The following is a 144179-nucleotide window of genomic DNA, read 5'->3' as shown; positions in this document are numbered from 1 at the left end:
TAAACTGTAAGTTGAAGGATAAAGATGATGAATATACATGACTGCGATTGAACCATGAGTCAAAAACTAAGTGGAAAGTTAAAAAATGATTTAGGTGCTCCATAAATTGATAATTAAGGTTTTGAAGATCGCGCTAAGGGTAACCTTTCATCTTTAGGGTTAATTCTCTTAATTGAACCATCATCCATGTTTTGAAATACATATTGATTCCTCTTAACATCTCATAAAAAGACCCTTGATACCATTTATCATAAAAATGTATGCGATACACGTGATAATTATGATAAATTACAAAGATAAAGATGTTATTAATGATTTATGATGTGTTTTTATTCATGTTAATTTGATTTTTGAGATTGGTTCAATTTTTTCAAACTCTAGAAGTCGTTTCTAGTATTCTCGTCCATTTGATTTTCATTTTTCGTCAAATTATTTTTCTTACCTTTATTTTGGAATCTTAAATTTTTGATGGACCTATTTGACTCTTTTTTTCCTGAAATCTCCTCCAAATTCTTTTTTTTATCTTTCTTCACTTTTTTTCTTTTAGCTTTTAGAAATCAATCAATTTTTCATTTCATTTTTTATGTTTTCTAACCCTGTATTGTTATTCTTTATCATCTTTACACCCCATTTTTTGAGCGACATGTTGGTTTATTATGAACATTATCAATCATTATATTAATTTCAAGTGACAAATGCAATGATTCCATGTTCAAGGTTGAAGATGAGATTTAAATAACTATGGGGTATTTATTTTGGTTTTAGAATAAGAAAGATGAGTTTTTTGAAACATAAAGAACAGGTAATTCAATAATATTTTGAAAATAAAATATCAATTCTTTAAATGATAAACATTTGAATAACCTTAACCTATTCAGACTAGATCTTTTCCTAAAAACTCATTACATTTGCAATTTTGCTATGTTTGATCTCATATAACTAATCTTTGCCCCACACTTGTAACCAATGGAAATTTTCCCTAAAAGTCATTTCCATTGACTTTGAGGTTGATTTGTCCAGTAGTGTGCCATCTTTTCATTTCTTGAACGGTTTCCTCTAGCTTCACCTTTATTTAAGTCTCTTTTTCAAGTTTTTAGCTTAAACAATCCCTCTTTGGTTCAAACCACCCTTTTTGGGTTTTCAGTCTGAATCGTCTTCTTTTTAGTTTTATCTTTAATTTTTTTTGTTTTGATTTTTTATGTTTTTTTCTCTTTTTTTCTTTTATTTTGTTAACAAATTATTATTTAACAGTGTCAGAATTCATAGGATTTGGCAATTTATCACCATCCATTTCTACAAGAATCAAGCTTCGCCAGATAATACCATATTTACCACGTATGGACCTTTGCAATTGGGTGTCCATTTTCCTCTGCTATCAGGTTGAATTGACAAAATCATTTTCAAAACCAACTAATCTTTGTGAAAACACTAAGGTTGTATCTTCTTATCATGTGCTTGCATGATTCTTTTTTGGTATATCTACCCATGATTGGGTGTCGAAAGCTTTTTTTCGTCAACGAGATTTAGTTGTTCGAAATGGTCTTGACCCAATTTACTTCGTTCAATTTTAGCTCTATCAAAACCCTCAAGGAAGGAATTTTCAGTTGGATTGGTAAAATAGCTTCCATCATATACACTAGCAAAAACAAGATGACCCCTGTGGCAGTTCTAATTAATGCTTTATAGGTAAGTAGGGCAAAGGGTAATTTTTCATGCCAGTCTCTATATGTATCAATAATTTTTTCCAATATTCTTTTGATGTTCTTGTTCGCAACCTTTACCACATCATTCACTTTTGAGCAATACGATGCTGAATAATGATGTGTTATCTTAAATTATGCACATAACTTTTTTATCATTTTACTATTCAAATTGCTAGCGCTATCAGAGATGATCTTTTTTTAAAGCCCATACCGACATATTATCTCTCTCTTTATGAATATGTACACCACTGATCGCGTAAGGCTAAATGCTCAATTTGAGATTAAACGTTTAGGTGATTGCTCAATTTAGGATTAAATATTTTAATTTATATAAAAAAGGATTAAATGTTATCAATTTCTAACAATATAAGAGATTTTTTAACAGAAATCCTATTGTGAAAGATACATACCATTATCATGCATGAAAGAATAAAGTCGAGCTGAGTTGGCTTTTTCATGGTGATTAAGTTAGAGAACGGCACATGAGATAGACATGTTCTTCATTTCTCTCTTTTCTCTCTTTAAAAATCATTTTTAGCCCGTTCTCAAAACTCAAATTCTTGCTACTATCCTACTACTATAGTAAGCTTTGATGCTGATGAAGTTGGTTACCAGAGCCTCAAAAAACATAACTTTAAAAGCTAGGATCTATACCTTAATTAGTGCTAATGGCGGTGAGGTCAGCATTTAGCAAAAAGAGCTTACAAGAATCTCTCAATGAACTATTTTTTTAAGCTATGAAAGATTAGGACATAAAAACAATTCATCTTTTACCTTAATCGTCTAATAAGCCAAACAAGCTAAAGGATCCTTACACCAACTACTATTATTCTTATTCATGAAATCTTTGCTTGGGTGAGTATTACTTGTTGTATCAGTGTTGGTATTATGACAGAAGTACAACGCCTCACCACTGCATAAGATTCAAATCATTAGCCATTTTCAACAACCTAAAATCAATCTAGAAACTTTCAAACACCTAACTTTTAATTCCATGTTTTCTTAAACAAATTGGGTAGAAAGGAAACATGGGTAGAGCAGAAGAAGGGATTTAATTGACTTTTCTTTTAGTGTGAAAAAAAAAACAGTTAAGAGAAAAGAAAAAAAGCATAAAATTTAGATAGAATAAGAAGAGAGAAAATTATGGTGCAAATTTTGTAGACTTGCATACTTTAGTTCTTAAAGAAAAAAAATGAAATGAAATAGGCTTAGAAAAAAAGACAAAAATCCTTTCCATCTATCATTCAAGGATTTGAAGCTTAATTTCGCATCATTTTTATTTGTAATAGTTTTTAAAATTAATAGTACGTATCTTTCACAATATATTTTCTATTGAAAAAAATCTTTCATTTTTATAAGTCGATAACGTTTAATCCCTATTTGTATCAATTAAAATATTTAATCTTGAATTGAGCAATCACCCAAACATTTAATCCCAATTTAAGCATTTAGCTATCCCATAATACTAGCATATGAAGCTACTTCCATACACTTGGTGAAGTAATCAATTATTACAAAGATAAAATGATGCTCGTTTGAAGCTTTTAGGGTTATAGGTCTGATCATATCCAATTCTCATACAGAGAAAGGCCATGGTGGTGCCAAGACATGTAGTGAGACTAGCGGGAAAAGAATCTTATCTACGTAAATTTGGCATTTATGGCACTTTCGAGTATAATTGATACAATCATTTTTTAATGTAAACCAGCAATAACCTATTCTCGTAATCTATCTGGCCATCATATGCCCATTGACATGTATTCCATAAATTCTCTCGTGCACTTCTTTAAGTATCTTTCTTGTTTCAATAACGTTTATACACCTTAGCAATATCTGATCTCGACTCTTTTTATACAAGATTTTTCCATCAAGTACAAATCTCGCTGTTAATGTTTGAATAATCCTCTTGTCATTCTTTTAGACACAAAGTTATAATACTATGGTTGTCGATCTACCTCTTTTTCCACATTCAAATAGTGGGTTGGTGAATATCTCATTTTTACCTTAATGGGTTGGATTCCTGTATTATCATTTAACTTAAACATTGCTACCAAGGTAGCCAAGGCATCAACAATATGATTTTCCTTTCAAAGAACATGCTGAAATTGGATCTCTTTGAACTGTTTTGTCAAGTTATTTATGTGCCTTTGGTATAACATCAATTTTAGGTCCCTAGTCTCTTATTTGCCTTTCAGTTGATAAATTACTATGGCTGAATCCCTATATACTTCTAGCACCTTAATCTTTTTTTTATAGCCATCTGCAAACCCATGGCACATACTTTATATTCAACAACATTGTTGGTACAATTAAAATCCAACCTAGTAGTGCAAGGGTAAAACTTCCCTTCCAGAGATATTAGCACTATCCCAATGCCATGCTCTATTATATTGGAAGCCCTATCGAAAAACATCTTCCATAATTTTTTTACAGGTTTCTTCATATTCATCTTGCAAAATCATCGTTAAGTCTTTATCTAAAAACTCAAACTTCATAGATTCATAATTTTTTATAGTTTGGTCAATAAGAAAATCAGTTGTCACACTCTTTTTTATAGATTTTTGTACCACATACACAATATCATATTCCAAAAGCATGACTTGCCACTCACTATCATACCTGACAAAGATGATTTCTCAAAAATGTACTTGAAGGGATCCAACTTTGATATCATTCAAGTCATATGATAGAGCATATACTGTCTAAGTCTAGGGTAGTCCAAGCTAGGGCATAACATATTTTTTCTATTGAAAGTACTTAGTCTCATACTCTGTAAACTTTTTGCTTAAATAGTAGATAACATGCTCTTTTTTACCAGCTTCATCCTTTATCCTAATACATATCCCATCAATTTTACAAGATCAATGGCTTTCTTACAACTAGTCGTACCAATATCGACGGGCTTGTCAAATACTTCTTAATCCTTTTAAAGGTATTTTGGCATTCTTCGTCCTATTTACCCAAGTTATTTTTATGAAGCCTTTTAAAGATCAGATCACATTTTGAGATAAGTTAAGATATAAAGTGAGAAATGTAATTCAATCACCCCAAAAAACCTTTCACTTCTTTTTGCATACGTGGCACTGGCAACTATTGAATAGCTCAAATCTTATCAGGTTCTACTTCTATACTTCTTTCACTAACTATAAACCTTAGCAATTTTTTAGATTTAACACCAAATGTGCATTTGGTCATATTCAACTTAAGCTGGTATCTTCGTAACCTTTCAAAGAGTTTTTTAAGATTAGCTACATGATCTTCCCCTTCTTAAGACTTGACTATCATGTCATCTACACCTCTATCTTCTTGTGCATCATATCATGAACAAAAGTAACTATTACTTTTTGATATGTGGCGTCAGCATTTTTTAAGCCTAAAAGGCATGACTTTATAGCAAAATGTACCCCACATTATCACAAACATGGTTTTTTTTTATATCTTTTTGAGCTATTTTGATATGATTATAGCCAAAAAAACCTATCCATGAACGATAAGGTAAAGTGCCTAGCAATATTATCCGTAAGGGTATTGATATGAGGTAATGAGAAATTATCTCGATAGTCTACACCCATCTTAACTTTTCCATCTTTCTTAAGAATTAGGACTATATTGGCTACCCATTCAAGGTACTTGGCTACTTCTAAAAAACTTACATCAATTTTTTTTTTTACTTTTTCCTTTATATTTAGCAATATTTTGGGCTTTATGCATCTCAATTTTTGTTGTACTGGTTGACACTCTGGTTTTAAAGGCACTCTATGCTCAACAACATCTGTGCTAAGCTAGGAATATCTTGATAGGATTATGCAAATACATCCACATATTCTTACAACAAATTCATCAGTTTCTTTTTCTCAATGACAATAGTGAAGTACCGATCTTAACTTTTTTCCTATTCTTATCATCTTTCAAATTTAACAAATCGATAGATTCCTAATGGGGTTCTATAATTTTCTTTTCTTGCTCAATCTATTTTAATGGATCATGAGATAAATCATAGTCTTTTGAATCAATATCATTATCAAGCTCGCTAATGTGAATTGAACTTTCGAAATCAAATCCAGCATTATTGTCTCGATCATCCATAATGCTCATTATTTAAAGACCTAAAATTAGGTACGATCATAAAAAAAATATAGACTAATTTTAACAAAGGTAAGAAAAATATGGGTAACAACGAAAAAGAAAAAATAGAGAAGATGGTATATATGAAATGCATCGCATTCATCATTTTATTAGGATAATGAAAATAAATCATACATTTAACATCCGCATGCTCTTGGGCAGAAGTAATTGAAATTTTTAAGTTTGAACAGTTCAAGGATAATAAAAATAGTACATCATTCTTGGATCTCCTAACTTAGGAAAAAAAAAAAGAACATCTCTTTATCTTGCATATCTTTCTCATTTGCCCTAATCTGAACTTGAAAAAAAGCTTCCTCTAATCTTATTGTTAGCTCACCCTTTTCAACCTCTAATGATTCAGGATAGATATATTCGTCGAAATGAAATGTCTCATACAAATAGGGAAACACCATTCTTCCATCAACTGACGTGTCCTTTTAGGCATGCCATTCTCTCCTCTTTTTTCTCTAGCATCATGTTCATTCTATCGATGATAGTAGGTTTATAACCTAAACTGTATCTTTCTTTGTCATCAATTATGCTCAGTGCCTACTTGATTCCTTGTAAGGCCCTTCCTAAACCTTATTTGGCTTGCCAAGATAGTTTACTTAATCACTATATCTATAGCCTTTGACAATTGAAAGATCAATATCTTTGACCATTCTCTGACTTAAGTAGCATTTGCTACTTTAAAAGCTTTGAATAAGCATTTGGATGCCTTTTCTGTGGCCTCGACATAAGGAAGGGCAAGATTTTCATCACTAATAAATCTTTCTCACCATCTAGATAAACTTGCTTTCTTTCAACAATGAAATTTTCCTTTCGGTGCAAAGATAAAGGTATAGCTCTAGTCATATGAATCCAAAGTCTTCCAAATAAACATTTATATGTAAGTGTTATATCCATCATCTGAAATAAGACATTGAAGGTACACGGGCCAATCTATAATGAAATCTCTATATCATTGATCATTTCTCTTTGTACACTGTTAAAAGCTCTTACTATCGTATGGTTGTTTCTCATGTGAAAGGAATCCACTGAAAGTTTTGACAATATAGTCATAGGCATGACGTTAATAGATGACCCATTATTAATCAATCTTTGGCCATGGTATGGGTTTTGCACTTAACAATGATATGCAGGGCTTTTACACTACCTTGTCCCTTTAGGGGGATTTCATCATCATTAAAAGTAACAAAGTTAGAGGTTATAATATTTCCCACCGTGTGATCTACCTTTTTAATAAAAATACTATGATCGCATAAGCTTAATTAAGCACTTTCAATAAAGCATTCTTATGTTGTTTTGAACTCAACAATAGTGATAATAAAGAAATACGAGCTGACAGCTTATTCAACTAGCCAACCACACTGTACTCATTGTGCTTGATGATATTTAAGAACTCAAGCTTTTTCTCTAATATTGGCTCTTTAATCTGCACTGTTAGACTTACTACCAATTGAGTACTTTGACTCTCCACTATATCCTCTTCTCTTACCTTACCTTTTCTTTTTCTGGCCTTTTTTGACATTTTAAGAGTGTAACATCGACCACTTCAGGTTGTTCTTCCTATACCTATTATGTTTGTAGTATTTCTCATACTTGGATTGTTTGAAGTCATATCGGGTCCTCGAACTATGACATCGTAGTTGTATTTTCACGGGACTACTTGATCAATTTGGTTAGGGAATGGACTAGAAATATAAATAGCCATTACCGTCCTAAAAAAATAGATCATTTTCTCAATTACAGGTCTCAATTTCTCATTATAGAATATCATTAGGGTTTAGGGATAAAGGACTTGTCGGAGGGCTTACACCCATCATATTCATACTACTTTCATCATACTCATCATAAAATTCTATTATAATCGTGTCCATCAGACTTTGTAATATTCGTAAAAAGATTTCACATCTTTGAATCAAATATCTGACCATTCCTCCATGGTACTTACAAACCTAGTCATGGTCTTTATGGCTTCCATTATCATCCAAAAATATTGGCTAAATCATGCTTGTCTCAATCAAACAATCATACACCCATTCAAAAGGGTCCTTACTTTATCCATGCATTTTTTTATCCTTGCATATTTTTCATTACCCATAACATTAATCTTCCTTTTGGTGTTGTTTGGCAAAAGATTTTCACTAACATATGGTTTGAATTTAGTATCCAAAGTTAAGAGCCCTCATTTAGTAGTCCTTGCACCTTATGTTTAAGTGCTATGTAGTTTTCAATGGAGTGTCTTACCACACAATAATGGTAATTGCACTTGGCATTGGGGTTATACCAGTTTGGGTAGGGTGACTTTCATGGTACCACACGAATAGAGGCAATAAAGTGGTCTCTCAACAACTAGGATATAAATCGATGTAAGACATGAAAATTGGGTCAAATTAAGGCTTCTCTCGATTGTTGATGTTTTGTGGGTTTCTTTGGCTATTGGTTCAATAGGCTAGTTAGGCAAATGGTTAAGTTGAAGATACAAGAGTATAACTGAGTGGTTGAAGACTAAAGCTTGGCCTATATGGTGGTTGTTAGGGTACTTGGTAATAATAGGGCTGCTGGGAGATTTTGTTGGTTGTAGGGTAATAAGGAAGGTATGGTAGGTTTGGGTTGTATGGAACAAAAGAATGGTGAGAGGAATTTTTGTAAACGACTATTTGTGTCTCATGCTTTTTTTTTTTTGGATTTGTCATTTTCTTCTTGGGCCTTTCAATTTTGTAACTCTTGATGGATTTTTCTAACATTTCTCTCAAAATCACTATATTAGAGAAATTCTTTGTAGCATTTCTAACCAATTTGTCATAATATGATGCTTTTAGTGTGTTGATGAAGAGCACAGTAATTTTCTTTTTAGTTAGTGGTGGCTAGAAGTGTAATCGATTGAGCTCGAGCCAATACAGTGTTATGCACGAGCTTAAGCTCAATTTAAAATTCGAAGCTCAATTTAAAATTCAAGGCTCAAAACTCGGATTGAAGTCGATTGAGTTTTATTTTTTTAGTTCAAGCTCGACTTGAGATAAAAATCAAGTTACTTAGCTCGCTCAATTAGGCTCGATTAATATGTAAAAATAAGCTCGATTCTTATATTTGACAAAAGCTCGATTATTTGTACTTGAGCTTGAGCACAAGTTTGAGATATTTTATTAATTAAAATAATTAAAATATATTAAAATATAAAGGCTCAATTAGGATCACGAGCTAAGCGAGCTAAATATAAAAATGTTCAAACTTAGCTCGATCGATGAGTCGACCTACTCGAGCTCAACTTAATAATAATTGAATCGAATTCAAGTTTTATTCAAATCAAAGCCAAGTAGCTTACAAGTACTAATATATTATTTACACCTTTATTGGTGACTGGACCTGGGCTACGGTATTTATCTATCGATGTGCATATTCCTTAAAGGTTTCCATTGACCTTTTCTCTATATTTTGTAACGACAACCCGTTAAGGGCTATATTAAGGACATATTTATATTTTACGATGAAGGTTTTGGCCAAGTCCTTCCAAGAATGGATTCGACTCTGATTTAGTTGTACATACCATCTTACTGCTGATTCGATTAAACTATCTTGAAAACAGTGTATCAGAGGCTTAACATTTTGGGTAGAACACATCATCTTTGGACAAAACATGATAATATGAGTAGAAGGACATTTTGTTTTATCATATTTCTCAAAATCTAAGGTTTTGAATTTTGTTGGGATAACTAAGTCAAGCATCAAACTGAGCTCATTAGCATTACTAACCTCATAGATATAGCTACCCGCTACTACTTTAAGACTTTCTTTAAGTTGGTCATACTTGTTCCATATTTCTAAGTTTACAATTGGCTTTAACATTTCACGTGACTTCTATTGTTCGACTAGGTCATCTAGATTCAGTACCGAGATGGGGTCAACATGGATAAATCCTAAGTTAGAATTTAAGTGAATCTATGGTTGACTAGCAGAAAGATAGATATAAGGGTAAGATTGTACATTTGATGGGTGCACATGTATGCCATGGGAAGCTTAAGCTTGAGGGTAAACCCTGAAAGGTATAATGTTTCTTTTGTATTAATTTTTTCCCTTAGTCTTGATGTACTAGCAACTCCTTTACTCTTTAATGAACTGGATAATAACTGCCTTAGTTTAGCCATCTATGCCTCAATATTTTGTTGAATCTCCTTTACTCTTTCCTTAATTTCTTTTTACTCTTTTTTTACTCTCTCAAACCTAGCTACGTTCTTTCCTTCCATGATTTGAGCTTGAAAACAAGTGTTATATCTATGCAAGATTAATTGACTTGGGTTCTTTAGCTTCATTATCCTTGAACCTTTGTTTATTAACCATGAATTAGAGTGCATAATACAATATCATTATTATCATTTTCAATTTTTGCTTTTATTAAATTCCATGCATAGAATGAATGTAATACAAATTGGGGCATGTTTTAGATCAATCTAAACAAAAAAACTTCTATTAACCATAAGAATTCTTATATATCATCCGATCATCTTTACATTAAAACCATAAAAATATTTAACTTGAACATATTGCTCTCTAGTCTCACATAGAAAGTCTAACAATCACTGACTATAGTATTAGGTAGGTATATTTTGTTCAAGTGCTTTCACTTTTTCGACCATTTTGCCCATCTTCTAGATAATCTTATAAATTTGAGAGATCAAGTACTCTATGTATTACTACCTTTCTAAGCTTTCTACTCTTCACATCTCTTGGGCTTCTACTTCTATGTTGCAATTATAGGCTATTTATCTTTCTGTTCTTGCCATTTTGTCATAATCTTGTCCATGTGGCTTTGTTTCTTGACCAATTTGTGTTCCAACCTTGTCAACTTTTGCTCCAATGTCTTTTGCACAATGAAATTCTTGCTTTCTTCTTACCTTAATCTGACCTTTAATTGCTTGATTTCTTTGGCAACTCTAGAAAACTTGTCATTTCATGTTTATCAGTCCTAAATGAGAGCTAGAATAGCTTCTTTGTTCTCTCTAGCTATACCTTTTCAGTATTTCATTTTCCTTAAATCCTTGGTTTCCCTCTTGGATCCTCTTGAAGGTTTAACATCCATTCTTTTTTTTTCTTGATAAAGATATTTCAAATCTTCTTTCAACACCTTTTGTTCCTTAGCCAACTTATGCAATGTATCATCTTTTATCATTAAATCATATCTCAATTGATTAACTTATTCTAACATCGCTATCTTTTTTTTCTCCAATTTCTTTCTTTCTACTTTAATTTTTTGTTCTGTAATGTTAAGAGTTGTCAACACTAGCTTCGATATGGGGGTAGGCAACTATTTTGAAATATCTTTCGATAATGCCTAACTTCATTGATTCTTTTCGCTCTCTGCGAAAGATATCTTTCTACCACATTATCCATATATCTAGCCAAATTCATGCGATTAATTTGTTTTCAAGCTTTGATGACTTTTGAGACTTCTTTCATGTAATTAGGTGCACCATAATCGAAGTCAAGTAGGTTGAGTCCATGAGTCGTAGGAATAAATTATCATAAATCATAATGTCTCTAAACCATAAAAGGTGCATAGCTAGCTACCCCCTATATCCCTAGCAATGAAACCCTTGGTTTATGTCCATAACTATATAATATGGTAGAAGGAAGCATTCATGATGTTTTTCATGTTATGGCCTCACTCATGAGACTAAAAAAAAATGACATCCAATGCTTTTTTGTTCAATCTTTCTGTCATTCTTTAGTAACAAACTCCTTGATTGAGACAAATCGAGTACAAAAAGGTCAAAATGACACTTTTTCTTTTCTCTAAAAGTGACTTTGAATCCAAATGTAGAATAGCTGAACATATCTTATAAATCAGCCTTCACTTTTCCTTTGATAGTAACTTAATGATTTGATAGTTTTGGCTAGGATGGTTGGAGACGAATTTATTTCTTTGCCCAATTTTTCAAAGAAACCAACCACCGACACTTCTACATACCCTAGTACCTTAGGAAATATTACCAACCCTTAGGCCACTAAAGCAAACATGTCTTGCCCATAATCATCATTTAGATGTTTCTTTATGTGCTCTAACAAAAAAGTTGAAGGAATTGACTCGATTCCATTTTTTTCTTTCTTATGTTTATCAATTTCCTTGATCCCAATTTCCATGATCCTAGCCAACTTCTTCCTGAACCTAATCGTGTTTTATTCTTTCCAGTAGATCATATCTTGACGGGCATATTCTATCTGAAGGAAGGATGAGTACTCTTCGATTGTAGGGATCAAATTTCTTGGTTGAACATAAAATATCGATAGGATGGATCCCAAAATTGCACCGCAGCTCTAATTAACTATTCATCAATTTTTATTGACATAAGCAATGCCATATCCCTGTATTTCTTAAAAAATGATTCCTTTCTCTCTATTCCTCATTTTTTTCTAGATAACCTCTAATTCTAACATGTCATTTTAACTGAAATCCATATACATTGACTATGAAAGTGTCAAGATATAACCATCTCCTAAATAGTCTCTTTCTTTTTCTTGGGTACTCTTTGATTGGTTTTTAACCTCTAAATAGTTCTTACACATGAATAATACCTCTATAGGCTTCATAAGAGCATCTCTTGCTAAGATTGGCACAAAACAATACCCTCCTAAGAAATATGATGCATATATGATGTATGTAGCAAAATTAAACGCAATAAAAGAATTAAATAAGTCAGTAATGTAAATAATCAAGTGTATCATATAACAGAGTATAATAGACATAATGTACTAGCTTTAGGTAATTTTCTCAAGAATGATAGCATAGCTCTATTCTAGGCTGGATCCTGAGGGCTCACAATATGTTGGGTTATGATTTATAGGTCTAAAGGTTCCCAGACTATTCCTCACATAATCGTCCATTATAAACTAGTATGACTACCCGATCCTCACCCATTATAGGCTACTAACAGAAAGGGTTCAATCTAAGTGGAAGTATTTCACTAGCAAAAGTAGAGGTTATCACCTCACAATAGCATAGCTACTTTACTTCCTCTTAACAAAGATAGAGCCCGGGTCTAGAGCTCATACATTAAGTGCATATGCAAAAGTGTGCAAAGTGGCATATTAATCAAAATAACATAAATAAATCATAAGCACAAAATCAAAACAAAGTAATAACTAACATGCAATTTATTTTATTAGCTTATATATATTTTAAAAATAAAGAGAATTAAATTAAATATCAAATAAAGACAATTAAATCCAACAATTCTTAATAGTGCACAATTAAATTTTTTGGCATGACTCTAAAAAATGTCCTAGTAGACTTGCTAAGCTGTCATAATGCTTTTGGGACTGCTAGACAAAAAGATTTCAAAATTAAGAAAAATGGGAGAGTCATTATCAATCTTTTTTAGGGTGTGATTGGCAATCCAAAAAGTTTATCTTTTTAATAAAGTAATAAAACCGGTTTAACGTTTATCAAAAAAATTATTTTTAGTCTATGAAAATAGATTTGGGTTCAAGAGTTGATTACACGTAAGAAAAAACTAGCACCCCCACAACGCTCACAAAGTTGGTACTAATTAATTATGCACTATTTGTAATCCCAGATAAAAATATTTTTTATATAAAATTTAATTATAATTCCTTTTGTTTTTACGAAATGAAATTAGTTTTAGAAAAATCTTTATTTAAGAATACTATGAAAAATCTTCAAATTTAAGAAATACCTCCAAAATCCTTAATATAAAGGCAAAATTCGAATATAGTCTTTCTATTTAAGATTTATCATAACATTTCCTTAAAAATAATAAAATAATACTCTTTGTAAAAGATAATCGTTAATAACTCTCCAACATCTAGGTAGAGTACTAATAATTCTATTTCACATAATACTATTTTAATTTTATTTGTTTAAAACTAAAAATTTGTAAGAAAACTTTTTATGCAACAAAAAACAAAAAATAATATAATTAATAATAAATATCAACAGACATATATATTAATTATGATTGGACACATTATTCTAAAAATAAGTTATATGTAGATGATGTTAAAATACAAATTTAAGAATTGAGTTTTCAAATATAAAAAGATCACCTGGACTCTTTAACATCTAGGTAGAGTTCAGATGCAACTTTTTAAATTTAAAATCTTATACTATTATTTTTATTATTTTTTTATATTTATTATTTTAACAAAATGAATTTATTTTTGAGTTATGAAAATGTATAAAAATTCTAAATGAAATAAAATTTTCTAAACAACCCAACATCTAGGCAACATTCAAGAACAGATTATTTCATAAAGGGTTTTTATGTAAACCCTCATAAATTTAAAACGAGTTTAGGGTTTTGGTAAGTTTGGGTTTAAAATTTTAAGAATTCACGAACATCTCTAAAAATCTCCAATATTTAGGTAAACTTTTGGAGCAAGTTCATTTTTAAAATTCTCCTAAAAAATAATTTTTTATATTCTTATATATTTCGTATATATTTCGTATATATTTTTTCTTTCTTTAAAATCATTATTATTATTATTGATATTATTATTATTATGCATAAATTCAAAGTGCATGAAAAATAAAATATACCAAATATAGATTAAAGTATTAAAGATTAAATTAAAATGAGCATGGGAATCAAAACAATAAGAAACAATGCATAAAAATTAAACTTGCAATTAAATTTAAACAATATAAAAAATTGCATAGGTATAATTAAAATTAAACACACATGGAAATAAACTTTATTGGAAACCAACTTTAAGCCTTATATTTCTAAATTTTTACTTAATATAAAATTGTAACTAGAATGAACTTTCTAGACTTACTCCCTTTTAGACTAAACAAAAATAACGCAAGGGAAAAACATTCAATGCAACATCCATTCAATAATGGTCCCCTCAAGCCATGACTTTGGACACTTGCATGATGTTATGAAACAACCTTACAATAATGGCCCCATACTATGACTTTTGATACTTACATGAAAGGCAACAAGGAAAGTCTAAATTTATAGCCAAATAAGGAACAAAGCCAACATTTAGGCATGTCCAAGGACTACCTCTATTTTTCTTTTTAAATTTTTAAAATTTTTAATTTTTAGTTTTTACATGAAACAAAAGTGTAAACAAAATAAATTGCATTAATAACAACAATAATGACGACGACGACAATAATAATAATAATAATTTATGACATAAAAAATTAAATTGCATAAAATTAATTTTAGCATAAAAATTTAAACATTAAACATATTATAATGCATGAGATTTCAAATTTAATTCAGTAAAAAATAAATAAGTAAAGACATATATATTATAAAAAGCATGCATGACACCTATCAGGAACAAAGTCAATTTCTACCCCATGCCTTGAAGTTTCCTTATGTCAATGAATGAAAAAGACAACACAAATTAATCTTTTTAGACATTTACTCTATCCATGCTACTTTTTCACCCTATTTTAGATTAGACAATTCAAAGGATGAGATAGTTTGACAATGTAAAAGTTCTCTAATAACCTAGACCTTATTATTATCTTGCAAGGTTTCAAAAATTTCTAAGGCTTTGGACACCAACACTCATGGATTTCTTGTCTTTGAAAAAGGCACTCTTCCATCCAAGTAAAACACGAAAGCATGGATGATAAACCAAAACAACATGAGGCTTTTACAGGAGAGATGGCATACATGGGCAAAGGACAAAAACCTTAAACCATCATAAAATAACACAACCTGTATACAAAAGTGATTAATAGACAAGGGATTAATAGAAAATTAAAATTTCCATGACAGACCCATGTAGAGAAAGGGAAAAAAGAAAAACAAAATGCACCATTTGGTATCCCACACAGCTTATTTACAGAAAGAAAAAAACAACAAACATGAAACGAGTGAAGCTTTAAGCTTCTAAATGTACAACCAATAACCATGTAACAATTACGGCATTTAACTTTTCATATACAAACTACATGTCAAGAGGAAGAGATTAAAGCACCACGTCCATGAACCATTGATTTTTTTTTTTAAGTCAAATACATGTAGAAGAAACAAACAAGGAAAAAAAATAGAGGAATGGAAAAAAAAAAAAGCTTAGACCTTAACACTTTTTTTTTTTTTTACTTTCATTTACTGTAATTACAGGGCATTCAAAACTGTGCTTATTTCTTTCATGTGAAAAAATAAATAAATTTGCAAGGAGAAAAATATAGTTTTTTTTTCGATAGAAATTGAAATTGAAGTCATTTAAAACCCAGCTCCTCTTTTTTTTTTCTTTAAATAAAAGCTCAAAAACATGTGGCTTTCAAGGTTTCATAGGAAGAGAAAAAGACCAGACCTTAAACCTTTTTTTGTTATTCAAGACCAACATACACAAACTGGTGAAATAACACATAACCTGAACTAAAACTTGACTCATTTTTCAACCTTATTTTGAAGCCCATTTCATTTTTTTTTTTTGGCAATGAAGCTTTTGGTAACCACCTAAGAATGCCTTATACTCATGAGAAAAATGGAGCTACAAAGCCCACAAATCCCTTTTTCTCATTCACATGTGATATTTGGACATTTGATGCAAAACATACACATCAAGACATATAAGAAAGGAAGCAGTAATCAATAGTATATAAAAATCACAACAACCAATATTATATCAAAAATAGAAGAAAGTTATAAAGTTCTTTCATGCAATGACCCATGTGAAATGAAATGGCACCGTAATCCAGAGGAAAAGGACAAAGGAAATAAGCAAGATCTAAATATTCATATGGAAGGAAATACGGATAGCATACCTTTTTTACTGAAGATTGTGGCTTCCTTTCAAAAAAAAAAATTTTTTTTTCCTTTTTTTGTTTTTTTGTGTTTCCTAAAATTTCCCCCTCTCCTGTATTTCCTCCTCCCTTCAGGTTTTTTTTTTTTCAAAATTGAAAACCCCTATTTAGTTGCCCTTTTTGTTTGTTTCTTCTCCTCTCCACTACTCTAAAATTAACACCATCAGCCATTAACTTAGTTTGTTCTTTTTTTTTATGTTGCAGGTGTTGTTCCCCTTCCTCCTTTGTGGCAAGTTAGCTAATTCTTAGTTGATTGTCTCCTGATCCATGCAAACATCAATCATCATGTGAATGAAGATGGGCTCTCTAATGCCCAACCATTATAGGTTTTTTTTCCATTTAGGTTCTTTTCTTTTTCTATTTATTGGATTGAATAATGGGTCACACTATAGATTCTGCTTGCACTTCATTTTAGGCTTCGTAAAAGACTTGTAAAAAGGCGCATTGTAGGTTGCTTATTGGGTTTTAAAATTGGCATTTGTGGCCTATATAATGACCTCCCTAAACTAAACTGAATATAATAGGCCTAAAATACGGGTCATAGCCGAAAAAAAAGGTCAAGATTAATAGCATTAAATTGTTTCAGACAAAATCATGTGCCTACAATAAAAATCTAGGTAATTACATGCAAACCTAGCAGTATCCTTGCCTGACTTATGCACCTCATTTTTTATCTCCTCGTTCCTATTAGTCCAGATGGCCCAAGCTAGGATTAGAATTCTTTCCCATATTTCTAAGGTTGCTCTCCTTACCATATGAGACATCCATCCTTTTGCACTTTGCCACCGCTATCCCCCCATGTATACTATAGGTTTTGATTCTCTCCATGCTTCAACTGTAACCAAACACTTCGTGATTGCATGTAATTTTAATGCATCAGCCTACTTGCATCTTTGGTAAAGAGCTAATTCTAGCAACCTCCTCTCTTTTAGATGAGCAAAAACTGACAAAAACCCATGGCTTTGTCTTTACGCAAAAATTTTAATTTTATTCAAAATGTTTGTCCTTCAGATTTTATCCCATAACTCAGGTTCATTTTCCTTATTAACTTTTTACTCTTCTGCCTTTTGCAACCAATATCCACTCTTTACACTATACTTTTCATCCTTGTTGTAATGCCAGATTAGAACATCATGGGACTCGACATTGCTAAGAGGAATAGTCATGATATCTTCAACTATATTACTTATGAACATAACAGTAAGTTTTTGACCATCCCATTCTTTTGTGCCGAAAACTAATAACTAACTTACCCTTATCTCCTATGGAAATTTAGCTTTCTTTTGTTGAGGCACAAAACTACCATTTTTAGATATCCAAGGATCACCCTGATGTTGGTTTCATCCCCTACATGCCACCTTAACCCTTGTTGCAACAAATTTTTGCCCATGCATATGCTCTACCAAATGTAGGATGGTAAACACCCCATGCCAACTTCAAGCAAAGTCATGTTGGGGAAATATTTCTTCTTTATAACCTTGTAGACCAAGGATGTGTTATCACACAAAAGTTGCCAACCCTGTTTAGCCAACAATGCTATACTAAAAGCTTCTATGTCCCTAAAACCCAAGCCTCTAGTTCTCTTTCCCTTATACAGCTTCCCCTATGCCATTATGTGAATTCTTTTCTTTTCATCTCCCCTACTCCATCAGTAATTACTCATAGCTATATTAATCTTGTAACATAGCTCTTTTAGAAACATAAAGCATGACATGGCATAAGAAGACACCAATTGTAAAACTACTTTAATGGAAACTTTTTTTGCCACCATTCGAAATCCACTTATGATTCCATCCATGAACACTTTATTGCATTATATTCACTATTTCTCTAAAGGCATTTTTCTTTGCTCTCTTAATTATCATCAACAGTCTTAAGTATTTCTTTGGGTTGTTTGTAATCTGAATTCCATACTTATTTTTTACCATCTCCTACTTATCCGTGCTAGTATTCCAATTAAAAAACAATCATGATTTCTCATAATTCATTTTTTATCCTGAACTTTTTCATATATCTTGAGCAAGTGCTTCACCATTTCACACTATTATCTGTTTTGCTTTGATGAACAATAAACTATCATCTATGAAGAATAAGTGAGTGATTCTAGGCCTATTTCCACTAACTTGAATGCCATGCAGTAGGCCTTTATTTTTGGATTTGACCAACAATGCCAAAAGACCTTTAATACATAATAAAAATAGGTATGGTGATAAGGCTCCCCTTGTTGAAAGCCCCTTTGTGGATGAAAAGTGTTAGTGGTAGTACCATTAATAATCACATTATATCTGATCGTTTTCACACATTGCATAACAATCAATATCCAATTATCCCTAAAACCAAAATTTCCCATTATGGCTTCAATAAAATCCTACTCTACTTTATCATATGCCTTACTCATGTCCAATTTGATTGCTCCTTAAGCCTCTTTGCCATTTCTGTTTGGTCTCAAAGCATATAAAAAGCTCATATACAACTATGACATTATCAGTAATTAACCTACCTAGGACAAACGCACTTTAGTTTTCACTGATACAAGTTGTAAAACCTATTTTAATCTATTAGTAATGATTTTGGATATGATTTTGTACACCACATTACACAGACTAATGAGACAAATTTGAGACTTTTTTTTTTGTTTATTGGTATTAAGAACAAGCAATATATGGGTTTCATTTATTTCCTCTAGCTTTCTTTCTCTATTTAGCACAGCAAGACAATAATCTATGATATCTGAACTTATAATATGCCAAAATTTATGAAAGAACAATGCACGCATACCGTCTAGGCTAGGTGCCTTTGTTGGATGGATCTATTTAATAGCATCATGAATCTCTTTGGGTGAGAACTTTGCAAAAAGGAAATTATTCATCTCATCTATCATACATGGATTTATTCCTCTAAGATCATTTTCATATTAGATGTCCCCTGGAATTTAAACAAATCCCTAAAATACTTCATCATTTAATCCACTATTGCTTTATCTCTTTTATGCTAGTTACCCAACTCATCCTCGAGGCCATTGATCCTATTATTCCTTCTTCTCTAAGATGCTTGTGAGTGAAAATATCTCTTGTTCTTATACCTTTCCTTGAGCCAAAAAACTCTAGATCTTCATTACCAGTATTCTTTTTCATTTTTCATCAACTTGTTTAGCTTTTTTTTAACATCCAATTCTTCTTCCATTTTTCCACGATATGAGCACGTAATTGGATATTTTTAAGAATACTAGTCAACCTTTCAATTTCGACACTTTGATTATGGAATTTTTTCATGCGATATTTATGTGTTATCTCGAGCGTTTCCTCTAGTTTCTACCTTATTCCTATCCTAACATTCTTCTAGTTCCCTTCAGCTAGATGCTCGTACTCAGGTTCTTTTAGCCACATAGCATCAAAAAAATTTTCCATTTTACCTTTCTAGTCAGTATTTTCTATATCAACCCTAACGTATGTACCATGATCCAGATATGGTTACATACTCGACTTGCCAAGTTTTTTATTGTATACCTAGGAAACCTCTCTTACCATTTTGTTGAAACCACTACCCTATCGAGCCTCTCCCATATCCTAGATATAGGGTTTAATCCTATGCTTCATGTAAATTTTGGCCCTCTAAAATCGAAGTCAAATAAACTTATATCATCAATTTCTTTCTGAAATTCAACCATTTTTCCTCTTGATCTAATTCCCCTACTGTCTTTCTCACTATCCCAAAGTATTTCATTGAAATCTCCAAAGTAGAACCATGCCATGTGGTGTTCAATAACCAGCCCTTTAAGTAGATTCCATGTTGTCTTCCTTTTCCTAGCATCTAATTCACCATAAAAATCAGTCAGCCTCCATTCTTAGTCATCTGATTCTTTAATTGCCACATTAATATGGTGATGAGAGTAACTCAGTAACCTTCAATTAACTTGCTCCTATTTTTTTCAACAGCATCTATGCCAACCATTCCTTTCATGCCACACCTCATTCAAACTCTGTCTAAGTTACATACTTTAGAAATGGTTTTGCAAAAGAAAACTACCTCAGGATCCTCTCTTTTAGCATTTTTTGAAGAGTTCAAACTGCTCATAGGTTTCTAAACCCATGACAATTCTAGGCCAGACATTTTATTATTTTTAATAAGATTGGTAACTAGTTTTTGTTGTTTTTTGAATTACTATCTATAGTATTTTTTATTTTTTTCTTTCTTTTCTTCTCTGGAATATCAATTTCTATCTCTTCTGATTCTTTTAGTTTAAATTTCCTCTTCCCTACTTCTTGTGTATTTCCATTAGGTTTTTCATTAGGCTCACATGCTAACTTTTTCCACTTTTGCCTAACTTGGGTTTTAACAACCACTTTAACATTGCATAGGGCCCTATCTATATGTCCTATTTTCATAGTCATCACCAGAGTACCAAACCCACGTGCATATTCCACCATATTAACCTCTTTGCAAATTATCATTCTTTTTTATAATTTCTACCATATAGGCCATATATTTCCTAGGTAACAGGTTATCCAAGAGTTTCACATATAGGCTTGGTATGGGTACCATCCTACTGAGTGTCAAGCCAACTTCATCCTCTAAGCCTATTTTGACATTTTCCATGTGATTAATTTAAGCTTTAAGTGGGAAGCGTGTGAGAACCCCACTATAAAGTGGCTTCCCAATCTTCTCCTTAAATATTTTATTTGAGATATCACTTTCCCTTTGTATATTCAATTTTCCCCTAATAATCCGCCTAAGATATTCCTCAATATCTCCAAACCTAAGATCAATCTACTACATATCCCTTTTCTCTCACTCCGAATTAGGATCCAACTTTACTACGTTATTAGCTAATATTCGCCAGACCACTTCTCTACCATCCATCGTCATGCTTGAGGAACTTATACTAGCCTGTCCATTTCCATTAATAACTTTGCTTATTGAAATTGCATGGATATTCCCTTCCCTTTCCCTTATGACTTCTTTATATTTCAAAGTGGATGATTGTAACACACCTTATACTACTACTATTTGATTTTTCTTAACTAAATGCCCAAATTAGGATTAAACATTTAAGTAGTTGCTCAATTCAAAAACAAACATTTTAATTTATACAAATATGGATCAAAAGATATCGACTTGTAACAATGTAAGATTTATTTCAACTGCAAAAGGGATATGCATGTTACATGTCATTATAACACATAAAAAGAATAGGAAATAACTTATTAGGCAAATTCATGTTGATTTGGATTTTTTTATTACAATTTTGAAAAAAAAAAGTTTTTTACCAAAAAAAAATTACGTTTATCCCAAATCAGAAAAAACTAAAAAGCCCCAAACCTAGAACAGATTGCCTTTAACCCTAATTACTTAGACAAGTTATTTTACTCACTGATTCAATTTCATTTGCTAATTTCTGTGAGGTAAGCATTTTTTTAAACCCTATTTTAGGCTAACCAATATTCAGTTCAATCGATTATGCTTCAATAATTGATTCTTTTTAGAGTTCAATTGTTTGAGTTTCAAAAATTTAGAAGGTTAGTTTTTTTTTTTTTTTTTGTTAAATTTGTGTAAGGTGAATAATATAGTGAATAATATGGTGAATAATATGTACACATATTTTGGGTTCTATTATTTTTCATAGTTAGCCATTTTGTGGTTAAAGGCTTTTTGTTGTTCTTCAAAGTTAAGCATATTCTGGTTTAGGATTTTTTGCAATTCTTCATTCTTAGGCATATTCTAATTTATGGTTTTTTGATGTTGTTCTTAATTGCTCAAATTTATGTATGAGATTTTTTTTGTTGTTCTTAATTGGTCAAAATTATAATTAAAGTTTTATGCTGTTATTCTTAATTGCTCAAAATTATAGTTAGAATTTTTTGTTGTTATTCTTAATTACTTGAATTTAAGTTAGGGTTTTCTACTATTTAGGCATATTCTATTTAGAAATAATTATTTATATAGCCTTTTGATTCTTGCCTATCACTTAGGCCTTCACTAATGCTAGCATAAGTGATCACCCATCAAAGTTGTCTTAATTTATAGCATAAGTGAAGCCAATTAATCAGTGTAAAAAATAAATGTTATTTTATACAAACTAAAAAAAATAATAATTCATGGCAGCTAGGATTATAAATAAGGTTAAGTATGAAAGGTAACCAAGCTTAAGTATAAGCATGATCATAACCTCATCAGAACCAGCCATAGAACCAATCACAAAATCACTAGAAAGATAACCAAGCTTAAGTATAAGCATGATCACATCCTCAAGTCCTTTATAAATTATCTTACCAAAAATATTACCAAATAATAGTATCAAGTCAATCATATGAATTTTAATTATAAGAATAAAATAACACAAGAAAAACATGCTAAAATTTTGAGCTAGAATATGCACATAAAAGACCTATTGTAAAAGAAATTTTCATTTCAAAGAAAGACCCTTGGTTATAACAAAGTAAAAGCTTATAATAGAAATTTTATAACAAAGTAAAAGATTATAGTATAAATTAGATAACAATGTAACGAACATGCAAACTTAAACTAACTGTAATTTTCATTGTCAGGGATTTAGTGTTTCTTATAACATAAATTTTTACTAGAAATTATTCTTATAGCATAAATTTTTACTAGAAATTATTCTTATAGCACTTATCAACTGTTATTGTTGGACTTTAGGGCTTATTGTGGCAGATTTAATATTTTTTTGGTTTTATAGTATGAGTTTTAATTATTGTATTCTACAATTTCAATATGCTGAGGCTTTTGTTGGTAATGATCATAATCTAATGTATATAACTGAGATAATAGAAGAATTAACAGTTGATCCTGATAAGATATCTTACTTTATGTTGTTAGACATTTGTAATGAGGTTACGTATATGAATATTAGTGTGATATTGTATTTAAAACTTGAAAAAACACTAATTGATGGCCTGGTGGTAATAAATGATGATAGAAGCACTCTTGATATGACTAGGTATGTGGTAGATCTAGGTGTAGTTGATGGGTATATAGTACATGGCATAAATGAAGCTATTTTAGCTTTTGAGCTATTAACATGACCTGCAGTGAAAGATGTAGCTAAGTTAGTAAGGAATGAAATGGTAGAAATCAACATGTATGTGAGGTAGTAGGAAATGAAAAGATAAAAATTAAAGAAGTGGTTGAGGAAGCAAGGGTAGAGAATGAAGATACAACTAAAGCATTAAGGGTAAGAATTGAAAATGATGTTGAGCAGTAGGGGTAGAAAATGAAGATGTGGTTGGGATAGAAATTGAAGATACAGCTAATAGAAATAGCAATGAAGGGGATGACCCTAGGATGGAACCAAATTCAACTTCACCAGTCAATAAAGATGTTGATGACAGATATCAAAGTGAGTACTATAACTCTGATACATATGGTGAGCTTATCAATAATGAGGATGAAATGGTTGATGATGCTATTAGGATGAAAAGTAAGTTCCTAGTATATGATCCCAATGAAACAGCCCCTTACATTGAGTTAGGTATGTTGTTTGAGAATTCAAAACAATTTAAACATACTGTGTCCTTACTATCTATTAGGATAAATAACGGTATCATTTAGGCAAAGAACCATAAGAATTTTGTTAGAGGTAAGTGTGTTGCAAAATAATGTCCTTGGATAATTTATGCAGCATATGACAGAAAGTTACAATTATTTCAAGTAAATACTTACAATAACAATCATGAATGCAACGAGGCTTTCAAAAACCCAAAAATGAGTCAAGCTATTTTGCTGAGTTGTACACAAACAGATTTATGAATGATCATTTTATTAAGAATATAAAAATGCAAGAGTTAGTTAGGAAAGAGTTTGATGCAGGGGTGAATATTAGCATGATGAAAAAGGCTAAAAAAGATGTGACTGATAAAGTTATTACCAATTATAAGGATGAGTTAAGACTTTTATAGGATTATGTTGATGTGATCAGAGAAACTAATGAAAGTAGCATAATGAAAATGCAAGTTCATAGGCCATTGCCAAGTTCTCCACCTATATTTGAAAGGTATTACATATGTTTTGGGTCACTTAAAAAAGGTTTAGAAAGTGGTTGTAGGCCATTTTTAGGACTAGATGGTTGTTGGCTTAAAAGTTTGACAAAGGGTAAGTTGCTATATGCTATTGGTAGAGATGGAAACAATCGAATGTTACCAGTGGCTTGGGCGTTGGTGGAAGTGTAATGCATAGCTTCATGGAAATGGTTCCTTGATTTGTTGAAATCATACCTGGTATCTTTGGGAAATGGTATAAGACGGACAATCATGACAGATCAACAAAGGGTAAATATTTTATGCAGATTTAAATTAAATTATGTACTAAAATGGTATAGGATGGACAATCATGACAGATCAACAAAAGGTAAATATTTTATACAGATTTAAATTAAATTATGTACTGAATACTTTAACTCATTATTAATTATTTTTAGTTGTATTGAATTGTTGAAATCAAATTAAATTATGTACTGAATACTTAAGTAATTAAATAGTGCAAGGACTTGATAATGTAATTGTAGAATTACTTCCAGATGCTGAATATAGATTCTATGCTAGGCATGTATATGTTAATTAGGCTAAAAAGAGACATAGGGCTGAAAAGATGAAAAGGGTTTTTTGGACAATTGTTAAGTCTTCAACAGTCAAACAATTTGAAAAAAACATGAAGAAATTATAGGAAAAAAATAAGACTATGGCATAATAAGAGCCTCACATCAATAATAATGTAGAGCCTTCTTCAACACAGATTCTAGATATGAGTTAGTTGACAACAACTTATATGAAGCATTAAATGGGACATTGCTAGATGTAAGAAAAAAAATAGTGATTTCCTTATTTAAAGACATAAAAAGGTCTCGGATGGTAAAAATTAAGAAGACAAAGAAAAAATACTCTAGGTGGAGAGGTGTGATTGGTTTTGACAATGTAAAAGTGAGAAAAAAATACAACTATAGCATCACAATGTGTAGTTGCATTAATAGAGATGGTGGATATGAAATAGATATGGGTATAGATCGGTTCATTGTCCAACTTGATGAGAAAACATGTAGTTATAGAATGTATCAATTTTTTGGCATTCCATGTGCACATGCCATATGTGCAATTAGAGATCTAGGTGAAAATATTGAAGATTTTATGTCTAGTTAGTATCATAAGGAGGTATATCTACAATCTTATAGTAATTCTTTACAACCTATGCCTGGGAGAAAGGATTGTGCCAAACCAAGGATAAAAAATAATATTCTGCCCCCAGAATTCAGAAAGATGCCAGGGAAGCCCAAACCAGTAGAAGAAAGGATCATGATAAGCCTAAGAAAAAGAAGCCCAATAATTCAATAAATTTATCCAGGAAAAGCATGATAATGACATGTAAACTATGTCATCAACCAGGCCACAACAAAACAGGCTAATTAGGTAATTTCATTCTATTTTGTTTTTATTTATTATTATAGACATTATACTATTGTGGATCCTCTCTTGTTAAAGTACCCTAACCCATTAATTCAACTTTATTATTTTGTCTACGATAACAAGATTATCATATGCTCAGATCTAAAAACCAGAACATAGACCAAAGTACATTAAGTACAGTAGATCATATTAAAGCTGCACATGGTCCAAACAACCATGCTACTACTTCAACTACTATTTATGGTGCTTTTACATCAACTTTTGCTTCTGCATCCAAATTTGGTTACACATCTACATCCACTTCAGTTAATATCAATGGTTTTTTATCTGCAACTGCATCTACAACTATATCTGCACAAACCTTAAATTCAATTTCAAATCTAGCTTCAACAAATCCAGTTTCCATTCTAGTTTCAACTCCAGCTTTAAATCCATTTTCCATTTTAGTTTCAACAAAAGTTTCAAATCCAATCAATGTTGTTGCTTCTGTTACCATTGAAAATGCAAAACTGAAGTCTAAAAGACCAACAATATCTACTAGGAGATGTTTTGCAAATGAGGATAGGAGATGTTATAAGATGACTGGTGGAAAAATAAATCCCTTATCAAAGTTTAACTCTTCTAAAACAACCATTGGAAAGAGAGTAATATCAACAAACAACATTGGAAGTCACAATGATAAACAAACTATTGGATCTACCATTAGAAGCAAGATAAAAGTTTTACAATGTTAAGGATTATATACAAACTTAGAAACAATGAGGCAAATCTTAAATGTGAATGATTCTTTACCAAACATATATATTTTTTATTTTATTTCCATAAATATCACCTATTATAACTTGATAAATGTTATTCAATAGCATGGATTAAAAAGTGAGAATGTGATAGCAGTTGGGACAAGCAAAGGCAAGAAGAAGGTTGTTGAAGATGTAATTGGTACTTAAGAAAGTCAAGTTCTTGCTTCTAAAAGAAATAAGGAAAACAAAAAATCTAAGAAGTTGATATTATGTTTTGTTGACTATTGCTGCTAGCCGTTGATTTTAATTATTTTTTTTCTTATTAATGTTGTAAGAACACTTTCTATTAAGCGTTTTGTTGGTTGAATGTTTTAGGTATTTAACGTTGTGTAAGAACATTTTTTGTTGACATTCATCAAATTACTTTTTTATAAGATTGCCTCTATTAGTAGATTGCCTCGATTACTTTCTAGTTACATATTGCAAGTTGAATATATTGCACTAAACCACATTTTCTTGGCTAATAACATGAAGTAATAGAATTCACAACTAATAATATTGATTCAATTGCTATTGATATAATAAGAGGTTTAACAAACATTTACAAACCATCATAACAATCCTAACCCACTATCAAGGATATAAGTTAAGTTTCTAGAATTTTTTTGACATTGAAAAAGATTACACAAACCAAAAGTATAAAAAAGAATGAGATAAGCCAAATTATTTTCTAATTGCCATCTCTACCATATCCATCACTCGTAGTTTTATTGCCTTTTTTTAATTTCAACGTCAGAAAACTAACTTTTCTCCTTAACTGCATATTCTCCGCAATAATATCAGCTCCACCAACATTTTCCTTCCACTTTGAAACTTCATATTTCAAACTTTGAACATTACTATATAAAAAATTTTCTCTTTTTGTTTCAGCTCCAGAATAATCTCTTTTGATATTTCAAAAATTTTAAGATCATGCCATAAATGAAATCCACAAACAGTGCCCTATAATCACACCAAAGAAATATCAGCAAATAAATTCCAACAAAAGCAACAAAGAAATACCATTAAATTTATCAACCTATAATCACACCAAAAAAATATTAGAAAAAAAATATTAGCAAAAATACCAAAGAAATATCAGTAAATTTATTGCATAATGTGGGTATATATAAAGTCTTCTACTAGGATTGTTATTCAACCATGAAGTCCACCTAGCTACCTTCATATTACAGTGATAGAAAATGGGTTCTCTTTCATAGTCCTATTCTATAGGGTAACTAGCTAAAATTAACTTATACATATTTATATCATAAAACCCTCTTCTAGAAACCTTACAATCTTAATATTTTGAAAACGAAATTCAAATAAATTAGAGCATAAGAAAAACTCAAATTTTATACCATCTTTGAATTTACGCTGTTAGATGAACTGATACTTAAAAAAGATATTGTATTTAGATGTTATTTCAACATAAAATTTTTCTCATTTTATGGTGAAAAACCAAAAAAAACAAGGAAAAAGCCTTAAATTGAAGCTATCTTACATTATTATGATAGAAAAGATGTAGAAGAACACAAAAAAAAGCTTAAAAAAAGACAAAATCTTAGCTAGGCTATTGTTACATGTGAATAAGTTAATTCCACATCATATTCCATGTCATGTTTGTCTATGATGGCTTTTACATGTTGGCAATTTAACGGCTCGTAATATGCAAATTCTTTTTATCATTGAAATAAATTCTATATTGTTATAAATCGATAACATTTGATCCTTATTTGTATGAATTAAAATGTTTAGTCTTGAATCGAGCAATCACCCAAACATTTTATCCTAATTTGAGCATTTAGCCATTTTTCTCCTCTTTCTTATACCTTTCTCTCACAATGCTCTTCCACATACCTTAGTTTCCCACATTAATAGTAGAAGCTTGGCAATCGTTCATAGCTTAATCTCTTTTAAGTTTCCTTAGAATTTCCATCTGTTATGATCCATGCAGCCCTTCAGAAAGGCTTTGTTACATCTATTTCTATCCTCATATGTAAGAACCTTAACCACTCTCCCCAATCAAGTTTGGCATCAATTGCTTTAAGGTCCTCTATTTTCCATCCAATTTTTTCTGTGTTGTTGTGATTCCTCATACCCTATGGTAATTTATAAACACAAACCTAAAACATTACTTTGTTAAAATTGTAATTTTTTTGTCTCAGTTTCTCGTCATATTCTTTGAACAATATGATCTGCTTATCAAATGACCACATTGACTCATCTAGCACCATATTCTTATCCATCACAGTACAAACTTGATTAGAAAACTATTGCCCTTCAAATCCATAATCTCTACTTGTTTAGCCAGTCTCTAGATAATCTTCAGCGTCCCTTTCATTGCTTCTTTATTTAACACCCTATTTGTGAAGAGTGTAGCTACTAGCCAGGCTCTTCCTTCCTCATTTCCATTACCTTCACTACCCATGTTTGTAACTATATTGTCATTCTCCTCGTTTGTCAGTTTCAAACTCTTCTACAGAGTTTCATGTATTTCAACCATTTTTTATAATCTACCCTAACCTTCACTCGAAAAAGCACACAAAAAGGCCAACACTAACTATACTCACTGGGGCTAAGATTAAGTAACCTTTAAGGATGACCCAAAATGGAAAACCTAAGGCAATAAATTCATTTGTGACAAGACAAGACTTATTACCTCCCATAGAGAAAACCTTAAGAAGACTCATTTAGTTTTTGGTTATATTTTCTACAATTACTTCTATTTTGTCAAATAGATGTGTTGTTTAATCTTCTATATCAAGGTAAAAACTGATCAAATGATGATTAGGGCTACCACACATACAACTTTAAATCAATTATAAAAAAAGAAAAATATGCCTCATTTATATTTAAAGATGTACTACTAATACTATATAGTAATTAATGTCATAGATGTGGGATTTATTAATCACCATTTAACATTCCTCATCATGTAGAGATCATAAACTTATCTTGTCCTATGTATTTCTCATATAAGGATAATAAGTGATGGCATGAACTTCATACAATATAACACATCTACGATGGCCTATGATGAGGAAGAGAATAAATGATATTATAATCTACTTTTATACATTTTTTATATAAAGAAACTAAGATAATCCACGTTAAAAATGAAAAATAAAAATTAATCTAAGATAATCGAAAAAATAATCCAAATAATCCATAAAATTTAAGAACTAAAAATTAATGGTTAAATTATGCCAAAGATCCATGTACTATACAAAATTTTAGAATTTAATCTCTCTACTTTAATTCATAGAAATTTAGTCTTTTTACTATTTTGACTTAACAATCTCATTCCAATTATAAACGGTGTCAATTTGTCACCATTAAAATCAATGACATGGATTTTCACCCACTGAAGTGTACGTTGACTAGGCTTTTGTGGCTGCTTAAAAAGGTTCATGATGCTGACATGTAAAAAATAATACCACATGGCAAAAAAATTTCTAAGATTTTTTCATAATTTCTATTAACAAAAAATAAAACTTTTTTCTTCTTAATTAAGATTAAAAAAAACCCCACAATCATAAATCCAAATTTAATTAAAACTCCAAATCCATAACCCCATTTCCTAACCAATTGAATCCCAAATCCCTAACACCATTTCCTAGTCTGTTGAAATCTCAAACCCTAACCCAATAATAGCATCAAACCTTAAGTTAAAACCCTCAGAGTTGTTGATTGTAAACGAGAAAAGTTTTGATAGCATCGATTGAAACGAAGAAGGTTTTGAGAGATAGAGATTGTTCGAATGAATGTCGTCTTTTGTATTTGGGATTGGATTTAACTCATATGAAACATCTGCAAAGGTTAGATGATTTCATTTGTTTAACGTGATTAATGAAATTTGGTTTAACTTGTTTTGGATTGGGATTGGATTTGAAAAGAATTATTTTTTGATTATGGATATGTGAAATCTTTAGAGGATGTTTGATTTGTGAAATCATAGATTTTAAGAGAGAAAGTGATTTTAGAGAAAGCACATGGAGATGATCCTTACCCTCCCTCCATGACCCTCAACCTCCTCCTAGTTAATGATAAAAAAAAAAAAAAAATTGAGCTAGTTAAACCAAATTTATTCATTATTTTATTGTTTATGAAAAATTTTTTTCCAAGCTTACCAGAATTATTTAGCAACCCTATTTTCCTTCTTATGTCAAAAAATAATGAAAACATGATTCAAATGTATTTGAACCTATAATTCTGTAAAGAGCAAAGAAACAAGCCCTAATACAGCACGAAGCAAACTGAAACTGATGCCAGTAGGCTCGCTCCACTTTTGGCGACGTGAATTATAATTAATCATTTTTTTAAGAATAATTAATTAAATAGTTAAATATTCTTGATTATCTCTCTTAATATACTAATGGATTCCTGAGTTGATTTTATGGTAATTCAAACACTCTGCTATGTACTTGAATGGACCCCAACTGAAAACTTCTGTTTTCTCCTTGCCTCTCTCATTCTTCAAAAATACACTACTACCCTTTTGATAGGATAAATTCCACCTTGTTTTAAATAAATTTCGATGCCGGTTGTGATCATAATCCAAAACACCAGGTGATGAATTCAGGATGAGCATCGGCCAACGGTGCAGGAAGCGTGCCCACTTGCATATTGAATGTTTAAAAAAAAAAAAAAAAAACATTTCTTTTTTTTGGCCACATATTTTTTTTTTTTTGCTTCTGATTGCTTTAGATAATTGATACTTATCTAATTCCATGTTCAAACCATAACAGTTTACTAAACAAATTTTAATTCTTAAGTGTATAATTGAAAATTTTGGAGTCATAAAAGGTTGCTTTGCACTCCTATCATTAAAAAAGTTTAATAATAACAAATTAAAATTTATCTCAATTAATTTATATAATCACAAATAATATTCAATAAATTAAAATTTTAAATACCAACACTTAAAAAAAAATATTTATCTCATACTGCAATATCATATGTACGAAAAAAGTCTGGCTATAAGACAAGGTAGGCCTTGAATTATTGTCATTATTAAAAGAAAAAAAAAAGATAAAGATAAAGATAAAGATAAAGAGACGAGATGTTGACCTTGATATATGTTAATCACTACCATGTTCCAGAGGGGTTATACAATAATGGACTACAATAATGGCAGCAATTAATTAGATAATGGATCCGTTCTGAAGAAATATCTTTCTTTAATTTGTGTGATCCGCTATATAATATACTAAAAAAATAAGCCGGTCACGTTCGGTTTATAAAATGTTTTTTTATTTTTATGAAATATAAATTTTTATTTTTTAATTTATTATTAAATTAAAAAATTAAATATTTTTAGTATTTTGTTCTTTTTTATATTTTATTTTTTTGAAAAATATAATCTTTTCAAATAAAAAAACCAATACTCTAATTATATCACTTAATTACAATTGGACAGGTGTTCACTTTTATTTTAAATAAGGAAGACAATTTTAAAAAAATTGTATAAATTAAACCTAAATCTAATAATACATATATGATAATCTATCTTCCAATATAATATTTACTTATTATTAATATTGATCAATTATTAAATTCAAACTCATTTATCCATGAAATTAAAGGATACTAATATCATCACCCATTTAACTTAATTTCTTTAAAGAAAAAATCATTAATTTTACTATGATAGGAGGGGTATTATAATAGTTTTGGCCAATGTGGGAGAGCATTTTCATAATTATAGTTAGAGGGGTATTATAACAATTTAAACAATTATGATATAAGGGCATTTGAGTAATTATAATCGGAGGGATATTCTAGTAATTTTAGTTGATTATAGAGTAAGGGGTATTACAATCAATTTATATGTGTCATACAATTACAAGTATTTAGAAGGGTATTATAGTCATTCTTAGGGAAAGTACTTTCGTATTATTATATAGATGTTAAAATTTAATATGTAATTATGAAGCAATTAAAAGTATATTTCATAATTATGATAAAAGATTATTATAGTAATTTCGACCGAGTATAGTATTAAGGATTTTTTTGTAATTATGGTAAAAGATCATTATAGTAATTTTAACTAATTAAGGTAGGAAGGATTTTTTTCGTCATTATAATAGAAGTGGAAGTATACTTATTTTAGTTATTTATGAGAAAAAGTGCATTATAGTAATTTACATGATATAATTAAATAGATATAGAAAGGCATTTTTTAAATTTTGATAAGGGTGACATAAAATGCCATGTGTCAATGAATTATGAAATAATCAAATGGGTATTAATGTAATTTTGGTGGAGTATTTTTATAATTATGGTAAGAGGGATATTATAATAATTTTAAAAAATTATGGTATGAAGAATATTTTCATAATTATAGTAATAAGTGCATCATTTGCCAAATTATAGTAAGAGGGGCATCATCATAATTTCAACTAATTTATGATAAGAAGGATATTTCTGTATTATGATAAAATGATATTATAATAATTTGGGAGACGTGTCAACTCTTAATCAAAAAAATCATAGAGGTATTTTGATAATCTTAACAAGATTAGTAATTTAATACATAATTAATTTTTTATATTATGTTAAAATTTAATATATCTAATTTAATAAAAATATTATAAACATTTTCAAATAAAATTTCACTCAACAAATTTCTATAAAACGATGATAAAAATATTTTAGTAATTTAATATGTGATTAATTTTATATTATTATGTTAAAATTTAATATGTAAATTGAAGAAATATTATATTAATTTTCAAATTAAATGGTACATGTTAGCTTCTTATAAAGCAATCATAATGATTGATTAGTAATTATAGTAAGGGGCATTATAGTTATTTTAACCAATTTTGATACAAAGGCATTTTCCTAATTATGATAGGAAAACATTATTGCAATTTTGGTCAATCATGGTAATAGGGATAAATTTCTATAATTATAGTAGGAAGGATATTATAATAATTTTAACCAATTATAGGATAAAGAGTATTTTCATAAGTATGACATAAGAATATCACAATAATTTATCACTTACAAAAAGGATATTTTCGTTATTTAAAATATAAAAGGTATTAGAGTGATTTGATATTTATAAGAGGGGTTTTTTTGTCATTTAAGTAATGAGAGAACATTATAATAATGTTAGCCAATTATAATATAAGGGACATTTTCATAATTATGATATAAAGATATCATAGTATTTTGTCATTTACAAGAGGGGTATATTCATCATTTAAGACATAAAAGGCATATTGATATTTATATGAAAGGTATTTTTGTCATTTAAAAAAAATATATTTTTGTAATTATGATATAAAAATATCATAATAATTTGTAATTGTTACAAGAGAGGCATTTTCATCATTTAAACATAAATGGACATTATACTGATTTGATATTTATAAAGAAGATATTTTTATCATTTAAGAAAAGAGGGGTATTATAAAAGTTTATCATTTAAAAAAGGAGTATTTTTGTCATTTGCTATATAGGAGGGCATTGTCGTCTTTGAGGACAAGTATCAAACTGATGGAAAAACTTGGAAGGGTAAAATGGTAATTTTGGTGGGGTTTGCATTCATTGTAATAGATATGTTCTCATTTTTTTTTCTTAGAAAATTCTCACGTCATGCACATGCAGGACAAAACTCATTAGTTTTTGTCCCATGCGACTGAAGGACCTGTTCCTCCACAGATTTCCACTTTTGTCAGAAGAAATTTCATTCTCGTATAGCTTAAAATACCATTCGCCACTTATTCGTTTATGGAATAGGATAAAGACAGCATGACCCCACATCCAGCCTATTCTCCACTCAAAAGATTCTCGCTGATCTTTGATCAAGTCTGATTCCATCTTACCCTTCATCAAGTTATCCTAAATTAAATAGCATGTCCTGTCTTCCGATGAGAGTTTGGTCATTACACTGCCTTACTATGTCAAACTATTGTCACATTTAAATGTGTAATTATGCACAACAAGACAACAGACTAACAATTCCTCTAGCCAGAAAAACTCATCGTCGAATATGGCTTCAGCTATCACCGGAGTAAACGCACCACTCCTTCAGGAGAACAAGCCACCAGCAAAACATACATCGGTACCTGGTGCTGTGTTCAATGTGTCCACTAGCATTATTGGTGCTGGAATTATGTCAATCCCGGCAACTCTCAAGGTGCTAGGAGTAGTCCCAGCATTTCTGTTGATAGTGGTTATAGCTTGGCTGGCAGATGTCTCTGTTGAATATCTGATGAGGTATACACATGCTGGGAATTCAACCACTTATGCAGGTGTCATGAAGGAGTCGTTTGGGCGGGTGGGATCAATCCTGATGCAAATATGTGTCATGATAAACAATCTTGGTTGCTTGATCATTTATTTGATTATTATAGGTAAGTTCAGTTTGAGAGAACCGTAGCAATAAATCATGTTTTTGAAGGAAGAAAATGTATTATTCATGGTGTTGAAGCGTGTCGAGCTTAGCTAATTTTATTGAGGAATAGCTGTGAACCTATGGAAGTTCTGGATAAGTGTCATAAGCTTTTTGAATGGTCAAAGTTAGCTCTGCAGAATATGTATAAAGGGTCTAAAACTATTTGAATTGTTCAAGTTACCAAAGAACTTTTCACTTCCTTTACCTTAATAGGCTGATCAAATTCCTAATATGCGAAGTTAGATTTTACCTTAACAGGAAAGGATATGCAAGCACAAAAATTGGAATTTCCTGAATTTAGATTGTGATTTCTTAAAGCTTATGATGGAGATTTCATGCTTTAATCCAGTGTTTTTGCTGTCATTATAAATGTTCTGATCTTTAAAACTGTTTTTTTTTTTTTTTCAGGGGATGTTCTCTCAGGAAATCAACCTGAAGGATCAGTGCACTTGGGCGTTTTACAAGAATGGTTTGGCATTCACTGGTGGAACTCCCGTGCTTTTGCAATCCTCTTCATTGTTGTTTTCATTATGCTTCCATTGGTTTTGTTTAGGCGTGTAGGTGAGTTTTTCTCCGAAAGACGTTCCGTGTTTCCATATTCTCCGAGTAACTGTTTATGTTATGATATCGATTCAAATTTACCCGAATGTGCAGAATCATTGAGGTTCAGTTCAGCAATAGCAGTTTTTCTTGCTGTACTGTTTGTTGCCATCAGTTCAGTGATGGCAATTTATGCACTCTTCCAAGGGAAAACAGAAAGCCCGAGGCTGCTGCCCCACTTGGACAACAAAGCCTCATTTTTTGAACTCTTCACTGCTTTCCCAGTAATAGTAACAGCTTTCACATTTCATTTCAATGGTAAGCGCACTCTGGCTGTTTAGCATTCTTATAAGTGAATCGTTCCATGCTAGTTCTTTCATGACACATTAGGTAAGTAAGAAGCTCTTGTCCCAGACATTCTCATATATGTCTTTAATGTATGAATGCAGTTCATCCGATAGGTTTTGAAATGGACAAACCTTCAGATATGATGTCAGCGGTCCGAATTTCACTAATACTATGTGGTGCTATCTACTTTACAGTCGGGGTCTTTGGATACCTACTTTTTGGCGATTCGATCATGTCTGATATACTTGTTAATTTTGACCGAAATTCTGGTTCAGCACTCGGTTCTGTGCTCAATGACGTAGTTCGCTTAAGCTATATCCTTCACCTCATGCTAGTGTTTCCTCTCTTAAACTTCTCATTGAGGGCCAACATCGATGAATTCCTTTTTCCAAATTGTCCTATTCTGGCGAAAGACAACACCAGATTTATTTCCCTCACTCTTCTCCTGCTAGCCATCTGTTACTTGGCGGCGATAGCTATCCCTAACATATGGTATTTCTTTCAATTCATGGGATCAACCTCTGCAGTCAGCCTAGCCTTCATCTTCCCCGGTGCTATTGCTCTTAGGTATTCTCTCTATCTAAGAACTTTGGATGCATCTTTTCTATAACTTGAAGACATTGCTGATAAGTCTGTTCCTTTTCGTTTTCAATTACAGGGATGTTCATGGCATATCGACGGCAAGAGATAGGATTATGTCTGCATTAATGATTGTTTTGGCTGCTATAGCAAGCACGATAGCCATTTCCACCAACATATACAGCTTTTTCACCTGAAACAGGTCATGGCTTGCTTCCAGACCTTTTTTTCTAGAGGTGCTTGTATTCTAGTGCATCCTTCCTTTTCTCATTTGTTTCATCAATTAGAATATAGCAGCTTAAAATCATGTCTCTTCAAAATGTGCAAGCAATAAACATATCTCATGTTGATAAATGAATGGAGATAGATAATGAATTCATCTGCAAACAGATGTTAAAGTTATATTTCTCTCCGTATCATTTATCATATTATATGCTGGTTAATGCTCGTATATAGGTCTATCATTGCCACATCAAATTTGCTAATTTGGTGTCACAGATCGTTTTGAACAGTAATGACTTGCTCCTGTTTGTTTGCTTTTTAATTACCATTGAATATCCAAGGGGAGGGTGATTCCAACACTGAAAGAGGTAAAAATGGTGAGATCAAACTTAATTAATGTAATTTGTGAATTTTGTGTTGGTTACTTGCAGTCTTGTACTGAGTTTTGCTGTTACATACAATCATTTATTCATTCAACAAAGCCCAGCATCAACAAGTATAATAAATCTGATACCAACACAGAGATTGAGACTAAGGAATTGCTGCCAAAAAGGAAAGCAGAAACTGCACAAAAAATCTAACATATTTTAACTGTAATTCTAACTATGAAGGTTATCACTTCAATCATACAGGATGAAGAAGAAACAATTCACTTGCTCCAGATGATCAGTTTCCATGTTTAGATGAAAGATGGCATTCACACAGAAATGCAGGACCAGAACAGGTGGATCCCTTAAGGTCCCTGCTCCTGCTACACTCTCCAATGTTAATTTAACTGTTTAAATCAACCACATGACAAGTTATTAAGGTAATGAAAAAAGGCTGTAACGCCGGAAAAAAATTTTCATATTTCCTTAGGTTAATCCACTGAATTTTGTGATGTAAGCCTACAATGAAGTTACTTAAGTAAATATGAAAGAAACGGCATATTGGAAACAAAGCCGAAGGCACAAAGTGTGAGTTTTGAAATCTACGATCAACAAAAAGATGCACTAAAATTTTCATTTGCTCCTATGAAATAGGGATTGCTATCAATGCTAAGGTTAATTTCCCTAATTGGTCTTCAACTCCAAAATCAAAGAGTTAAAACTTCTCAAGACGAAATATCATATCTCAAATCTTGAAATCTTTTCAGTAAGTTTGATTTCTCTATCCCAATTTCGGCATCTTCGAAGGTGTTTGGAGTAGACTTTATAACTGAGATTGAAAGCTTTCACTGCTTCATCTGCAACAACAGAAAGTAAGTTAAAAAGTCAGAAAACAAAAAGGAAAAATAATTCTCGTTGAGTAGTGGCATCCTTGCTGTATTGCTTTTTAAGATCAAAAAGCAAAGGGCATAAAAAGTGCTGTTGGAACGTATGTGTAGCTAAACTGAAAGACTTGTGCCTAATATTCAAAATAATATTTGCATATCAAGAATTTGAAAACTACTCAAAGCAGGCAGGCCCTTTCATGTGAAAACTCTTAGTAATGCCAGGTAAAAGATGAGAACTGAATTAATTTTAAAAAGTAGATATCCTCAGGTCATGGAGAGGTAATTTTTTTTCTCATGGAGAGGTAATTTTTTTTCTTAGTATCCACTAGAATGCAGATGACTACCATCTATGTTACCAGACAAGGCAGAAAATCAAACCTCATCAGATAACTTAAATGACTAGGGAAAACTGTAAAGTGCACTAATTCCACGTTTAATCCAACCCAGAAAAAGTATGGAATGATTGACCACCATAGTCACAGAATAAGTTTCGGATATATATAAATCATATACCTTTTTAATTACAAGCCTTTTTTCCTCCACTTTTCTCCTTTTTTATGTCATACTTTTTTCTCACATTGTACTTCTATAACATAGTAACGGGCTAATAACCTCATAAACTTCTTTAGACACCTCAAGCATCTTGCATTTCTAATATTATTAACAGGGACAAGAAACAACAAATAGGCAGTTCTACTTGAGCTCAGTTAATAATTAGCTTTGATGCTTGCAAATATGCTTCAAACAAAAGTCTTGAAATGGAACCAGTATGGTATTCATAAGTAAAACAATGCAAATACATTTTCACCTGACTTCAACAGTGCACTAAGAGCTTTCATAGCTTCTTTCTGTGTGCGTTCATCTGTAGCAGATCCCAACATATTTAAGAGCTCTTGAGCCCCACCAATCTCCACTATCTTCATCCTTCTTTGATCTATGCTAAAAAATGGAAGCAGAGAGTTATTCGTATTAATGATGTCAGCAAACCATCTTTACTCAACAGCCTTGCTGCAGGGTCATGCACCATTGTTGTTAGCTACTCTAGTTTAGAATTAAGAAAAACAATATATAGGATTCACTTCTAATTACTATAGTCTTGAAGTTAAGCTCCACTTTCATAATCAGCACAAGGTAGGAGTAAAAGCAAAACTGCAAACTCTCACTGCAACAACTTACTGAATCTCTATATCACTGACCTAAATTGCTAAAAGCTTCAGAAAGAACTAAGGTTACAGAATCCTAGATTAATGTTACAAGATAGGACTGAGGAGGACAAGATCAAAGGAACATCCAACAGAAGCCATGAGAAGTCTATAACTCAGGAAAACAATCTTCTGGTCATGAGTGGAATCCTCATGTTCAACAAACATCTAGTATTCCCTCTCAGTATCATCCTACATGGGTTTCAGCAGACATCATTCAACAAAAATGTTTTGTTTCAGAAAAGAAATCTGATCGGCTATCATACAAAATAAGAGGTAAGAATAACTTTCATCAATAAATGCTTTATTCTTTGGGCATAATGCACGAAATTTTAAGAGCAGAACTCACATCAAAACAATAGAATGTATAAACATATCCCAAACTTGTCACAAAATTAATATTAGGGGAAAAGGAAATACCGTCGATAGCAAAACGGGCTAATCTAGATGCTCCCATTCTCTTAAACAAGGGATCCTTAACATGCAAAAGTGACACAGATTGGTGCATCAAATTATCTCCTGTAAAAGCAAAATTATAAACATTTTCTCTTTTTCAAGCAATTAATTGCAGAAGGCAGCCAATTTTCATGATAAGAGTGTTTCATAAACCAAATTTACATATCCAAAAATACCCACATAAGTTTAATAATTATCCGAAAGAATGATTCATTCATAAACCAGAATTGAGCTACCCATTTGGGCTAAATACCCAGAAAAGCAGTAAATTTTGAAGAACATAAGATTTGTTTCAAAAATAAGAAAATACCCATGTAGGGAAAGAATTGCTAAGCAACAAAAGTAGCAGCGCCAGCAAAGAACAGTTTCAGCAACCATCCTACTTTCCGCTCAGCTTCCTGTTCAAGATAGGCCTCATCTGCAACCAAAAGGAAAAGGCATTTAATTTGACCAAGCATTGAATACAAAACCTTTAAAAAAAAAAAAAAACAGAAAAAAGAGTAACCTTTTCCATTATATGATGAGAAATTTCGAGAGTGTACATTCCAAGGCTTTCTTTTGAACAAGAACTACAGAGAGAAAAAAAAATGGGGGAGGGGGGAGGGAAAGGGTGAACAAGAAAATTGGATGTGGAAATAGAAAAAAAAAAAAAAAAAGAAAAAGGATTAGGAAATTGAGCGGTGTACAGTGTTAAGCTGGGCTGCTAAGGAGCGCATCGTTCGAACTCAACTGCTGAAAATGAAAATAGCGTACTTTCTTTTTGTTGGGATGTTCGGTATCGGAGAGCAATGATTAGGTGTTCCGCCGTTTCGTAGTGTGACAATGCGTTGCTTTTGATGAAAGATGACACATTGCTTCAAAAGATTATGAATAGGCAGTGTTTTCCTGCTTTGAACCTTCTTTTCCCTAACGGGTAAAAAGTGTAGGGGAGGCCGGACAAGCGAAGGCAATGAATGAGGCAATTAGTTCTTTCCGAATTTATAGAAAGAAAAAAAATCGAACTAACTCAGCTCAAATGTTTACGCAGAGATTTTTATTTTTTTTTCTTAAGAGGTAACATCTGAATTAAAAATATTTTCTCTTATTTCCAGATTATCCTCTTTGAAAAAATTTTATATTAAGTAATTATCAATTTCTCTGAATGTGTCCAAAATTTTTGTTTTAGCTGTTAATCATTGGTACTTAGTAGTCATAATTTCAGGCATCAGTTAATGGGTTAAACGAAACAAATAAGAATCAGGTCAGAGAAGTCCGCAAGGAAGCAGACACCCAAGCCGATAACCAGAGACAGTAGTCAATAGATTTAGAACAAGGCACAGAATCGCAGAATATTGCTTGTTTTCTGAAAATTTAGCTCATTCAGCTAACTCAGAATAACTTAGAAATGACGCTCTTGTGACAAAATTTTGACTTTAGAATGATCATTATATTTATCCTTCAGGACATAACACTTTCTTTGGTCACAAAACGTAAATAGACAACAGAAAACAACTATATGTGAATTTAACTATCATAAAACACAGGATGGCGTTCCGAGATTGCAGATGGATCAGGCTTGGTTTCCATTAAGGGCATTTTTCTCGCACTTTGAGGGCATCATGTGAAATGTCTTCTGATTTCCCTCACCAAAAAATTGAACCGTCAAGATCCTTGGAAGCAAAACCTCTCTATTTCCTGTATTCCACAGGAACATCCACGAGTCATTCTCAAATGTGCAATTAAACATTACAAGAATGACTGGCAAAAAATATTTCTTCGAAAAAAATTGATGCCATCAAGGTAGATGTTAAATTTATCTGAGTAATTGAACCCTTCTTAGTTTTCCAAGTAAACTTGGATATCCTTGTTATTGTCCTTCCAACCACAGGTTTATTAGGAAATCCATTCCTGCTTGTGACAGATGCATGAGCATTTTAGAAAACAGTGCAAGTAGGATTCGTATAAAATACCATGTCACATAGGTTTCATGTCTCAGTCAAACACAAACTAAAGATTATCAAATTCAACTGACATTCCACTCTTGGCTGATGGGGGAATTAAATCCATCTCTTGCAAGAGTAGGACAACTTTTCATGCAGTACCCAAAAAACCGGGGAAACAGTTCATTTTTATTACTAAAAGCAAATTTCGAAATTAAATAGATTATTAAAAACATGAGCCTTAAGCTTGCATAGAGATCCAGTTAGTTCTTCAGATAACAGGACTTGAGGAGGAGCAGGCTGGAATCTGTAATTATGAAATACAGATCAATCAGCTGTCTGTTTCTAATTCCTTTATTTTTTTGCCAATGTTTCTAATTCCTTTAAATGTGGACAAAGTATAGCATTATCTGTCACATAACTCAATGCAGGAAGTGAAACAGAACATTAGGATGGAAAATATTTCAAAGACATCATAAAAGATTTTATTTTAGATATCAAAACAAGTGTGAAATTTGGTCATTGCCATTAAGATGAGAATCTAAACATATATTATCAATGATGCCAATATCAATTGGAAATAGATGACAAATGAGAAATTATTGTAAAAGCTCTTACATGTATTTTCCCAAGCGTGGTGGACAAGCCTTCAGTCTTTCTTGCTTAGCTATGACCCTTCAAAGATGTTTCTTTTGCTTCTCCTCATCCTCTTTGGCTATTTCTTGTAAGATAGCTGGCAAGCTGCATCCAGAAGAACCAACAGATAATAAAAATATACTCCTTAATAAAATAAACGATAGGCAGAGAACAATGTTAAATATACGTGTCAATGTCTTTGGAAAGTTCCTCTGCTTTTTTAGCTTCTGCTTCTATTCTTTGCAGTTCTTTCCTTCTAGCTCTCTTATTCAACTCAACTCGAGTCACCCTCTTCATCTTGGAAGGCATGCAGCATGATAAAAAGCAGAATTAATACATAGATCAAGAGTTCAAAATAATAGAAAAAAGATGAACTTTTCAAGTTTAATTTGTCTACTCACAGTACATTCAAATCTGCAAGTTTCCAGTATAGCCTTCAAAAACCAATACTTTTCCTGAAAGGCAAAATAATATAACAAACAGATAGCAATCCAATAATAGCAGTGAACAAGATATTAAAATTAACCAACCTTTTCTCAGTTGCAGGATCCTCATTCTCACTCAAATTTTCCTCATTCTCACTCAAAATTTCCTCATTCATACAATCATCACTTCCATCATCTGCCGCCATAAAGTATTTCTAACAAAAACAATAGTTTTGTTAATATTTCTAGAAATGAATTTCAAACTAAAATGTAATATGAATTCATAACCATCATTTATTTGTGTCAAACATCGCATGTAAGAAGAATAAATCAGAGATGAATAGAACAATAGACACTCACATCGTCTTCGTCAATCACTTCAACCACAACAGTTAATGGAACTGGCTGAGGTCCCAACTCATTCTTGTAGACCCTTTGCATTTGTTCTGCAAAAGCTTGAATCCTGGATTGGGATAGAAGAAATATACAATATGTCACCTCATACAGAGTAGAGCAAACAATGAGACAGACAATATACACAATTACGTGTTCCAAAAAATTCACCTAATGACTTTCAAATGAGGGATTGTATGAACACCCTGGAGCTCAACTTCTACAGCAGGAATACTCAAATGTTTAGACACCTGTCCAGCTTTGCCACTATGTTGACCTGAAGAAAAATATCACATTTAGTATGTAATCCAAAAAAAAAAAAAAAAAAACTCATGGCAAAGGAAGATAAAAATTCAAACTTATCAGACCTTCATTTCCCCATATGGAAGCCATGCTAGAATCAGGGGCAGAGTCATTCTATATCAAGACAAATGAAAATCTCCGTTTAAAAAAAAAAAATCAACAAAGTTCAGCATTACTTCAACTATTTCTCACCTTGGGAACATCTTGAACTACAAAATCTGTAGCCTTCAAAGCCTCCTTTTTCTTCTTAGAATTCTTCTGCTTTTAAGATGGAACTGCTTCAACAAAAGAGTTTTTCTTCAACACACTATCCACTTGCAATACCTTTTCTCTTTTCTTCTCAATCTTCCTCTCCACAGAAAAATCCGGTAAAACAAGAAAAAAAAAAAACCTATTTCAGGGAACTAAATTTAGATTAAGAAAAAAAAAAGACATTTTTGTCGATGAGGAAGAGGGATTCAGTAGGAGCAGAAGTAAGAGAACATGCAGACAGAGCATCTTTCATGGATTTCTCAAAGTAATCATCGATGTATTCCGTGCTTATGTTGGCTTTCCATGCTTTTTTCCCTTTTCTTGAGGATTTTGCCTTCTTTCCCATCTCCTTTTTCTTTTCTTTTTTTTTTTCGTGCTTCGCTGCTAGCCTGCTATGCAGTGTCCAACGAAGGAGAGACAAAAGAAAGGATTTTGCGAAAGACAGGTTTTTCTATTTAAAACGACGTCGATTAATTACCCGATTTATCATCTTTAGACCGGGCCAAATTTAAAATAATCATCTACATAAGCCCATAATGGAATCTAGCTCAAGTATTAGCCCAAATGAAAAAACCACCCACAGCATATCACAGACCAAGAAATAGTCCAACGTCGTCGATTTCAAGACTGTAATTTCTTTTCTTCAACAATCTGTCAACTGCGAAAAAACCCTAAACCCTAGAAAACAAAAACCCCTGCAAAATCTGAAGTGGCAGTCACTCTTGTACTATCTTATTAAATTACAATGTTGAGAAGAAACATAAGATTGAGGAGAGAGTATTTGTACAGGAAGAGCTTGGAAGGCAAAGAGCGCTTGCTTTATGAGAAGAAACGGAAGATCAAAGAAGCCCTTGATGGTACTATTAAATTTTCTTTTTTTTATAATCATTTAATTTTAATTTTCAATTTTTTTTTTTTTTTGGTTTGGCTGTAGAGGGAAAACCAATTCCAACTGAGCTCCGGAATGAGGAGACCGCGCTTCGCCAAGAAATTGACCTTGAAGATGACTACACTGCCGGTATGTTTTTTTTTTTTTTTTAATTTGGGTATTTTTGGTTTTTCTCGGAGCCAAAGAAAAGAACTTTTTTTCATATTGGTTATATTTTGTATTTTTGTTTTTGGCATTGTTGGGGATTCGTGCTGATATATGACTGCTTAAAAATGCTGGATTTTTAGTTCCCAAAACTCATATTGATGATGAGTATGCAAATGCAACCCAACGAGATCCTAAGATTTTGCTGACAACATCTCGGGATCCAAGTGCTCCTCTTGTACAGTTTGTTAAGGTGGTTCTGTCGATTTTGTTGATAAATAACATTTGTTGCCCGATGTTATTTATGCAAATTTGATCACAAATTCTAATTCATATGGCACGGTTTCTTGCAGGAATTGAAGTTTGTCTTTCCTAATGCAGAGCGGATGAATCGTGGTGGCCAGGTTGGTGCATTTTTTATGGATATGCCATCTTACTTAAGTTCCTATTAGTTGTCTTATTGTTATGATGCATGTGCTGAATGGCTGGTAAGTCTTTATTTTACTTCTCTTATCTTGAGGATCTAATATATGTGTAAATACTATCAGTTGTGGCACCGTTTTTATTATGCATTCATTGGCTAAATTGCTAGTTCAGTGTTTAGGATTATTTATTTTATTAATTGACGTTAAAGTTGTATCCTATATACATAGAATTAATAAGCTGATCATTCCATTTAGTCAATCTTTTCTTCGAACCGTTTCACCATTACACTTCTTTATGCAATTTTCTCATGACAAGCTTTTTAAGCTGGTCTTTTGTCCAGAATGGTAATTGATTTGCCACTTTCACCTTTTAAATAGAACCACTGTTTAATGCTTTTTTAGTCTTCTACTTTCACTGTCCTTGAAGTGTTTTTAGAAAATATTTTATACTGATGGTAAGCAAAATATTAATATTTGGCACTTCTTTGACAAAGTTCTCCTAAAGAGGCCATCTGCTAGGTCTGTTTCCTCAGTTATGCTAGTCATGATCATTATAACAAACGCTGACAACCTTATTTCATATTATAAAATTATTAATTTATTTTGGCATCAAACTTTTCTAGTGAAAATTAGAAAGTGATTTTCTATTCCCTTTTCCTTTTTTTTTTTTGCAGGTTATATCTGAAATTATTGAGAGTTGCCGCGCACATGAGTTTACAGATGTTATTTTGGTTCATGAACATCGTGGTGTACCAGATGGTTTGATCATAAGTCATCTACCTTTTGGTCCCACAGCATACTTTGGACTACTCAATGTGGCAAGTATTTGACGAGTCCTTTAGACTGCACAGTCCTTTACTTTGTCTTCTGTTTCCATGCTTGTTTTCTTAATTTAATGTTTTCCTATAGGTTACAAGACATGACATTAAGGACAAGAAAGCCATTGGAACAATGCCGGAGGCTTACCCACATTTGATTCTTGACAATTTTAAAACCAAGGTATTCTTATTGCTTTACCTGTATATTTTAAGAAGCATACCATGCAATTGGGTACAATTTATATATGTGCATACTTGATTTTTTTTTTTTTTTTGGGTTGTGCTTTTAATGATTTTACATATATGCCACTTATGTGTAATAGATGGTTGAGTAACAAAGACTGTTTTGTGCTTAAATTTCCTTAATGGAGTTTCATGTATCTATTATATGTTTGTGCAGATTGGCACATAAAGTATAAAGACACATTTATAACTGATGAAATTCTGTAGGTAGCCTTGAGCAAAAAAAAAAAAAAAAACAAGAGTCTGTTAGCATCACATCTTTCAAAATGTAGTTGGATCCTGTAATTTGGTAGAATGCTGCTGAACGTGATTACATTCACTATCAGTTAATTATGTTAGAAATTTTCTTGTATGGAGCAAAGCAATTTTTCTCTTTTTGCTTCCCCATTTCAGTGTTTAATAATAATTCTTTTCCGTTTCTCCAAGAGTAACATTTTATGTTGCTAACATTCTTTTTCTTTATTTTGGCAGCTGGGTGAAAGGACAGCAAACATACTAAAACATCTATTCCCTGTGCCAAAGTCTGATACAAAACGAATTGTGACTTTTGCTAATCGGTCTGACTATATTTCATTCAGGTTGGTTCTCTTCTGTAGATTTTGATGGATTCTACGGTAAGGAACCACTGAACTTCATCATGCATAGTTTAGAACCTCTGGTCAATCACTCAAAATGTTGGATTGAGTCAACCTGTCAGTTGTGGATTTTCTGTTATCATGGTCATCTACAGTGGCCATCCAACGATGACAAACCACTTCATGGGACTAGGGACCGCTTATGTGAAGCTTACTCATCAAATGTGACCGGATGTCATTCTACTTGCATATTAATTATTGTTTTAAATGTAGATACACACCGTTTAGATTGCTTTGCTCACGCTTCAACGTTAATAAACATTCATCCTCACTTACTGATAGCATGTAAACATACAGGCATCATATTTATGAGAAACCTGGAGGTCCTAAATCAGTTGAGCTGAAGGAGATTGGTCCTAGGTTTGAATTGCGGCTTTATCAGGTAGCTATCATGCCATTTCAATAAACTACAAGACGTAGCTATTATTGGGTTCATCAAATCATTGAGTGCTCTATATTTGCTGTTTAAATTCAACTGACTATATTTGTTTCTTTTTTTGGCTTTGCACATATTGCAGGTAAAATTAGGAACAATGGACCAGAGTGAGGCCCAGATTGAATGGGTTATCAGACCTTACATGAACACAACCAGGAAACGCAACTTCATTGGGATTGACACAGATCCAGAAAACAAGAAAAAGAAACATTAAGCTTTCTTCCTTTTAATTTATTATATTCCTAGGATTTTAGTCCAAGAATGATTATGTTGTTTTATTCAGCCTTATTTTTTCTTTTAAAGGTTGTCTGAATTAGTATTAACGTTTCATGTCAAAATTATTTACAGAAACAGTTACTATGGATTAGAGAAACACTTTTGCCTTGTTGGAGACTGAAACCTCCCTATAGTCGAAAGGATGCTTTGCATTCTAATCTCAATGCAATGGGTTCTGGTAAGTCGTGTTTACGACTTTCCTTTTCTCTGTTCTTACAGGTCCAGTTTCCTATTGAGTTTCCTTTTTTTTTTTTTACAAGTCAACGTCCGATAGAAAAAATTCAAAAAGAAACTTGATAAATTTGGAATGAGGAGAAATGACAACAATAGTTTGTGGTACTTTAAATCAAGAGATCTTTTTAAGTTAATAGCAGAAGTTTTGAGATGATGAAAAATATGGGTGCCGCATATCTAAGTATGTTTTTTTGACGAATAACCGACACATTTACAACCATCAGCAGACCAACTGGCTGGTGACTCATGGTTTTGCGCTGAAACTTGGCACTTGACAACTACACACGAACTATAAAAAGCTTAGCTGACTTTCTTTTGAAGCCATAAAACAGTGGCGCCAAATACCAGAACCTGAAGGCGCATTAAAAACCACAAAACCAGAAAGCGAGAGCAGCAGATTCAGCCCTGAAAAACAAGGGGCTAGCATGAATTTGACCGTGGTTTTCCACTCCCCCCCCCCCCCCCCCCCCGGTTCTTTTTTTTTGATAAATACACCCAACCAAACAGGTTGCGACAAAAACAATGAGCTACACTGCTTTTTAACATCAACCGTTTTCTTATCATGTTTTCAATATAAATACTGGTTCAGCTTCCTCGTCACAGACCCGTAATAAGCAAAGCAATCCAGTTTCTTTCGGAGAAAAAGATCAGTTCACTAATAAAGATCATTCTTTGGTTTTCTTTCCATGGCTTCTCTTGTACTTTTATTGTCTGAACTTCTTCGCCACCATGAACCAAACTTTGCTTTTGTAACACCACTTCCCTCTAATTATTCTTCTTCTCCTCTTCCTCCTTGCGGCATTTCCATGCCTTCTACTGCCAAGAAACCATTGAGAAATGATGTCAACAAGTTTGAGACAGAGATTGTAGAGGAAGATCCAAAAGAACTAATGGTTTCTGTTGGGATAGTCTGGCCTTAGTGTTATGGTCTGATGCTTTAAACCGGAATTGTCGCCCCAACCAAGTTCTTCCGTCATCTCTGGCACAAGGTTTCTCTATCATTTCAACCTCAAACGAGGCATTTTGGGTGGTCATCATTTTATGTACAACTATAGCAGCCAGCTAGGAACGAAGAACCGTGCCTTTTTGTAACACCACTGATCCATGATGTTTATCTCAATATCTCAGTTTGAAAAGTTTGAAGTTTGAGATTCCCACTAAGGTTTTTATGATTAAAAGAAGTGGAAAAGCTATCAAATCTCAGCGTCGCATGTCTTTTTTGTCACTTTCTATAATCTTTGTTAATTTATCCCATAGAATAAGGATTGTTCAAGAGGAATATCTGCAAATCTTGAAGGTCTGATTTTTGGTAAATTTGAAAATTGTTTATTGATTTTGATAAAAGCAAATAATTTATTGATTTTGATAAGATTGAAAAATAATAATAGAAGAAATATTAATTTGTATTGAGATTAAAATTAATAGTGGGTATGGAATTGGGTAAAATATTATTAAATTAAAATATTTTATTATTAAATTACAATTTATATTTAATAAAAATTTTAAATTATTTAATATTTATAAAATTTATAAAAATTATTAAATTATTTTTATATTAAATAATAAATAATAATAAATAATCTGATTTTATACAAAAATAAATTATAAAAATTTTTAAATATAAAAAATTGAAAGTAAAACAAAATTATTAAAAAAATTGAAAAAACTATACATGGTAATTTTTTCTGAAAAAGTCTATTTTATCTTTTTAATCCAAAATAATGATAATGTTTTTTCTATACTAAATGACAAAATACTTTTTTTAATAATAAATTATTATAATATATTTTTTAAATGATAAAAACATTTCTTCTATAAATATTAAATTATTATAATTCTTTTTATGTTTTAAGTGATGAAAATACTTTTTCTATAAATGATAAATTATTATGATTTATATCATAACTATGAAAATATTTTTCATCTTTTAATTAGTTAAAATTATTATAATGTTCCTTTTATTATATTTGATCAAATTTTATAATTGTAAATTAATTTTTAATATTTATATAATAATATAAAATAATTTTTTTTAAAATAATCATAATATTCTTTTAAATACTTGATAATTGAATGACAGTGTTTAAATTGATTGTAATATCTCTTATTTTATAATCAACTAAAATTATTATAATATCCCTTCTAGAAGTATAAATGATACATCAATACCCATAAGTTATTTGAGTTCAATTAAAAAAAACTTAAATTTGGCTTGTTGATTCTCGAATTGAGCTTGAGCTTAAATAATTTAACTTATTGAACAAGCTAAATTCGAATATTTTAATACCCGACTTGAATAATTTACGAGTTTAATTGAATTTTTATATTTTAATATTTTTTTTATTTTAATTAGTAATTTGTCATTTTACCTTTAATAGACCTAATTTAAAAAACTCTAATGCATTTTTCACTTCATTTTTTCTTTCTCAGATTCACTCTCACTCCCCTAAGCAAGTGGTGCTTACTTTTCCTCCAATCCCAACACCCTATCGATATCCTAATTCTTAAGCAACGCCTTTCTTGATCATTCATCTTTTTTTATTTCGGCTTAATCTCAATCTTCATCCAATCTCAGAAAACCTAAGCTAGTAACACATTTTTCCTTTCTCTGTCAATTGATGTTTCAGGCCCCAACAATTCATCAGTAGCATCATCTACCAGTTGGTTTGTGAATCATACTTGGATAAGTCTCTGTAAGTTTCTCCTTTAGAAAAAAAAGATTAACTTATGTCACAATGTTTAGCAATTGTGACAGTTTACTTGAAAACCCTTTTTTTTTTATTGAGTTTTGACTTGATCTATTATAGATTAGCATCTTCTTAAAGCTATTTTTCTTTAAACATTGAAATAAACAATAATAACATGGAAACCAAGATCATTTTTAACAGCAAAATCTCAAGTACTGAAGTTATCTTTTGACAAAGGTAACTAATTATTTGTGTATGTTTCTACATAAAAAGAACAAATACAAACTTGTGGATCCTTTGCTTCAAGAAAAAATGAAAAATATTTTTTATTGATAATTAATTATATTTATCATCTATATAAAATAAGCTAAATATATTTTGTTTGTTTTAGGCTATTTTGCTTGGAGTTAGTTGAGCTTATAGGTTCTTCAAGTTAAAGATAGCATATCTCTTGATTCATCACAGTTTTAATTTATTATTTTTAATTGAAAAATATATATATGGCTATGCCATATGATTCTTCTCTTTAAGATTTAATTGAACTCTAATTATATTTTCTAGTAAAAAAAGTTTCTTATACTCTTCATTTATCTCACTTTACATCTAATCATTCATATTAGTAATAATGTTGCACATGAATCCACTTAGTTGCTTTTAAAGTTTTTACAAATCTATGAATATTGAAAAGATCTATAGTATTATAGTTTATTGAACCAGTTTTATAATAAAATAAAACTATTGATATTTGCCATTAACTGCTGAGATGCAAATTTCAATGTTACTAATATTGACTTAGAATGAACGTTTTACAGTCCAATTTTGTTTTATTTTGTAGCTATTGGTACTATTGGTGATTTTTTTTGTACACTATGCTGTTTTGTCTGAAGGAAATTATGAATCATTATCAGAGTTAAAGCCAAGATCAATTAATAAGATTATGCAAACAAACAACTTCACAAGCATACATAGGTTTCGACTAAAGGTGTTACTTTGAATGTCGAAAATCTCTTAGTTCAATTTGGTGATCTTCCAAATAGATTCTAATGGTGATCCACATGAATTCTTATAAAAGAACTTTTTTTTAAGGTTTGGTAAACTCAAAACCAGATTATAGCTAGTAAGTGTTTGCAATACCTCTTATATTTTCTTGAGTGATCTCTAGATGCTTGATTGGTTACTCTTACAAAAAGGGGTGTCTAATGTTCTTTTTATAGGGGAAGCATTCAGCCACAACAATTTACCCTATGCTAGTCGAATGTACCAAACAAGAGAAACTCTTTCTTTTATTTTTTATTTCCTCTATTTTTGATCATACCAAAATCAAATTAAATCAAACTTAATTTGTTCCAATTTTAATCTTTCATAATTGTCCTATTATGTGTAACCCATTAAGTTTTTTAGTATGTTGTCAATAAATATAAGCATTAAGCCTTAGTATTCGGCTATAGATGAAATAAATTTTTTTATCTTTATCACTAATTCTCCAATTAACCAATTTTATGTTTATAAATCATGATCAATGCTAACTTCTTTGCCATGACCCTCAATTATTAAAAAAAAAAGTTAATATGACTTGATAATATATCCATGAATGGTTTCTATGTATAATTAATATTTTTTCATCATATAGTATCTCGATTTGAATATTAAGTATGATTTAGTGTCTACTCAATCTTTTTCAATCATGTTAAGTCTTGTCCTTGACATTAACTCACAAATTAGTTTTAAAACAATTCTAAAATCTTATTTCACTTTGGCCAAATATTTATCAAGTTAATTCAATCAAGACTAATTGAGATACTCTCTTGATCACACAAAGTGATGAATCACATCTTAATTACTTCATGCATTTTCATATACCTCATGTTATACTCTATAATACTCGACTAGCTCATTCTTGGTTAGAACCATTGATAGTACCTAAACATATAGTGTTTTTATATGTTAAAATGGATGTAAAAATTTAAAATTTTATTGATTTTTAGTGCCTCAATGCTTATTTTGTGATTTTTAGTGTTTCAAGATTATGGGCTCATTTTCATGCAATCCAAGCATGCAAAGAACATTTTTGACTTTATCTTGAAAGCCTATAGCCAAACTATATTGGTCCAAATTCATCCAACCATGCTACAAAACAAGTGTTTGAAGTGCACAGGGATATTCCCTTAACATTCGACCAAGACTTTTACAAGAAAGGATAATGCAAGTTTTAAAGAGTTTGCAACTTCAAGGATTCTATCACTTTCGGCCACAGCAATCTTAAAGAGAGTTTCATGTAATTTACAAGGCACAAGGACTCTATCATGTGGTTATTTCAAATCGAAGAAAAAGATAATGATCAAATGAAGACTTTCAAGCCTAGAAGAACACTAAGTGATTCAACCAAGGATGTTTATGTTCGAAAATGATTTTTTTATTCATCTCGTTGAAGATTTTCAAGCTACATCCTCAAAAGTTTGTTCATCACTGAAAATCATTTTGCCTTGAAATCCATCTTAGTTGAACTAAGAGTGGAGATTTAATCAAGTTTCCATCAAGCAATGATCAAAGGCCAAGATTGTTTCCTAAACATCCTATTTGGCCAAACACTTTCAAAAAGTACGAATCCACCTTTTTCATGTAACTTTGAAATTCAAGATAGAGTTTTATCACCTAGCATTTAAATTTAAATTCAATTCTTGTAATCCTATCCTCCTTAACTAAATCCTTCACTATAAATAAAAAATTCATTCATCATATTCCATCATCCCTTATCTTTTTCCTTTTTCTCTCCTTTTAGTTTTTTAGTTCTTTTCTTTTTAGTTCAGTTTAATTATTGGCTTAAATGACAAATTTACCAATAACTATAAAAGTTTTATTCCTTAAATTATTTTTTTCAATTCAAAGAAGTATTTTTTCAATATCTCTTTTTCATTACTTTTAATTTCAATTTTTTTTTTTACTTTCTTAACTTTGACATAACAATCTTTTATAAGTTTGATTCAAGTTTTTCTACTTTAGTGCAATACAAGTTTAGATCATTGCTTTTCTTTACAAGGTTTCATGGAATTTAGTTTTTTTGTTCTTTTACGTAACCTTACACTATTTGGCCTTCATCAAATGTTCTTATTTTTCAAATTATTTTCTTTAGTTTTTTGTGGCTATATTCTTTTACTTCCCAAATGATAGTTAGTGATGTCAAAATTCAAGCCTATATTGCTTTCAACCTTTTTTTTTTTTATTTTGCAATCAACCCTTAAATTTTTAATTATTTAGATATAAGATTTTAGATTGTCAACTTTTGTAGTTGTGAACAACCCAACATTCATAATCTATATCCCCTAGGAGACAATACTGAATACTTTCATTTTATTACTTGATCTGTGCACTTATAAACTAGAAGCAATCAACCATAAGTAAAGTCCAAGTATAAAATTCATCATATATGATCATAAATAATCTCAAGTTAAAGGATCACTTATACAACCATCACATAAGAATATAGCTATAGACATTATATGAACTATCATATAGCATTTTTATATCAAGTCAAGTTCAGTGAACTTGTTCTTGTAGTAAGCACTTATATGTCAACTCAAATTTATCCAAATTTTGCCCTATGAGATCGACTGCTTGCTTCATAAGTCAAAGCATAACCATGTACTAGTCTTAATAGCTTTTGTCAATGTTTTCTTATTGATAAAGCATCGACTAGGAATAATTTTAGAACATATACCTTTTATGCAATGATAATCTCATATTTATAATCTTATTGTAATTCTCTTGCAATGTTTTATTTATATTCTGAGGACTTTATTGTAATTCATTTACAATGCTTTATTTATATTTTGAGAACTTTATTATTTAAGCATCAACATTGAAATATATGTATATAAGTTCAATGATAAAGAAATAAAACCTTTTATAAGATATCAAATATCATAGTACTATAAATATGACAATATCTTAGCTAAAATATGATTCAACTTGAGAGGCAAATACCAACAATCTCTTACTTGCACTAAAGTCAATCATTCATGTATCTAATACCATATTTGACTACATGTTTATCATGTTTCTGCTAGGATATAGCTTTAGTAGAAAGATCAACAATATTATCCTCAGTGGATACTCATTCAATTTTAACATCATCTCTAGAAATAAAGTCTCTAATAAGATAATATCGCCTCAATACATGTTTGGATCTTTAATGAGACCATGGTTCCTTGGCTTAAGCAATAGCTCTATTATTATCGAATCAACAATGCTAGGAACAATGTTTAGTTCAGTTACAAACTTTTTTATTTAAACAACCTCTTTTATAGCCTCATATACAAAGATGTATTCGACATTAATTGTAGAGTCTGTAGTTGTACTTTGTTTGAAACTTTTTCAACTTACTACTCCACCATTTAGAGTAAAAATATAGCCACCTTAAGGCTTGTTATCATCCTTGTCAAATTGAAAGTTTACATCACAATAGCCCTTAACAAAGAGTTCGGGTCCATCATAGACAAGAAACATATCCTTAGTTCTTTTTAAGTACTTAAAGATTGTTTTCACGGCCTTCTAGTGACATTCACCTGAATTTGCTTGATATCTACTTGTTATGCTTAAAGCATATGAGATATCAAGCTTGATGCATAATATTGCATACATAATAGATCCAATTGTCGAAGCATAAGGAACCTTATTCATGCTCTTTTTTCTCTATTTATGTCTTAGGACACATGTCCTTGAAAATATTTATGCCATGAAATACTGGTAAGAATCGCTTTTTGGATTCTCTCATGTTAAACCTTTTCAGCACTTTATCTATGTATTTGGATTGAAAAAGACTAAGTAACTTCTTTAATCTATGTTTATAGATCTTTATACCTAGCACATATGTTGCTTATCCTAAAGTTTTCATAAAAAACTTTTTTGATAACCAAATCTTAGTAGATTGTAGCATGTGTATATCGATTCCTATAAGTAATATGCCATTCACATATAGCATTATGAAAACGATTGCACTCTCACTTGTCTTCTTGTATACATAAGATTTATTTACATTTTTTATGAATCCAATTTCTATAATTACCTCATCAAAATGTATATTTCAACTCTTTGATGTTTGCTTAAGTCCATAGATAGACCTTTAAAGCTTACACACTATGTCAGAATTCTTTTTTGGATTCAAAACCTTCAAGTTGTGTCATGTATACATCTTTTTGCAAATTCTCACTAAAGAATGTCATTTTGACATCCATTTACCATATCTCATAGTCATGGTATATGAAAATAGCAAGTAAAATCTTAATAGATTTTAACATGACTACTGGTGAAAAAGTTTTGTCAAAATCAATTTTTTATTTTTTATTATAACTTTTTAAACCTAGCTTGGCTTTGTACGTTTGTACATTTTCATCCATGTCAATTTTCTTCTTAAAAACCCACTTGTGCCCTACAAGTTTTATCCCTTTGAGTGGTTCCACCAAAGTTCATACTTGGTTTGTATACATGGATTCTCTTTCGAATTTCATAGCCTCATGCCATTTTTTACAATCAATGTCCAATATTACTTATTGATAGGTAGTAGCATCATCATCTATGATCAACTCATCCTTACCCACAAAAAATTCATACCTCTCAGGAGCTTGATGGGTTTTACTTGACCTACGAAATTCTTATGTACTTTGAGCTTTTGACTACTTATCTGATACTTTAGCCATTGGCTCAAGTTTCATTTTAGTGTCAATTTATGTTTCTTGAACTTTTTCAAGTTCTACTTTACTCCCATTATTCTCTTCAAGGATAAACTCTCTTCCCAAAAAGACAGCATGTGTAGAAACAAACATTTTTTATCCTCAGAGTTGTAGAAATAATATCCAATAGTTTTCTTTGAATATCCTACAAATTTACACTTTACTGATCTAGCTCTAAACTTGTCGGCTTATCTATGTTTCACATAAGCATCACATCTCCAAATCTTTATATGTGATAAGTTAAGTTTTTTACCTTTTTGTTTCTCATATGGTGTTTTGTCAATGGACTTAGATAGAACTATACTTAGAAAATAAATGGTTGTTTCAAATGCATAACTTTAGAAGGATATAGGAAGCTTTGACTTGCTCATTATGAATGAACCATGTCTAGCAAGGTTCTATTTCTCCTCTTGAAAATCCTATTATGTTACGGTGTTCTAGGTGGAGTCCGTTATGAGATAATCCCATTCTCTTTCAAATAATCTAGAAAATCATTGCTTAAGTATTCACCACATCGACCATATATAAGTGTCATGATATTTTTACCAGTTTTCTTCTCAACCTTTAGCTTAAATTCTTTAAACTTTTTAAAGGATTCAAACTTGTGTTTTATTAAATACAATAACTATATCTTGTATGATCATCAGTGAATGTGATAAAATAGAAGTATCTTTCTCTGGCATTTGTGATCATTAGGCTACATACATCCAAATGTAGTAGTCTGAAAACCACATTGACTCTTTTTTCTTTTTTAGTAAAAAATGATTTGGTCATCTTTTCAAGCAAACAAAATTCATAAGTTTCATATAATTCATAATCAAAAAGATCAAAGTATCATTGTTTATGTAACTTTGTGATTCTTATTTCATTGATGTGACTGAGTCTATAATACCACAAGTAAGATTGATTTGATTTATCCAGTTTTTCCTTCTTAACATTTATATTAAAAACATCATTATTTAATCTAAGAACATATAAGTCATTATTATACATTTCAATGCCATAAAATATATCATTTAAATAAAAAAAAACAATAATTTCTTTTAATATTAAATGAGTATCCATCATTCATAATTAAACAAAAAACTGAAATGATGTTTCAAGTTATGATAGGAAAATAATAACATTCCTTTAGTTCTAAAACTAAACCAGAAGGTAAAGGTAAATAATAAGTCCCAACAGTATAAGCAACAATATTTGTGCATTTTCAACACATAATGACACATTTTCTTTCTTTAGACATCTACTTTTCTTTAGTCTTTATATGTCATTATATAAGTAAGGACCATATCCGGTATCCAATACCCAAAAAGATATATTAAGAAGAGATAGATTGATCTCAATCATAAACATACCTGAAGTAAAAGTCTCTTTAGATTTTTTTTCTCCTTCAAGCTTGCCAAATAGACCTTACAATTGTTCTTCTAATGACCTTTCTTACCACAATGGTAGCATTCACCCTTGCCTTTCTTAATGTTGCTAACAAGCTTGATAGCTTTGCTTACATCTTCTTTCTTATCAATCTTCTTATTTTTTTTTCTTAGTTGACTTCTTCTTAGTCTTGATGAAAAAAATAGAAAAGCCTTAAGAGTTTGATTCTTAATGAATTTTTAAATAGTATCAAACATATTCATTAATTGTGGTAATGTTACTTTCACCAATGCATATTAAAATTCATTACAAATTATGAAAAGCTACTAGAAAAAGATGACAAGATCAAGTAAACATTTAAGTCATGATCTATCACAAATCCTAATTGTCTAAGTTTTTTAATCCAATTAATCATTTTTAGACAACGCACTTTGACCGAAGTGCTCTCAAACGTCATTATTCAAAACAATTCCTTAGAGGTCACAAACCTCTTAGTCCACCATTGTTTGTCAAATAACTCTTTAAAGTGCAAAACGATTGTCAGAGCATCCATATTTTTATGTTACCTTTGTAATTCAAGGGTCATGCTACTCTTCATGATACATGCGACTTAATTAGCATGGTTATTAGAGGTTTCATAAACCCGCCATACTACATTATCAACATTAACATTTGGTTTCGATGGAATTAGTTCATTAAGAACATAAAGCATTTTCTTTTGCCTTAAGATAAGCTTCAAATTATGGTACCAATTATTGAAGTTAGGCCATCTAAGCTTGTTAACATCAAGTATGCTATAAAGCGACAAGTTATTACTCATTTTGCAACCTATAAAATTGAACAAGTATCAGTCATATTGTTCAATACCAAGTCCAAATCTATATATTGGTTGCTCCCATTATTTTAATCAAACCAATGGTCTTTCATTATCAATTCAAATAAAATCATATTTTTCTAGTGGGCTAGGATCCTATTTAGTTTACCATAACCTTGAGGTTTGTCTCAACAAACCATGATAAGTAAATTAGGTAGATAACTTACTTATCAATCACATCCCCATGTAACTCTTAGATCAATTGAGTGACAACTCATTGTTTGATCACATTTTGTATGACTCACCCTATCATTGCCTCTATTATTAAATGGTCATGTTTTTCACATTCAGATAATATAATGATAGTTAAGTAAAACTCATTAACCATAATACAACTTTGTTTTAAATAATAAGTACCTTGAGTTTTGTCTCAACAAGCCCCACTGGTAGAAAGTTTAGTTGTTTATGTTAATGGAGGCATCAAGACTTAATATTTTTCATAAAAATTTTTTGATTCATCATAGGTCTCATCAAGCATGCATAAAAATTCATCATATATCTATGTAATCTTATCATGTATCTGATAATTATACATGACATTTATCACATACAAATTCTAGCATGTGTAACAAGAAATCAATATAGTATACATGGTATTTATCTCATAACTAACATGCATACTACAATAATCATCAAGTTTGGTTCAAACTTTGAATGAATATCAATATCATATATCAATTATCAATCCAACTCAATGTGATGCAAGTCATAAATATATTTAGCTAGCATGACCGAATATGTCTAACTATTATCTTAAGAACATGTAATTTGTAATCATAATTTCTTAAACAATTAAGGAACTATAATTTTACTTGAATTTTAATGTAATATGGTCAACATCACTCTAAACCATATAGGAATGTCAATCAATTAAAATCAAGCCACATTACATGCATTGGGATTTTCATAGTCCAACTAGGTGTTGTAGTAAAATAGTTTCTTGTTAATTAGAAGTGCTAAACGAGTTAAATTGTCCAATTCAATTTGGATTTTCTATGAAATTGTATTTCTCAAACTCAAACTATTTAAGAATCCAAATCAATAAAAAATAACACCAATCTAGGGCTTGGTCGAAAATTCATCCAAGAAGGAAAGAAAGTTGCAACTAGGTTAGTTTTTATGGAAACTAGGTAGTTTAGACCATCTTTTGCTATGCCATCCCTACTAACCACCATCCAAGAGTTCTAAACTCCTTTCCATGCTTTCTTATACCTTTGGTCATGATTCTTGAATCACAAGCAACAATTGCTTTAACTTTTATAAAAACAGTCTACTAAACTTGATGATCAAAAAAGTAAATCTTAAAATCTTGGTGAACAAGTTTTTTAAGATTCTCAATATTGATTACCAAATAAATTTTCATTAAGATCTTAGTGAGTAAGTTTTTAAAGTCTCATAAATTTTAAAAATACCAATTGCATCAAAAAAATCAATTACCATAATCATATTAGGGCAACCATGCATCATATGCATGTTTTAGATGCATACCAACCACTTATAGATTTTTGGGCTGAACTTGTCATCAACTTCTAAATGACCAAATCAACTTCAAAAATTATGAAATTTTTAGACAATGATCATCAATATGTCTATTTTCACTTAAAATTTTGTAGCCAAATAATATCCATAGATTGAGAAAAAAATTTTGTAATATCACTACAACAAAATTTTTCTAATATAGATAGATTGTAAACAAAAAATTCTTTGAGCATGCAAATGATATCTATAAATCATAAAATTCAATCCCAATCATCCTAAGATATCATACTTTGATATTCTAAAGAATCCAATAAAAAATATATAAAAAAAATTAATTTTCTAACCTCTACATCACAACAATTAATTGCAATCAAAATAGTTTTGATATCATGCACAATCAAACAAACTTCTAATATGTACAATCTATATTGACAAGGCTCTGATACCACTTGAAGGGAATTATATATAATTATCAGAGTTAAGGCAACGAAATTTTTAAAATTTTAATTTCCTAAAGCCAAAATCAATTAATAAGATTATACAAATAAACAACTTCACAAGCATGCATAGGTTTCAGCTAAAAGTGTTACCTTAAATGCCCAAAATCTCTTGATTCAATTTAGTGATCTTCCAAATAGATTACAAGCTAAGTAGCTGCCCAAATGTTCAATATCTAATTGTAATCCACATGAACTTTTGTGAAAGAATCTTCTCTAAGGTTAGGTTATCTCAAAGACACACTATAACTAGTAAATGTTTGCAATACCTCTTGTATTTTCTTAAGTGATCTATAGATATTTGGTTGGTTACTCTTGCAAGAAGGGGGCGACTTTTCAAGTGTTTACTCTAATCTTATTATCTATTGGCAAAAAAAGGGTCATAAATGAATGTCATTGCATTTTCATATCAAGTACCAATTGGATAATACATATGAATTTAAAGCTAACAAACAAAATATTAACACAAATTTTGTAAGCAAATATAGCTTCCTTATAACTTGAAAAACACTTCCCTTAATTCTAGGTTAATAGTAAATTATTTTTACTCAATTGGTACAAAGTTTACCATGAAGCTAATTTTGCTATAAAAGGGTATTTACAATTCAGCCATTGGATGCAAGAATGTTTATGCAATGGTATTAGTTAAAAGATTAAATGTTGGCTTACACGGTAGTGTTTAATGGCCATTTGTTGTAAGACAATGATATTAGAAACTAATGCCCTTTTTTTTTTTTTTTTTTTATAGTTTCATACTCTTCTAAGCAAAATATATACGTGAAATAAAATTTTATATGTTCTGTATTTCTATTTTGCATCCCATTGTTTTTAGTTTTTGCTTTTATTTGAATAATTCATCTTTTTATTACTTTAGTTTGCTGATTATTTTCACTTGAGCGTACATGTAATTCATTCTATATTTTTATTTATAACTTTTTCAGGTGAGCAAAAGATTTCAAGTACTTCATTTTTTTTATCTTATTTTGATTTCCTATTTAATGATCATTTTATTTTGACTTACTTTTAAAAAAAGTATATTCAAATTGAATATAAACTAATATCGAATCTTTCAAAAAATTACAAAACCTTTAAAAACGATGGAAAAATACTCAAGAAACAACTTTTTATCTTTATTTATAATGATGTCTATTTTTATTTTCATTTTTGAAATGGGTTTTGAATATCAAATCTTAATTAATTTTTTTGGAAAATTCTCTTCTAAACTCATTTTGTTGACACCTGTCTAATTTTGTTTTCAGTTGCTGTGGTATTCTTTTTTAGCATTTTACTCCTTTAATTATTTACAAATGGAAAGAAAATGGTTTAAAAAGAGATGGTACTTTAAGTTTTCAATGGATTTTTCTTTAAAACTATTACCTATGCTTGAATCTTTTTCACATGTTCATTTATGTTGTCTTTCTTTCTTAGATTTTTTTTTTATTTATATATATTTAGTTTAGAGTTTTAAAAGTATGTCTCTGGAGAAAAATAAAAATTTTTGTTGTTCATAATCAAATTTTCATAGATGCATTTATTCTTAGATCTTATACAATCAATATCAGCAATTGTTATATTGTGTTATTTTTTTATAGATTATTTCAAAAAAACTTATTTTTTACTTCATTGGATTTTACATGAATTTCATCATTTAAATGATTTGAAATATATAATTTTTTTTATCATAATAATGATCAAATAAACTTTTGAGATATATATATTCATTAATAAGAAAAGTTACTTTTACATTTAAAAACCAAATCGACTTAATATATCCATTGCACACAAGATTTGAAAAAAAAAATTATACTATCGTACGAGTGACAATGGATCCCCACAGTAATGCGTGCGATCCTTTCTAGTCCTTTATATAATTTTGCAGATGTACCATTTACTACTGTTAACCATGTGTTGTTTGCTGTTTTTTCTTTTTTTTTTTTTTTTTTTTAATATATGAACTATATATAAATTTTGCAGATAGCAACATCTGCTATTGTTGTATACGTGTTGTTTACTGTTGCTTTTATTTTTTTTGCTCTTATATGTTTTTTAATTTATTTACTATATTTAATAAATATTTTTAAACAATAAAAATATTTTTTAAATTTATTCCTTTCACCAAAAAATTTTTATTTTTATGTGTGAAACCCACTTTAATATTTAATATTTTAGTTTTTGCTTTTTCTCTTTTTTTACTATTTATTTTTTATTTAAAAATATTTAATAAATAGTTTTTAAGATTTTAAATTTTTTTGTAACTCATTTGCTATTAAAGATATGCCACTTGTTTTTTTCTTTTTTTTTTACTTTTTACCTCTTTTTATTTTTTACATATTTAATAAATAATTTTTTGAATTTTAATTTTTTTTAAGACTCATTTAATATTAAAGATATATAGGTATCAAGTCATTTTGATTCTTTTTATTCACTTTTTTTTTCTTTTTCATATTTACTTTTTATTTTTTATTTTTTATATTTAATAAATATTTTAAAATATTTTAAAATTTTCATATGGGGCCTAATTGATATCCTCTATATAAATGCTTCAATTTTGCAGCAGGAATGCCACGTGTCGAGCTGTGGCCTATCACGTGGCAACGTCTAACATTTTTTTTTTGCTTGTCATACCTTTGTATAAAAAAAATTTTAAGGGGTGGGGTCCCCATCTTTTTTTTTGTTTTTTAATGTGTGGGACTCGGTTTTTTCATTCTATCAATTTTTTTGTTTTTTTTTTTTGTTGGTGGGACTTATATTTTTTTTATTTTTTAAAACCTATAGGACCCACATTTTTTTTACATTTTCTTTTTTTATTATTTCGTTTACTAAGTTTTATTTTTTTATATTTTATTATTCAATTAATTTTATTTTTTTCATGTGGGTTCCACCACTTTTTTATGGGATTCATTTTTTTTCTGCTTTCTTTACTTTTTTATATTTTATATTTTTGCTTTTTTATTTTTTAAAATATATAATATTATAAAATTATTTTTTCGAGGTCCATTCTTTTTTATTGGTAGAACCTATTTTTTTTCCCTTGATAAGTTTTTTTACTATTTTAAAAAATTGACCTATTACTTTTGTTTTTCAGGGTTCATTTGTTCTTTTTTATTTTTTTATATATTTTATGTTTTTTTTCAATGGTGACTATGAATTTTTTTTTATAGACTCATTTTTTGTTTTGGATTTTTTATCTTCGGTTTTTTATGAGTTTTTTTTTACTATTTTTATATATTTTATGTTAGTCCACGATTTTTATAGACCCCTTTTTTGTATTTTTTTCCAGTTTTTAAATTTTATATTTTTTAAAATGTAAGACCTATTTTTTATTACATTTTTTCTCTCATTTTTATGTTTGTTCTTTTCAATTTTTTTCATTTGGTGTTGCGTGTTTTTAATTTTATTTGCTTATTTAATATTTAATAAAATTTTTATTTTTTCATTCAATTGATACCAATTTAATTTTTTTGTTTAAAAAACTTAATTTTTTATATCTTTTTTTTATTAGAGACACTTGATATTAAAAGCATGTTATGTATTAGACCAACTAAATTGCAACATGTGCAATGCATGAAATAATTTTGCTTATTTAATATAAATACATACATACAAATTAGTTTCTTTTCAAAAATATATTGAAATCTTTAAAATTTATAACATATATAAAATTTATATATATTGACTTATTATTAAAAAATAAACTTTCTAAAAACAACAAGAAGAAACTGATATCTTCTTTTTGGATCATTTTAGTCTATAGTAATATTTATACACTTGTAAGATTATATCAAATAAAAAAAATTATGTCTTTCTTAAAAAAATAAAAAATATATATTATTGAATAATGAATTAAATAATAAAAGAAGTATCAATATATTTTCACTTTTGTAATCTTGACTAAATTGATGTACAAAATATGAAAAATATTATAAGACGTGTGAAAAAGGAAAAAATAAATTGAAAAAATATTATTTTTCATAAGAACCAAATTGCAATAGCAATAAAATATATTTTGAAAAAAAAGTTATAAACAAAAAAATAAATTGTAATCGTAATAGGATATACTTTGGAAAAAGTTGCAAAGTGAAAAAATAAAAAAAAAACTAATAAAATGCATTACATTTATAGTTTTAAATTTGTAAAAAAATTCTTTAGTGATAATTAGGATTAAATAGATCTTTGTTAAATTAATTTTTTAATTTAAAATGGATATAATAAGTGATAAAGATGAAATCAAATTTTTTGCATATATTTGAAATATAAATTTGATAAATACAATTGAGATGGATATAATGCTTTTAATGGTCTTATTATTTAAAGATTTAATATGAAAAATTGTTTGAACTTTCAATATCTTACATAAAGTTGTTTGAATTTTTAATGTCTTATGTAAATTTTTGAAAATTTTTTTTATTGATTCAAATCAAGAATAAAAAATTTGTAGAAAGATTTAGATAAACTTAATTTTTGTAATTTTTTAAATATCTTTGAAAGATTTTGATAATTAAATAATTTCTTAAATAAGATTATTTGGTAAAACACTAAAATTATTTATTAAGAAGATAAAATTCATATTTCAAATTTGTAATTTTAAAAAATATATCTCTAAACTGATTTGATTTTTAATTATAATTTGAGTAATTTTGATATTTGAATAAATTTAAAATTATCTAATTTATAATGAAAAAAAACTATCTTACTTTTTTAAAAAATTATCATATGTGTCATTCAAAAAAATTGTGTACATAAATGTCCATGTAGTAAACTTTGATTGATAATCTGCAAGTATACAGAACAACACAAGTAATATAATGATAAATAGAGTATTGTTCCCTCAAATATTATAAATACGAGAGTAACAAATACCGAAATTGTATCATCATTTCTTATACTTAGATAAGTAAATTAAAAGGTAATAGAACTAAGCAAATCAAACCTAAAACATGCAAACTATCATAAATAAACTAAACAGACTTCAAATTAATATATAGCAAAACCAAAACCCTAATACTTAAATTAACCTTTAAACATGCAATAGAATTAAAATAAACCAAAACAGAATTAAACTAAACTAATGTATGAAACCCTAAAAACTAAAACCCTAATCTCATTCAATTTCTTAAAATCATAAAAACTAAAACCCTAAACCAATTTTTATTAAACCCTAGATGTCAATTAAATAAAACCTTAAATATGTAAAATCCTAAAACAAATTAACGAACCTTAAAAATCAAGTCAAAACACAATAACATATACTTATTAAATCAATAACTACTTAAACCTAAAGAAATATGTAAAAACTTAAACATATAAATCAAGAGTTAAACCTAAACATGCACACTAATCAAATTAAACATAAATTGAAATTAAATCCAATCTTTAACTATATAACCGAAATTCAAACTAGAAACTGATTGCTTAAAACTTTAAAAGGAATGTACTTGAACTAATCTTGAAAACCAAAAAAATTAAAAGAATAATAAATCTTTAAAACAAAATCTTGAAAACTAAAGAAAGTTTAAGAAAACAAAAGAACAAGAAAAAACTAAAGTTGCTAAGGTTGTTTTGTCACCCCTCCCCTTATACACCATTTTCCTAACACTTAAATCATGTATTTACAGGTCTAAAAATCCACTAAAGTGTTTAGTTGAAGATCGAATTCCAAAAAACATCATATAGTTTCGATTGGACTTGGTCTCTTTAATTGCAAAATGCTTATTCAATAACGACTCTTAAAAAAAAAAAAAAAAAGCTTATAAACCATACTTGGCTTCTAGATATTTACCATACTATAACTTATCATGTAACAACTCATGCCATACAGAAACCTACCAAAAATATAATCTTGCCAAATCAAGAAAGTTTATTTTCAGCCTTACTATATTTAGCTTCTAAAAAGTTGCTTCAAATCTTTCCATCTTGATCTTCATCTTTTTTTCCCATGCCTCGACTTGATTTCTTGAAGAAAAATAAAAAATTAACTTTATCTAAAAAGCTTCTTAAATGCCAATAAGCCACTAAGAAAAGAAATCCAACTCCAAATAAGAAAAAAAATAGAAGTGCCACATCATCTTTCTTAACCAATAAGAAAACTCTTTAAAATGTCATGTCATCTTATAGTAATCACATGCATGTGCACCTACACAAGCTACCATAGACTTGCAATCATGTGAAAGTACAATTCTACCCCTATTTATTGCCAAAATTTCAACTTGAGTTCTTACATGAATTTTCATCTTCTTTCTTCAAGATTCATCAACTTCAAATCCACAACACTTGCCAAAGCCAATCTTGAACCTTTTTTCATTCCTGAATTTTAAGATTTTCAAGAAAATTAAAAACTTTCAAAAACATCTTAACTATCTATAATATGATCAAAAATCATCCAAAAATCATTAAGAAACTTTAAAAATCTTCAAGAAGTGCCAAAAATCATTATTTTCTTCAAGAAAACCTATAAAATAGAAAATTCTCCCATTTAAGAGCAACAAGAACTTTATTTGGCTAAAAACTAAGCAAAAATCAACCATAAAAGCACTAGAAATAACTTTATAAAATAGAGTTATCGAACTTTACAATGTGTCTTTCTATGTTGTAGTATAATATATATATATATATATGTGTGTGTGTGTGTGTGTGTGTGTGTATGTGTCTATGTGTGTGTGTGATTAACCTTCGATAAACTTAAGTAACTTCTAAGGCAAACCTTACACACAAAAAAAAAAAAAAATCAAAAAATTGTTACTATAAAAAAGAAAAAAAATTAAAAATTAAAAATTAAAAAAAGATATATCCATGATATAAATTTTGCAAAAAAAAAAAAAAAAAAAACATTGCTAATGTTACATAGGAACCCAACTTTCTTCGATTTTTTTTTTTTGCTTTTTTCATCTTTTATTGTTACTTTTCCTAAATTTTTTGCTTCCTTTCATTTTTTTTTGTTTTTTGATTAGATAAATTAAAAATAAAAAATAAAAAATTTGTAAAAGTAGCACTTTGTTTCATTTTCTTTGCCTTTTCGATTTATTTTAGTAAGATAATTTACAACAAAACAAATCAGTGATTTTTTTTTTTGAATGTCAATTGATGTGTGCTTAACAAAACAACACGTATCTAATTGATTTCAATGCATCTAGATCCAATAGGTTCTTTTTTTATTGAGATCAAATCGAAACTTTCTCAAAAATCAAAGTCAAGTCAGATGTGGGTTTATAATATTTTGTTTTGCCTTAACTGTGTAAGTTAAATTATATTTTATATTATTTCATTTCATTTTATTTTTATATATGTATTATATTAACAAATATATTATTTAATATCTTAATTTAAGAAAAAAATCATATCTATACATAATTAAAATGTAATCCATCCATCCTAAATGTTATTTGTTTCAAATTTTTTATTTATATTAATTTATGAAAAAAAATGTGCATTTCAATGTGACATCCTAATTTGCTTTTATCTCTTTCAATTTTTTTATTTTTTAATTAGATAAATTTTGTAATAAAAAACTGATGGATAGAAATGTCGAAACAATTCATATCTTATTGGTTCCCATTCAAATAGGATATCTACATAATACCCAAATAAACTTTTTTTCCTTTTTTTCCCTTTTTATGTTTTTCATTTTATTTTATTTTTTGTTCTTTCCTTTCTGTTTTTATTAAAAATTCTTTTCTAAAAAAAAAAAAAATTGAAGGTGTACACATTGTAGTTAATTGTCTTTTTTCTATTTCACTTTTTTTATTAATTATATAAATTTTACAACAAATAATGTCAATCGATAAATATGTTGAAATAATTTGTATTCGAATGGTTTTGATTCATATCGATTTGATAAAGGGTTTTTTTTTTAATCAAAATTGAGTTTAGATAGGCTGAGTTTTTTTTAATGTTTACAATGCTTTGTTTCGACCAATTTTCAGTTATATATTAATGTAGATATTTTATAATTAATTTAATAGTATACATATATATACTATATTAATAAAGTTATTTTTAACCTTAATTTAAGAAATTAATATTTTAAACTCAATATAGAGTTTTAATGTAACATCCTCTACAAGCTCTTTTTTAAGTTTTGTTTTTCCATTTTCTCTTTTCATTTTTCATTTTTCATTTTTCAATCTTTTATTTTTTATTTTTAATTAGATAAATTATATGAGTAAAGGAAACCAATTAAGATATTTAAGTGTCATTTCTATTTTTTAATTTTTTAATTAAATAATTTTTAAAAAAATAATAAATACAAAAAATAAAATAAAAAAATTTGACCCATGACAACATATCTATTTCTAATATAATTAAAAGTACTACAAGATAAGTCACCGAACATTTGTTATCCAAGCTAGAAACATTTGTTATCCAAATGAGAAAATGATCTAATCGCACATCTATTATCCAAATGAGAAAATGATGTACTCAAAGACTTTATTCTTGCCTCACCGCTACGGTAAATTCCAAATGGGGCCTAAGTGCTTAATGTCTCATTTGGATTTCATTGAACCTTTAGTTTAGTGCGTTTAAAGCAATTTTTTGCTCAATCGTGCTGTGATGATCCATTTGGATCAAAGAAAGCATTTTCACCATGTTGCACCAACTTTGGTCCCTTAAAGGTCTATTTAATTTTCACCGTTGCAAGGTACCATTTTTTACACTTCAACAACCAATAAGCAAATTTCAATCAAAAACAAAATGTCCTAAGAAAATTTTATATTTAAAGGGAAAGGAATTTTTTGCCATAAATAAAAAATGGCATAAAAAGAAGCAAGAAAGACGAAGATGGGTTTGACTACAAGAACATATAATAAAATATGCAAAGACAGAGTTTTAGAGAATGAGCAAAGGTGGAATTGAGAGAAAATAAATGATAAAGAAAGAACACCATGGGGGAATAAAAAGAAAGGTTTGGTTTTTTTTTTTTTCAAATAAGGTTGATGATAAGCAAAATCTTAAAGCTAAAAAAAGTAACATGAGTTTACTGGCAGTGGCTAAGTGTAGTTGAGAGAAAAAAGAGATAGAAAAAAGGAAGGGTGAGAAAGAAGATAGATTTTTTTTAAAAGTAAAAATGTCATAACATATAGATTCGTGAACTTATTGAAAGACATAGATTAACGCTATGTTTGGATAAATATTAATAAAGGAAAGGAAATGAAAGGAAAAGAAAAGAAGTTTTTTAAAGGAAAAGAAATGATATATGTACCTTTTGTTTAGATAATTAAAATTAATAAAGGAAAAAATAAGAAAGGAATTCTAACAACCATTATTTAGATAAATAGTGAAAAAGAAAGGAAATAATTCATTATAATAATTTTTTTCAATTATAACTTTTCATCGCTTGTGATTTTAAAGTACTTCTGGATCATAATATATTTACTATCTTGTCTAGCCTCACAATTGCTACTATATCAGTAATTTTTAATCAAGTGAAATAAGAAGATATTTTACAAACATGCATTGATAAATTTGTTGGCCATTATCAAAATTTCAGCACATTATCACTTCCGCAATATATTTATATAAAAGCTATTAAATTAAAAAAATGCAATCACATAAAAACATTACATATGAGTGAATTATATATCCTTTTTGCACCAAACAAGAAGTAATAACATATCACCATATATTGTTCAACATAAATTTATTTTACTAAAATAAAAAATAAATATTTCCATCCTAAGAAAAATAAAACTAATATTTACCAATTAAGTTTGTGTGAAAAGTTTACTGATATGTTTATAATCATAGCCAAGTTAATTGTGTTTCAATGAAACATCTCCTAGAATTGCCGACATCTCAAACTATAATATATTACATATAAAAATAAAAAGTTTTGAGTTAGTTTGACATCTCATAAACCTAAAAAATATGTCTATTCATATTCAATCATTCATCAAGATCAAATTACAAAAAAATTATAAAAAATTTTTATATTGGAAGAGACATGTGAAACTTACTTGAAAAAAGAGATGACTTTGAAAAAATTACAAGAATATTGTGATGTCGTTAAGTTTTTTTTTTTTTAGTAGGCTTTTGGTATTAATAAAAAGTTGGATATAATAGTCTTTTTACAAAAATAAAATTTTTTTAGCTTTCTTTTCCTTAGTTTTTCTCTCAAATTAGGGTATTAAAAAAGTGAAGATTATAGGGAAAACCAAGGGTTATTGAGTTTTCACCTCTTTCTTTCCTTTAAATTAAAAGTTTATCCAAACAAAGGAAAAGTTTTTCTGTTTCCATTACTTTCTTTTATTTTCCTTTCCTTTCCTTTCTTTCCATTCCCCTCAATCCAAACATACTGTAAAGGAGTCGCCACCAATCTTTTTTGTTTAGGTGCGATTGATCATCTAACTGAATCTGTCCTATTTTAAGAAATGATCCCAAACTTGATTCGACTATTTTTAAGAGATAGATCTAGTCTACGAAACCAAATTTTAGGTTTGAGATTACGATTACATGTAAAGAAGGTTATAGCACCATCACAGCACACATCCAAAGGATATTACCAGCTTAATTTCAAGTTATTCAAGCCTTAGAACATTTTTATAATTTATCAAATAATTTAATTAATGAAAATTGATCTTAAAACTACTCTAATAGTTTGGTAGTAATTTAAGATAATTTTCTCCTCCTAGTAATATTCATGAAAATTAGTGTCTCACTCTAAAAAAGTTTCATCGTCAGATTCCTTTGATTTTCATTAAAAAAAAAAAGATTTAGAACCTTGGTATCAAAAAATTCTCATCCAAATTCTCCAATATATTGGTAAAATTTAGAAAAGATTTTCTCACCTAAAAATTTAGGTAAAATTTGTTATTTGTAATATTTTTAGCAATTTTATCATCAGAGATTTAAAATTTAATTTATTTAGAAACAATCAAAAATATATTTCAATATGTTGGTAAGATTTTCTGTCAAAGATTATCCTCCAAAATATTGATAAGATTGAAAATTTATTTGTTCCAAGAAAATTCATCAAGTCCTCCAACAGTTTGGCAAGAGTTAATTTAAGATTTAAATTCTCCAATAGTTTGATATGACTAAAAATTTATTTTTTTTGAAAATATTTTTTTAATTTAAAAAATCAATTAAAATAAACAAATATTATTAGGCAATAATAATATAATCATGCAATAATATAATATTAGTAATCATGAAAAATATAATCATATAAATAATAATTAATATATTAAAAATCATGCAATTAATAAATAATAATCACGTAATTAATTATGCAAGCAAATTAAATTCATGCAAATAAACTGTAAAATATTATCAATTTTCTTTTTTTACCACAATTAAATGACAATTAAATGATAAATAAAAAAAATAAGGAAAAATTAAAATTAAATAAAAATTAAAAATTAAAATAGAAAGAAAAAAAAAACCAAAACCTGTGATCAAGTCGGGCTTGGAGTGCAGGTCCACAAGTGGGTCATCAAGTTCACACGCAGGTTAGAGCTTCTCCAAAACTGCATCGTTTCATTTGCATATAAAAGCTAAAAAAATTGGTGTTTTGTTCAAAATGCCTTGGCCAGTTCTTTCTCTAACCTTTAATTCTTTTTCCCTCTTTCTAAAAGCCTTGTCATTAAATTCAACTAGCCAAAGTAATCCTAGATTCCAACTCCGAAACCTTCAAATGACCACAAAAATATTCAAACCAAACATAGAGGAAACCCAAAACCCAAGAGATTCTAGAATTTGATCACAACAAATTCCTCCGACCACCATGAAAATCACCAAAAAATTCAAACCCCAAACTTTGCCCTAGCTACTAGAATTGGTCAATTGTGTTTGATTTGTCTGCCCGTGTTTTTTTCCCTTATGATTTTTCTATCCTTTTTTGTTGTGTGTGCTTGCTATTCTTATAGGGATTGAATCCCTTTTAGACTTGAAAGATAAATCCATTCAACCGATTCTTCATTGTGATTTGATTTTCTGAGTTTTCTTTTTATTTTGCATGAATTAGTGCAAGTTTCCTTTAAAAAGGATCTCATCATTCAACTAAATCAAGACCCAATCTAAGATTTTTGCAAAATCCCAATTTCCTTCTATTTCTTTTTTATTTCAACCTTGACTTTGACTTCTGGACTAAAATTAAATAAAATAAAATCACAATTAAAATCAAAGTTATAATTAAAATTAACATAAACATTAAAATTAAAAGTATGGGCTTTTATTTATATCTTTAAGCCTAAAGTTTTCCAATCAAAGCCCAATCGAAGGCTTACTTTGATTCTGAAAAATTTTCCTAGATGAAATGAGATGTCTATAATTGTCTCTCTTTGCACATTCCTATGAAACAAAAATTATATAAAGATATAGATAACATTGCGTCCAGTTCAACTTAAGGATCCTCTAAACAGAGGCATACAACTTAAAAAATAAATTAGGAAATAAGCTCATCTAAATAGAGGTTCAACAACTTTAAAAACTTTAAAATAGGAAATAGACTCTTCTAACTAGAGGCTCAACAAAATGGACTCTTTTAAACAGAGGCCAAACAACTTTAAATTAAGAAATGGCTCCTCTATACAGAGGTTAAACAACTTTAAATTAAGAAATAAGCTTCTCTATATAGAGGCTAAACAATTTTAAATTAAAAAATAAGCTTATCTATACATAGGTTAAACAACTTTAAAAACTTTAAATACGAAATGTCAAAAGACATCCATTTTGCTCAAGTCTAGAAAAATTCAAAATTTTTAGCTTGAAATCCAAATATTCATAATTTGAAAATTCAAAAGTTTATCATTAAGTTCAAATGTTCATAAAACTTTTAAAATTCACAAGGTTCCATTGAAAGATTCTATGACTCCAAGATTCATAAGACAAAAATTTGCAAGAACTCATATTTGTAAAATTTTCAAATTCACAAAAATCTTAGATTCTCAAGAATGAAACATTCGCAAGATTTTTAAGTTCGTAAGAATTCAAACTCATAATAATGAAAGATTTACAAGATCTTCAGATTCATAAAAATAAAAATTTTGCAACAACTCAAATTCGCAAGAATTGCAGATTTGCAAGGTTTTAGATTCATAAGAATTTCGAGTTCATAAGAATTTTCAAATTCGTAAGAAATTTCGTTTCATAAGAATTTCAAATTTGCAATAACGCAAAAATTTAGTTTCACAAAAATTTTAAATTCGTAAGAATTTAAAAATTCGTAATAATTTAAAGATTGTGAATTTAAAGATTCACAAGAATTTCATATTCACATAAATTTTCAAATTCATAAGAATTTTCAAATTCACAAGAACTTATATTCACAAGAATTTTAGATTCGTAAAAACTCAGATTTACAACAATTTCAGTTTTGCAAGAATTTTAACTTTGTCATTGTAAAGATTTGCAAACTATAATTCACATACAAGATTCAAATATTCACATTTAAAAAATTTGTATTAGTGATTCATATCTAAAATTTAAAGTTTCATATTTGAAAATTTTAGGGATTCACATCTAAGATTTCAAGATTCACAGCCAAAATTCAAAGATTCTCATTCGAAAATTTTAGTGATTCATGCCAAAAAGTTAAAGATTTTCATTTGAAAAACTTAAGGATTCGCATTCGAAACTTCAAAGATTCACATTCAAAAATTTTGGTATTTTACATCCAATTTTTCAAAGTTTCTCATTAAAAAATTTTATAATTTAACATCCAAAATTTCAAAAATTCTCATTCAAAAAAATTTTAGGTTTCACATCCAAATTTTCAAATATTCTCATTCAAAAAATTTTAGTGATTATACTCGGAGGTTTTATAAATCATAATTATTTATATAAAAAAAAACTCCTTTAAACAAAGATTTTATAATTTTAAAAAGTTTAAAAAAATTTTTTGTCTAAAAATCTCATCATGAAAGATCTTCCTCATTTAAAGATTGAAAAGTCAAAATTTTCTCCCACTAAAGTCAAATTCTTGTATGTGACCAATGTTATGATAACAATGCAAATGCCTTCTAAATGATACAAATGCAACAATCTAAGTTTTCCCTAAATGATGCATATGCATGTCTTAAATAATAATGCAGATGCCATATTATAATTCAAATATTCTCTATATGATGCCAATGCATGCTCCAACCATGATACAAATGCAATTATCAAAAGATGGTACCAATTTGATTTCAAGCTATCCAAGCTTTAAAACATCTTTATAATTTACTAAATAATTTAATTATTAAAAATTGATCTTAAAATTATTCTAATAGTTTGGTAGTAATTTAAGATAATTTTTTAATCTCAAGAATATTCATGAAAACTAGTATTTTACTCTAAAAAGTTTATGTCATCAAATTCATTTGATTTTCGTAAAAAAATTTTATTTGTGATAAAGAGATTTAGAACCTTGGTATCAAAAAAATTCTCATCCAAATATTTTAATATGTTAGTAAAATTTAGAAAAGATTTTCTCACATAAGAATTTACGTAAAAATTGCTATTTGAAAAACACTTTTAGTAATTTTATCATCGAAGATTCAAAATCTAATTTTTATAAAAATAATTTATTTTTAGAAATATCTTTCAACATGTTGATAAAATTTTTTGTCAAAAATTATCCTCCAATATATTGGTAGGATTAAAAAATATTTGTTTCAAAAAAATTTATTTAGTCCTCCAATAATTTAGTAAGACTTAATTTAAGATTTAAATTCTTTAATTATTTCGCATGATAATTTTTGCATGAAAACCTTTTATTAATTTAATTTGAAATTAATTTTTGAATGATAATTTGTTTGTTTATCTCATTATCATTATTGTTTTTACTAAATATCATTTCATTATATAATTATTTAATAAATAATAAAATAATAAATACATAAATAAATAAAACTTAATAATAAAATAAATTATTAGTGAATAAAAAATAAAATTGAAAACTATATAAATAATAATGTAAAAAATATTAGTTATTTTATTTTAAGATGTATAAACATATTAATATTTTTAAAAAATTATTATTATTTTGAAATAAACATAATCGTATAAAGAAAAATATAATAATAATAAGAACATATAATCAATTTATTTAATAAATAAAAGAATTACATAAATAAAAAATAGGTACATAACTAATTATATATAAATAAAATAAATATATCTAAATAATTAAATGAAAAGATATTATTTTATTAAATTTAATATGTATAAATATATTATTATTTTTTAAAAAATGATTATTTATTATAATAATATTTTTAATTTTCAATTATTTATTAAATTTATAAATACTAAATATATTATAAATTTTATTATATAAAATTTTTAATATAATATTTTTAATAATTATTTTTTTTATTATAATTTATTTTATTGCGATCATTATATTTACATCTCAATATATATTTTTATCATTAATTTTAATCCATCGGATAAGATTTCTACATCTCATGATGTGTTTTTTTTTTTTTTTCCCCAGCGTGGTTATTGTAATGCCCCTTTTCAAGAATTAGTTGAACGAAAATGTACCTGCTAGTAAAATATATTTGTTTAAGGTTAATCATGTGAGTTTTTCAAAAAGAAGTATTTTATTCAATACTATAAAGGACTAAAAAGCAATGTAAGCCAAGTCCAGAATGATCTCCCAAAAGCTATCTATCAAGATCACCAGAAGAAAACATAGCTAAGTGTCACTTTATTCTCCTTCTCTGCTAAGAAGAAAACAATGATGGCTGGGGTTGTCGGAGCTGCTTTTCCTCCAGGTGTTGTTTGATAGGATGGCTTTCCGAGATCGAGGTTTTTACTTCTACCGTACGTGGAAGGAAACTCACTGATGGCTAGTTGAAGATGCTTTTGCTTTCTGTTAATACAGCGCTCAATGATGCGGAGGGGAAGCAAATTACCAGTTTTTAGGTTGATCTTAAGCAGTGTTTTGTTTAATTTTCTCTATTTCCAAAGGATTATGAATTTGGTAAAGAGCGAATTGATCTTAATTATGGATGGCAGAAGGTTTTCTACTAGAGCCTAGAACTAATCAGATGTGGGAAGAAGTAGAGTATGTATTTTCATGATGTTGTTAAGGCCATAGCTTCAGCAATTATCAACTAGTGATAAATCGTGTTATGTAATGCATCATCTTCTCTATGATTTAGCAAAATTTGTGGCAGGAGAGTTTTGTTTGAGATTAGAAGACTACAATTCAAGCAAAATTGATGGAAGGACTCGCCATCTATCATATTTCAGAGAGACGTGTGGTCCTTCTACAAGATTTAAGGCCTTTCACAGAGCAACGTGTATAACAACTTTCCTACCAATTTTGGTACCAAGATTTGACGCATTGGCCATGGCGGCCATGAGTGAAATACAAAAATGAAAAGGTTGTTGATAACGTTTTCCTTGGAGTTTCGGCAACATGTCCCGCCTTGTCATTTTCCATAAAACAAGTAAACAAGTGGGGATTCCTCTGGTTCTCTCATTGGGTCATACTTATCAATTTCTAATAAAAATACACTTTCAGTCTACTTCTTTAACCCTATTGTTGAGCCTCAGTAACGTAAATCCATTATTTTCTGCTAAAGCAGTTACTTGCCCAAACAGTGGTGCAAAAATTTCAAAAGCAAACAAAAGAAAGTCACAAGGAAAGAAAGGCTGTTCCTCAATAATAGAGTTAGAACTTATTATTGAAGTGAAACTCCTGTCATGGCTACTACCTGCAACAACTCCAGAGATTCATCACTGCCCAGCCAAAGGTAAACCTTGTACCTTCTTTTTCAACTTCTGCTTTTATTCATGCTGTGGTAGCAATTTATTCATGCAAGCATGGATCTTGTCATTCAATTATAGGTTTATATGAAATATAATAAATTTAGGCGGTAAGTTGTTTTATGATCCATATATATTTGACTTTCTCTGGCTTGTGGTAATTTGATTGTAACGTTCCAATATCATATCGGTACTAACGATACCATGAGAATAAAGACTTAAACCCATGTTTGTGATGAGCTTACCCATATTTGGTGAGGCGCTTTACAAGATAAACCATGAGATTATTTGGATGAAAACAGATAATATGTTTGGATGCAAATTTCCGTAATTGATGTCAGAATAATCATCAGTAAAAAGTGTGAGTTAAGTGTTACATCATGAAAATCACTTCTAAAATTTTAGTGATTGGGAGCTAAGTGCTATACGGTGATTCTTCTCTTTTTTTATTAAATTATACCTATGATGATTTAAAGCTTGCTCCAAGATTGTCTCATAATTACCATTTCATAATTAAGTTCAATTTTCATTATTTAATGGTAGTTATATTATATATTCCTGCCATTTGCTTCTGAGTTGGAAGACTGACAATTGGATCAACCCACTAAGTTGGCCTTTGTTGCTTGACAGGCAGCTAATTATTGGTTGTGAGACAGTCAATGGTGTTTTTTTTTCACGAAAGGATCTTATCAAGACTAACTACTTTGTGGTTTATTTCATTGCAGGAAACAGAGTTCAAGAACAGATTCATATTTACTTATTTGCCTCAAATTCTAGTGTTTGATATTAATTTAAACTGCCTCTATATTATTTGGTTATGTCAACTATTACATGTTGAATCTGTTAGTAGATTTAAGAAAAACAGAAATAGTAAGAAAGAAGAAAATATGGTTTTGAGGGGTGAATAACACTGTCTTAAAGGTAATTATGTCTATAGGATACAACAAAGCCTTAAAACTCTCTAAATCAGAAATAGTAAAATTGGCCAGGTAGAAAAATCTATTTATAATAAATGAACAATCATTAATCAAACCAATTCAAAAAGTCATAACATTTTGTATAGTCATATTTTATTGTTTAAGTAAACTTTATTTAAATAATCATGTCTTTTACTGTTCAAGCATATTTATTCGGAATCAATAATATTCCAAAATAAATAAAAATAATAATAATAAAGATTTAAAAATTAAATTTATTTGCCAAACAAGCCCAAGTGTCCATCTTTGACTTTTAAAATTATTTAACCCACTAGGAAAACTCCTAATAAACCCAAATAACTCGGCCCACTCCAACACTTAACTCAATTATTTAAATAATATAAGTAATTTCTTTTAAACCATTTATAAGTGATCTTTCTACTCAATGTAGGATACACCACATTCTAAACTACCAATAGAATCTGAATTGACAAAAGAATTTATCTCTTCTTGAAATGAAACCTGTCCTCAACCAATTCAGTTAACTGGCTTACAAATTGATTTTTCTTGATGTCCTACTATTTTGCTTTATGCTTTCTGGATTTTCTTAGATAAGCATGTTTAACCCTGAACAGACCAGTGTTTTGGAATTCAAATCTGATAAAGCATCATTACAACCCGTTATGTGGTGACTTTATTTACATTAATACATTCTTCATTGTTTGGTCATGCATTTACACATGCTTGGTAATTAGTTAAGCTTGTGTTTTCCCTTTGACAGACTAGTAGGGAAAGTGGCATTGGTCACTGGCGGAGCAACTGGCATTGGTGAGAGCATTGTGCGTCTATTTCACAAGCATGGTGCCAAAGTCTGTATAGTTGATGTGCAAGACAACCTTGGTCAGCAAGTCTGTCAATCCCTTGCCGATGACTCAAACGTTTGCTTTTTCCATTGCGACGTGACCATAGAGGAAGAAGTTCACTCTGCAGTTGACTTTGTAGTCAACAAGTTTGGTACACTCGATATCATGGTCAACAATGCTGGATTGTCAGGTCCACCATATGATGATATCCGCAACTATGATTTATCAGATTTTCAAAAGGTGATGGATGTGAATGTGAAGGGTGTTTTCCTTGGAATGAAGCATGCTGCTAGAATTATGATTCCTCATGAAAAGGGTTCTATCATTTCTGTCTGTAGTGTTTCTAGTGTCATTGGGGGCCTAGGACCCCATGCATATACAGGGTCCAAACATGCTGTTTTAGGCCTTAACAAGAATGTTGCAGCTGAGCTAGGAAAATATGGGATACGTGTGAATTGTGTTTCTCCATATGCAGTTGCAACAGGCTTAGCTTTTGCTCACTTGCCTGAGGATGAAAGAACTGAAGATATGCTAGCAGGTTTTCGTGCTTTTGTTGGGAGAAACGCTAACTTGAATGGGGTGGACTTGACTGCTGATCATGTGGCTAATGCTGTTCTCTTCTTAGCAAGTGACGAAGCCGGGTACATAAGTGGAGACAATCTTATGGTTGATGGTGGCTTTACAAGCACAAATCACTCATTGCGTGTCTTTCGATGAGGAATGATGAAATTCAAATGTGAAATAAGCAGTTTCATTAGCTTAGCTGCCTAGGTCCTAGTTTTTATTCAACTTATACGATATTATATTTCCTTATTTTCCTTTTTCTTTCATTGGTGCAGTAGGCTTAGTTCAGTCAGTTTCTTGATAAGAACTTAAATATGTAAATTTCCTTTCCAATATAAAATGGGTGGAAGATCGAAGAATTATTCTTATTGTCACTGGACAATCATTTAAATTCTGTTCGTTAGTTGATGAATTTTATGTGAAAAATGGCTCGACTTCCATACATTCAAATATCAATGTGGACAAACTGGTTGGCACCATAGCAGTGCTATTGAAGGCAAGGGTGGTAATGGTGATTGTGATGAAAAGTAATACAGATTAGGAGATTTCGGAGGTGAATATGAATATGGTGAGATTTCATTTTGTAGGATCTAAGAGTGCCGGCGGCTCTAGAATTCTGAAAAACTAGCATTGGATTCATCAACTATTTGCAACCCCTCCGAAAGTAATTTCCGTTGTTGAGATGACGAGTATGACCTAAATTTACCTTGTTACAAAGATAGAACAGGTGAAACCTGTAATTTGGGATAAATTCACTGCAGAATTGTTTAGAGGGAATTAAACACAACTGATTTTGCTATCTAGACAAGTTAAACAATGTACTCGGACTGAGACTCATGTTCATGAAAAGGTTTACAAAGACGAGAGCGTTTCTGGTACTGCTTTTACTTGCATCCAAGCTACCCCGGGTTAAAAGTTAGTTATTAATTTTTAGACTTACAAGTGGATAACTACATATATATCCGTTGACAGTAACGGGCCTTATCTAACTAAAGCCTGCCGAACAGCAACAAAGAACCATAAACCCATGTCTGCTCTTCAATGGTGCTGCCTTTCTTCTCTCAAAACCACTGCTCCCCTCTCCTCTACTAACAATCAGAAGAAGTCTCCTTTCAAAATTTCCTTCTCTCAAAACCAAACTAGTGATGAAGCTTCCCAGCCCATCTCACCAAGCTTCGAAGAAACTGCTTCGGAGTCCACCCAGGTACAGGGTCATATAGACCCTGTCAAGCTTGCTTTTGAGAGGGCTAAAGCGTATAAAAAAACGAAAGTGAATCCAGATTCAAAAACTGAACAGAACCCAGAAGGGGATTCTGATGGGGATGGGAGAAAGACTGATGGAAGTAAGGAAATTCCAGTTTCAGTTAAGGTTGCAATGGAAAAGGCAAGAGAGTACAAGGAGAATAGTGGGGTTCTTGGTGGTGTTGTGAATAACAGTGAGAGCAGAATTAGTTCAGGTACTGTTTTGGATTTCATGTCTTATATCGGAGAGTATAGTTTTTTCTCTCTTATTAGAACAGAGGGAACGTATATTTTGGAAGAATTAGGATTCTAATATATAATCACAGTCCTTTTTGTGTCCAAAAAAACTTTTATCTGTTGTTTCTGAGTCGTTCTAACTGATGGGTGAAATCCAAAAAACTTTGGAATTCTTTTCTATTTTACATTCACCAATAAACATTTTTTGAAATTTAGATGGTTTTGTGAAAACATGCACCCAAATTATAAGAAATTGTCCTTTTTGATCCTATTGTCCTCTTTGACCTTAAAATTGTAACGCCCCTAATCCCACATCAGAAGGATGTGATTGTAACGCCCCTAATCCCACATCAGAAAGATGTGTGGATAAGGAATGATATATATGTAGAGACTTAATCCCAAACTTGTGAGACGTCTTTTGTGGGATAAAACTGTGAGATCTTTGGATCAAAGTGGACAATATCTCGCAGGTTGGGTGCAGATCTCTACAAATGATATCAGAGCGGTCACCAGAGAATCACTAAGTGTTACACGATGGTCTGGTGTGATCTTGGTCCTATGAATGGACTCGGCTTGACAGGGACGTCAAGCATTAAAAGTGGAGAGATTGTAACACCCTGAATCCCACATCAGGAGGATGTGTGGATAAGGAATGATATATATGTAGAGACTTAATCCCAAATTTGTGAGACGTCTTTTGTGGGACAAAACCGTGAGACCTTAGGGTCAAAGTGGACAATACCTCGCAGGTTGAGTGCAGGCCTCTACAAAAATATTACGGTTTTTGTTGTAGATGTTGTCCATTTTGATTTTAAAATTTTGTCTGTTTTGACTTAGGTATCACGATTTTGTATTAAGTTATTATCCGTTTTAACTCTAAGGTATTTGTCCTTTTTGATCCTATTATCCTCTTTGACTCTAAAATATTACGGTTTTTGTTGTAGATGTTATCCATTTTGATTCTAAGATTTTGTCTGCTTTGACTTAGGTATCAAGGTTTTGTGTTAAGTTATTATCCGTTTTAACCCTAAGGCATTACAGTTTTATCCATTTTGATCTTAAAATCTCATGATAAGATATTGTCTACTTTATTCTAAAGTATTATCCGCTTTAACGTTAAAGTATTGTTTGCTATGATTATAAAGTATCACGATTTTATTTTAAGGTATTATCCATTTTATATTAAGTTATTATCTGCTTTAACCCTAAGATATTATAGTTTTATCCATTTTGACCTTAAGGTCTCGTGATAAGCTATTGTCCATTTTATTCTAAAGTATTATCCGCTTTAACCCTAAGGTATTTGTCTTTTTCTATCCTATTGTCCTCTTTGACTCTAAAAAATTACGGTTTTTGTTGTAGATGTTGTCCATTTTGATTCTAAGATTTTGTCTGCTTTGACTTAGGTATCACGGTTTTGTGTTAAGTTTTTATCCGCTTTAACTCTAAGGTATTACAGTTTTATCCATTTTGATCTTAAAATCTCATGATAAGATATTGTCTACTTTATTCTAAAGTATTATCCGCTTTAACGTTAAAGTCTTGTTTGCTATGATTTTAAAGTATCACAATTTTATTTTAAGGTATTATCCATTTTGTATTAAGTTATTATCCGCTTTAACCCTAAGGTATTACAGTTTTATTCATTTTGACCTTAAGGTCTCGTAGCTATTGTCCACTTTATCCTAAAGTATTATCCGTTTTGACGTTAAAGTCTTATTTGCTATGATTCTAAAGTATCACGATTTTATTCCAAGGTATTATTTATTTTGATTTTAAGTCTCACAATTTTATTCACTTTGACTCTGAGCTCTTACGATAAGAAACGTATTGCTTGCTTTGAGCATAAGGTATCATGGTTTTGTTCGTATCACGGTTTTGTCTTAAGATATTATCCATTTTGACCTTAAGATTTCATGATTTTATCTCACCAAAAGTGTGTCACAAGTTGAAAGTAGTACGAATACTTATATTTCAAGACCAACCTAACACTTATATTCCAAAATCAACTTTAGTATATAGCCGATATGGGATTCATAACTCATCTCTAGGATCATGATATCTTCTTCACTCCAACGAGCCCACCAATCTTGATGGCATATTGCTAGTATCTCTAAAGTTGGTTTTCATATCATTTGTGGAAACTCACACTTAATCTACGAGATATTATCCTCTTTAATCCGAAAATCTCACAATTTTATCTCATAAATAATATCAAAGCAATAACTAGTTAACAGGAATTAAGTGTTATATCATGAGAATCAGTAAGTATTACACGGTAGAGAGTTACCTTTGAAATCTCAATATCTGGTGTGATCTTAATTTTGTAGTTGAACTCGACTTGATAGGAATATCAAGCTTTAAAGGTGAGGAAATTGTGATGTTCTCGTTAAAAAATTTTATGGATATAAATATAGACATTTAAATTTAAATCTATAATGCACCTTTTGTAGGCATGAGTCTCCACAAGTTTTGTTATACGTTGCATATTCAATATATTACATATTACTAGGAGAGTCACAGTCACGCAGTTGATAAAAGCGTCCACAAGTTTTGTTATACGTTGCATATTCAATATATTACACATTACTACGAGAGTCACAGTCACGCAGTTGATAAAGCGTCATACTTTGAAATATGTTGTGTGCTGATAATTGCTAGGCACTGAGTTTTTTAGGCAAGAAAACTGAGAGTGAGGGTACTTCACAACAAAACAAGACTGTGGAGAAGAAGGTTCAGAAGAACAAAAAATTGTCAATTTCAAGCATTGACTTCGTTGGGCTTGATTTTGCTGATAAGAGAAAGAGCAGAGGACTACCACCTGGACTGGTTCCAATTTCGGACCCTTTTCCCGAAGGCGACTTGCCTGATGTGGAGATTATTGTTGGGGACACCAGCAAGTTTGGGGAGGCAACAACATCAGAGACAAAGCAAACTCCAGAAGATAACTCTGATTTTTATAAGCCGAAAGTCTCAACATGGGGAGTCTTTCCTAGGCCTGGCAACATCTCCAAGAAGGTATGATAGTTTCATTTATGGGTTTTAATTTGTCTTTCTTGGCATTCCTGATCTCGTGCCTTCCAATAATCTCACGGTGGCTAAAAGAAATCTGATCATTTGGTTGGATAACTTATTTACGGAACATGTCAAACAGACTCCTAGTTCGCAGATTACAAACAAATGACCATTTTAGCCTGATGAAGTATCAGATGTTGCTGGTTGAATTTGTCTATTGATCCTATAGAGATAATAAGTGATCAATTTTACAATCATTGAGAGAGGCATTGATTGGAATTCTTTTCATTTCTGCTGATTAACCGATTGAGAAATGGTTAACAGTTTAGTGAGAATTGGACGTGATGATTGCTGGAAAATAAAAATGTTCTGCATCTGTTACTGTGTTACTGAAATAAACTATGAATAGATATCTTCCACTATTACTCTATGATGCGAAGTGTCTAACTAAATGCATATGGTTTTGCATGAGCATCTGTGTGTGTGTGTGTGTGTATGAAAATCCTGAGAATTGCTTTTTACTTCTCCATGGTTTTGCATGATCCACTTTAACCAATGAAAATGTTCAAAATTGCAATAAGCTTCAATTCTCATGATTGTGGAATTACAAGATGCCTCCATCATGTTCCTCAAACTTCTCAAAATTCAAATTGCTCAAAAAACTATTTCTAACATGATTTCATGGTGTTAGTTTGGTGGTGGAAGGACTATTCGACCTGGGGAAGTGCTTGAAACAGAAGAAGATAGAGCTGCTAAAAATGAGCGCAGCAGGCAATTGCTTGCTGCTTACAAGAAGAAAGTTGGATTAGATGTTGACCCAAAGCTAAGATCTGAATGTGAGAAGGTATTCAAATTTGAATGCTTGCTTCTTTCAAGTTATTAACAAACCAAAAAAATTGTCTCTTAACACAATCCATACAATGTGATACTTCCTTTTTTTTATTTTGATTTTTCTGTCACAAATTAGTTGTTGGTAATAGACTGTATTAATCCATAGACAATAGTATCTCATAAGTCATAATGTTACAAGAAGAATTTTGACGTGTCCCATGTTGAAAAATAAAAGAAAATGCATCAGATAAAGGAAATTGAGAACTTTTATACTAAATTTCCATTCACAATTTTTGAAGCAAGCCAGTATGGATGTATGTATGAGTCAAAAGAATTAACAGCTTATTCTTATGAATGAGTTGTGCATTGTGTAGAATGTCAATGTAAATGTTGGAGGTGAAAATAGAAACCACAAATGGTTTTGCATAAAGGACACTGGCCAAGCTTAGCATTCCTCTATTTTGTCAGAACTACCCCCCCCCCCCCCCCTCCCCGTAGAAACCTATCAAACATTAATTATGTTATACTTATTTTTTTCTGTTGCCTGCAATTGGACAATAATTACTTCAGGACCATTTTCCTGCATTGGTTTTTGTAATTACAGGCATTAAGGGATGGTGAATCATTGATGGATTCTGGGAAGCTTAAGGATGCTTTATCCTACTATGAAAGAGTAATGGAGAAGATGCCTTATCTGGTAATTCTTCTGAATGAACCACAGGTTGAATAATTTGACTTCCATGGCTACAATAGGGCATCATCCTAATTTTGAATGAGAACTGAAAAATTTTGGAAAGTTTATCTTAGAGTTACTCACAACCTTCTCTCGACAAAATATGATTTTCTGTTCTGCCTCTATTAATTGATGGCTGAACATTTTTTTAATAGACAACATAAGTCAGTATGGTTTAGGTCCAGATCATCCATCTAGAACCCTACATCGTTGCTTGCAGATGTTCTACTCGTCGTGACATTATTGCTTCCCAACGAACTAGATGTTTTAATTTTAGTAATTTCTCTTTCAGATATCCAGTCAAACTCTGGAGCACTGAAGCTTTTCTAAATCAATCTTATCCCAAAAGGATCTCAATTCATTATAGCAAAGTAATTAAATGTAATACGGTGTTCTTTTCCTTGTAGTTATTCTCTTTTTATTGTGCAGAGTGAACTTCATGGATTAGCTGCTTTGCAGTGGTCTATATGTCAAGATTCACTTAGTAGGTAAATTATGTAATATTTAATCTGTTGGAACCATAGTGGTGTACATCGTTAAAGTTTAAATTCTTTCACTCTGTTGTTGGACACAATTTGAAGCTAGCTACTTATCATATGAAAATTGATTAAAAAGCAAGTATATATAGACTGAGGATGGAATAATTAGTGACAAATTTTTCCATGTTGGTAGTTCATCTGATAGTAACTATTATTACTCGATGCAACTCAGAATTTTTAATTCATGTCCTACTTTCTATTCTGTTTTTGTGTTTAGTGACTAGGACAATCACAAAAGTAACATATTTTTATGATCTGATCCAGTTCTGCATAGGATGTTCAAGCACCTTTTGTTTATATAGGAAAATCTGGATCTTTTTTCTTTTTTACTTTGCTCAATAACCTGCACAACAGAACATGTTAGAAATATAACAAAGGCTTTAATAGTTTAGAAATGCATATAATTCCATGGAAAGTTGGAACATAAAGTCTGGCCTATTTAATGTAGTGGCAAATTTCAATCCTATTTATATAGAATTTGTTGCTTTTCTTCTTGTTGTGCTTTGACAGCAAATCAGGCAAATATATGCATCTAAAATGTAATCTGAAATAATGTTGCGATACTTTAAAACAATTGTCTTTCTTCTGCTCTTAACTGTATGCCATTGCCAAGACTTCTTATTCACATAAAGGGTGGATTATAAACAGTTGCAATTGTTCACAGACCCAATGAGGCTCGGATTATGTATGAGAAGCTCCAGTCTCATCCAAATGCCAAAGTAAGCAAGAAAGCAAGGCAGTTTATGGATAGTTTCAAGGTAATTGATAATGAACTTATCGGTTGCTCCAAATTCCTATGCTGAATGTACATTTTGCGGAAGCACTTCATTTTGTTCATTACTTATCAAAATGTGCAAAATAAAGTGATAATGTTTGCTAGAATCAATAAATAGTTGACATAGTTGGTCTTCTGCAAAAAAACAAAAAAAAAAAAGTATTATAAACCCTGATTAATGCAACCCTAATAAAAGAAAAGCCCAAGTGGTAAATTGATATTAGAGTGTACTAGATTGAGATATGGAAACAAAATGAGTAAAACCAGTGTACTTGGGTATTGCAGATCATATCATCTTTTAACCATAGTGACTTTGATGTGTAATTAGAGTCGATCATTACCGCATTTCTTTTCTGCCTCATATTTAGTGCATCTTTACAATAACAACGATTGTCACGTATGGTAGGCCATGGAAATGATGAAGGTGACAGGCTCAAACCCTTCATCAACTTACACAGGCTACGATAAATATTTTGAGGCATTAATTGAAGACAAAGCCTACTACTCTCCAGAAGGGGCTGAAGTCACAGAAGGAGCACTGAATCAAGCCCTCCCATATATGGTTTTCCTTCTTTCTCCAATTGTTGTTGTATTATTCATTGCTTTACAGAAACGATATGCAAATTAATATAAATGCAATGTCTCATTATATCTTTCCTAAAATATATACTTAGATTTCATTTTTTCCAAGTGGTACAATATTTCAGTAATACATAGATTTTCTTCTCCACGATTCATAAATTGATATCTTTCTGATAATTGCAAAGGAAATTTGTCATGAGTGCTTAATGGATAATTAATAAAGGACTGAAGGCCGACATCCCTAACGCAAAACTGATACATATGTGCATACACAAGGATGCTCTTTTGCAGCTTAGGCCAGTCAATAAATAGGGTAGGCAAGGGCCCAATTTGGGAAGAGGGAACCAAGCATGTCTGATTATGTTGTGAAATCTTTAAATCACAGAAGTATTAAACTATTAATAATAGTAAATCACAGAAGCAAGAATTCTAGATTTTTGAGTATATCACACAAGTAATAATAGTAAAACAATCAAATTTCTTTTGCATTTTTAAATCACAAAAGATGGTAATAAGAATCTTGGGAAACTACTTGCAAACGTTTCCTAAGGCTTTGTTCATGCTCTACTTTTGAGCTTCGTGGGCGAAAACAAGAATGTGCATTCAGTTTTCAACAAACATAAGGAGTTGAAACTTCTGGATGGAAGAATTGTAGTTTGATTTCAGGCGATTCAAGAAAAAGTGATTGAAGCTCAGCAGTATAACTTCTCAAACTATCAGAATTTGAGCTTTGTTCTTGTGAACCACCTACACTAACACCAGCCTCGGCAGGCTCACTCTGATCCCCAGCTTTTTTTGTCAAAATATCATCATGAAACAACTTAAGTGCATCTGTAGTTGAAAGCGCATTCATGGATTTGTAAAACTCCTGGAATCCATCTCTCTTTTCTTGTGTGTCAATCAACTTCTCCCTCGACTCATCTGGAAGACAAGCCAGAGTGCTTTGAAGGCAAAGACATCAAAAACAGGAAAAGGAACAATATTTAAGCCAAGATTTAGAGCAATTTCATGTATCAAATATATAAATCAATCTAGACATCAACAAAGAATAAAAAGTTTCCTCGTTTTCATTTTACCTCGTAACACCTCTGGCAAGGCCCCGGCTGTACCCTATGGAAACTGATTGCTTAAAGCCAATATTAAAACCTTCCTGTGCAGAAGCTTGTTTCCCTGCTATCAGGCCATCACGATATCCAATCTGGAAATTCTCAACAATGAAACCGATATCAAATACTTGACAACCATCATAGATTTATATAGAATGAAAAAGAAAATCTAAATTGTCAAGTACTGTGTGGAACTGTTCATGCCTCCTCTGCCACTCCCTGTCTAAATCAGATGATTTATCCAATTCCTCGTCAGAATCACCCCATAAACATCCATCTTCAGCCTGAATGTCAGCCTCATTGAAACCTAAACGAAACAAAAATGACCCTACTGATTAATGCACAGCTTTCGGGTATCGCGTGGTGGGATTGCTACTAGTATTAATTAATTTTACCGTTGGCAATTGAAGAATGGCCCAAGTGAAAATTGGATAGCTGCAAGCTTTCTGAATAGAGCTGTTGAGCCAATTTGTTATCCATTTCTCTGTAACAGAAAAAAAAAATCACTTCGGCCTTTCATTAAACACCCTCCAAGTTGCAAGCCTTATATATATATTTTGTTAAGAAAAATGATCTTTGACAAAAGCTAAAACATAAAATCTCTTCTTTTTCTAATCTAAAACTCAAATAAGAACGAAATCAGATCATCAAATTCCAACGTAATTTTTAAAAGAAAAAGAATTTCAAAAAGAAATTAAAATAATAACACACAATTAAGATTAATAATTAAAATAACAATATCTAAAGCTTACCTCATAAATGACCCCTTCGTCCCTCAGTTCCTCTTAAAGCCCCAAGGTCCCAACTCAATTATGGTGTAAAGAGAAGCTCTCTTAGATGGACTTGTCTGACACTATTTTGAACATAAAGAGGCGACCTTTTCGCCTTTTGGCTACGTGCTGTTGCGATTGAAAGATGAACTGAACGGAGGGTGGTAGGAGACTACGAGGTCGGAATTTATGTGACCGTCGCGTGGCAGGCTGACTGGTAAGAGAAGAAGAAGAAAAGAGAAGTTAAGTTGAGATAAAGATTATTTACTTTAAATTGATAATTGGGCTTTCAGAAGGAGTTAGTAAAATATAAGCCCAAATCCTCTCCAGTTATGTCTTCTTCAATTTAGGTTTATAATGCTTTGGGCCATTTTACATTTGAGTTTTGTGCCTTTCTATATCCGTAACTTAAATTTTGGTTACGTACGTACCATAGCGTCGGTTTGTTGAGTTGGAACTTGAATTATTTAAATTTAGGTCATATGTAAATTACAGTGTCGTTTTTTTATTATATTTCATTTGTTTTATTTTTTTAAATTTTTTAAAAATATTTAATAAATATTTTAAAAATATAAATATATATATTTAAAAGATTTTATTTGTTTATATATGGAACCCTCTTATATTAATTTTTTTGTTTTACTTTTTTATCCTTTTTAACAAACTTTTTTAAAAATATTTAATAAAGTTTTTTTTTTAAGACTTACTTACTATCAATGTTACATGTTTTTTTTTCTTTTTAAATTTTTTATTTTTTATATATTTATTAAATAATTTTTATGTTTTTTAAACTCACTTGATATTAAGAGTTTGTCATATATTAAGTCATTGGACTACTTTTTTTGTTTATCTTTTTTTTTTTTCGTTATTTACTTTTTATTTTTAAAAAATATTTAATATTTATTTTAAAATATTTTAAAATTGTTTTATTATAGAGCTCATGGATACGATTATTTAAAATATAAATTTTTTTTGTTATTTTTTTAATAATTTGATGATTTTTAAAGAAAAAAATATTGAGAAAGTGTCGAGACATCTAGATTTGATTTTTTCTTTTTTGCCAGCCCTTTCTTTTCTTTTTTTTTTTGTTTTCTAAAATCAACGATATAAATTTTTCAAGAAAAATTCATTATTGCAAACGTGGCGTGATAACTACTTTTTTTATTTTTTATTTTTTTGCTTTTCGTATTTCTTTCCTTTTTCTAGTTTTTTTTTAGAATAAGATTATATTTTTTAAAGAAAAAAAAAACAAATGTGTACCCATGTCACCCTATTTCTTTTTATTATTTTTTATTTTTAGTTTTTTAATTAATCAAATTATTATTTAATACATTAATTTAAAAAAATTTTTAAACTCAATTGAGATATTCATATAATACCCTAATGAACTCCCTTATTTTTTTCTCTTTTTTTTTTTTGTTTTTTTATGCCTTTTTTATTAAATTATTGTTGTTATAAAAATTAGGACAATGGAGATATTTACATAATACCCCATTCGTCTTTTTTTCTTATTTCGCTTTTTTTGTACTTTTAAATAAATTTTGTAATAAAAAATGTTGATTGATAAAGATATAAAAAAAAAAAAAAACAAATCCAACAGATTTTAATCCATCTCAATTCAATAAGGTACATATTTTTTAAATCAGAACTAAGTTTGGATAATTGAGTTTTTTAATAAGATATAACATTGAGATGAAACATATTTTTAAAATGCTTTATCCCAATTCATTTAGAAATATATATATATAATATTTTTTATTATTAATTTAATTATATTTTTATATATTATATTAATAAAATTATTATTTAATACTTTTAATTTAAGAATTTAATATTTTAAACTCAATAAGATGTTCATGTGGCATATTATATAAATGCTTTTTTTTTTTCATTTTTTTGGTTTATTTTATAATTTCTTTTGTTTTAGATTTTTATTTTTTAATTAGATACGTTTTGGTGATAACAGGAGGTCAATTTAGGTATCTATTACCCCAATTTGGATTTTTTATTTTTTTATTTTTTAATTAGATAAATTTTGAAAAAAGAATAGTGAACGGAGATGGAAAACAAAAAAAATTTAACCTATAACACTTTTATTTGATAAAAAATAATATTCAATAAATTTCGATCCATCTCAATTCAATATGAGTGTTTTTGTAAAAATTGACACCGAATCAAGTCGGGTCTATTTTTTATAAAAAAAGGAAGGACGAATCAAAAGTGGATTTAGCATACTTTGCCTTAAGCTAATTTAAGATATATATATATAAGTATATATTTTATTATCTATTAAATTTTATATAAATTTTGTAAGAAAATAATGTTATTGGAGGGGTCTATGTAGCATCCTCATTTGTTTAATTTTTTATATTTTTTAATTTTTTAATCAGATCAATTTTATAACAAAATAAATCGATTGATTGGAATAACAAAACAATTGGTATTCAATAAATTTTTTATTCATCTCGATTCAATATTAAAAAAATCGATATTGAATCAATTCAAGATAATAGGCTAATTTAGATATCCATGTGTCACCTTCATTAGGTTTTTTTTTACCTTTTGCCTTTTTTTTCTTTTTTTAAATTAGGTAAAATTTACAATAAAAAACATATGAATATGGATTGCAAAACAAAAGGTTTGGACCCACTACAACACGTAGACAACATATACACACTCACATTTGTTACTTAACAAAAGGGGTTTGAGTTTTTACTAAAATTATATATAATATTATATTACAATGTATATAAAAACTTGATAAAATTTATTTACATGAATGCTTAGGTTGATAATTTCTTTAGATGACACATAGGATAATAATGAATAATTATATTTATACTATCAAAATAATCAAATATAAAAAACTTTTAAATTAAATCATTAAATAGTAATAAGAATTTAAATATTAATTAGAAAAGAGATAAAAAGAAATATAATTATTTACTTTATTTAGTATTATTTAAATCCATTTAAAATCTTCAAATTTATTTAAATAGATAAGACTTTGGTTTATATATATCAGGATTTAGATTTAGTTTAAATCTAAATGAAAAAGCAATTTAGATTTAAAATAAATAGATAAAATTATATATTTAAAATAAAGAGCAAATTATAATATAAATTTGAAACTTTAAAAATTAATATTATTTAATTCAAATTTGATTAGTTAGATAGATATATTTCTATTTTAAAATTTAAAATCTCAAAATTAGATAATTTTACTTTCATAAAATTTCTTATATTCCTTTTCTTTAAACGTTTTATAATTTTAAAAAATATTACTATATTTTTAAACATTTGAAAAATTTTAAACGTTTTATAATCAAAATTATCTATACACTTTAATTTTATGCAATAAACCTATATAAACCGACAAAACCTATAAATGAAGTGTGTTACACAATTATTATTTTTTGGATTTACAACTTTTCTTTAAAAGGTATACTGTTATTTTTATAATTTTATTTTTATGAAAAACTAATATGTATTCTAATTCAAATTTTCTTTTAACATACATTTTTGTTTTAATTCCAAGTTTAAGTTTGATTACTCTACAAAGTTGTCCAAGAAAATTCATGCTTCCACTACCTATTTTGGGTATACCTTTTTGACTTTATTCATTGTTTCTCACAATTTAGATTTTAAATGATTGAAAACAAAGTCTTTCTTTCATTGTTTCTTTGAAAAGAAAGTTTTGGTTTTTTCCTTGATTGAATTTGAAATGGGTGGTTTTGATTATTGAATTAGACGGATTTTCTACTTTTATTTTGAATACCTTGCCTTTGGTTTTAGTTGATGTTGGATCTTCTTGCATGTTATGAGATTGGGTTTGTTTCCGGTTGCAATAATTTTATTGTTGGATTGCGTGAAATTTTTTTACTTGTTTTCCTAATGTTTGTTAACAATATATATAATTTTTCTTTTCAAAATCAAAATTTTTTTTATATGATCATTATTTCCAATTTCCTTTCTTATCAAAACTATTTTGGAATTGCTATTTGAATGTCAATGAGCATGAAGGATAATGATTTTAAACAATAATTTTTGTAATTTATTTTCAAATAACATTTTAATAAGTTTAAAATGTTATATTTACGCTAGTTTTTATTATTTTTTAGTGGACCAAACTTTACAAATATTTATTTGAATTTAAATCTTTTTTTTTCAAATAATCTACATCCAACTATATATTATTCAAAATAATCAATAATAAAAACTTTCAAATTAAATTATTAAATTAAATTAAATATTCAAAATATATAAATATTGATTTATATTTAAATTCTTCTTTTAATCAAGATATATCTAAATCCAATTGTATATTATTCAAAATAATCAATAATCAAAAACTTTCAAATTAAATCATTAAATCATATTAAATATTCAAAATATATCTAAATATATTTTTTAAATTGAGATATATCTAAATACACTAAAATTGTTTAAATTCAAACTATTTAAAAATTTTGGTTTAAAGACTTAAAACAATTCATCTTAATTCATTTTCTTAAATCTCCAATTAAACGGATAAAAATATCCATTTAAATAAATAGATAAAAACATATTTAATTATTTATATTTTAAAATATTTGATATCAAATTAAAAATATAATAGAGTTTTGCTATTTTATTTCATCCAAAACTCTTTTCTTTACTCATTCTATTCTAGATTTCTTCAAATTCTTCATCTAAAAGTATTTTTTTTTCATTCATTTTTTTTTTCAAATCTCTATTTCCTCCCTTAAATTTCCCTATTCTTATATTCTTTTTGTATTTATATTAATTTATAGGATTGATAAGAATAAACAATGGATCTTTTCAAAAATAAAAATAAAAAAGGTATTTTTTTTTGTTTCTCAAGTTATGTGATTTATTTTTAAGAAGGTTTTATTTCTTTATTTTCATGTAATTTTTGGAAACATATATCAATTCTATCGCTTCTGCTTTAAATTTTATTATATTATGATGATAAAAATTATAAATTGGAGTTTTCTAATCATTCCTTTTTTTTTTGTTGTTGTAATGAATAAAGTTTTCTGATCATGGATATATGTATGCATAGAAAAAATAAGTGTTTACGGGATCGATGAATGATTTAGAATATGACGAACTTTTCTTGATTCAATTCTTAAATCATATTTTTTTTCTTTAATTTAAAATTCATCTATTTTTTTGATCTGCTTTATTATTAAATTTCAGTTGCACTTTATCCTAATTATTGATTTTTCTTATAAATTTTTGAGATCTATAAATACTTACTACATTTGAATTTTATGCAAACCTTTTTTTTTTATATAACAAATTTATCTTTTTTACCTATTAAGCAATCAAATTTATGAAATGAATTTAATTAAAATTTTCAATGTGTTAAATATTTACTATTATACTTTTTTATATTAAGATAGAGGTCAAAAAGTTTTTAAAAATTTTGTTGATAAATTATGTTTTTATTTTAAAATTTTTATACTTTCAATTTATGAAATTAAAAATTAAATCAAAGATTTTGATATTAAATATATAAATTTAATAAAAACAAAAGAGAGAAGATACAAATATTTAACGATAAAAACAAAATTTTGAATCTACAAAAATTTTATGTAGATTTTTAATGAATTAAATTAAATATTATTATAAATATAAAAATCCAGTGCATTTGCAAGGGTAAATATGTATTTAATTTTACGAAACAAAACTATTTAGAATTACTACTAATAACTTAAAAAAAGTTTATATTAAATGTACCATGAGCATATAAATCTTATACATTATCAATGAGCTACACAATAACAATTCATAAAAAATTAATTCTAATATTTTAAAATCCTAAAAAGTAAACACACTTAAGCTCTCTGTTTATTTAGCAAAAATTACTTTTAAAAAATAATTTCAACATTTTTTAGTTTTTTGTTAGAAAATTATCTGGTCGATTGAAAATAACTTATCATTCAATGAAAAATGAGACCAAATTTCTAAAAGTTGTCTTTTGAAAAAATAATTTTTAAAAAAGTAATTATCTATGGGTAAAACTATTTATCAAGTTTGTGAGTACAGTTTTACTCAAGTCGAACATCATGAATGAGTTTTTAAAACTCAAATTTAATTTGACTCAACTTGAATATTATTATATTAATAAAAAAAATTTATTTAATTTTACTTAAAAATTTTAAAATATTAATATTAAGTCTTATAATATTTTAATTTTAAATATTTTTATAATTTTACTCAAGCAAGACTTTGAATATGATATTTTAAACTTAACTTAATTTGATTCGACTTAAAATATTATTATATTAATAAAAATATTTTATTTAATTTTAATTAAAACATTAGCTTTAAATGTCTGTTGATATTTTAATTTTAAATATTTCTATTTTTTACATTATAAATATTTTTAATATTTCAATAATAATTAGTATTATATTGTTATTTTAATAATAAAGAATACTATATTAAATAGTATTTTTATTATAATAATAATTAATATTAAATAATATAATATTATTATGTTACTTATATCAATATTTTTAATAATCTTAATATTTTTAATTTAAAATAAATTATTTTATATTTTATTGACTAATGTATTTATATTACTATTTTAATAAAAATATAAATAAATAATGTTTTTGTTATAAACTTAAAAATAGATACTTTCAATATAAAATATAACTATTTTAATAGTATAAATATTTTTATTGTTTTAATAATTAATATTACTATTTTTAATACTATTATATTAATAAAAAATAAATATTTCAAAAATAGTAATACTATTTGAAATATTTTAAAGTATTAATATAAACAATAATAGATAGTTTTGTTTTAAGTATTTTTATATTAATATAATATTTTGAATATTAAATATTTTTATTAAAATATAATTATTTTTTAATATTAATAGTTTTAATAATAAATATTTTCAATATTTTATTACTTAAGTCAATATTATTTGAAAAAAATAAATTTTTTAGAAAACAATCAATAATAGAAAACTTTTTTTATTGACTAATTCAAACAATAAAAAAAAAATCTCTATTTTTCACAAAAATGTAAACATTTAAAAAAAAAAGCATTTTTGAAAGTTAATTTTTTCGAAATAAAATGTAGCATCTTGGCTATGTATCAAATATAAATTTTTAATTAATGAAAATATTTTAAAAGAAAAACATTTTTGTTATGAGGAAAATTATGCCAGTCAAGGTAACCAACTACCAACTACTCGAGTTGCTGACACATAAATTTAACCATATGAAAGATACAGAGTATGACGATGAAATAATTTCAAAGAACCGGGCTTTTGAACAGGTCAGATGACCTATTAAACTGATGCTATTTCTCTTAAGGCTTAAAAAAAAAAGCACAATTTAGGTTTTGTTTGGATTCAATCCACCTCTGGTGGAGGTGTGATTGCAGTCAAATTTTGTGTTCACTGGTGGCTCGAGACCCAAGCAGATCTCCGGTGCAATAAGACCTGTGACAACTGCTTACCGGACTCAAAAGTTCCACTGACCAATCGCCTCACAGCTTTTTTATTTTTTTCATTTTTTCCTTTAGAATTTTAATATTAACCCAAAATTGCGTTAACTCTTATATTTTTCTTTTTCTTAATTCATTTTATTTTTTTTATTATATAATAAATTAATAAAATAATTTATTATCATATAGTAAACTAATAAATAAATAAACAAACTTTATTTTAATTTTATTATCAATTTTGAATAATTTATTCACAAAATGATTATTTAAAATAATTTAATAATTATTTATTACATATAATTTTTATTTTAGTAATGTCTTTAATAATCATTTTTTATTTGTTATTTGTATTCAAACATATATCTCATCACTTAATTTAATATTAGAATAATCAATTTCACTTTTACAATTATTTTTAATCTCATTATTCATTCAAATGAAAAGCACTGAGATTGATCCAATAAATTTGAAAATAATAATAAAAGTTATTATAATTGGGATTAAAAAAAATTTTTAAAAAAAAATTTGTGGTGAATGGATTTCACTGAAATTAATATTTGAATTCAACTTATGATAATTGAAGTTTAATTGTATCTCATTGAAAGTGTAATTGCATCCAAACATATGCTTAGTCAACCTAATTTAACCAAATTTACCAATTATTTGTTTGAACATTTTGTGTAGCGGGGCGGCCCTTCAGACTAGACAATTCTGGAAGACAGTATGGGTAGGATGCATGCATCCCTTCAAAGTATTCGTACTGTTGCTTCTTGATGGATGCTTTGATTCTTTATTTCACTATATAAAGTCATCGAATACATTCTCTAAGAACAGACAAATGAAAAGGTTGGTCCTTTTCTTTGGCACGAAGAAAATTGGTCCAATTTAGAAGGGTTTGAGCATTAATAAACTGAAGAAAAGATAAATGGTATTTAATACAGATAGCATAACGAATTCTTATAAAGATGCTCTAAACAAATTTATATATAGAAATCCTTAAAAGATATTCCCTTAATATATTGATTTTCCTACTATCTCAAGCCTTTAATCAGTACTGAGTAATAGACATTTGATCACTGATATTGGGCCATAAGATTATTGCTTATCATGCATCTTTTAAGAACACTTGCCAAAATGCTTGCTCAGAAGAAAAAGATGAGAATCCACCACCCGAAAAGTTTGTTTCTGTTTCATGAAATAATCACTTTCTTTCACAGAAACTTCTGTTTAAAGATTTAAGACGATTAGCCTGAGGACAAAATGTTCCACTAATCCAACAAAAAAAGCTGAGGAATATTTACATTTCATGAAGATGGAGAACACCAAAGCACTGAATATAATTAAGGCAAAGATTCCTTTCTTAATGGCTTATTAAAATGTTTGTTTGAGTTCTTATCTTTAAGTTTTTCCCAAATTATTGTTGAAGTTTGTCATGTTCAATGTTGGCAATGCCATTTTCTTACGGACCTGATTCAGATAACTAAATTACATAACAGATTAAATTGCTTCTTGATCTAGTGGCCACGGAAGCCTTAAAGAAGATATTAGTGCTTGGGTTCGAACTAAACCCTTCTCTTTCTCTTTTTCATGTAATACAACGTTGCCGTCCTTTCAAACAAAATAAAATAAAATAAATATAAATTGCGAAACAGCTCCAACACAATTATTTAATGGCTTCAAAATATTGTTTAGTTCCGTGATTAAATCACTTAAATTCTAATTATAATGGAGAAGGAATAGAAGTCCCCACAATCTTTATGATGTTTACCTGATTTGTTTGACACTCACTCATGCAACTGAAGAAAAAGTTGTAAATTATTTGTTTTGCTTGAATTTTCCCTCAAACCAGTAATAATTAAAATTGACAATAAATCAACTAAATTCTAATTATAATGGAGAAGGAATAGAAATCCCAACAATCCATATAATGTTTGCCTGATTTGTTTGACATTCTCAATCATGCAACTGAATAAACAGTTGTAAATTATTTGTATTGCTTGAATTTTCCCTCAAACCACTCATATTTACAATTGACAAGAATCCACAAAACTGTTTGAAAACCCAGAAAAAAAAAAATAGAAAGAAAAATTGATCACACACCACTCTAAAGAAACTGCACAAATTGATCCTATGTAACTGCAAATGAAGACCTGAACCCCAAAACCAACTTCAAGATCTCCTAAAAGCTTCGGTTCTGTTTTCCTACGTTCACAGCTTGAATCAAAACAAAGCGAAATGACTTCCGAAGCAACTACAAACAATTAAAAAAGGAAGCAATGCTCCACTACTCACAAAAACATTGATAATCCAAGACAATAGACTTCTGATCTGTGTTAACTGTTACGTTGTAGATGTTTCGTCGTTTTTTGCAGAGTTCTTTGGCACCCACCACACCCTTATAGATTTGTCAAGGCCTCCACTATAGAGCAAGAAACCACTACCAACATTACAGGGTGATGCCTGCAAACACTTGACTGGCCCTTCATGACCATTTATGACCCCAACTTTACAAAGTTCACCGTAAGCCTCTCGCTTCCAAATACCAATGCTTTTATCAGCTGAGCCACTGCACAAAAAATCTTCCGTCAGGCACATACACAAAACAGCCACATGGTGTGCTTTTGTCTCACTCACTAATTTCCAACTAACAAAATCACCATTCCCTTCCCACCCCAGAACAAACCCATCTGAACCCCCTCCATAGACCCACTTTCCATCTTCAGAAACAACAACTGAATTCAACGAAACATCCTTGTGACCCTCTAAAATCCCCTGCAACGAATGAGAGGTCTTCGCTTCTTTTCCCCAAGCCTTGATCTTCCCATCCGCCGATGCTGAATAGACTATCCCCTTCCAAGCTACCAAACTATTGATAGCATCATCATGGGCCTTAATCGATTCCAAACACTTCAAATCAGATATCCTCCACACCTTAAGGGTCTTATCCCATGAACCTGAATAAATCAACCCGTTGCAGACTGTCAAACAAGAAATACTATCCGCGTGTTCAATCCATAAACGCTTATGATGCCGCCGAGTTTGGACATAATTACTTTGCTTCATGAACTTTCCCAAATAGTCCTTGGTAGTAGGAAGTGTGTCGACAAGCTTAAACACGTTCTCTGAGCTTCTTGAAACCTTCCATACTCTGATCCTACTATCTTGATGTGCAGTGAAAACCTTGTTGCTAACAGTCACAATCGCTTTCACCGAGCCATCACCTTGGCCAAACTTTGTGAACTGCCTCAAGTCAGGCTGTTGCCACACTATAATATCCTTACCTTGTGATGCACTTAAGATGAATTCCCCGCATAAGGCCATGCAAGAAACTGAACCAATATGCCCAGACAGCACCGCCAATGATTTGTATGATTGAAACGCCCATAATGTTTTGCATGGAAATTCATATTTGGCGTCATCTTGAAGCACAAAACGATGAGATGCGGGTGGGCTGTCATCAGCTTCACTGCTTGTGCTGCTAATGCTGCTACTGCTTGCTGAAGCCGATGATAGTACAGGAGATGACAACACAGCTTCTTGCAAAGGAGGAGCTATTGTAATAAGAACCATTCCTTGGATTCTATGCGCTTCTCTAAAAAAGAGAGAGAGAGAGAGAGAGAGGGTGTTGATATGAAAAGAGAAAGATTGAAACAGAGGAGCGGGGTTTAAAGAAAGGCATGGATTTCTTGTTAGAGAGAGAGATTCTGAATTAATGAAATACAGGTTGAGGTGTAACGGTTATTTTGATATATATAAGTTTGCTCATGAAAATTAGTTTGACTTTTGAGAAAAGAATCCACCGAGAGCTATTTTGTTTATGATTTAATTGGAGGATTGAAAGGTTGGGCCTTTTCCCTACGTTGTTGAAACATGAAAGCATGGAGTGGAGGGCTTTAAAATAATACTAAACTGGAACTGGTCGGCAACTATATGTTACCTTTTGAGAATATAACAAAACAAAAGGTTTAGATACATAGGCCAATATTAAATCTTTTAAGATTCTCCATGCAAGATTTTGTTTCATGGTTAAGAAAAGTTATAATAGGAGGCAAGAAATCATACATACAATCAAATAGAAAAAAAAGGGAATTTTTCAACAGAAAAATGTGCATTTTATCAAACATTTTAAAATATTTTAAGGTCCACGTCTCTCTGGGAAGGACGCTTAACTGAATTTGGCTTCAATCTCACCGGGCAAGGGAAAAAAAAAAGAGAGAAAATCAAAAAACAAAAATTATACATGTTCCCCTGTGAGTACAAATGTCTGCCGGTAGATTCAACCCAATTTTGTCTTCGAAGACAAAGTTGGCACCAGCAGGTTGGTGAAATACCAAGTAAAAGATAGTAGTAATAAAATTCAATTAAAATAATGTATTAAATTTCCAGATGAAAACTCATTTGATTCTCAAATTTGTTAGTAATGAAATGAAGATTACTTACAAGCGACTTGTAGCTTGCATGTAGTGAACTGCAAGTCTCAACACAGATGCCTACAACCTATTTTTCTATTTTCAAGTTAAACACAGATGTCTAAAATCTGTATTTTTTTTTTCAGGTTACTATTTAAAAAAAAGAAGAGTAGATAAAGGTTTCAAAATTTAAATCAGTATTTCTTTGGTGTTCTTCACCAGAATATATTTTAGTTGTTGGGTTTTGGCGTGATGATTTAGTATTATTATTCAACTAGCTAGGCATGCGAGAGGCAGTGGCTTGGTCTGAGAATCTCGAGCAGTAGAGCCCATTTTGACAAAATTGGAAAGAAGCATGGAATTAGGCATTTTTTTTTTTTTAATTTTAAGACTAGAAAGAAACTCCATATTGTTTATCCTAAGATTCACCGGCCAAGATATAAGAAATAGGTTCAGTTTGATAATACAAACAACGTTCGAACTATTGCCCCGATTGAAAACTATATGAGTTTTGACTGAAGAACAGTGGTTGATGTTGTGGCTTTGATTTATATAGATTATATACTCAGATACAATCTATATCACTTACTTATAGAATTATTAAGGATGGATTCATGAATCAAACAGTTTTTATTAGGATTTGGATAAATTATAGTCCCTATCATAATTGATCAAAATGGTAATTAGACCCTCACCAGAATTTCCATGTTCATAAAATGGTTGTCTGATATTTTACTTTGCTTGGGTCTGAGTTAAAATTTAAAAGGTTAATATGGAATTTGATCTTTAAATTCATTACTCTTTACGATTTAGTATTTATAAGAAAATTCATATTTGAACTTTTAAGTTTTATTTTCATTTTGTCATGTCATTTACTCTAGATATATCAACTTGATTAACAATATACTGACTTCACAAGAAATCTAACAAATAAATTTTTGATATGTGACATTTTCATTGATCATTATTGGTCACTTAATTATTTTACTTAACACCATTAATCAAATAGTGCAGAATACTTAACAAAAGTAAAGTTAAAATACCAAATTTTGAATTTTTTTATAGGGTAAATTATATAATTTGTCACTAAATTATTGCAGTTTTTTTAAAATGGTTACTAAAGTACTAAAATTTTTAATTTAGTCATCAACGTGTGAATAAGTGTTTTTTGTCACTGTACCGTTAAACAATAACATTTATCTAATGTGGCTTAACTAATCAGAAATGCTTTGCTGACATGGCTAATTTTTTTTCACGTTGCATACAAAAATTACAACATTTTTTTTATTTGTTTCCCTTTTTCCTCGTTTTTTTTCCTTAATATTTTCTGTTCATTCCCTCTCATTTTTGCTTTTTCTTTTTTTATTTTTTTTTCTCTGATTAAGAATAGAAAACCCTAATATGAGTATTTCCTTTTGTCATTGTGGAATACTAGCTAAATTGAAAACCTTATGGTCAAATGACAATCCTGAAAGAAGGTTTTTGGGTTGTAAGAATTATATACATTTATATGGATGTCGTTTCTTCGATTGGCATGATCCATCGGTTGGTGATCATGCAAGAGTTGTGCTTATTGGCCTTTTAAGAAAAATGAGAACCACTGAAAGCCAACGAAGGAAGGAACATGTAGTGTGGATTTTGTTGTTTGCCTATTGTTTAATTTTCATTTTGATTAAGCTTTGATATAATGGTTTAAGGTTGTTTACTCTTTAATGTAATGTATAATTGGTTTTACGGTAATGTTTTAGGTGCATTAGGTATAATGGCATTAAAGGAGTATGGGTTTGTTGTGTATTTTATATCAGGTGGTAGTGAATGATGGTAGCCATAGGATGGGTTTTAGAACATTTTTGTATCAAATGATCATTTTTGTATCAAGTGAAAGCTATAGTATGTAATAGATTAGATTATATAATAAACTCATATTATTTGACTGTTTCAGTATGCTATTGCAGTAAATGAACTCAGTGCTATTGCAGTTGATCTCTATTGCTTTACCCTAAACCTGATTTCAATGAACTAGTAACTTTAACAAATAAGGTATTGATAATTATAACCGAGTCAAAAACATATCATGTATTGATAAATCAAAAACTAATAAATCTGAAAATAATAAACTAGTAATAGGTCCAAATACATGACTGTATTGATAATCATAAGGCATTTATACGATTTTGGTCAAGTGTAATTCTAGTAATTATGTTGGACTTGAAACAAACTCCTAACAATCAATACATTTGCATTCTTCTTATATGTATACCTTCCTTACATGCATACCTTTACCAACAAAAAAATTTGTTTTATCTACAAAAAGAACCCTTACATCTATACCCTTGTAAAAAAAAACCTTGTTGTAAATCCAACACATAAGACATTTTTGTTAGATCAATATTCTAAACAAGTCATATCCACAAAATACATAATCCTAGTCATGTACACAAAATAAAAACTCATTTGCAAGTTGCTGTTGGTTTTTCATTTCGTGGTTTTGGCTTTGTTGGTCTTTTAGTACCTCTCTTAATGTGTTGAACATTGATTGAAAACAGCTTTTTCTTAGCAGCATGCTTAATCAAGTATTTCCACTGCACTTGTATTCCTTCTTGGCTAGCTTCAATACTTATAGGAGTTTTAATAGGTTTAAAAACTTCACTTAATCCATAAATAGAATTCTGTTGTGATTGAAAATTTTGACTAGAGCTTTACACATCAATACAATAAATGATTTAATATTTATGATTACATGCTTTTAAGATCTTTTAGTTGTTGTGGTTTGAGTGGCTGAGGTGGTTTTCCAGATCTTTCAATTATGGTTTGAGGTGGCTTTCTAGATCTTTTAGATCTTCTAGATATGGTTGAAAGTGGCTGAACACCTTAACAAATACATTAGAAGTATAAGTGTTTGGGTTAATAATCCCAAATATTTATATTATATATTATCTTTTCAGTGGTAGAATCTTTAACCTTTTGGTTAGTTGTCCCAATAGCTCTTTTCACTTGTAAAATGGAAATAATAAAAATAAGTTACTATATTTTATCTATTACTATCATTAATAATTTATAATCAATAAAATAAAACACTAATAGGTAACATTAACATATATCTTTTTGCTGGTTTGACAAATCCTTTATTTACATTCAATATGCTATTACCACCAATCTATTCTTTAAATGTCCTTGCATTATGCCTTGGTTTTTCACATTTGCTATAACTGAGTTTCCTTTATCTCTTGTTGATTTTAAACTAACTTCCATTTTTTAATCGATTTTCTTCTCCTACATGTGGCCTTCTTAGAATAGGTGGTAGTATTGGTTCTAGGATTTCATCACTTGTCCATTGATTTACACATTTAATAGGGCAAATAAAGTTGGAATATATATTAACTTATGTGGTCTTGCTGTAACATGGATCGATATAAGTTTCAAGCCTTTCTTTAGAAAAAAACATGGTTGAAACATCATGCATGCATAGAATCAAAGTAATATCCCATTTTTTTGCATGAACGGGTATGCAATTGAAGGTCCATCACATGTTGGTTTAATGGCCCATATGCTACTTGGTATCTTGGATCACTACATGTTTTGGCCAACATCTACTTAACTGTAACATAATTTGATCTAACTTTTTTTTGTATTTTAGGACAAAGTAGTCTCGAATACTTTTCAATAATTACGTTTTTCAAGATAATCCTTTGCATTAATTTTATCCTAACAGTCTCCATCGTTATTAGAATAGGTTTATCCATTGTATCCAAAATAAACTTGTTAAAAGACTCACTTAAATTATTTAAAAGCATGTCACATTTAACCTTTGTTAAGAAGTGAGACTTAGACCACTGAGCTAGATCTTTTCTCTCAAGCCATTTGTTTGCATCAATTGACAAGGTTTTCATTTCTTTCATTGCATCTTCAAACTCCTTCAAGTAAGTAGCTTTAGCAGCTTTTCACAAACAGTCCTTTAATGTTTTTTTTTTTTGTAAAATTTGACTTAAAATTTGTATATAAATGCCTAACACAATTTCTGTGCTCAGCATTAGGTACAATATCCATAAGTGCATATATAAGTCTTTTTCAAAACAACAAAAATATAAACTATAGTTATATACTATAACCTTAATTTCATATTAAAAGAAACTAATAAAAAAATTAAAGGGATAAAATTCAAACCTTTTGTTTATTTGATATAAAAGTCTAGTGATAAGAATTTGCAATTTTAAAGTCATTTTTTAGCAAAAATAGGAACCAATATCAAGAGTCATAGTTTTCACTTTCAATAGTTGCATAAGCTAATGGATAGATACAATCATTTGCATCAATCCCAACAGCTATCAACAAATATCTATCATAATATCCTTTTAGGAAATAACCATCAAGATTGATAATATACCTATAACCAGCTTTGAACCCATCTTTGCATGTTTGCAAACAAACATACATCCTCTTCAATAATCTGCAATCTAGGAAACTGATTATAATGGTTCCTTTATTGCTTTGCTTAAGCTCTTTCAAATACCCATAAATCTTAACATAATGTTCCTTGTGATTTTCATACATAATTTAAGTGCTCTTTGGTTAGCCTTAAAATATTTTGTTAATGACACATTAATGACAAAGTCTGTCATCACATTTTATTGAAGAGAACTCAAGAAGTATTTTGGATCAGTAATAAGCTTGTCAACATAATACTGACCCATCCATTTAGAAGTCATGTTTCAAATTTTTAGATCCTTAAAATATGTATGTTCAAAAACATAAGTCTTGATCTGCAAAGTATGATCTAGTTGGTTTTTGGTATTGAATTTTACCCTTTACAGTTTTCATAGACAACATTTATTACAGACCATCTTAACCTTCTGCTTATCATTCTTTTCAAACTCGACATCACACTTATTCTTCTTCTTATACTGTAAACAACATATCTTTTTCTAACTTAGGATTTTTCATATCTATTTCACTATTGAATTCTGACCATCTACTAATAACCTTTGAATTAGATTCATGTGCATTGTGTAAAGAATTTGATTTTTCATATTCTTTTTCATTTGTACCTGCTCTAACACGTAAACTATCATCCACTCCAACCTCATCTTCATCACCTAAACCTATATCTCTCTCAATTCCTAAATCTACATTGATCTTAAAATCATGATCATCATCATTTTCCATATTATATTTATTCTTATTAAAATTGAAATCAGAACTGTCATTATCATTTTCATATTTCTTAACATTACATCTTACTTTTATTTCTACTTTAATTTCAATGTCTAAAGCAACATTCACATGTGCTTTTTCAACAAAACTACCATCTACATTATGTTCATCAATGATAAACTCATCTTCTAAGTACACATAGATGTAATGATTTTTAGGCATTTTTGCAACCATATTGATAAAATCAACTTTTATTCTAAGAGGTCTAACAGAATCAGTATTAAGTGCCTTCACAGACATTTGCTAATAACATCTTATATTGCCCGTATAGCCTAATACATCAATAATATCATTCATTTCAATCATAAAACATAGCATCTACATGGCATACATTAAAGTAATCAACATTTTTTCTAATATAAATCATATTAGGAGTATATAAAAATTAACCACCATGATGAATAACAATTAAGAAATAGTCTAGATTAGGCTTTGAAAAATTATCAAATTTCAAAATTTTAGTTAAAGGATTATTTTGATTTAGACATAAATCCTAATAACTTAAACACTTTAATCTTCAATAAAGTATATTATAAAATTATATATATAATACAACAATAGCCTTCACATGTTTTAAAAAACATTTAAACCTAAACATGACTCCACATGCCTTCCTGATAAGCAGACAATAACCACATAACACACTTAGCACAACATAATGCACAATAACAAATGACTTGGTAGAAAAAAGTGTACACAACAATAACAACAAACAAAACAAAATCGGTTCAGTCTTGTATAGGCAAAAACAATTATAAGAAAAAGATGTCAACAACAACCATAATTAATATTCAAAACAAAACTATTTCATTCATGTATAGGTAGAAATAAAACTAGTGGATTCATATATGGCCAGAAAAAAAAATTCTATTCATACCAAAAGAAAACATATGATTTTTTGCCTTATGACGTTTTTTTTTGTCCATTACTTGCTTAAACTTAAAATAAACCTTAACACACCAACTAAAATCATAAACCCTTAAATAAAATAACAAAATAACTTAAATCCTAAATCATGACAATGTAACCTTCAATCGTCGCCTTAAATCGTAAAATCCTTAATTTTTAAAATTTTCTCTAAATCACCAATCTTTGCCCTAAATCACAAAATCTTCAATTTTCTTTATAAATTGCAATGTAACCAAACTTAATTTCTATTGTCACTTTTAGAGAAAACTCACTTTCTATAACCCTAAACCTATATTTTTTTCTCTTAAGCAAAGTTCTTAAATTTTACGTTTATTATTTTCTAACTTGACGAGGCCACTTGATTTTTTAATTGCGTATAAACAAACCATTTCTAATAAGTTAAACCATATTAGATAAATATTATGATTTTAATGATACAAATGACCACAAAAAATTTATTCAAATGTTAATGATGAAATTAAAAATTTTAATATTTTAGTAAACATTTTTAAAAAAAATTGTAATAGTTCAATGACTAATTATGTATTTTATTCTTTTTTATATAAGTACCAAATTGATAAAATAAAATCTGAACTAATTTACACATTAATCCAAACTTAAAGGTATGTTTTGTTCGATCCACCTTGGAGAAAGACTACAAGCTCTTAGAGAAATAAAAAAGTTAGACCTTCGTCGCATAACATTTTCCATATATTCTTACATAACCAGTGTTACACATAAAGTAGAAAGAAAAGGTTAAACTGAACCCAATCCGTAGACAACCACAAAAGCTGCAAACACCTATGTACAACGATTTTGACTTGGAAGTTGGAGCTAAGAAACTAATACAACTACTGCAACCAGTGACAGAGTGAGCTGCTGGCTGTAATAAGTAAGAACCAAATCCAAAGCCAACAACTCCAATCGAAATACATAATAATCTCAACGGGGTTGCTGGATTCGTCGTACTCGTGGCCTGGGACTCACGCACTTACTTGCCTTCTCAAAATACCTGGACTTCGGACTTTTCTCCACTGGAGATTTTGGCATGCTCAAACTCCTTAACACGGCCTTCGCATCCTTATTATTTCCAAAACCTACCAAAATAAATAATCACAAACAAATTCATAACTATTTATTCAGTTTCAATCGTTAAAGGGGTAACATTTAACAGGAATCAAATCAAATCAAATTAAATTAAATTTCATGCTTCACAATACCGTTTAGCTGGTTCTTTTCTTCTGGTCTTTCTTTGCTTTCGGATTCGAGGAACTCCTGGAACTGAGTATCGAGATCAAGGAACTCGTCATCGAAGCTGAGGTCAAAATAATCCGGTAACAAATTGGCTGCATCTCCCTCGTCGTCATCCGCTGCGAAGCTCTCCTCCTGATGCTCGCTTAGCCAGTAATCACGGAACCACGTGGATGTCTTGACAAGCTCCCACCATTCAGGAGAGAAATCCTCTACTTGACGAAACGCCGACGGGATGAACATCGGGGCGTCTGGATTCAACGTCGACGACCTTGCTCCAGCCACAGCCGCCATCCAAATTTCTCGATCAAACCGAATACTAAAATCAACCAAAATGGGAAAAGATCTAAAGACGATCTAAATAAATATGCACTGTCGGATCTAAAAGAGAGAGCTTTACCTTAGCCGTTGATTTTCCAGACTAAGTTCAGTGACGATTTAAAAGCTCGAAAATGGAGAGACAAAGGCCGCATAAAAAGAGCATAAAGTTGCTCGATTCGAAGTCCGAGCCTAAGGCTTGGGAAGACCTTCGGGCAGCAGCCGGTAAATCGGTGAATTGATGGGGACACGTGTATGTACAATACATGGTCCTGACAGTGGAATTATATGGTTGGGTTATGGATAAACGCTTCAGAGACGAGGGTTGATGATCCGTTGATCTGGCAAAGACTAGAAAGATATTTTCTTTTATCTATAAAGATATTTTCTTTCTAGAAAGTGCTGGGAGGGAGAGCTTTCGTCTGGTGCGGGAACAGCATGGAAACTTTATTAAAAATGATGAATGAAATTGTGCCACCTGCCCCACAAATGACTGGGGGCTCGCCTGGGTTCTGAAGAGTGAAGGTATCATTTGGATGAATTGGGCCGAATCAGATCGGATCAAGATAGGTCTTACCCATATTATTTGGTTTAACTTCTAAATCAATTTTTTAGATACATGAATTAGGAAGTCTCAGAATTTGAAAACAATTCGAATCGAAGCCCAGAAAAAGCTGGCGCGTTTTTATGCTCACTTTCAATTCTCAACACTCCTCTATCTCCGCAATCTCCAATTCGAAAAAACCCTAAAAAAAATCTCACATTTCTCAACCAAAACCGCTAGGCTTGGCAATTGAGCAAAACTCAGAAAGAGATGGAGAAAAATAGGCAAGTAGTGTGTCCAGAGAATGAGGAATTAGCAAACTACTTGCTGCAAAAGAGGCAAGAGCTAGCAGATAAACCCAAAGGGATAAAAGAAAACACTGACATGACTCTTTCAAAGGCGTACAACAACATTTGCAAGGCTCAGCATCCCATCAAGACACTCAAAGATCTCAATGACGTAAAGTATGCTCTTTTCTTCTTCTCATCATTTGCGTTTTTAAAGAAAGTAAAATTGGTCTCTTTGGGTTGTTTCTTTTGCCTGGCATTATTTGTATGATTCCAGGACCTGTTTGCTCTCTCATTTGTCCTTTTCTTTTTTCTTGGAATAATCTGGTTTATATTTGTGTATAGAGGTATTGGGAAATGGATTCTGGTGCTTATGCGTGGCTATTTTGACAGTGGTTCTGAACTTTCAGAACCAGAAGACATAACTAGAAAGGGTACATGTAATTCTGGTGTTTTTTTTATGTAAATTCTTTTTATGTATTGGTCCACTTGAATTGTTGAATTTTCTTCCTTTTTAATTCTTCTTTAATGCTTGTTTAGGTAAAAAAAGTAAAGGAAACAGACGTTATTTGCCTCAAAAGAATTCTGTGGCATATGCATTGTTGATTACTCTATACAGGTATTTATATACCTTTTTATGTAAATTGGTTCTGTCATATTTTTTTTCTATATAGATTTGAAGTTTCAGATGAATGTGCCTTGTCATTAGGGAGACTGCAGATGGGAATGAATTTATGCATAAGCAGGATCTTATTGATGCAGCTGAAGCAAGTGGGCTTTCTCGGGCGCCAATTGTGTATGTTGATTCTTCATATTTAATTGCGAATTTGTTTCTCAAGACTTTTAGTGATTTTCGAGTTTGATTTGTGGTTTATAAACTGGAATTATACATTCTTAGGCCAGAGAAGGGAAAAGGGAAACCTAGCCAAGTTGGAAGTTCTCTAAGGGACTGGTATAGTGGATGGAGCTGCATGTCAACCCTGATAAAAAAGGGATTTGTTGTGAAATCGAGTTGCCCAGCAAAGTATGGATTTTATTTGGTTTCTTTTATTCCTTTTGAATAATGCATGAGCCTTTTACTTAAACATATTCTTAACTTTATTTGGTTTTCTGCACGTGATTGCTTAGTGTTTAGTGTTTTCATTGGTGTTTTATGTATGAAATGCAATTCTGTTTTGCAGATACATGCTGACACCAGAAGGCAAGGAAGCAGCTCGTGAATGTCTCATGAAATCTAAAATGGAAGATCCCTTAGAAATTTTGGTTAATGTGGAAAGGCTTTCTCAACCAGACACACAGAATGCATCTGTTCAGGACTTTTGTCATTCTGATTTGGGTAGAGAAGAGACAAATGCAAAAGCTGCTTTTCGGCAGAAAAAATCCATTGATGTTCCGCTTGATTCTCTTGAAAGGGTATCTGTCAACTGAGATACTTCTGATTGAAATTTCAGTTGATTTACGAAGATAATTATAGTTTCAGATTCAAGTGTCAGTCTCTTAGACCACAAGACATTGTTACCAATCTGTAGAATTTACAGCATATGGGAATTTATGTTCACTCCTTGTGCTCCTGAACATTCTAGTGTTGACTTCTTTTATTCTGTTCTCTTGTTCTCTTAGAGGGTTTTTCTTTCTGGTCTTTTGATTTCCTTTCTGTAGTGCACTCGCATGGGGTACTCTAAGGAACAAGTTCTTTGTGCTTTTGCTGAAGTCTCTGAAACTTCCAAGAACAAGGAGATATCTTCACTTTGGCCAGCAGTCCTGTGTTGTCTTCGAGAAGATCAAGTTTATGGTTAGTTATTGCCTGTTTGAATATTACTTAACAAATAACATAGAGATTATCAATTTAATCATGGAAAATTATGGGACATGATATGATTCTTTTTCTATAAATGCTCAGGGCAAGAAGCTCGTGTTGGAATGCAGAGTACTCAGAGGGATTTAAGTAACAATGGTGGAGATATGCCAAATTTGTTTGCCTTGAGAGCTTGTTCTTCCTCTGTATGTTTGCTATTGGTCAATGGCAATTCAATTATCTTACATCTGTGTCAATTCAATTATCTTGCAGCTGTGTCTCAGATATGTTATGATGAGATCTCATGCACCGGGAATTTTACCTGGAAAAAGAAAAGAAAAATTGGCGGAGGAAAAAGAAAAAATATTTTGGTTAGACATGTGGCATGTGATAAGTAGTTCTGCCTTATGATGTGCCAGAGCCTAAGGATGATAGTTTCCTGTAAACGGATATAAGAAATGATCCAGTCAAATTCAAACAGTTCAGACTTTGTTAACATGCATGTATTTTTTGAGTTTTCTATACTTAGCAAGTAATATTAAAGGGAATTGATATGCTACTAATCGCAAATGATTTCTTGATCTCAAAATTTCTTAATGTTGAATATAGGTTGTTCATTAATAGTTCTGGTTACCTTTTGCCCTTTCTTCGTGAGTTCTCTTTATAACTTGCTTGAAAAGCTGCTCATCATCCTGGTTAATGGTTTAAAATTATCTGTGCAGAAGCCAAGTTCGGATGGTCTGGAAGCGAATACGAATGTTTTAAGTATTCCACCTCTGAGCTTTGGGGAGAGATTTCCGGATGTATATGAAGTAATCTTAATATTAGATGATCGAGAGCAATTTATCAGTCGAGGGTTAGTAACTTCATATCATTGCTATTTTATTGGATGTGCTCTTTCAAGTTTCAACTTATGGGGCAGTGAGCAATGTTAATATGGCTTGCGGTTTACAGTGCACGCTCCAAGAAAATGTTAGAGAAGATTTGCTCTGAATTCAAAATCAAAATAAATGTGAGCTTTTAGTTCCTGTTTATATCCTTTACTTGCATCTTAATTTTGTAATAAATTAAGAGCCTGGCTTAATCTTCTTTCTATGTTGATGGCTGGCAGTTATTTGCAAGCTATTCTCATCACGTGTTAAGAGCATTTTCAACATTTTGATTGGCTTAAACTCCACCGTCTCTATTAGCAGCCAATTTTTTTCCTTAAAAATTAGTGGTTCATGGCAAATTTTTATCTTATCTTCATATTTTTTATTACTAAAGAGTTTGTCAATGTTAATCTTTGATTCTTTGGCTGCAGCAAAATGGTATTAAGAGTAATTAACTGAATGTTGAGTGGTACCTCCTTGAGGCAGTAATTATCCAGGAATTGTACCAGCCTTAGTGTCTTAAGATAAAGTTTCACATGAAAGAAGAAGATGAGTCGCTGTGTGAGTCAAATTAGTCCCAAAGCTGAAAGTATTGGAAAAGGCTTTTAAATCTAGCCTTTTTTTTTTTTTTGAATTTCCAATTTGGCTTTTGTGCCTTTTAGTAAGTTATTGAGGATTGCTGTCAGACTCAGGCATGAGTGTTAAAACATGGGTATCTGTTCAGCACAGGGATCCTGGTAAATATAACAACTAGATTTTTAAATATATATTAGTTCTGGATTGATGTTTGTATGTCATTTTTGCTCTGGTTAGTTATGATGCCTACATCTGAACAAGCCTGAGTTTCTACTAGAATTTGCAGTAAACTGTTCTTGCAGTTGACAGATGAATTCTTGTTTCTTTACCGGTATTACATGATATATTAAATACAGTTATTTACAAAGTGACTTTTCTCCAGGTTAGACGGTTACCTATTGGAGATGGAATCTGGATAGCTCGCCATAAACATTTTTCCAGTGAATATGTTCTAGACTTTATTGTTGAGAGGAAGAAAGTTGATGATTTACGCTCTTCGATACGGGATAATCGCTACAGGGATCAGAAGCTAAGGCTTCTGGTATTGATTCCTAAATTTAATAATTCATGATTTTGGTCTCATAATTAATGGTGATGTTTATTGCTTGAATTGTACCAACTACAAATGTTCCTGTTGTATTGTATTGTTAAAATGCCTATAACCTGACCATTTTGAAGTTACAATAATCCTAAAGGAGTCTGCATGTTTTAGTTGACCTTCCTTGATTGCAAGCTTGTTGTTTACAGTCATAAGATGCACTAGCATTACCAATATCAAACAATATTCATAAACCTAAATTTACTAGAAACCTTTAGCCCTTAGAGATCCTTGTCTCTCTTTTTCCTTATTCTCTTCCCGAGTAGGTGATAAGGTTTCTGATGGATTGTTAACACAAGCCGTTGATGTTATATTGGTTTGTTTTGGTTGGGACTTATCTTCGGTTTCTTATGGCAGCTCTTGTGTAGTATGTTTCTTTAAATTGCACAAAGTTCTGGTCATATTGTTCTTCTAGCAACTTGATGCATGTTGAAGACACGGTCTTCTCATCCAAATATTCAAAGTTTTAAATTGTTTAAGGGGTTGCTAGTAACTTTTATGGACTGAATTGAAGAAATAAGAGATGTGGATAAAAATAAGGAAGTGAAATTGATTACTGATTCCTCTAATTTTCTTTTTACCATTGGTGTTTGTACCTATAAAATTCACAACAAACATACATAACTGCAAGTACATTTACATGATCCGGTTTCACCTTTTCTTGTCTAGACTAGCACTGTGCTTTGCGTTTCCATTTTCAAATATAAATTTAATTGGAGTTGGTGCAAGTTTTTGTTTATGCTTACTTTTCAACTTAATTTTGCCATCTTGACATTTTTTCCTTTGCATTTTGCAAGAGATCTGGACTTAAGAAGCTGATATATCTTGTGGAAGGTGACCCGAATTCTTCAGAAGCTTCTGAAAGCATCAAAACAGCGTAAGATTTTTTCTAGATATACTTTTAGGGATCACTTTACTTTCTACTGGTTATCTGTCTTTTTACTTCCCAAAGAAACTGTTTCTATCATTTGTTGTTGGATATTAACACTTTTATCCTTGCAGTCTTTTTTTTATCATTATTATTAATTGTTATCTTTAGAGTTGTTACTCAATCATAAATCTAAAATTGAACAATGAAACTGATTTTCTAGAACAGTGAAGGGAAATCAACTTTCTCTCTCCCCTTCCCCAGTTCCTATGTGCTAGTGATTGTGAAGGCTTTTTTCATTTGTGGAATTGAGGGATTCAAACCCCGTTCTTTGATCAGGGAGATCATGCACCAACCACAAGCCAAATGCTTTTATTTCTTGTCTTACTCTTTTCTTACTTTATGCAGGTGCTTCACTACAGAGATTTTGGAGGGGTTTGATGTTCATAGAACAAGTGGTTTACTTGATACGCTGAGGAAGTATGCTTATCTGACTCAAGCTATAACTCAATATTATAAACTGCATCTGCTTGAGGATCAGTCTAGATGCACTGGGGTCTGTCCTCCTTTTAATGAATTTGTCGAAAGGTGCCAAGAGCTGGATAAAATGACAGTCAATGATGTATTTTCCATTCAACTTATGCAGGTATATCTGTTCTTTCATTAAGGAAAGGTTATGGTTTAGTAGTAATGTGGTAAGATCATTTATTTGAACTCATTTAGAGTGGTTAATCAGTCCTAACATATGCCTCTATGCCTATATAATGAGCGCATTTCACCTACAATTCTTTTCATAACAATCCTACAATTGTCCAATCACAATAAAGAATTATGTAGGGGTCTACCACTTAAAGTGTGGGTTCTATTTAAAATTTTGATGGATCCCACACAATTCTGAATTGTGATTGGTTAATTGTAGTGCAATGATTGTAAGTGATATGCTTCTTTATATAATGTGCAGGAACTAGCATCATCTTCTCTAATATTGTTATTTAATTAGCAGTAGGTTTTGATAATCTGCTTTAGGATGTTGTCTTATCCATTAAGATTCTATTTTGTCTCTGTTAGGGGTATCAACATTAAAGACATTGTTTTATTGGTCAGTTGTGGACATGTGGGATTTATATGCTAATCATGAACCTGGTTCATATGTGGGCATAAATAATTATGTTGATGTATAACTTAAATACCGTTTTTAAGTATAACAGATTAACGGTTTTTTTAAGTGATTGACCTTGTTGGTAACATTTTGAATCATTTAATCTCAGGTACCGCAGGTGACTGAGGAGGTTGCCATAGCTGTTGTGGATTTGTACCCAACACTAGCATCTCTTGCCTGTGCTTACTCTTTCCTAGTGAGTTACTTGTTTCTATGTTGGAGCTAGGAGCTTTATATGATAAAATTAATAGTTCTGGCTAGGATTTTGTGCTTCTGAGGTTAAAAAGTGGCATCACAAGTTCACAACATAGTCATCGATCTGCATAAGAGTGCCTATAGTTAGTGGTTTAGAAAGGAGAATTAATAGAAGGGGCTTGGTGCTGGTGGGTCATAAATATTAATCAATCATTTACTGTTGTAAAAGGTATAAAATTCAAAGACGTAACAAGGTGGACTAGTTGCTGAACATATTATGCTCATGACGTTTGTGTGTGTGTGTATATATATATATATATAAACTTTTTATTCAAATTGAGTTGTTGCAAGATGATAATCTTGACTCCCCAGTCACCAGAAATTGAATTGTCCGGCTCTTAATTTGCATTGAAATCACTGCCCAATTTCTATGCAAATTGTATTAAGAAGAACAAAGGTTTTGTGCATGGAAGTCCACAATGCCATGGCCTATGCTGGTATTGTCAAGAACTTTGTTTTAGCCTCTAAAGTTATTTTGTCAAGGTCATCTTAATTTATTTTATGTTTATCTATAAGTTTTACTGACTTTGGTCAATTATTGGTGTTTGGAAAGGAGGGTGATGTATGCGCGCAAGAGGATATGCTAAGGAAGCAGAGTAACATGGTGAGCTCAGTTGCTAGTAAGAACATTTTTCGGTTTGTTTGGGGTGATTGACCAAGGCAGATCTTTTGTAAATTGTAATCTTCTAAATAAGAGTTGTCTCCGTTGAAGCTTTCTGTGAATGATTGTTTATTTGAAGTTCAATATTGTAAATAGCTTGTATGTGTATGCACTTTGAGGCTATACATAGCTCTATATGATAGTTGCACTTTCAACTTTTCTTTTTCTACTATGGCATTCAAATACTCAACAAAAAAAAAAAATTGTTTTTTTAATAGATTTCTCCAATTTTCTTTAATTTAAGAGTCTAATTCCATAATCCGGCTAGTTCATATTATCTGATTTCGAAACATTTTGCTTTTTGGTGATAGGGAGCTGTCCATGACCGTTCTGGTTTTTGAATTCACAAACTGCAATAGGTGAAGAAATCCATGAATTAGCAAAAAACTGTCTAATAATCTTTCTTTATGTTTATTAGAAAATACTACAAACCTCTACCGTTAGCTCATCCTTTGTTGCATGTGCTCTAGCACAACCAAATTCACAAATCATTGTCAAGCTTCAATCAGTTGCCTTTTCATGAATATTGAGCAGATGATGATTTTCTCTGGATAACACTAATTGTGAATAAAATTCTATAGACTTTTGGTTCACAAGGAGCGGGAATTTGTCCAGACCGAAGCCGGCCATTCCAACAATAGCTTGCACAGGTTCTTTGTAGTTAATATTGCCATACGTGTCTATACCCCATCTTCATCTTTCGTTGGCATTGCCAGGCACTGAGAGTTGTAAATGGAAGATGTCCTCCCATAATTATGAACATGACCGAAAAGAACCAGGTCGACCTACCTCATGGTTTCAAACCATCAGTTACAGCATCCAATACCAAATTCACAAATTAATGAAGCTAGAAGACGCTTTTATCTTGTTATCCAGCAGGACTGGTTCTACGACATTACGGAAATTAACTTCAGTACTGCCTAGGCCAATATAGCCGCTATACATGGGCCTATGCCTGCGTGCAAATGTTGCAGTTGATAAGTCCTAAAAATCAGTGAATTCTGTGACCACTCCACAGACCAAGGCATTTCTTGGAAATATTCATATCCTTTAACTTGACCTGTAAAAATTAACCAAGGTGCTTTTGATCGATCAACTGAGGCCATGACCTTCTCCATCCATTTGTACTTTGAAAAATTTGAAACCATGTCAATTACATACATCAGTGTAATATCAAAACTTAATACTAAGGAAAAGGTAGGCTAAATTTTACCTGTTCAGAATTTTCTGTCCAGTCGTGTTCTGTTGAAATGACTGTGAAGTGAACACTGCCTTGTTCTATGGTATACCATGGCTTATCCCTCGCTGCAGTTGGCATAGGGAAATAGGTCTCACAAGGAACTCCACATTCTCCGCCAGAGTCAGGAGTCGGTTAACAAGATCCTGAACCTGCATAATCCATGAAAGGTGGGAGGTAAACTGTTTTGATGCATATTTGCAGATCTTTCCATTTATCTTCATCATCAATACATAACTAATTTATGAATAAAAGAAATAAAATCTCGTTTAATTCTTTTTCTTATAAATTGTAGCAAACATCTCAGAGTGTGAAAATGTTCTGATGATGATTTTAATTAATTACTGGATAACTTGATCATTTGTGATCAATCATAATTAGTAAATATTGATTAGAGTGTAGTCATCTGCAATTTTGAGCGTACAATCTTTTATATACTGCTAGTAGGTAAGAAATTTACCTCTCATGGTTTCCAATTGCTGTCACGTAAGAAACCTTAGAAGCCAAAGGGCTCATAAGGTGAAGGGAGAACTCCCATTCAACCAGGAAGCCAGTTGCATAGCTTATGTCCCCAATGTGAAAAATGGAGTCTATGTTGCCATTTTTCAATTCTTCAACCATTCCTTTTACCGCTGAGAGAGATCCTGGCCATATGTGTCACAATCGTGCAAGCCTCATTGGTGCATAAATAGTGACACCATATATTTGTACCATTAAAATTTATGGGATTGCACCATTGGATTTTGTTTAGAGGACTAACTATTACAATTATGTGAAATTCAAATGACATATTGGAAATAATTCAGGATTAAGCAAGCCAGTTTTCCAGAAATGATGGTCAAGTTTAGAAAAAGTTAGATGTGGCCTACATATCCAGGTCAAATGTTCTGTGACAGTGATCACATTGAACTGTGTCTCTACCTGAATGTAGTGCTCAGCAGAAGCATCAAAAGGAGCCTTTACCATATCACCAAAAACAAGAAATTTGAGTTCATCTGATCCTCCAGCTGGTGGAGTCCGGAATTCAATTTGATCACTCCATCCAATCGCATCACAGCATCACAGAATACAAGGATAGTTTGTTTCTCAGATGAAACCCCCAAATATCTCTCCAAATTAGCAAAGGAATACATATGTCCTTCATGAATATGGGAGCAAAATAGCAGCCTACAACCATTATCAGCTTGTATCAAGAACAAAGTTTGAGTGGAATTATCCAGTTATCATAAGATCATGATCCTGTTATACCTTCCATCTTTGTAGTAGGAGGTGCTTGAAGGCTGAAGTCCTGTCATCATTGCCATATGAATGTAACCAGGGTCATGCCGACCGAAATCCTTGGCAGGACTTGGTACAACAATAGAACCTATCCATTTTACAATCAACATATAAATGTAAGTGAAAAAAAAATGTTTATGAAATTAATTGTCACATACGGTTTAGAATTAATTTAAGCCAACATGATATCCATGAAGAGTACAAATTCGGAACTCTCTGCACATATCCTCCCGCGAAAAAGTTGTAACTTCTGATGTCTGTGATTTTCCATTCCCTTATTTCACTTGTTGAGGCTTCTTGTCCCCACTTATCCATGTTAATCTCATCTGCAGCATTACAACAAAACTCCCAGCTGATTTCTGATAAGCAGAATCATCAACTTCTCCATGAACAAGCTCATGTCTCGTGGTAAAATCTGCCTTATCTTCATTTACTAGGCTCAGTCAGGTGACACTCAAGGGAAGTTTAACACACTCGGTAAAAACAAATTATACTTCATCAAATCAAGTTCCCTGGATTGGAAACTTAATGTCTTAGTATTACAGTCTTTAGAGAACTGATTAATATGCATGGATGCTAATTACCGATGTTCCAGTGGAATCTGTGCTTGAGAGATGCCCATACAAAGGTGCATTGGGATTTGAAAATTTCAAGGGGTTGGTGGTCCTCTTCAAAACGCAAGGCTTAAGGAACCCACCAGTGAAGAACACAAATTCGATGTCACTTCTTATGTTAATGACATGAAAAGTTACGGAGCCGCTGCAAGTTGTGACCTCGCATTGTTCATTGCTGTATTTGTTGCATGCTTTCTTCTTGCAACTGAGATAGACTGGATCACGGCTCACAAATTTTGCCTGCACAATTCCTATAATCGATTTTTAAAAATGAGAAACAAGGGAGTTGGTCATCTTGTCATATTCCATTTTGATTTTCTGATAATATAAAATCATTTTTCATGAATAATATTTAGAAAATTTGATTGCCATTTCAAAAGATAAACAAATTAATCATGTAAGAGAAAAGGGAAAACATGTTTGAAGAGTACGAAAATCTTTGTGGTTGCTAATTGCTGAATAAATTATTATATGCAGATGGCTACATTTTCTTAATTCGTAATTACATAAAATTAACATCCTACACGTTATAAGTGTCGGATCAGGTGAGCTGCCATTTTAGTTGGCTGTTTTAGTATCTCATACACAGAACAAAAAAAGAAAAAACAGAAACGAAAAAATGGGTATCTGTCAGTTATTATGACACATGAATTGGCGTCTCACATTTAAATACTAAGTGACAATATTCTTAAATTTAGATAAATATTAATAAAAAAAATAGTACATGCATTTTTTATTTGGATAATTAAAATTAATAAAAAAATTTTTAACGATTATTATTTGAATAAATAGTGAAAAAAATTCATTATAATTTTTTTTTCAATTATAACATTTTTTTAAAAAAAATAAAGTAACATATAATATATAAATATATCTTTATACTACTTAATTTGCATAAACAAATCTTTCTGAATAAAATTAAACATGTTTAATACGATAAGATATATTAACTAATTATTGATTTATTCTTAATTTTATATTTAATTTAATTTTTTAATTTATTTTGATAGTAATTTGATTTGTTTTGTTGTTAAAACTTTAAAAATCATAAAATATTTATAAACTGTGATGTTATATAAAATATTTATAAAAGAAATTAAATCTAAATATAAATATAATAATTAAATTTAATGTCATAATAAAAATATAAATATAATAATTTTTTCATAAAAATAAATTTTTTAAAACTTTTTTTTCCTTAACTTTCCTCTCAAATTGAAATATTAAAAAAAGTAAGGATTACAATGTTTCTAGTGCTTTTCTTTCCTTTCCTTTAAATATAGTCTAGGTCTCGTCAAGCAGTTAGCAAACTATCATTTTTATGTGAAGGCTTGATTTTTGTTGCATTTCTTGATGACACATCGATTTATATGATATGATAATAGGAAGTTGGCCGTCTCTGTTTGGCTTGTTTTTACACCAATACAAGACAGGTGGAAATTTGTAAATCATGGAGAAAAAAATTAATATTAAGGACTTTTTGTTAGCTGGTTATATACATAGACTTGAACCCTGGACATCAATGTTGGGTCGTTTGAAGACATCTCAGATAAAATTAGAAATTCTTGAGAATGGTCAAGGGTTGATGATTGTAATTTTAATTATTTCTATTGGTTTTGTTCGCACTTCTTACAAAAGGGTCAACCAACAAGAAGGGTAAGAGTTTAAACAAGCAAAATTAAAGGTAAATGGGGTAATTAGTTTGGTGAGTGGTAATGTAATAATTAATTTAATAATTATATGACTCAGAGTGGCTTCAGCTATGAGCTAGAGGGGCACACCACTAGAGCAGTTAATTTTTTTGATATTCTTTGCCACCCACGGAATTGAAAAATGGAAAGATTTTCGATATACACAATCAACAAAGGTCAGATAGGTGACTCACAATATTTATCAGGCATGTTAGTTCAATTGTTTTGTTTCTTTTACATTTACACAGTCCATTTAGCTGAATATAGAGCATCACATGAAAGTAAGTGGTAGCAGGCTTTTCAACTACGAACACCCACAATTTTTTGCTAAGTTAATTATGACATTCCACATTAATGATAACATGAACTGTCAAAAAAATTTTTTTTTGGTTGAGCAATAAAACCGAAATTATGTACCTTAACTGGATAATGGCAGGGGAGAGGAGGTTTAATTACCAATGTCAACGGTTTGCACATAAAACGATTTACTCTGGATACAAGTTTCAATGCTACATACGCAACAAGGCAAAAGAACGAAGAAGCAAAGCATATTGAAAGTTGAAACGAAAAATATGATTTCACGTGAAACAAAGTTTTTTGATTCACAAAATGAACATAAAAAGAAAAACTAGAAAAATTTACTTAAGAGTAGGAAGGTGAGATCATGGCAATCCAGTCTCTATTCGAAGGAAGCAAAACTCCGCTAACAGTCACAGCGACAAACACTTCATTGGAGAGGTTAGAATTTCTACTAACATTAATTTGGAGAAGAGGGTTTGGATCAAGACATTGAAATAAAGTTCGTCCATTGACCACACGAAAGTCAGATATTGCAGTGTAATTGCGATGTACGATGGTTGAGGTGGCAACCGGGGGATGCAACCGGAAAGAAGAAGATAAACAAGGAAAACTGAAGAAGAAGAAGAAGAATAAAAGGAGAAGAATGAATAATTTGAAAAGACAAGAAAATGGTATAATTTGAAAAGACAAGAAAAGGGTTCTTCCATTGGAGCGAAACAATGAATTTGTGACCATGTATGAGGCAGGCAAAAAGGTTATATATGAGTAGTCTTGCTTTGTGTCTGGCATTTCCGGCAATCAGGATTTGGACACGGTGAGAAAGATGGAAGTTTCAAAATTTTTTTTTTGACAGAATTTAAGGTTAAACTGAAAGTGAATTCGTGCATGTTGGAATATTTAAGGGTGCATAAGCGAATTCTAGGGGGGCATTTCTTGATGGAACAGTAATGTTACGTTCATGCCTAGAGTTTGTTATCAACCATCACTTTGTCCCCTCTAATAGGATTTTTCCTTTTCTGGTATTATTTACTTTAATTTTACATTGTTTTTCTTTATTTTATCTAATTCCCTGAAATCTTTTTTTTTCTTCAAAGAGAAAATGAAAAAGAGAGTCAAATTTGTTTTTTTTTTTTTTTATATTAAAAATGGTAGGGATTCGAACTAATTCATTAAGGAATTAATAAAAACATATATCATTTATTGAGTTAAATACTTAAAATTTTTTTTAAAGCTTCCTACTTTTTATATATTATTCCATATATATTTTTGGAGTAATAAAAAAGATACAATTTCAACCACTACACTATTCTAATGAACAGGATCATAGGCCCTTTAATTTTCTGCGGAGGCAGTGCGGCCTGAATTGAATCCAGCTTTCTAATTGATTATCTTGCTCTCAGGCTACTTTGCTTTTTGGTGATGCGGAAGCTGTCCTCAATTTCTTTGGTATCTGAATTCACAAACTGCAAAAAGAAAGAAGGAAATGCATGAAATAATTAGAAACAGAAGCATTTTCCAACATTAATCTTTATATTTTTATCTGAATTCATAGTGAGTCTTAAAGTGTGTTAATTGCCAACCTCTAATTTCAGCTCATCCCTTGTTGCATGTGCTCTAACATAGCCAAATTTAGAAATCCTCGACAAACTCCAACTAGCCGCCTGCTCATGGATGATTAACAGATTATTTTTTCTACCTAATCATGAAATAAATACGAGTATGGACTGCAGAGACATTCCTTCTAAACTTACATCATCAGGAAATTTGTCGAGACTGAAGCCGGCCATTCCAACAATAGCTTGCACAGGTGCAGTGTAGTTGCTATTGTCATACGTGTCTATTCCATTTTCATCTTTCGTTGGCATTGCCAGACATTCAGAATTATAGACCGAACATGTTCTCTCATAATTATGTACGTGGCCAAAAAGGACCAGATCAACCTAATTCATGTTCTCTTGTAATCATTTTTAGCAAAAAATATATAGGAAACTGAACCAATTAACTTGATGAATAATGAAGCCAGAGGTTTTTACCTTGTTATTCAGGAGAAGGGGTTCCACGATTTTCAGAAATTTATCATCAGAGCCTAGAGTACTGTACATGGGCCTGTGCCTGCATTTTGGAAACAAACCAAGGGAATCTGTGAGTCTCTGAATTTCTATATGCATATCGAGGCATTGGATTCATTTTACAGACTTTTTAACTTACCCAGTAAAAATTAACCAAGGTGTTTTTGATCGATCAACTGAAGCCATGTCCGTCTTCATCCATTGATACTGTCAAAATTTTGACGTCAACACAAGATGATAAAGATTGGAGAAATCCTTTGTTGGAAGGGCATGTTCAGTTTTACCTGTTCAGACTGTTCTGTCCAGTCATGTTCTGTTGAAATGACTGTGAAGTGAACACTGCCTTGCTCTATGGAGTACCACGGCTTATCCTTTGCCGGGGTTGGCATTGGAAAATAAGTCTCATAAGGAACTCCACATTCCCCTCCCGAGTCTGGACCTGAGTACCATGACCCTGAGTCTACATAATCCCTGAAAAGTATGTGGGTAAATTGGTAATAACGCCTAATAGCATTGACTTGACTTCCATTTCTCCTGATTTTAGACAAGAAAGTTACCTCTCATGATTTCCAATTGCCGTCATGTAAGTAACTTGAGAAGCCAAAGGGCTTATAAGGTGGAGGAAGAACTCCCATTCAACTAAGAAGCCAGTTGCGTAGCTTATGTCTCCAATGTGAAAAATGGAATCTACATTGCCATTTTCCACTTCTTCAACCATTCCTTTTACTACTGAAATTGATCCTGGCTGAACGTGCCACGAAAACATAAGCCTCATTATTAGCATAGTAATGCCTTAAAATAATATTTAGTGTGTATATATATGTTCCATCCAAATTTGATTATCATATGAACGAAATTAACTTGTGAAATTTAACTTCTTGATCAGGTAAAGTAAAAACATAGCAGCAATTGTTTAGTCCAATAGCCCCATAAGTGATTTCAGGATTTTAGTGGGTACTAGGACATTGAATTGCTGTTACCAAAAAAGTTTTAGATCCCTCCTATACCATTACTGACCCGATACAGTTTTCAGTAATAGTAATCACATTGTATTGCTAACTTGCATCTCTACCTGAATGTAGTGCTCTGCAGAAGAATCAAGTGGAGCCTTTCCCATATCACCAAATACAAGAAATTTGAGTTCATCTGATCCTCCAGCCGGTGGTGTCCGGAATTCAATTTGATCACTCCATCCAACTGAATCACTGAATCACAAAATGTAAGGCTATTTGGTTACTAATTGAAACCACAAATCCCTCTCCAAATTCCCAATGTTGTACATTTCTTTCATGGATATAGAACAAAATAAGGGCCAAGCTAGTAAGTATCAGCTTTTGACAAGAATGAAAATTGAGAGAAATTATTTAGTATCATAAGATCAATTTCCTGCCATACCTTCCATATTTGTAGTAGAAGGTGCTTGAAGGCTGCAATCCTGTCATCACTGCTGTGTGAATGTAACCAGGGTCATGCCATCCAAAATCCTTTGCTGGACTTGGTACAATAGAACCTATTTCGAAATCAACAAAGTGTAAGTGAAAGGTTTTTGAAAATGTCAAATATGGTTTAAACAAATGAAGCTCTAATGAAGGGTACGTATCAAATTGGAACTTACTGCACATATCATCAGATGAAAATGTTGTAACTTCTGATGCCTGTGATTTTCCATCTCCATACTTAACTTGTTGAGGTTCCTTATCCCCGCTAACCCATGTTAATCTCATCTGCAGCCCCAGTGATCACAAAGCAATTAACACTCAGGACAATCCTTTTTTGATCATCAAATTTGACTGATTATGCGTTATAGGAAAATCGATAGTTAAGCATCTTTGACTATAAGATTTGTCTTCATAAAGTGTACAAAATCATTTCTTTATATATGTAGTCTAATAAACATATTGACCCCTTCCATACCGATGTCCCAGTGGAATCCATGCTTGAGATATGTCCATACAATGGCGAATTAGGATTAGAAAATTTTAAAGGAGCGTCGGTCCTAGTCAAAATGCAAGGCGTTGTGAATCCGCCAGTAAAGAACACGAATTCGATGTCAGTTCTGATGTTAACGACATGAAAAGTTACGGAGCCACTGCAAGTTGTGACCTCACAACTACCGTCGTTGCCATATTTCTGGCATTCTTGCTTCTTGCAACTTAGATAGTCTGGATCACTGCTCATATACTTTGCCTGCATCAATTCAAGTGGATCTTTTTCATACGTTTGCAATGTAGTAATCTACTGTTAAAAGGTTTTTAAACTTTACAAACAGGAAATATATATTAAAAAAGTAAAGAAATAAAACATGTGGCATTATCTTAATCATGCAGAGTTAAAAAGTCACATCGTCTGTGTATAAAACCAAACTCAATAAGTATATATATCCCAACCACATAATTAAGGACGCTGGGAAACTAAATTGATTTTTCCTTTCCTTTCAAAGTTAATGTCCCATTTTTCAAAATTCTATATTATTTTCCAAATTTAGAAAATGAGAAGAAAAATAGAAGGAAAGAAATTGATAGATAGTCATATGTTATATCCAATTCTAATTTTCAAGCTTCAAATAATAAACAATTTATATAATGTTCGATGATTAATATATTTGTTTTAAAATTTGATCCAAATTGAGCAAATCATGAAAGTAAAACATGGAAAAATTGTTTGAAAGAAAATGAAATGATAATCTATATCTAATTCGTCGACATAACTAATTATTTGAAGCATGAACCTTTATATATGTTAGTTGATTTATAGCTGTTTTTATCAATATAGTAGAATAAAACTTTGGAATGTTAATCTTGAAATAGACACGTATTTGTTTGAGTCTTTGTTCTATTATGTCTTGTGTGTAAATTTCTATTTTATAATCTGCTCCTTAAATTACAAAAGACATAAATTTCTATTTTATAATTAGGAGTAATTTTGTGTGAAATGAGTAATTAGGATCATAAGATTGACGAAGTCTCGCGCCGAAACACACACCAATGATATATATATATATATATTTATATATATATATATATATATATATATATATATATAACTCACATCATTTGTCAAACAATGATTTGAAAATTACCTTAACAGGATAATGGCAGAGGAGAGGAAGAGCGCTTGTATCACCAGTCTGTAAATAGTAAGCCTCACTTCCAGGACAGGTAGTCACACTGCATTATATATAATATATAGGGCAAAACAAAGTAAAGATCAATGCAAAACATGAAACTAAAAATATAATATGTCATGAAAAAAGAATTACAAATTAGATTTCGTTTGTTTCATAGAAAATAACTTTTAAAAAATAATTTTTATATATTTAGATTTTTTTTTTATAAAAAGTAACTGGTCAATGAAAAATAATTATTTGGTCAACGAAAAATGAGATAATTTTTTGAAAATTATTTTTTCTTTTTCAAAAAGGGAAAACAATTTAAAAAAAAAAGATTTCTATGAGTAAAACTATTTATCAATATGTTTAAGTATAATTTTTATTTAATTTTGCTTAAAAAATTAACAAATTAATATTAAAAGTCTTTTAATATTTTTATAATTTTACTCAAGTAAGACTTTGAATATAATATTTTAAGTTTGAATTTGATTTGATTTGACTTGAAATATTATTATATTAATAAAAGTATTTTATTTAATTTTAATTAAAAATTAAAAATTAAAAATCTTTTGATATTTCAATTTTAAATATTTTTATTTTGTATATTAGTAAACATAAATATTTTTAATATTTCAATAATATATAGTATTATATTATTTTAATAATAAATAATAACATATATAATAATATTTTTTATTATTTTAATAATTAATGTTAAATAATATAATAATATTATTTTTCGAATATGAATATTTTTAATAATTTCTTACAATTTTTAGTTTAAAATATATAATTTTATATTTTATTTATTAAGGTATTTATATTACTATTTTAATAATAAATATAAATAAAAAATAATTTTGTTATGATTTAATAACAGATACTTTTAATATAAAATATAAATATTTTAATAGTATAAAAGTTTTTATAATAAATATTACTATTTTAATATTAATAAAAAAATATTTTAAGAATGGTAATACTATTTAAAATATTAATATCAAGACTAATATATAGTATTAATTTAAGTATTTTTATATTAATATAATATTTTAATATTAAATATTATTATTAAAATATAATTATTCTTGAGTATTAATAATTTTAATAATAAATAATTTCAATATACTTTAATAATAAATAATTTTTAATATTTTAATAGTTATATTAATATTGTTTGAAAAAAGAAACTAATTTTTTATAAAACAATCAAACAACAAAAAATATTTTTCATTAACTTATCCAAATAACAAAAAATCTCTAATTTTTTAAAAAATATAAATATTTTTGAAAATCAATTTCTACAAAATAAATACAACCTTAGAAAGACTCTGAAAATCTTACTCAGAATTGGAAGGTGAGATCATGGCAACCCAATCACTTTCCGAAGGAAGCAAAACCCCGCTAACATTGACAGTGACAAACTCTTCATCAGAGAGGTCAGCGTTGTTGGTAACATTAATTTGGAGATAAGGATTAGGATCAGGACATTGAAGTAAAGTTCTTCGATTGAGCACACGGAAATCAGATATTGCAGTGTAGTTGAGGTGAAGAAACGTCGAGTTGGCGACCAAAGGGTGCAGTTGGGACGAAGAAGGAGGAAAAGCAAGGAAAAAAATGAGTAGAATGAAGGATAATTTGTATGCGTAGTGTGTTAAACGTTGGTCCATTTGTGATACCAAGGCAGCCGACTTCAAAATAAAGTCTTGGATTTTGTTGGTTTTTATATCTTAATTTTCTAGCTTTGTTTCTGTCATTTCGAGGATTCCAAGGTTGGACGAAAGAAAGATCAATAATATTTATGGGCAGAATTTTCCGGGCTCATATTTATAGCAGAATTGTACGTGGCCAAATTAGGTTAATTTCTTGACAGAACATTGTTACATTGATACAGGTTGCTATTAACTGTCACTTTTGTCCCATTCCTTTTATGAGAATTTTTCTTTTTTTTTTTTTTTTTTTTGACTTCTACATACTTTATTTATTTAAAAAAAGATACTATAAACTTAAATTTCTCGAATCTGTGTCATCTAAAGATTTACTTTCCAAAAGTATTTAATTTGCCTTGTTTTCTTACTTAAAAAAAAAAAAGAGTTGACTTGTTTACATTAATTTCCTAAAATCTTAATCTTCTAGATTTTCCTAGCTTTCAACGCTATTGTGCTAGCTAGAAGAGGAAATATTAAAAGATAAAGAGATAATTAAGCAAGAAAAGAGAAGCAAAAAGGATTAAATTAATTCCTTCAAATCTTAATCTTCTTAATTTTTTTTTAAAAATTATTTTGCTCTCGTTGAAGTCCTCGAACCAAATTATTAGGAATAAATCATTTTATTTCCAGGCTTGCCCATCCTTAATTTTTCCCCTGTTGAGGAACAAGCTATTTATAAACTTGATCGTGGACAGCCAGGGTTGGACACGTAACTATAAGTGCTAGAAAAGAGATGAAGTGCATTTCTATCTCTAACTCCAAGTCCTTGTTCATTGTCAAGTACCAATTGCTTTGTCCAAAACTGCTGTCCATTTGGAATATAACTCATTTGCACCGAAAATCAAATGTGAAATAAGCATAATTACAGCTGTCTATATAGAAAGCAACTTGCTTCATCTTAATTCTAAAAAAATTATTTTTTTCTAATTATTTTTTTAAATAAAAAAACCTAGGAGATACCGGCAAGTCACCTCACAGGTGAGATGTGGCACTTATTTATTAAAATTTTGGCATCCGCATATGCTGAGCGAATGTTCCTACAAAAATTAAGATTAAAATCCTCGTTATTTCAGTAGTTTCCATCACGTTTAATTTTTATATAAATTCCATTATCCATAACTTACTTCCTCTGGCTAGATGTGATAGGTTAAAAAGAAAGTTGATTATTTTATTTAATTAAACGAACTATACTATATATAGAGGCGTAAATGCGTTGTTTCTTCTAAACTATTTTAAGCTATTAAAAAATTAAAATTCCTGTCTTTTATCTGTTTTGCCGTGATTAACTAACTTTCTATATTACGAGGGGACGATGGGGATGGGCAAATTTTGGTATAGGTGGGGGACTTGGTAGATTTTTGAAAATTTTTCACTTAAAGTTAGAAATTTTTTTATTAAAATCAGATATTTAAATTGCGATAGTGATCGCGTTTTCGGTTCTATCGTATTTGTTACAATTATTGATATAATGGAGATCTTCGCGATCATTTCGATTATCATGGTCGTAAATTTTTTAAAATTTTGCTCAACTTGCTATAAAATACAATAATTTTAATTATTAATCATAAAACCTCTTATTTTATGATTTTTAAAGTAATTTATATCATATCATGTTTTTTATTTATTTAAGAAAAAATATTTATAGTAAAATATTTATATTTAAAAAATTATTCATATGATAATTAGAAAGTAACAAGAGATAAATAAATATGTGAAAAAATAAATAATCATAATGAATGATATATTTAATTATTTAATTTTTGTACTCATCAAATTATTATCGAACTATATTATGCATAAATCAAATAATAAGTGGTTGAACATCCATAAATTAAGTAAGAGCATTACTATTTGTGGGCCAAGAAAATTGTTTTTTATGGGCTTACAGTAAATCAAACTTGGCAACCTTAATGTTGTGGGTAATCTTCAACAATAATAGCCTTAAGTCTACTTACTCTATCTCTTAACTAAATTGCATAAACCCACACAACTTCTCATCCCCTCACCTTGCATTCAATAATTTTTTTCTCCAAACCTTCATCCTCATCCCCATCTCTCAATTCTTTTTTTTTTCTAGTATGTGCTCTTTACTTGTCTTCATTAACCTCAAGTCTCACTTTCATCTCTTGTCTTTCATTTTAAGTCCCAGCAACTTCTGCCCCCTTCTACCAATGCACCGTAACCCAATCCAATCCCAAACACACAAAATCATGGCAAATTTGGAAATTAAAAAAAAAAGGTAATTTGAGTGTTAAATTAATTGCTTACCTTAAACTACATATAGTTGATTTTGATTGAAGTTGAATTTGAAAGATTGATATTTTTGAAAGTTTAAGTTTTGTAAGTTTTTTCTTCATAAATTTGTAAATTGATGTTTATTTTCTTTCTTACTGTTTTTATTTTAAGTTTTTAAACAAAATCAAATGAAGATTTTTTTCTTGAATTTTTGAATGAAAAACGGAGTAGCAGGCAATAGAGGACTGCTATTGCTGCTATTCAACGTTACGTCACAATTCGTAATCGTGATATATCCGCTATAGACGATATTCAAATTCTCCTCCATTTTTTTTTCAATAACGATGACAAATAGTGGCATGACTACAAAACAATGGCCGCTATATCGCTATCCGATCGCGATTTAAATCTTTGATTAAAATTAAAAGTTTAATGTTTATTCATCACTATTGTTAATAGATTTATGTATGATACTAGTGGTTTAATTTTTAGACAAAAGATGTTAAATAGGATAAATTTAGAGTTTAACTCAGTTATTCATATAAGAATTATATTTAATAGGTTTAAAATTTAAATTTTAAGGTCAATTTAAGATGGTATTCTTTATTATCACGTCCATTTGTCAAGACAACTACAACGGCCTCTAGGTCATTCACTTGTAGAGTTTTCACATTAAAACACATGACATAATTTTTTAAAGACTCATTCCTACCTTGATGGATTGACATCGAACTTAATGTTATTTTTTTAGTTCTCTTACTGCTCACAAAATGGAAAAAGAAAAGTGGTTGAGCTCTTTAAATGTCATAATCGACATCGACTTAAGGCTACTCTTCTAGGATCGAGTTGTCCCTTTGAGGGTAGTGGCCAAACTTTTGCACATCAAAACCTTATATGTACCCTACATCATCATATTAGTTGTATAAAGTGCTAAATGATCAAATGGATTGGATATACTGTTGTAAGTTTTCAAGGTTGGCATTTTGAATCCCTTTGAGGGCATAACTCTATCAATCTCTTTAGTGAAGGGGGATGTCTCTAGGAACTTGAGCTTGTCCTCAAAAGCAACTGCTTGCCCTTAATCTCATTTTCAAGCCTTCAGGTCTCTACTAATTAGGGTTCTAGGTGCGTTTGTCTTGATTTTTGGGTTGTGGTGTGTGTTGAATTGTGGTTAAAGTAGTGGTGGGCAACCAGAATGTCATGTTTGTCTTCTCGAAAAGCTAATGAAGCTTCTATTTCCTTATAATTCAGTCACCTTTCTGCAGTCTGTCGGTTAGGGGTGACTAGATTGGACACCTTTAAAGCTTAAAGTGGGGTTATGGTGTACAACTTTTGTTTCAAGGCTTGTATTTGTTTGGCTAAAGCTTGAAATTATTCTATAGTTGGATTGACCTATAGTGGGGCAAGTTGGTTTGTGGGTTGACTATTATGTGTTACTGTTGCAACCGGCATGACTATCTCTCTTTCTTCATTGGCTTTCTTTTTGGGTAGCATGGTTTATAGCTCAGCTTGATGAATGAATAGCCTTTACCTGGCATGCCAAATATTTATGCCAAGCTCCTAATTGGAGGCAAACCTCAAATCACAAGGGAAAGAAAGAGAGCGATGAGAAGCAAAGACAAGAAGTGTTTCTTACGTTTACACTCTGACACGTAAGTTAGAGATCAGTACGAAAGAAGTCATAATGAGAGAAAAATAGGAAGTTGAGAATAATGTGTGGATGTTCATATTTATAAGCAAGAAGTGAGGGACACTCAGGGGACAAAAGTGACATGGCCGAGCTAACTTGGCTTTGAATATGTCAGGTCTACTCAAATATTCAAAATATCCCTGACTATTTGTTGTTAGTTTCTAATAAAGGAAAAAAACTTGATTGTCCTTTTAATCAGTAAATGCCCCTCACAGTTATAGGTCTTTAATGGAACTAATAATTCAATTAGTCTCCATTTCATGACCTTACTAATTTGGTTAGAAAATGTTAAATTCTTTTCTATTAATTATATATGCTAGCATAATATTACTACACGAAGAAAATATTAATGCATGAATGATTATTAAGTATTTGGATTCTTTTTTCATTTAAATGTAAGTTAAGTGCAAGCCTTACATATAAAAATAGAAAAAATTGTAAGATTTTCCTTCTAAACCAACTAATTGAGCACTATGTAAGCTAAATTAGATAATGCAGTACAAGACTTTTTTCACCTTTTTTATGTGTTAAATTATGCATGCATATACCTTACGCATCTCATTTAACACTTTGCATGCTCATCAAAACGTTCGCTTATTTTCTTTTGTTGAGAAAACCTTTATAATTCATAGTGATGACAACGGTCAAGTCAAAGCAGGTTTTTGCTCATCTTGAATTTGATTTGACTTTATATATACAGAACTCGAATCTGACCCGACTCGATATGTTTTTTTTTTTTATACCTGAACCCGACCTGACATTGTATAAAACCATATCTGACTTGAAATTAATAAAATATTATTTTTAAATATAAAATATTATTTTTAATATAAATATAAAATTAAATATATAAATAGATATATAAATAAATATAAAATTAAATAAGTAATTAAAAAATAATTTATATATATAAGGTCGGATTTTAGGCTCGACTCAACTCTAAATTTTTCCTTATATTACTTGATCAAATCCGACTTGATACCGAATTTTAAAAAAAAAAATTGATCATAAAAGATCAGGTTAGATTGAAACCCATCAATTTCGGGTTAGATTACCTTCTTTTCTATGATTTTGTTTTTCAAGCTTTTAGAAAAAAATTCATCATGGTCTGATGAGACCCAAACTAAGTCACAGCAAGATTAGCTAGGTAATGATCAGACGAAAAAAGTTATAATGAGCTTGAATGAGGCCTAAAACGATTTTCTTTCCAACCTATTTTATGACTCGGACCTACTTTAAAGGTTTAAGCCCACATCTATAAAAGAGCATGCTCGGTTAAAGGAAAAATTACCAATGATAGCCCATTGAATAAGTTTATTGGGAAATGTCCACTGGATGGATTTCAAACATCTTCTTCCACATTTTATATATACCTATAAACATCGACCCCTGCTTGCATGAATGTTTGTATGTATATTATATGATTTTATATGGTGTAGTTGTAAAACATATGGAAAATGTCATAAAAAAAAAGATAGATAAGAAAATATAATTATATTAAAACAGATGAAATAAAGATAAAAATTGTTTGTGAGAATTTATAAATTTGTGATACTACCCAGCCTAATCAAATAAGATCATTACCAATAATTTAGTGATTTGTTAATAGAATGTTGAATTTTTATTTTTAGTAATTATGATTTAATCTTTAATTATTTTAAATATAAAAAAAATTATAATAAAATTCCAATGCATTATATGATTTTTAAACATAACGAAACAAATATACGCGAATGTGTGCGTCTCAAGTTATGATATTTGATTTCGAATTGATCATTGTCTCAAGTTTTTAACCATTTTCAAACCAACATTAAGAACAATGCATCTTGCAAGTTAAGTCGAAGACAAGCATTGTCTTACTTTCGACAATTCCAAGGCCGTGATTTAGGCCCACATTTTTAGATTAATAAACAATATACATAGTACTAAGAAATATATATATATATATATATATCACTTTGATCAACATGTAAACCCATTTAAACCTCACACATTCCCGTCTACCCAATAGAATAAGCTCTGTGAGCTGCATTTTAGAGGTATTTTTGTTGTCTTCTTAGTTAACTTAACGAGGAAAACACCATTGAAAGGATGCTTGGCCGCAAAAGTCCAAAATCCCAACTCTTGAAAGCATCCCCACTAAAACATGGTAAGAATCCATAGCCGTTTAAGACTGTAAGTTATCTTTCATGTCGAAATGACAATTTGTTTTTCTCTTTCGAGTTAAAATAGAAGTCAATACATATATAAAGCAAGTGCCTGTTTAAATCGAGAGCATTTAACATCAGCTTTCTTTTCAATGACAATATCTACACTTTGAAAACACCCATCGTTTCATGTTTTTCTACTTTGGATTTCATGTGCTTTGTTTGATTCTAACCACTCCCATAAGAATACAAAGCAACTATATATGGCAAATAATTTTACTAGGAAATATTCGGTGCAATATTTGATCAGTTCATCCACACAACCTTTTAAGGGGAAAAAAAAACTTCTTTGAAGTTTTTTGTTGATGTCTAGTATAGAGCAAACCTTCATTAAGTGCAAACCATTGGTTGCTAACTTTACTACCTAATGAATGTGCTTATCTCGCTTGGTTTGAGTAAAAGGAAAATTCTTTCATAATAAGGAATGCAATCTTGAACTTATGCATTACCTAACATATAAATATCAATGCGGTACATTAATATCGAGATTGAGTACATTTACTGAAAAACAAAATTCAGCTCACAGAGCTTATTCTATTGGGTAGACGAGAATATGAGGTTTAAATGGGTTTACATGTTGATCAAAGTGATATATATATATATATATATATATATATATATATTATCTATATATATCATTTATATGTAGAAGTATGAATTTCAAAAGTATTAATAGTGATCGATCTAAATATTTTTATAAAATTTTAAATTAATAAATTTATCCTTAGATATATATTTTTATTAATTTATTTAAATTTAATTTAAATAAATTAGAATTAAAAATAGAGTTTATGAGAAATTAAAGTACTTAAAAATTTAAAATTTTAATTTTAAAAGTGTTAAAAGTGATTGACTAAAATATCTTTAGTAAATTTTTTTTTATAAATTTTAATTTAAATGAATTTTTTATTACTAGACTTTTTTTATAATTAGACTAAAAATATACTAAAAGTGATTGACTAAATCCTTCATAAAATTTTAATTCCAAAAACATTAAAATTGACTGATTAAAATAACATTGGTAATATTTTATAAATTTTAATTTAAATGATTGTATTTTTATTATTAAACTTTTTTTTATAAGTAAAATGATTTTTTACATAAAATGAAAATAAAAATAGAACGATATAAAAATTTAATGTGCATAAGAATAAAACAATTATATAAAGTTTGTTTCTTTAGTTGCTGTAAAAACAATTGTATATGCCATTTATGTTGATAAATAAATAAATTAAAATAATCATAATTAAGTTATTTAAGAATGTTTGTTTATTTTCTATTTTTCGCCTTTTAATTTTTTGTTTTACTATATTAACTATATATGTATGATAATGATTTTATATGCTTTATGAGTTGATCATTTAATCATTGATAATATAATTAAATCTTTTTAATCCCTTGAATTAATTTTCTAATATATTATTCTTAAACTTTAGTATGACATTTATAATTAATTTCTCTTTTATATTTTTTTATTAGAATTTTATAATTGTTATTTCTATGAATAAAAACTAATATTAAATCAAATGTAAATTAATTACACTCTTTCACCAACAATTAATACTATGTGATTCATTGAATATTTTAATTGGATTTTTCAATTGTAGAGTTAGATAATTTAGGAGATGTTGGAGCTACTAGTAAATTAAGATTAGGTCCCGTCAAATTGTCATAAGAATTATTCATTTTGATTGAAACAATAATTGATTTAATTTGCACTCAACTTTTATCTTAATATATTTATATATGATTAATTTATATTTCAAGATTATTTAATATTTTTTAATTATATTAAATTATTTTTTTATCATCCAGGTGGTTAAATGACCTAAAATAAATTATTTTAAGTAAAAAATTATCAAGTAAAGTAAAATTAATTATTTTTTATGAATTCTTTTAAGGTAAGATAAAATTCATTGTAACAATCTTTTGAATGTGTTTATGCCAAAGTTACATTCATTCATAAAAATTTATATTGTTAATGCTAAAAATGAAATAATTATAAATTGTATAAGTATTATATAACAAGTTTGTTAATCTTATAATTGAAAAATTCTTAATAAAACATGAAAAATACTACGGTTAGGATTTTATTTTATTTTTTAAATTATATATTTTTATATAATAAAATTTTATGTATAATAAAATTTTATGTATAATAAAATTTTTTAAATAAAAGAAAAATTAAGCTTTCAATTAATAGAACATATACTTACATTCAATGGATGGAATCGTTAATGGAAATTTATCCTAAGCAGAAAAATAAAATGAAAGGTTGATTGATTATGCATAACTCCATCTTTTCCATATGACAAATAAGATTAGTATTATATGATGTTCAACAAAAAATATACAAATGTATTGGTTTCAAATTTTTTCAAGATTAATATAAAACTTTTTTATTTGAAAAAATATTGTAAACTACTTCATTTTCTCCTTTATGTCAGTTTAAAATTATTCATAGTTGTATCAAATTTTTTAAGATTGTCATATTAGGTAATATTTATTTCAAAGAATTGAAATTTATTGAATTAATTATCACTATTACATTTAGTATAAAATAAATTATAATTTAACTAAAGTTAAAAGTGATTTTAAAGGCATTTATTAGCAAAATTTATTTGATAAATTTTTATTTAATTGTGTATTTAGTATTTCAGTCATTTTAAATTTTGGCTTTTCATAATTTTGAATTGAATTTTATACTATGATCCGTGATCAATTAAGTTGAGTCAAGTTTTATTTATAATGTATTCAATTATTTGCTTATATAACCGAGCAAATTTGACTTAATAATTAATACATGTTTCTCTTTATTTAAAAAGCTGAATTTAATTCATCTTAAATCCAAATAGAAATTATACTCAATTACTTATAATTGTAATTTTATTTTTAAAAAACTTTTAAAAATTAATTAACTAATTGAACCTTAAAGACAATAGAAATAATACATTGAAGATGAAGGAAAAAAAGCTTAAATAAGGAGCTTTTAAATTATTACAGAAGATGAATAAAACGTATTAGATTTTGATTGGGTTACTATTTTGATTTTGATTTTAGTTATGTTCAATTATTTCAGATTTTAAATAACTATTAAGTTGTTGACTTTTAAAATCAATTGAAATAGATCTAAGTTAGTTCATTTTTATAATTATGTGTATTATATTATTTTTAATTAAATTAAATTTTAAAATGAGTAAAAAATTTATTTATAGTCAATTTGAGTTTTGAATTGTTTTAACTTTGAGTTGATTAATCCGAGTTATTTTAACTATACTTTTATGACACTGATAATAAATATAAAAATAGACTAAGAATACAACACAATGAAAATTTAAATGCAAAAATTATGGAAATACTAATAATATTTCTAAAAAAAATCCTTATGTCTGAGTCTTGTAGAGATTAAAAAATAATCTTCTTTTTAGAATTTTGAAATTCGTATTACAAAAATATTAATATAGATCAACGAGTTTATAATTGTTAATTTGTTGATCAAATTGCTATTGTATGAGTTGAGGGAAATAATTCAAATGTTTCATTTGAAAGAGATAACATAGTTTATACTCATTTAGGAAGATAATATAAAGTTAAACATTAATTGAGTTGTTATGACCCTATACAAATTATTTACTCTTTTCAAATGGAGAAATTGATTGGCATCAAAATATTAAAAAAGTTATTTATTACTTCCATTAGTAACAAAATACTTCAAAATTTTTAATCTTTTATATGCAATTGTACTTCACTAATAGCTATAAAAACATATACACTAATAATTGAATCATATCATTAATAAAGCTAATATTAATATGTAATATTTTATCATGAAATAAAAAAATTGAAGAATATCTTAGAAATGTTGACTTAATATATATTCTATATATTTATTTAATTTAGTTTTAATATTTATATTAGTATAAAAAGTTATGATTTTAACTTATTATTACATGTTAATAATGTTAGTTTTAATATTTGCATAACTTATTATTACATGTATTAGTATATTGAACTTTTTTTTTCTTTCTTTCTCTACCTTACGAATTATATCATCTAGTATACATTGTAATTATTATATATATATATATATATATAAATGTATATCAATGATAACACAGTAATGGATAATTAATAACTTAGTAATTAATCATTAAAAAATTAAATATAATTAGTATAATTTAATAATCATTATCAATAACTTAATAGTAAATTAGGAATAATTTAACAGTAAATGAATGATAATTTAATAGTCAATAATTGATAACTTTTTAGTAAATCTATAATAATACAATAATAAATGCATAGTACTTTAATTGTAAATTAATTATAACACAATTATAAGTGCATAACAGTATAGTACTAAATCAAAGATTACTTAACAAAAAATAAGTGATAATTTAGTAGTTAATTATTGATCACTTAGTAATAAATCAATAATAACTTAATAGTAAATGAGTAATAATTTAATAATAAATCAGTTTCAGTTTAATAATAAGTAATTGATCGTAGTAAATAATAAATAACTTAGTAGTAAATCAATTATAAATTAATAGTAAATAATTGATAATTTAGTAGTTGTTCATTGAAAACTTAAAATAAATTAATAGAACTTAATAGTAAATCATCGATAATAGAATAGTTAATCATTGATAATTTAATAGTAAATCATGCATAATTTAATATAAAATAGTACAAACTTGATAGTGAATAATAGATAATTTAGGGGTAAATCAATGATAATTTTGTGATAAATAATTAAAAAATAAGTAGTAAATCAATGATAATATAATAAATATATAAAAATATAATAGTAAATAATTGATAATTTAGGAGTAAATCACTAATAACATAATAGTAAATTACCAATAACTTAGTTATAAATCGTAATAATTTAAAAGTAAATTAGTTAATCATTGATAACTTTTTAGTAAATCATTGATAAATTAATAGTAAATCAGTTATAACTTTATAATAAATCATCAACAACTTAATGATAAATTACCAACAATGATCGGTAAATCATTTATAATTTAATGTCAAATCATTCATAAATTAGTAATGCATCATTGATAGCTTAGTAATAAATAATTAATAACTTAATTGTCAATCATTGATAACTTTTATTATATTTTAAGTTACTAGGGATTAAACCCTGGTTAGAAATGAAGTCAAAACTTTAATTTTAGGAATTAGAATAAACCTTCCATGAACATATTTAATAAAAAATTAGTGAAAAAATATTATAAACTTGAATAAAATAATAATGTTATTACATAAAAAGAAAATTATTTCGTATATTATTAGTGGCCTTTTCAATTTTATATTTCATAGTTGTAAATACATAACAACATATTAGTAGATTAAAAATAATTTAATAACAAATAAGTGATAACTTATTTTGTTAATAATTGATAAATTAATAATAAATCGATGATAACTTAATAATAAATTACTGATAATTTAATAATAAATCAGTTTCAATTTAATAATAATTAATTGATAAATTTAGTAGTAAATCATAAATAAATTAATAGTAAATCAATGATAATTTAATAATTAATCATTTGAAACTTAAAAATAAATCAATATAACTTAATAGTTAATCAATAATAATTTAATAGCAAATCATGGATAATTTACTATAAATAAATGATAACTTAACAATGAATCATGATTAATTTAGTAATAAATCTATGATAATTTTGTAGTAAATAATAAAAAATTAAGTAGTAAATCAATGATAACATAATAATAAATACATAATAACATAATAGTAAATCATTGATAATTTAGATGTAAATTGTTGATAATTTAATAGTAAATTACTACTAATTAAGTTGTAAGTAAGTCATATTTAGTAGCAAATTAGTTAATTATTGATAACTTTATAGTAAATTATCAATTAATAGTAAATTAGTTATAACTTTATAACAAATTATTAGTAACTTAGTAATAAATTATCAACACTTTAGTAGTAAATCAGTCATAACTTACTAGTAAATCATTCATAAATTAGTAGTAAATCAATGCTAATTTAATAATAAATCATTGATAATTTAGCAATATATTATTGAAAGCTTAGTAGTAAATCACTGATAACATAATAGTAAATCAATGATAATTTAATTATCAATCATTGATAAATTTTTTTAAACTTAAAGTTGTTAGGAATTGAATTTTAGTTACTAGCAAAAATAGAGCTAGAAATTTTATTTAGGAAGATTAAGATAAACTTACCATAAATTTATTCAATAAAAAAATTTAGTGAACAAAAATTCTAAATTTAAATGAAACAATAATGTTATTGTATAAAAAAAAATTGTCTTATATTAAAACTGAACATGCGTTTTTCTATAGGAATCCATAGTTAAATATATGATAATACAAATTTTATTAGTAATTATTAAAAATATATCATAAATTATCAAAAAATTACTAAAATTAAATAAAGAGGTTACTAAAATTTTATCAAAAATTACTAAAATTGCATTAATAGTTACTAAAATTATATCATAAGTTACCAAAATTTTAACAAAGGCTATCAAAAATCAAAATTATATAAAAAAATTATTAACATTTACTGATATTATATTAAAATAAAATTAATTATTAATATTTATTATTATTATTATAATATAAAAATTTTTTATTAAAATGAATTTTTAGAGATAAAAATTACATGTGCGCTTCACATGTACCAAACACGAGTGTGTGTATATATATATATATATGTAAGTATATGACACTATAGTTGGAGTTGTCTATTTATATTTTGGCTGATGAAGGTTCTATTGAGAATATTGACTCAAATCCCATAAGAGATTTGTTTGAGATTTGTTTGAGATTTGTCAGATATTGCTTGATGGACAAGAAGACTTGCAAAAGAAGAATTCCAAGAGAAAGATGATTCTTAATAGGTAAGTTTGACTTGTAAGAGAAAAATTCTAAAAGGAAATGGATTTTTAATAGGCAAGTTTGACTTACAAGAGAAGAATTCTAAGAGGAAAGGGATTCTTAATGGGAAAGTTTGTGTGGTTATAAATAGGTGAAATCTCTACAGGGTTAGGTATGAGAAAAAGATGTAAGAAAGTTGTAGGGTTTTGTGGGATAGACACCCCATAGGAGTATTGAAACTCTACGTTTTATGGGTGTGTATGTTTGTTTATGAGTGGACTAGAGGAGATTGAGAGGGTCTACATAGGTATGGTGTATGAGAGCATATGGGTATGTGTTTGGTTATGTTGAAAGGGTGCACAAGGGTTTAAATTTGTGTTTGTTTGGGTTGAGAATACTCCATAGGACTAGAGGAGATTGAGAGTGTCTTATGAGTATTGATTGTTGAGTGAGGTTGATGATTTGATGTATGTTTGTAATTCTCTACAACTAGTGGATCTTGTTTCTCATCCGTAGATGTAGGTCAGTTGGACTGAACCACGTTTAATTGTTGTCTCTTATGCATTTGATTTATTGTTTGATTTCGCTTTCGCTTGTGTAATTGGATTGGAGGCTTTTAGCCCAACAAATGGTATCAGAGCTGTGGTGTTCCCCAACAAGTGGTATCAGAGTTAAAGGTTCGAAACGTGAGAAGAGTGGAAGATTCAAGATGTGGGAAAAGCCGATGGTTCGAGACATGTGAATAGTTGACAGTTTGAGATATGGAAAAAGCTTGGTTTAAGACATGGGAAGAAATAAACTTAGAGGAGCTCAATTCAAGAGAAGAGTTCGAGTTCGAGTTTTGAGGATTGAAGATCAGTTTGTATGAAGCGTGAAGATACAAGAGAAGAGAAGATGATTGTAAGACTTCTATTACAGGTGAAGCCAAGCATGTCTAGCATGAAGATAAATGATTGATGAAATTTGAGTCAAGGTGGAGATTGTTGGAAATATTGACTCAAATCCCATAAGAGATTTGTTTGAGATTTGTTAGAGATTTGTTTGAGATTTGTCAGATATTGCTTGATGGACAAGAAGACTTGCAAAAGAAGAATTTCAAGAGAAAAATGATTCTTAATAGGTAAGTTTGACTTGCAAGAGAAGAATTCTAAAAGGAAAAGGATTCTTAATAGGCAAGTTTGACTTATAGGAGAAGAATTCTAAGAGGAGAGGGATTCTTAATGGGCAAGTTTTTATGGTTATAAATAGGTGAAATCTCTACAGGGTTAAGTATGAGAAAAAGATGTAAGAGAGTTGTAGGATTTTGTGGGATAGACACCTTATAAGAGTATTGAGACTCTACGTCTTATGGATGTGTATGTTTGTTTGTGAGTGGATTAGAGGAGATTGAGAGGGTCCACATAGGTATGGTGTGTGAGAGCATATGGGTATGTGTTTGGTTATGTTGAAAGGGTGCACAAGAGTTTAATTTGTGTTTGTTTGGGTTGAGAATACTTCATAGGACTAGATGAGATTGAGAGTGTCTTATGAGTATTGATTGTTGAGTGAGGTTGATGATTTGATGTATGTTTGTAATTTTCTACAACTAGTGAATCTTGTTTCTCATCTGTAGATGTAGGTCAGTTGGACCGAACCACGTTAAATTATTATCTTTTATATATTTGATTTATTATTTGATTTCACTTTCGCTTGTGTAATTGGATTGGAGGCTTTTAGCCCAACAGGTTCGACGCAATAGCTGATTCATTCTCTCCATTTCTCTAGAGATATATGTAGTAGGGGCATAGCAGAGGGATGCATTGTGTACCTTCAAATCGTTGTTAATTTTTCTCCTTTTAGATCTTCAACACAAAGCAAAAAAATAAGCAGCTGTGTTGGCAGAATACAAACAAAAAGAAACAAGTTGGGTACCTCCATTTTCTAGTTTATACCAATGTATACTATGTTAATTACAGCATGCTAATCTAACATCTCGGACAAAAAAGTTAATGCTGTACACGTTTATTTATGTCTGATGCTGAAAGTGTGATGTTTTAATGTCCGTATTGGTATCAATGATGTTACATGATAGAAAATTTAATAGGCCTACTCTACTTATATAAAATTTACAGGTTCTATATTGTATTTCTCTTGGGAAAATGAACTAAATAAAGGGTGCAGCAACAAGTCATAAAGAAGGCTAGTTTTGCATTATGTAGTAAATTACGTGCATCAAATTGTCATTTCATTTAGCATTGTTAAAATTAAAGCTCAAGTCGCTACCAAACCCCTTGTGTCATTGCATCGCCATCCAGTTAAAGGATTTAGACCTTCTTCTTTTTTTTTGCAAATTGGGCAATTGCCTTTGCTTGTTTTCTTGTAGCAAATCATCTCTTTAAAGTGATGTGAGATCATTTATTTTAGATAGTACATAATTCAAAAGATTTACCAACTTTCTTACTCTTGATTTGGAGCATGTATAAGTTGAAAAGAGCAAAGACATAAAATTGCTTGCCACTAACACTGCTGTCATAACTAAGACCACAAACAATGGACAAAAGATATAAGAACAAAGTAGAGCAATCAAAATGGAGGTAAGTGAGCATCACATTTC

The 144179-nt window shown here is 29.6% G+C and overlaps 10 protein-coding genes and 2 pseudogenes across 11 annotated transcripts; 5 read left to right on the top strand and 7 right to left on the bottom strand.

The window, feature by feature from the left end:
* The first annotated feature begins 34692 nt into the window (after window positions 1–34692).
* Window positions 34693–37203, top strand: LOC111293646 (amino acid transporter AVT6C-like). The gene is made up of 5 exons (XM_022886483.2): window positions 34693–35184; window positions 35634–35786; window positions 35880–36083; window positions 36215–36680; window positions 36772–37203. The coding sequence occupies exons 1-5, from the start codon at window positions 34821–34823 to the stop codon at window positions 36887–36889; spliced, it is 1305 nt and encodes a 434-aa protein (XP_022742218.2). The 5' UTR covers window positions 34693–34820; the 3' UTR covers window positions 36890–37203.
* Window positions 37204–37723: 520 nt separating this feature from the next.
* LOC111293648 (uncharacterized) lies at window positions 37724–41717 on the bottom strand (annotated as a pseudogene). Its single transcript, XR_016327546.1, has 7 exons — window positions 41600–41717; window positions 40514–41501; window positions 40333–40396; window positions 40138–40245; window positions 39792–39890; window positions 38978–39103; window positions 37724–38139 (listed from the first exon to the last, which is right to left on the bottom strand). The product of XR_016327546.1 is annotated as an uncharacterized LOC111293648 (transcript).
* A 49-nt stretch (window positions 41718–41766) lies between these two features.
* On the bottom strand, window positions 41767–44187 carry LOC111294793 (ribosome biogenesis protein NOP53-like). The gene is made up of 8 exons (XM_089743566.1): window positions 43696–44187; window positions 43569–43617; window positions 43372–43477; window positions 43168–43270; window positions 42913–43022; window positions 42570–42837; window positions 42365–42487; window positions 41767–42053 (listed from the first exon to the last, which is right to left on the bottom strand). The coding sequence occupies exons 2-6, from the start codon at window positions 43591–43593 to the stop codon at window positions 42819–42821; spliced, it is 363 nt and encodes a 120-aa protein (XP_089599692.1). The 5' UTR covers window positions 43594–43617; window positions 43696–44187; the 3' UTR covers window positions 41767–42053; window positions 42365–42487; window positions 42570–42818.
* Window positions 44188–44318: 131 nt separating this feature from the next.
* LOC111293647 (uncharacterized) lies at window positions 44319–47837 on the top strand. The gene is made up of 9 exons (XM_022886484.2): window positions 44319–44612; window positions 44690–44773; window positions 44932–45041; window positions 45142–45192; window positions 45888–46031; window positions 46123–46212; window positions 46746–46852; window positions 47207–47291; window positions 47428–47837. The coding sequence occupies exons 1-9, from the start codon at window positions 44501–44503 to the stop codon at window positions 47557–47559; spliced, it is 915 nt and encodes a 304-aa protein (XP_022742219.2). The 5' UTR covers window positions 44319–44500; the 3' UTR covers window positions 47560–47837.
* A 28173-nt stretch (window positions 47838–76010) lies between these two features.
* On the top strand, window positions 76011–79899 carry LOC111295129 ((+)-borneol dehydrogenase 2-like). The gene is made up of 2 exons (XM_022888502.2): window positions 76011–77174; window positions 78886–79899. The coding sequence occupies exons 1-2, from the start codon at window positions 77125–77127 to the stop codon at window positions 79682–79684; spliced, it is 849 nt and encodes a 282-aa protein (XP_022744237.1). The 5' UTR covers window positions 76011–77124; the 3' UTR covers window positions 79685–79899.
* A 613-nt stretch (window positions 79900–80512) lies between these two features.
* LOC111294490 (cytochrome C oxidase subunit) lies at window positions 80513–87593 on the top strand. Its single transcript, XM_022887805.2, has 7 exons — window positions 80513–80988; window positions 83688–84028; window positions 84717–84869; window positions 85461–85553; window positions 86019–86077; window positions 86793–86886; window positions 87310–87593. The coding sequence occupies exons 1-7, from the start codon at window positions 80559–80561 to the stop codon at window positions 87529–87531; spliced, it is 1392 nt and encodes a 463-aa protein (XP_022743540.2). The 5' UTR covers window positions 80513–80558; the 3' UTR covers window positions 87532–87593.
* Window positions 87594–87843: 250 nt separating this feature from the next.
* LOC111294160 (uncharacterized) lies at window positions 87844–89605 on the bottom strand. Its single transcript, XM_022887354.2, has 5 exons — window positions 89344–89605; window positions 88987–89075; window positions 88777–88898; window positions 88562–88683; window positions 87844–88426 (listed from the first exon to the last, which is right to left on the bottom strand). The coding sequence occupies exons 1-5, from the start codon at window positions 89346–89348 to the stop codon at window positions 88096–88098; spliced, it is 669 nt and encodes a 222-aa protein (XP_022743089.2). The 5' UTR covers window positions 89349–89605; the 3' UTR covers window positions 87844–88095.
* Window positions 89606–98801: 9196 nt separating this feature from the next.
* On the bottom strand, window positions 98802–100764 carry LOC111295204 (protein JINGUBANG-like). Its single transcript, XM_022888596.2, has one exon. It carries the CDS (start codon window positions 100408–100410, stop codon window positions 99181–99183), a length of 1230 nt encoding a protein of 409 aa, XP_022744331.2. The 5' UTR covers window positions 100411–100764; the 3' UTR covers window positions 98802–99180.
* A 7270-nt stretch (window positions 100765–108034) lies between these two features.
* LOC111294128 (protein EARLY RESPONSIVE TO DEHYDRATION 15-like) lies at window positions 108035–109068 on the bottom strand. Its single transcript, XM_022887312.2, has 3 exons — window positions 109021–109068; window positions 108590–108939; window positions 108035–108466 (listed from the first exon to the last, which is right to left on the bottom strand). The coding sequence occupies exons 2-3, from the start codon at window positions 108912–108914 to the stop codon at window positions 108312–108314; spliced, it is 480 nt and encodes a 159-aa protein (XP_022743047.2). The 5' UTR covers window positions 108915–108939; window positions 109021–109068; the 3' UTR covers window positions 108035–108311.
* A 43-nt stretch (window positions 109069–109111) lies between these two features.
* Window positions 109112–116722, top strand: MUS81 (Restriction endonuclease, type II-like superfamily protein). Its single transcript, XM_022887308.2, has 15 exons — window positions 109112–109946; window positions 110115–110203; window positions 110310–110388; window positions 110479–110565; window positions 110668–110793; window positions 110951–111182; window positions 111429–111561; window positions 111670–111770; window positions 112287–112420; window positions 112519–112576; window positions 113395–113553; window positions 114408–114487; window positions 114887–115124; window positions 115747–115833; window positions 116446–116722. Exons 1-15 carry the CDS (start codon window positions 109753–109755, stop codon window positions 116545–116547), a joined length of 1899 nt encoding a protein of 632 aa, XP_022743043.2. The 5' UTR covers window positions 109112–109752; the 3' UTR covers window positions 116548–116722.
* A 100-nt stretch (window positions 116723–116822) lies between these two features.
* On the bottom strand, window positions 116823–122762 carry LOC111294127 (putative inactive purple acid phosphatase 1; annotated as a pseudogene).
* Window positions 122763–122963: 201 nt separating this feature from the next.
* Window positions 122964–128808, bottom strand: LOC111294792 (putative inactive purple acid phosphatase 27). Its single transcript, XM_022888156.2, has 13 exons — window positions 128196–128808; window positions 126822–126909; window positions 125657–125929; window positions 125358–125466; window positions 125138–125252; window positions 124815–124947; window positions 124300–124487; window positions 124027–124213; window positions 123882–123949; window positions 123707–123785; window positions 123425–123613; window positions 123254–123334; window positions 122964–123136 (listed from the first exon to the last, which is right to left on the bottom strand). The coding sequence occupies exons 1-13, from the start codon at window positions 128519–128521 to the stop codon at window positions 123059–123061; spliced, it is 1914 nt and encodes a 637-aa protein (XP_022743891.2). The 5' UTR covers window positions 128522–128808; the 3' UTR covers window positions 122964–123058.
* Window positions 128809–144179: the final 15371 nt, after the last annotated feature.

This window comes from Durio zibethinus, chromosome 14 (genome assembly GCF_047325235.1).
Source record: "Durio zibethinus cultivar Kanyao isolate XHJ-2024 chromosome 14, ASM4732523v1, whole genome shotgun sequence".
NCBI lineage: Eukaryota > Viridiplantae > Streptophyta > Magnoliopsida > Malvales > Malvaceae > Durio > Durio zibethinus.
The sequence above is the reverse complement of the archived record's forward strand: the minus strand, read 5'-3'. Positions and strand labels throughout refer to the sequence as shown.

Coding starts and splice junctions, on each gene's coding strand:
- LOC111293646 (XM_022886483.2), top strand. CDS start 34,821: ATGGCTTCAGCTATCACCGGAGTAAACGCACCACTCCTTCAGGAGAAC. Junction 35,185..35,633: donor CATTTATTTGATTATTATAG/GTAAGTTCAGTT, acceptor TTTTTTTTTCAG/GGGATGTTCTCTCAGGAAAT. Junction 36,681..36,771: donor CCCGGTGCTATTGCTCTTAG/GTATTCTCTCTA, acceptor TTTCAATTACAG/GGATGTTCATGGCATATCGA.
- LOC111294793 (XM_089743566.1), bottom strand. CDS start 43,593: ATGGCTTCCATATGGGGAAATGAAG. Junction 43,271..43,371: donor CCTCATTTGAAAGTCATTAG/GTGAATTTTTTG, acceptor ATCCCAATCCAG/GATTCAAGCTTTTGCAGAAC. Junction 43,023..43,167: donor AAGTGATTGACGAAGACGAT/GTGAGTGTCTAT, acceptor TGTTTTTGTTAG/AAATACTTTATGGCGGCAGA.
- LOC111293647 (XM_022886484.2), top strand. CDS start 44,501: ATGTTGAGAAGAAACATAAGATTGAGGAGAGAGTATTTGTACAGGAAG. Junction 44,613..44,689: donor GATCAAAGAAGCCCTTGATG/GTACTATTAAAT, acceptor GTTTGGCTGTAG/AGGGAAAACCAATTCCAACT. Junction 46,213..46,745: donor TTGACAATTTTAAAACCAAG/GTATTCTTATTG, acceptor TTATTTTGGCAG/CTGGGTGAAAGGACAGCAAA.
- LOC111295129 (XM_022888502.2), top strand. CDS start 77,125: ATGGCTACTACCTGCAACAACTCCAGAGATTCATCACTGCCCAGCCAA. Junction 77,175..78,885: donor TCATCACTGCCCAGCCAAAG/GTAAACCTTGTA, acceptor TCCCTTTGACAG/ACTAGTAGGGAAAGTGGCAT.
- LOC111294490 (XM_022887805.2), top strand. CDS start 80,559: ATGTCTGCTCTTCAATGGTGCTGCCTTTCTTCTCTCAAAACCACTGCT. Junction 84,870..85,460: donor TAAGATCTGAATGTGAGAAG/GTATTCAAATTT, acceptor TTGTAATTACAG/GCATTAAGGGATGGTGAATC. Junction 85,554..86,018: donor TGGAGAAGATGCCTTATCTG/GTAATTCTTCTG, acceptor TTTATTGTGCAG/AGTGAACTTCATGGATTAGC.
- LOC111294160 (XM_022887354.2), bottom strand. Junction 88,684..88,776: donor GGCATGAACAGTTCCACACA/GTACTTGACAAT, acceptor GAGAATTTCCAG/ATTGGATATCGTGATGGCCT. Junction 88,427..88,561: donor CTTGCCAGAGGTGTTACGAG/GTAAAATGAAAA, acceptor TTGCCTTCAAAG/CACTCTGGCTTGTCTTCCAG.
- LOC111295204 (XM_022888596.2), bottom strand. CDS start 100,410: ATGGTTCTTATTACAATAGCTCCTCCTTTGCAAGAAGCTGTGTTGTCA.
- LOC111294128 (XM_022887312.2), bottom strand. CDS start 108,914: ATGGCGGCTGTGGCTGGAGCAAGGTCGTCGACGTTGAATCCAGACGCC. Junction 108,467..108,589: donor AGAAAAGAACCAGCTAAACG/GTATTGTGAAGC, acceptor TTATTTTGGTAG/GTTTTGGAAATAATAAGGAT.
- MUS81 (XM_022887308.2), top strand. CDS start 109,753: ATGGAGAAAAATAGGCAAGTAGTGTGTCCAGAGAATGAGGAATTAGCA. Junction 111,183..111,428: donor CGCTTGATTCTCTTGAAAGG/GTATCTGTCAAC, acceptor TCCTTTCTGTAG/TGCACTCGCATGGGGTACTC. Junction 114,488..114,886: donor TCTGAAAGCATCAAAACAGC/GTAAGATTTTTT, acceptor TACTTTATGCAG/GTGCTTCACTACAGAGATTT.
- LOC111294792 (XM_022888156.2), bottom strand. CDS start 128,521: ATGGACCAACGTTTAACACACTACGCATACAAATTATCCTTCATTCTA. Junction 124,488..124,814: donor CTGCAGAGCACTACATTCAG/GTAGAGATGCAA, acceptor TGGCACGTTCAG/CCAGGATCAATTTCAGTAGT. Junction 123,335..123,424: donor TCGACAAATTTCCTGATGAT/GTAAGTTTAGAA, acceptor ATCCATGAGCAG/GCGGCTAGTTGGAGTTTGTC.